This window comes from Haemaphysalis longicornis, unplaced genomic scaffold (genome assembly GCF_048455015.1).
Source record: "Haemaphysalis longicornis isolate Haplotype H1 unplaced genomic scaffold, Haemaphysalis longicornis Haplotype H1 scaffold_5, whole genome shotgun sequence".
Lineage (NCBI taxonomy): Eukaryota > Metazoa > Arthropoda > Arachnida > Ixodida > Ixodidae > Haemaphysalis > Haemaphysalis longicornis.
The window spans coordinates 143,738,956-143,883,134 of NW_027526385.1; the positions used below are offsets into that span (position 1 = coordinate 143,738,956).

The window sequence follows — 144,179 nt, forward strand, 5'->3', positions numbered from 1 at the left end:
AGCGCTGCTGCACCATCATCTTGGCTTGCTGCGCTCTGCACAACATTGAAAAGCAGTACCAAAGCAGCGACGAAAGTTGTGACCTGCCTGCAGAGGTGCCAGCAGTACCTGTACCAGACACTGGAGATGGGGCTCTCATGCGGAACACCATTGTGCAGCAACACTTCTCTGGCTGTGAGTTTGTTGGCCCCTGCCACACAATGAAAGTTTACTGGCATGACTGTCATTATTTCTTGTCAGCTTTTTTTTTCAAACAATAGTCTTTCTTGGGCTCCCTTAAGAGGAAATGTTTGGTCTGTCTGTCTGTCTGTCTGTGTGTCACTCGATTAAGCCAGCCGGCCAAAGTGAAACTGATACTGCGCAATAGTCTTGTATACTCAAAGCCAAATCTAAACGTCCAATTCCGGTGTTATGTTCATACTTCGCAACATTGCTGGACAAGAAAAAGACGTTACACAAATGTAAAGTAAAATATCAATACATGAGTGATATTTCCAGAGTTCCTTTACTAAAAATTATGGGTGCTTCCTTTTTGGGGTAGCAAATAAAATACAAAATACTAAAACTGTCACCTGCCATTCACTCTGCCTGGCCGAATTGAAAAAAAGACAAGCAGCAACAGCAACGAAAGGTTCCACTAGATAGGTTGCGCGTACCACTTGGAACGGTTGTGGAGGAGGGCAGCATGGTTCTATCAACGTAGTCAGGTTCCTCGATAGACTCCATCTCTGCCGTACCGCAGCGCTGGCATCGCAGCACCTGAGTTGGAGTAGTGGAACGCGATAAATTTAAAGTGACTTGAGCGAACCTGTAGCGCGAAAGGAACGAGACAGGAGAACAGCAGCATGAGAGGTAGGCGGGATAGAGAAGGGTACATTTATGTGCCAGGGGCGCCAGTCGACTATCGTCTTGCGTTGACATTTGCAACGAAAGGAGCAGATACGTGGGCAATTTTTTTAACCTGGACTTTACACTAACCCTTTCAGCAAGAAGTATTATTAGAGTTTCCCTATTTGGCCTAATGTCAGAATGAATCTTTTGGGCACCTCTCAGACCTCTCAAGCTGTCTCAGTGTTTAAACGGAGGGCGCTGAAATTTACGAGCCGAACATGCAATAATGAAAACAAACAAAACAGTTGTTGCACAGCTTCGCCCTCTGTTCGTTTCCTTTACAGTGTATTCCTCCAGAAATTTGGGCACTCTGCATTTAAGCGTGTGGTGATACCAACTACTTTACCACACAACTGTACTTAATTCACTGGTCGTGTATTGGTCGAAGAAAGGTTGTGCTGTCCCAGGTATAGCCTTTTTTCTCTAATCACAATATTATTTCACAACATAAAGTCATGCCACACAAATCAGACTTTCAGGGATAAAGTGATTTAGCGAGGACTGAAGGTTCCAACTTTGAAACCATGTGCTGCCAAGTATGCTTGTAGTTGCCATGGTCCTCCCGTCTGCTTCATGTTTGAATTCATATGAAGTATTAAGTAAGTTAAAAAAAAGTCAAGAAAGCACATGAAAACTAAAATTTTTTGAGCTGTGCTTTTTTCATTTCATGTAGTTCTCTCTTCCATTCGTGTTCCTCACGCGTGAGGCGCACCTGTTCCTCATTTTTTGCACGTACAGCATTGGCTGCAGCACACAGAATTCGCTGTGAGAATCACTGCTTCTGCTGCAGCCTTAATGGCCGCTTCATTAGTCTCTCGTCCCCTGAGCACCTGCTCCTCAAGCTGAATATTTTGTTGATTTAATTCCAGGAGGCTCTGCAGCTCGTCCAGCACACCTGTCCTGGTGGTGGTGGACCTGCCCCGACGAGCTGCTGTAGCGCCAGGAGAGGGTGGGGTGGCTGCTGGAGGTGGTGATGCGGACTCCTCCCAAGCCGGGTGATCTTCGTGTATTGCTTCCGATGAGAACGTCCAACCCGAGCGGGCCCCTGATGCTTGGGTCGCCTCCTCCTCTTCAGCCTGCTCCTGCTCCGCCTCTACCTCCTCCTCCTGCTCCTGCTCCTCCTCCCCCTCCAAGGCTTCAAAGTAGTACAGCTCCGTAGCCTCAGAGGGTCCGGCCTCATCGTCTTCTGGGGACCTGAAAATCAACGTGATACATTTGCATTGTGGAACTGTTAGCGACGGGGAGAGTGGGGGTGGTGACGATGTGCAGGGGGCCGCATAATACTATCCTGTACATTTCCGATCCTTGCCATAGAACATTACTCATTCATTGGTGTTATCTCCACGGCTTCACACAACATTCAAACCCTGCAAGAAAGCTCAGTGCACTGGATGTCAGTCCAGCTATTGGGCAAACAACTTGTAGGCACTACATGTTGTTTGTGCATACGCTACCCTAAATAATGTCTCTTCCCTTCCCTCCCATTGCTTTAAAGTATTGTTATATATGTGCTGGTTTGTTAGAAGAAAGTTTCCCAATTCATGGCTCGGAAATGCTAATTTATGGCCACTGCTACTGCCATCACAGCAGGCTGAACAATATGTCCACCAAAGCAGCAGTCACTGCAATGCACATTGAAGGAAAAAAGTGTACATTCAGCCACACGCTGCAAGAAATGGCAGTAAGACCATTCTTCTTGCGAAGTGGCCAGTGTATGCATGGAAGGTGATGAACAGTTTTGTGCCGATGCCTTTTCAAGAACTTATGTTTCCTAGCTTGCATGGATGTCTGGTGGTACCATGCTTTTGAACTATGCATTGTTTTTCATTCAATGAGTGCCCGACAGCCCCGAAGTTCAACAAGCCCTTCTCGCAGCTCACTTCTATCATTAGTTATTGAGGATTTTGCATGGCGACTACAGTATGGCGTCAGCAAGAGAGAGCGGATTTGGTTGAAACAATTTTAGTGGATGCATTGAACCATGAGAGTTTGGGGGTTGGTCCTGAGCACTTCATGCTATGTTTTTGTGATTTCAGACCTGGTGCCTTTGTTTCTCCTGTATTGCCTTTTCCCCTCACTGTGCTCAGCTCAGCTCACTGTGCTCAGTTGTGGCCTCCACCCTTGTACGCAACACTCTTCAGGGGGCCATTAAGGGTAGACATCACTTACTCATGGTCCATGTCCCTTGTGCCTGCGATGCCCTCCAAGATGGGGCTGTCCTTTCCCAGCACATCAACCACGGCATCTGTCAGGGGGTCGATGCTGTCGTTGTCCCCAGCTGCGCCTACCGAAGAAAACTCGTGATGAGCGCATGGGTGGTAGCAATTAGTGTCTGTCTTCCTCATTGAATATTTAACTTTTCTGTAAAATTGACCGTCGTGGCGTTCGTGAAGCAGACATGTGACTAGTTTCACTAAGTGGGTCATCCTCATTTATGGTACTGAAGAGCACCAAGTTTGTGTTTGCATGAATATTCTTGTTGCACGTTTCAATACAAATGTTGAAGTAAAAATAAATGTTGATGCTACCTCTGAAAATATGCTCATTTATTCCCTATATTGGAATTATTAGAAAGTGCCAAAAAGTCACAATACATCAGATAAGGATGAACGAGCCTTCTGCTCGTTCCAGAAGAAAGTTAATACAAATGCATATTCACCACCTCTAAGGGGAGCTTTTGTGGTGGGGATATAGCTTTAATCGCTTTCAATGAATTCCACTGTTCACACTGAAATAGCATCTTAGCAAGCATTAGTGAACAAAAAAGTACAAGGACGTATATTTGGATATTTTCTTGGTGGTAATTTCAATGTAAGTATTCTACGTGATCCATTTACTTTTTGTTGCGAGGGACTGCATTGCGGATTTAGTGGTTAAGGCTTAAAGAAAGCATGAAACACTTTTGAGACATTATGCATAATTTTTCACTCACCTGTCGTTGTGTGCTTCTTCCGATCGGCAGCGAGGCGTTTTTTTGAGGCTTGAATTAAATTCGACCACTGTTTTGTGTAGTCGTCGACGGATCTTTTGATTGTTCGATGCCGAGAATGTAGGGTATCGCCGATTTCACTCCAGGCACGCTTTTCGCTTGGAGTGTTGTTTTTGAATTGAACCTTTCCAATATGATTTTTTTTTTCTGTTCCTGATTAGGTGAACCAATTCAAGTTTTTCATCGTCGGACCAATGCTTTCCCTTGTCCCTTTTTTGGGGGGCATCACAAACACGTGCTGTCGTAGCCATGGCTCATCTGCTTGCTATGCTTGCTGTGGTAAAAGGAGGTCGTACCGAGGGACTGTTCTTTTTTTTTACTGCCATGCATAAATTTTTTACATAAACATTCTTTCTATTTTTTTGCACCACCGATCAGTTGTAGTCGTATGCTTGATTACTGCGACGCACAATCGAAACGACCGTCTACGCAGACGCTATCACGTTTTTTAAAGAGAATATTGTCCAGCGACGGTAGACGCTGTCATCTGCATGAACGTTTTGTGAAGACAATATTCTCCGGCGACGGCTTCTGCGCAAAATATCCGAGTGTTTTTCTGCACAGACTGGTTGAGCCGTTATGTTTTCTATTTGTCAGCAATGCATTGTCAGTATAGGCATGTTGCTTTCTGTAAATCGTTATAGTATTGCAGTAGCAGTAATGATAGACGCGCACTAATGTTTACAAGCGTCTTCTGCTTTCCGGGCACATGTGAAACTTCATATGTAGTCGCGCAACGGGAAGTGGTTGTTTGCGTGTGTGGGGGTTTTTGTAGGTCTCCGAAAACAACGTTCCAAGTGTGGAGCAATTTAACTGACAATTTTTGCTTTATTTCACAATGATCGCAGCTTCCAAAGCAGACGACTGTCGCAAAAGGCGGCAGCATTTTCATTGGCTGCGCGAGGCCTAGGTGTCGCCCACTTGGCTTCCTGGCGTACTTCGAGCTGATTTTCTAGCCGTCGATATGCAGCTTTTCAGTCGGTTTCGGTTTCCTCGCGTTTTCCCTAGATTTCTTTCACAGTCGTCAGCAAGGTGCTGAACTTTGGCTGGTCCCTAGATAAGTTGTCCCTAGATGGTCACTTGCGGCATTTCCGGCAAACCACTTATTCGCCGTTGCTGTCTTCGACTTATCGTAGTCGGCGGCCGCTGTCTTTTTGCAGGCGGGAACCTATGCGTTCGGGCAAAACTGAACGCCGCCCCGACCAAACCGTAACCGCCGACGCAAGCCTTCGTCGTCGTAGACCTCGAACGGGCGTATTCGGTCGCGAACGCGCTGTCTGCGCAAGGACAACCTTAGCATCAGAGCTCGTAGCCGATGTGGGCGGGGGGGGAGCAACGGCAGCCATCCTTTAATTATATGTTCGCAACTTATCCGCGTACGCTGGCCGGGTCCTTCCTATGTAAACAAGGCTTATCCGCGCGCTTGTTTCGGTTCCGGGCAAAGGACGTATTTCCTAGGGAGCGCATAAACTTGCGACTTCGCTGCGTAGGCTGGCCGGGACGTTCCTAGCAGTATAAGGCGAGTAATAAGTCGGCCACCTTATTGGCGCGCTTGTTTCGGTTTCCGGCGAACGACTTAAGCGCACTAGTCGTAGTTGAGAACTTATTCTCCAACTTATCACGTACGGGCAAACGGGCCCAGGTTTGAGCTCTACGTCTCCGCTGACAAGAAAAATTTTAGGATACAAAACACACTCTTCAAGGGTGCATGCGAGAACACGTGCCAGAGAAACCGCAACCGGAAAAGGTTGTTTGATCGTTTTGAAAAAAAAATCGGGGTGCGACAAACCTAAATAAAAAGGCAAGCGATTGTAAGCCGGCAGGATCACTGCTGCTCTCCAATGATCACTGAAGTGGAAGAGTGCCGCCAGACGGTTATAAGGTCTGTCCTCTGTGATGGCGATGTTGCACTGGCTTCTGCTTAGTAGGGTTCCAGCGTTGTTCGATGTGGCCAAAGGTGGTCGGCGGAAGGGGATGTGTCAAACGAAACACATGCGCCTGCTTCACGCGAAAGTTCCAGTCGATCTCAGCTGCCACCAGGAATGGTTCCAAGGATTAGAGCCAGCAGAAAAAAAGACAAAAGTGGTTGTAAGCCGCCGGAATCACTGCTGCTCTGCAATGGTGAACGCTACGGCTACTTTTTCTGCTGTCTCCTATTCAGTAGTCAATGTTCTGGCAGCAGTGATTGCACTGATAGGTAATTTTTGTTATCACTGACAGTTCAAGTTCTGAGCTATGTTGAGTATTGCGAAAAGTCACGATTCTTACTGACACTTTATTTGTGGCTGTATTAATCTTGAGCGCACTACTGCGAGCTAGTCTGCAAAGTTCACATGGTGGTTTGCACGAATAACTCCGAGTGCGGGGGCAGAACGCTTCGTCTGTAAAAAATGCAGTATTAACGACGTGATGGAAGCATAGAAACGTGGTAGCTTTCTTGTGTTGCGGGTTTGTAGACATAATAGACTTAGCAACACGAAGCTCAACAATAGAAAATGATGCAACACAAGCTTCAAACATATTCGTTGGGCTTAAGTCAATCACAAAGTACCACATGCCGTCACTCACGTTAGCAAGATGCCCCACCCTGCCAATCCCCGCCGCGGTGAACAACTGCCCTTGAATGCCTGTCCCCGCTCCCCCTCTTTAAAATGACAACGCCGTAATTTTCGTACGTTTAGTTAAATATATACCCTCCGAAATACAGGATGTCGATTTTTGCTATTAAAACTATGACTGGGGAAATTCACTGATGTGCAGTGGTGAGTGACTGTCCGTGCAACAGCCAGATTGTCTGCAGAGTAAGGGGCTCACATGGGAAAGTTTCAAATCTAGATTTCCATCAGCCACAAGCATTCCGTTGGCCAATTTTTACTATACGCCCGCGCACTAGCCCAAATTTTACTAGAGTGTGTGCATACCCCCGACCTTATAACGATTCTATCCCACTTTCCCTCCCTGAGATGTGCGAGAACCTGGCTTTAGCGACCACCTGGATGTGGAGCAAGTCCCAGAATCAAAAGCGTCAGTCGCACGATCATTACGTAGATTCTCGGACTTTAGAAATAGCCCAGAATTCACGGCTCATTAAAGCTTGCTATTTAAGGTATAAAATAAAAAAAACTCTGAATAGTAATTCGCGCTATGCATTTGCCCACGCTAATCAGTTTTAATGTTTGTGTTTGCCGCAAAAACCTCTAAAACGCTCCTATACACACTAGTCAACTTGAACGAGATAAATGTTATCTAACAATATTAAAAGTACAAAAACAAGCGCTGTTACCACAGGTAGCAGAAAATTTGTATTTTTTCGCCAGAACTTCAGTCGATTGCAAGGTACGGGGTCCTTGCCTGTAAGTTTTTTATCGCTGTCTCAGACACAAACGGGAAACCAGCGACATAAAGAATCTTCAGGTTCTTGTTGTGGGTGCCCAAGTAATCTACACCGGTGTCTGTGAGGCAGACGCAACTCTTGATCATGAGCGTGTGCAGCCGAGGGCAGTGTCGATCGATTATTGAAAGCGCCCTGTTGAACACCACGCATCCCGAAAGGTCCATAGAGCGGAGTCTTGGCGTGAAATGCAGAGAACAAATCAGAGCCATGAAGACACAGAAAAAACTTCCTCACTTAAAGCATCACTAAGTTCTCCCTAGAATTATTCATTGCACAACTTGAAAAATCACTGAAAATCTTACGAAGTATAGTAAAAGTCCCGACACGCCGCGTACCTGCTGAGTTAGATTCTTCATCGTTGAATAAGAACGCTTAAGCGACTTTTTTCATATAAAGCCGCTTTTAGCAGAACAGACGGACAACGCCAAAAGCTGAAAATTGTTATTTGGAGCTGATTGAATAGGTTGCCATATTTCTTCTAGAGTCTGTAGGCGTCTCTTAATTTGAGTTTGTTTCTCCGTGTATTGAAGCGAATAACGTCATTAGGCAGAGTGGCGGACACCAAACCTTCACAGAATCAGATTTCTGCGCAACTGGTATTATCTATTCTGCTCACTTGAGGTGTCACGTCGCATTACTATTCTGATATTTTTTTGCATTTCAAACTCATTGTTTTTTTAATTTTTATTAAACAAGCATATTGGCTTTGAAGGCTCATGATTCCATGCCGATCTCAAAAGTGTGTTTTTGCAATATGTAAATGAGTAACATCTTCAAATTTTCTTCTGCGCTAGCAACGCGTGGGGATAAATAAGTTGTTACAGGACTGTGCTGATACTCCGCAGACACGGGCTCAAACCCTATCGCGTCCCGCAGATCTTCTTTCACTGTGGCGGCGAGTTCCTTCGCCCGACAAAGACAAGGCCGCTTTCTCAATAGGCGCTGCACATCAGTCTTTCGCCATAAAATAGGGGCACCTGTAGCAAAGAGAGTATGCGAAATAATTTCCACCGTTGAATTTATAGGAAGAAGAAAATGCTTGAATGCTTTAAAAAATTGAATCAGGGTATATGGGATGAGTGCGTTACAATGACATTACGTGAGTTGGCTTCCAGCGTCTTCATAATGGTTAGCGTAATGCACGCAGCACTGACGCCATAGCGCTTGACAATGTGGCAGCAAGTATGCAAAACAAGTGCAGCAAGTGCGAGGTTTGCATTTATCCTGGCCAGCGGCGGGTGACAATTTGGCAATTAAACCCACCGACAGTGAAAATACAGCGGCCATTCACAAATGCACAGGCAAGAATGGCCTTAAAGGCATTTGACTTGTGACTTGATGTTTTACAAAACGGCAGCGCCAAGGTCACCACACGGTAGAGGTTATATAGGGCTTTTCTTGTTTTGCACGCAAACAGTTAGTCCTCTGTGTATATGTGAGTTTGATCCAAACTCATAAAAACGTTAAAAAATGCATGGCTTTAGAGCTTTGGGGAGGCAAAGAATCGCGCTTGTCACCATCTCGAGCAGCTTTCTGAAAACACAAAGCTGTCTAGACGAACACGGTTCAAAACCGGAATATGTGGAAATAGCTGTGTGGCTATGTACAATGCGCCCTACAGTCATCACAATATTGTTTCTGGTAGGAGAAGCAAGCTGGAGAGTTCCTTCTCTTTCCCACCAGAAAACGTGGACCAGGTGTTTCACGTTAGTTTTGCAAGCGGTTCATGGTGGTGCCTCGGTTTAGGCTTAATAAATAGTTTTTATGGGCAAAGCGCCTTATGTACTCGGCCTTTCGGCGTCTCATGTGGTCACGGTGCTCAAACGTCCTAGAACGTTTCAGCTCCATTTGCAAAAACGCGTACGAAAAAAATACCCCAGCACACTCGATTTCCAACGCATCGCGCTAGAATGTTTCAGCTCGACGGCCAAAAACAGTTATGAAAAAACCCACGGACGCTCGCTTTTTGTTTGCGCTTCCTTGGTTGCCTCTTTATAGTTCGGTAACCCATTTACTTTAAAATTTGCAATTCTCAGTTTCAAATCTAAATTGTCCTCCGGCTTCGTAATTGGGATCTCGCGTATATCATCGCACGTCATGTGGATAGACAGAGAGCTTACAATTTTTTAGTACAATTCTGCACCACATGCTTCGCTCTCCCCAGTCTTGACGTTATTGGAGATATCCCGTTTTTTTTTCGTGGTCTGTGTAGCTAGTGATTTTGTTCACAATTTTTTGGCAGAGGAAACACCGTGAAAAACTCTAGGGACTGGCCGAAATAACAAGATGTGTGTGATGGCGCGTGTGTATTTGTGTACGCGTGAACATGTGTGTAAATGAAAACTCAACTCGATGTTTCGGCGCACGGAGAGAAATCCGGTTGTGTACCACGGACAGTCAAATCTTATTCTTTATTGATTCACCGAATAAGCTGCGCATGCAATTCCCCAATAAAACAATAAATTGAAGGTTTTGGTCCCTTCCGCTACACATCAAGTTTGAGTGGTGGCTTACGCGGTTCTCTAGATAATCCGAGACTCTTTTTTGCTAACTGTGTAATAATTGTTGATTCTGTAAGTTGTCAGAAATATGCAGATAGGTCCAAATCGGTCTTACGAACAAATGAACAAAGACCTGGTATAAATATCAGGGTGAAAGCTGTGGCCAAGCTCTGGCTCGTGTGGACATCATCAAAAAGCACACTTTGCCATAGCTCACTCAGGACCCAGCACAGCAAAGACATCGCTTCACATTTGCTGTGTGCAAAGCTTTCACTGAAGAATTTGTCTTTAAACCAGAATGTTCATAGTTTGGGCAGTTGTTTTGTGAATATATTCTCCTCAAGAATTATCTTCATCCACCGTTGAACTCCGCAATTCCTTACGGCATGTGAACGATATTTACAAATATAGGACAACCCTATTTAAACTGGCATTTTTTTCGCTTAAGACCTCAATAAAATGTTCTCTTCATAGTGGTATCGTAGCTGAAATCCGTGGCTGTGTTTGGAGCTTATCGTCACTCGTGCTTTTTGTTGGTGCTTCCTGGAACATTCATTATTGTTGCCATGTTCGTGAAATATTAGACCACTATTATTTCATTTATTAAGAGAGAACTAAAGCATGGCTGCGATATTGGTAAGCTTCTATTCAGGGGTGATTCCTTATTGCGACTGAAGTTGAAGTGAAATGTGGTTTTTAAGAGTACAAAGCAAGACAATTTAACACGCAGGATTTTTACAATGCACTGATTGATTCATAGGTATCAGTAGTCAACCCTGACCAGTATATACTGCTGCGCCTGTTGTGTAAACTTGACGAGTGATTTGATTGCCGGGCGTAGACAAAGCCTTCCGCCAGTAAGCAATGACTACCCTATTGTAGTGGTGCCTCATTTTCCAGTCCTTATTTACAATTCCGGTGTATTTGAACCGAGTAGTTAAATGTTAACTGGCACTAACAGTTAAAAACAGTAGTTAACTGTTTTTGCTTACTCGGATATGTTGGGAGAATTTGGAATTTAGAAAAAGTAGCTGTCGCCCGAAAAAAGCAGGTGTAATAGACAATACTCCTATCCTAGATGGCCAATACAATTCTGTAGCAGCAGGAACCATGAAGACATGTATGAAGTATTAAATAAGCTTTAAAACTCAACCTGTTACGATCACGAAGGTAGTAGTGTTTACCTCTGCAATGAGCCAAACTGCTCGATCCTCGGTGCTGGTCAATGCGACGTTGAGTTCGATGATTTCAGACTTTCTTATGCTCCTGGCGGATAACCCCCAACCCTTCATTGTTATTTTGACGACAAGTTCGAGGCTTACCGCCTGCAGAAATGGCATTCTCCAAAGGTTCCGCATGACTGCATTCGTTAGATTTGTGCAGCGATTCATTCGTAGGTTTCTGAGTTTCGGCCGGGGGCAAGATAAAACTGCCACACCTGGATTCGTTATGTTCTTGCACTCAGACACGTCAAGTGTTGTAACATGACGCAACAATACTGCCATCCTCGCGAGACCAAAGTCAGTGATAGGATTCGAGCTTATGTTGAGGGTCTTCAGGTCTATTACGCCAGGTGCGGTGTCTATAGAACAAAATGCATCATCATTATTCAGAGTGCACGCACGAATATTTAATTTCGACGGGGTGGCAGAACCTCTTGTCAGGTGCCGCACGGAAAGGTTTGTCACATTTTGACATAAGGTAAGGAATAGATGCTTTAGCGTGGGTATGTGTGAGCATCTTTCTACCCCGGAGTCGGTAAGTCCATGGCAGTTAGACACATCAATGGTAAGAGAGTGAGTCAATGTGGCGGCAATGAAGCCCAGCTCTGTGTCGGTCACGTTGCTGCAAGTAGATAGAGGGGGAGGCTCTCTAGCGCTCCTCCACCAAGGGCGTCAAGAGGCAAGTTATCAGTAATGCCTGCGAGTACCTTTAAACGAGAGTCGCGTACCCTAGACTGCGTGATGTCCAGCATCTTCAATATAACCATCTTCTGTACCACGTGGAACTTTGATGAGTCCGAAATTAATCTGAAGAAGGCCAGGCAGAGCTCTTGGAAACTGGGCCAATGTTCGCTGATGCAGCGGACCGAATTGTCCGAAAGCCGGTAACAATTTTTCAGGTTGATGCTTATCAGTGAGGGGAACTTCTGGGTCCCTATAGAACGCTCTATCGCGTAATCGAACGAAGTGACTCTATATGGCGATAGGTCTAAACAACGCTTATGTGGAAGTGCTTCAAGCAGCCAGCTTAATTGGCGTGGTAAATACCCACCTATAGACAAAAATTTCACTTTCCTGATTTTGCGCCTGCGAATGCATTCGAAAGCGGGGCCATTGTTCTCCGGAATCTGAGCTAGAGCCTCGTCTTGCGTCCACATCCAAGCTTCTTCGGCAATGTCCCTCCAAGTGCCAGAGACAACCGATATGTGAGCTCTGTCCGCCGCATAGAGTTAACTCAGTATTTCTCTCACGACTTCTAGTTGGCGATGGTCTCCGTTCTCCATGATCGGTTTCAATTAGGTGTGGGCCGACGGTGGGAATGTTATCGAGTAGTCCAAGGGCTCTCACTCATTCGGAGGTCCATCTGAAGACACGGCGCGGCTGATCGTTGCCCGCTTCCACTTATTCTGTTTTAGCTAAAGTCTCCAGGGTAAGCGGCTCTGGGCAAGCAGTTACAAGCTCTTAAGTATGGCTGGGATAAAAAAATAAACAAAAAACTTTGATATTTGCAAAATACAAGTAAAGCAGGAACAACTGCGCAGAAAACTGATCCTCTGATCCTCTTGCAGATAGCATTCATGGCTATTAAATGTAGAACAAAAATTATTCATAACCACATGTTTAGTGCCACTTTGTGTAATGAAATGTACTTTATAATGGAGGTATTTGTTGGTTACAATAAAGGGAAAATGCTTCTATAAACGTTTTTAAGGCTATATGAGACGACATGACATCATCATCAGTTTCATGAACGCCGATCGAGCGGTTGGCACAGTTTTTTGCAAACCTATTCCTTACCTTACGGTCACTCTCCCCTCTTTCAAAGAAACTTAACCATCCATTTGTAAAGAAAGGTGAGAGAAAACCGATAGCTTTTTAACATCAGAACTACGTCAAACATCCGTAAAACCCTTAATCAAAAGTGACTCTAAACCTCACCAAAAGTGCGTCCAATCGACCGTCGAACGTTTAAAGACCGAAAGCGCAATCGAAGAATAAAACTATGCAACAATTTTTCGCGCACTAAGTGAACGCATCTCCGAAAGAGGTATATGTATACGAATACGTGGTTCTAGTGTTGTACGTGGTTCTATTCTATTGTACTCCTTCTGAAGGATCTCTGTGCATCATTAACAAAGGAAGCTTTAGTCCTCATTGATGCTGTTATGCGCCAATACTCCCTGAAGGAAACCAACTTTTCTGACCATGATGATGAATGATCGTGGGTGAAGCGAAAGAAAAAACATTTTCTGTGGACGGCATCACACCTGGGTTCCTCGTGTTATTGAGCCGGCGTCTATCCGACTGCTCTATTTCAACAGGATCGAAGTGAACGCCAAGCAGCAGGTACTGATTCGCATCGAACACGCCAAAACAAAACGTTGTGCCAGAGAAAGCACACTCAAGAGTCTCTCTGGGTATTCTATAAAAGAAGGAGTGTACCTTCAGAGTAGCACATACCCGCCGGGTGGAATCATCCAACTAAAGAATGCATACACGAGAAAGCTTTACGTTCAACCGCCATTGTTGTTAGATGGAGGGGTTCGTGATTTTATTAATTTGGACTGTTTCGGTTTCGGGATTTTCATATAACAAGTTTGACCCAATGAAAACCCGCTTTGACGGGCTTCCATTGTGTCAACAATGTGCATCAGATGCTGCCGGGAAGACCGGATGTAAAGACAAGACGAAACTCATCTCAAATAGAGGGACGTAGGCGCCGTGCAAATACACAACGCCTGCGATTTGGACAACAGCTTTTAAGGCTGTTAAACGACTAATTTAGAAAGGCTACTCCTCTCAAGGGTACAGCGTAGAGAAAGAAACATTGCAGGTCAATGAAGACTCTGTGCCTTTCAGGTAAGCATCCTGCTTGAACGAGTTGAGGGACTCTACAAAAAGATGCCGGAATACGAGAACCTCTATTTTACACGACTCGAGAAATCTGCTGGAGAGGAATACCACGGACTCTGGATAAGGCCTTCAGACGACTGTCTATACCACAGCAACCCTGCACTACAATTTCGATGACCATCACTCATTCAGTCTTGGCCACTAAAGACTTGCCAGAATACGACCATTAGTAATTACAAGCCTCCTCCGCTTGATATCAGTAATCTAAGAGGGAAACCACATAACAGGTACTGATTTAGGATGCAGTATGCACTACCAAATCCAGAAAATAAGAATTGGGCGGTGCAAAAATTGAGGGAAGCATGCACTCACTCGAAGGACTTGATTGGCGAAGCATTGTAGACGAGAATTGCTGCCCACATAGTTAAGTTTCACTATTATTTTTATTTGAGTAGTTGCTGTGCCAGTAATCATCGTCATAGAAATACAAAGGTCGTCCCCATCTTTGCGGCGAACAATGGATTCAAAGTCATTGTCAGCATTTCAACTTTCACCCGCTGAGTTGGCAAACCGTGCTCTAAGTCGCCGAAGGTTTGAATCATAGCGGTGCTGCAGGACTTTTGTATGTCAAACAATACATGCGTGGCAATGCTTGACGACAGATGTGGAGTTCCTTTTTTTGCCAGGGAGTAGACGGTCACCGCGAGGAACGCGCTCAAGAGCGTTAGGCATATACTCACTCCTTGTGGTCATTACCAGTTTTTTGCTAAAGCCACGGAACGTGCAGGAAACGCTTGGCGGTCGCCAACACGCACGCGATCACGAGCGCTCCGCATTTTCTTGGAATTTTTTCCCACAACACCAAAACTACCGTGTATACAACAGCTCCGCTGTTCAAAATTTTATCTTGCGTGGTGTCAAAATCTTGTGTAGTGTCAATTGTCGCGGTGCAACAACGTTTCCAAGGTTTCTTTTTTTTCGGAAAACATCTGCAAGCCTTCCTAATTGTAGTTGTCCTCATGCCCATTGTAGCATACGTATCTGGCCTCTTTCCTGGAAAAAGGAGTGTGCGATTTTCGGCTGCGTCCCTCAAACCGACGTGGAGGTAAACAGTGGGGGAGGGGTCTGTAATTTTACGAACACTTCGTTCAGGCAATTTCTCCTTTGTGGTCTTACCTTCCTGTAGTTGTGGCTGCTGCAGTTTTGTGGTGTCGTTGCCGGTCGTATGCCGTGCGCACTCCTGTAGCAGACACACATCTCCGAAGCATGGGCATTCTTGTCTCGTAGTGAAGATTTACACAGGCTGGTGCTGTTTTGCTTGGGTGTTTGCGGAATTCTTCATAATATCGATTTACATTTCCTGTTTTTTTTAGAATTTCTGCATACAGTCTGTAGGAACTCTCATGGACGCATGCCTACTTGCAGAATCTGGGGGTCGATGACCAATTACCGAAGTGTTCATCGATGTCGTTGAAGCGGCTTGTTCACGGTAGCCCCCCTACTTCTCCTCACGTTCTTTACTCTCGCTTGAACTAGTTGACGCGCCTTCTGGTAGGGGCTGCCCTTCTCCCACGACATCTGGCTTCGGTAGTGCTTTCCCAAATAGTTTGTAAAGTCTCTTTTGAAGTAACGTCGTAATCCTGCGCAATACTTCCTCTAAATGTAGACCGTCATCCTGTTAACCGTCAAGTGAGAGTCCATAAGCCAGAGCTTCTAGCTTGTCATTGATTATATCAAATCGATCAGCGCTATGCTGGCGCCTGGCTAATGATACAACAGCCCTGGTGTTCATGGTTTCTTGTAAAATGGGCGTAATTTCGGCGATAAACTTCTGAATAAATTCTAGAAGGCATTTCTGAAAAACGTGCATACGGTTCACCTGCTTCGATGCCTCCTCCTTTCTCCGGGGGAGCAATGTGGTCGAAGAATTGAATCCCGCTCTATGGCTCACCTCATCGTGTCGCTTGAAATCATGATTTCAGCACTATTTGGAAAAACACCCACGCAGGCGAGGTTGGACGCCGTCATCCGAGGAAACCTGGGACTCAGGAGGATATATTTATACTACGTACAGGGAACAATCTACGAGTTCAACATCGGTGCATGCCAAAAAGAGCTGAAGACGCTTGTCGAATTTTATTGATCGCCCTATAGATTACCGGGAAACAGTTCAGCAACAAACATCATGGAAGACGCCACGACGTCAGTGTGAGACCACAACGACCTCAAAATTTCCGCCCACACGCACAAACACACGAAGGCGCGCGCGCACGCTCGCCTACGCTCACGCGCGCAAGCACGCAAGCATTTGCTCACGGGCGCACGCACACACGCCCGCACAGAGATACACCCCTACACTCACACACACACACACACAAACACACGCTTACACCCTGTCTCACACACAAGCAGGTACGCACACACACACACACACATATACAAACGCGCGTCTACGCATGCACGCACGCACACAGACATGCACGCACACTGTGCCGACTCTTCAAGGCTTCTCGTTGCGAAGTGGTTGCTCAAGAAACAGTGACTTCTAAATACAGGTAGATGCTGTGGCTGGCTGAAGAAGGATCATTTTTTGCATCACGACCTAAGTGAAGTGTGGCGTGACAAATGGGAACGTAATCTGCCCACCACCACGTCCTCGACTCGCCATGTGACGAATAACAGAGACGAATAACATGTGACGAATAACACACCTAAAGGCCTCAATACAAGGAGCGAATATGCGACGAAAAGTCGACGAACAACGCCAGGCGGCATCCGCACGACGCGCGCGGCGGTAAAAACGTCGTCTGCCACCGATCTGCCGGGGACAGATAATCGCCCGGCGTTGACGGCACCGGAAGCGGCAAACAGCGTACCAAAACTAGCCAATCAGGAGGTCTCGCCGCTCGCTTGCTCTGCTTCTCTACGTCGTCTACTGGGCGTGATGTTCACCGTTCACGCCGGCGCACACACTAGACGTGCACACAATGAAGTGGCGGCGACCTGTGCAGCTGGGAATAAGCGATTGTACATAAGCCGCTTTCGGCTATTTCACGGCCACCCAAACACCTACCGCCCGGATGCCTACCTAATGACCGTAAGCATTCAGCGGAGGTAGTGGCGAAAGCTTCCCGTGTTGCTGGAGCAGACGATGAAGTCCAGACAATTTTTGCCCTGTGTAGCCAGACCACATTCAGATCGCCGCTTTCTTTCAACTGCGGCGGAACATGCATACCGGCAACACAACAACAATATTAGAAACTAATTTTAAACAATAGTTTTATGCTTTTTTGAAGTGTTTCATACTTTCAAAAAAAGCTGTAGTGGTATCGAGAGCTTTTTGCTTGTGATGCACTTCATATCGCTGCATTTGCCACATCTAGCCACACTGACAGCGACCCAGCGGCGAGGCTACGGCGGACGCGGTGTCATCGCCCCGTGTAGCGCAGCCCGAACACGCGGCGTTGTGCCGCGGCAGATTTTCCGCCGGGCGAACTTCGTCGTGAAAGTAAGCTCCATGTATTCAGGCCTTAAGCCTGGTTTCTAACCAAACTTACCGCAGGGTTCTGCTTTAAATCGTGACCGCAGGCGTCACAGCCTATGTCTTGTTGGGACAGCAGCCAACTCTTTGACAGCCGTAACCCACAATGCTCAATCACTAAGACGCATCCAAGAAACCAGGGTGCAATTTTTCAGACAAGAGTACCGCGACTGAGGGTGAATTCAGAGATCAAAGGGAACAAAAATCGTACGGAAAGTTTTCGTTTCCACCGTTACTGAAAACATTTGAAAGTGAGTTCGGGTGGAAGCACTAAATTTCGCCCCAATGTAGTGGTTGTACATTGCCATACCAAACAGGAATGGATAAAAATGAAGAAAGAATTGCTTCGACACAAATAGACTCTGTGAACAGCCATTCAGCGATACCGCGATAACGCTCCTAATTGGCTCAAGTTATATGGCAGTGCGTATTCTTAGACCTCTGGATGATGATGACCACGAACACGGGATAATGTATAGCATTATTCAAGAACCAGTCCTCAGGGTGATGTTCAGATGTATTTTTTGGGCCATAGCACGGTATAGCAGACCTTTATTCGATCAACGCAACATAAATATTACCATTCCACAATAATTTACATAAGGATGTGTAGAGCTAAACAGAGAAAACAGTTTATAGCAAATTAGGAAAAAAAAACGCAACATAATTGCTGGGACTTGAACAAATGGCGGTAGCGCCAAAACTCAGTACAATATCTCTGTACCACAGAAGCCGACGAGACGAGACGTATAGCCGTATCAATAAATAGAACTTAACCCTGTTGTGCGGACCACGGAATAAAGCTGAGTGTTATTCTGCCGTCTAGTTAATAGAATAGGCAATGCGAAATAATTGTTTTATTTATAAATCGGCAACGTAAAGACAGAGTTTCAGAAGACTACAGCAGTTGAAAACTTAATGGGAATGGCCCTTTCCCACCAGAAACCAAGTCACGCACTGTGTTAGCGTAATCCTGCAAGGAGGATCCGTTGAAACCAACAATGTGTGGAATGTAAAAACCCGGCAAGTTTATGTATATTCGTGATAATAAGAGCGCAATAGAAGAGAAAACAGAAAGGAGGGCAACGCATCGTAAGTGTGTTTGCAGTTCTTTCGGTTGTCGTCCTCTCTTGCACTGTTTCACTTTTAAGGCGCCGAAGATCCTAACCCTTCGCGGGTCTTTGAAAGCATCGACGTCAATCTCAAGGGCGAACAAACGTCCGACATCAAAATTGCAGGACATCATTTGAAAAGACACTACAAAATATGAACACGCAGTTTTAGGTCGAGATGCCATCGAAAGCAGGAATATCTTCGATGGATCCTTTGCTGTTGGCACAAGCGGCCTCCACAGCGCAATGAAGTAACTTGGGAAGGACACCAACTTTATAGACATATAGCACGCCCTGATTCACCCCACCTGAAAGTGTGCCCCGAAAATGGTGATGGGATTGTTTGAGCTTTCGGAGAAAGCCGGCGAAGGTCAACAAGCGCCAAAAAGTGTTATTTTCTGAGAGAGAAGTGCCAGAAAATAAGAGTATTTTATTGAAAATAGGTGGGAGCTGTAACAAAAGGTAATCTACATGACTGGTGTAAAGGGCCACGTTTTCAAGATGCATGATAAAAAATGAGGTGTAAAATTTACCTTAACGAGAAACTAAAAACTGCCCATATTGAAAACCTGGGGTGATTTCCTAAAATGTATGATGGATGTAGTATAATTGTTACAAATATAATAGTTACAATTGTTATAACTGCTTAACTGTTACAATTGCTTGCGTCTTGTGGTGTTTAGTACTGTACATAGAATGAGGATGAGGATTACAGATAGGCTCTCTCCGCACCAGCTGCACAGAGGTGTTGATGATCTAGTGGGCAGGTTAGTGTGTTACATGAATTCGGACTATTCGTAACCTTGCTAATGTAACCTCTTTTTTTCGACTGTAGGGTTTAACGCGCCCACGCAATGAAGGCGATGACGCGCACCGTAGTGCAGGGCGCCGCATTAATTTTGAGCAACTGAGATTTTTAACAGGCACCGAAATCTTGTACCAACAGGATGTTTTGCTATAAATGTAACCTCTGTGTTTCTGTGTGTGAGTCAGTCGTGTATTATGTGTAGTTGTCTGTCTGTGATTCACTCTGCTAGCCGTGTTCTCCGATGTTGTCTGATGTGTGACTTTATGTCGGTGTAGGGTACCGTTGTCATGTCAAAAGAGTGTGGCTGCGCAGCACCGGCACCCATTTCTTTCGCAACCTCACAACCGATGATCCCAGAACAGACTAACACCCAGAATAAAGTTATATTAAGGTTAAAGTATATGCGGATACATTAGCCTTTAAACAAGAATAATTGCATAGATTTTAGATCGTTTCCTAAATGCGAACGCGGGCACAACACAAAAGGAGTGCGTGTACACAATACGGTTTAGTCTTTGATGTTGCACAATGAAATGTAAAACTATTAGGATGCTGTATGCTCCCTCCATGAAATTTTTTGTTTTATGAACATTGATTGTTTACAGACACCAAAGTTCCCTCCGGTCGCAGCACCTTAAATAGCCGTAGCAGTTTTTGATACGTCGCTGTAAAATACAGGGCATAGGTACTTCTCGTGCAAAAACACAAAATGCTCCAGAATTGCAATTCTTCGTGCCGTGTTTTTATGAAGTTGCATAAACGACAGGTGACAGAACAAAGGGCGAAAATTGAAAGGTGACATAATATAATCATGGGTGTTTGGTGCATGTCTAAAATGGGTACATTTAGATCGTAAGCCTCGTCTCTCACGCTGAGCGAGATAGACAGACAAACAGCTAGGCAAATAAAAAAGAGTTGGTGTGGAGATGTATGGGTAGCGGTCGAATATGAAGGATTCTTAATGACCGAAACGATTTTTTAAACATCGAGCAGCATCTAGTATTTATTTTGTCCTGTAGGGACCGTTTGTCGCACTCGAAGTAAACAAAAGATCAACGAACGATCCAGCAAGGCATTGACGTCACACTGGAATTTCTCCGCAATCCTGGCCTTGAACTCTCACCAGAAAAAAAATCTTACATGGTATATAAACGTACGTGGGAACCCCTGGAAATCCAAACTCACCTTCATAGCCAAGCTGTGCACATAGTTTTTACAGCCCGCATACTGGGCCTCATTGTTGACGCCCACCTACGCAGCCAAAGTCAAGTTAGCGCACTAAGAGATAATTGCCTATGACTTTTCGACATACTCAAACGGTGCGCAGGTTATGAGTGGGGTTGTTCTACCGAGACGCTCCTCCGCGTACACCAAGGTCTCATTCAATCTAGGATACTCTACGTCCTACCGCACCTCTGCCCTACCAAGACCTAAGCTAATAAGCGCGAGGTTTTGAACAGGCCGGGCGTAAAAATAGCCCTTGGCCTTCCAGCCCAGACTCCCAGCTTGCACCTTTTGGGGACCAGGGTTCTTACGGCGGCCTATCTCGATCCTCAAGATTCGGCCGCAAGGCTAGCTCCTCTGAACACCGCTGCGGATCGTCCTCTTGGCGTAGCGGCAGTGAACAACAATGAACACAGGGCACAGAATTCGCTCACTCCTACGTTTATTGCACTGCAATAAGGGGATGTCGGGCGCGTCGCTCTACACCGCGAAGGCCACCTTAGCCAGGACGGGAGAAACAGGCGCGAGGGTGAAAACCAGAAAGGAGCAGGTCGTACTTACGGCCGCTCCCGATGATGGCTCGTATCCAAAGATACACTCCCTCCGTCGATCGCTCCGGACCAGGCCGCCGGAACTTCAGGGCAAAACGTGTCACATGACGGGTTCGGCAGCGCCCCCCCCCTCCCCCTTCGCTCTCACGGGCTTCATCCCGGAGGTGAAAGCGCGCGACCGCGAAGAGAGTGGTACCACCCTTCTAGCCTCCACGGCGGGCCGAGAGAGACAGAAAGATGGCGGACCTCTGCAATCCCGGCAAACTCTACACGGAGGCTGGCATGAACACCCGTACCGACCTCCCCTCCGACAGGCATCTTGCACAGCGGCATCGCCTAAATATGACACCAGCCGGACGTTGCATCATAACGCAACATCTCTAATAGCCACTGCAAGGACCCAGAAGGCAGTTCCTGCAAGCACTGTGGACAGCCGATATGCTCCCATGTGCTCCAATCCCTGGACACCGCACCGGCCTTCATGGCTGAAGTGCCGCACAACGAAAACTGGCCCGAGCTGCCTTGGTACCTAAATGGCTAGACGAGGGGTATAAGACCGCTCTCAGGGTTTTCACCGACGGCTCAGTACACCCAGTCACTGGGCGTGCGGGTGCTGCCTTTGTGTGTCCAAAATGCGATGAAAAGCGTAAAATACACCTTTTCGACAACGCGACACCTGAGATGGCCGAGCTGATAGCCATTGCGCGAGCTGTTCAGTGGATAGAAACGCAAGAAGGTTTCAAAGAATCAGTGATTCTTACAGACACGATCAATGTCCTACGCCATCTAAAACGACCAGGTGAAACCTCTGAGGTAATCTAAATATCTGGAAACGAGATAGCACGATGAAGACCCGCGGTCGTCTTGTGACCTTTTTCTGGATACCGGTTCACGCGGGATTCTCAGGAAATGGTCAGGCCCACGCACTTGCGCAGAAAGCCGAAAGGGACACATCAACTGGGAAAAGCTGCATCGCCCGGGCTTACTTACCCCTTCTCTTCTTAGCATGGACATTCTCCTGTGCGTCCTTCGGTCATAGTGTCATCATCTGCATCTCAGGATGAGCAGACGGATGAGAAGTGTGAGAACACAGCGGAGGAATCTTTACCTACTTCGAGCTCGGAATTTTACACCCGCGGAAAGGTGAAAAAAATTTGCAAATACGAGTGGCTGTAGGAGTGAAGCGTCCAGTCATACCTCAGCATTGGCCCCGAAATGGCACACTATCGTTCACAGGATTAGAACTAGATCGGCAAGAACCCCAAAGTTTCGCGCCAGAAGATTCGGCAGCCTAGGTGACTCGGAGGGTTTGCGGTGCTCAGCCAAAATGACATCGCACACACCCTGTGGGCCTGTCCTCGTTTTGCCGAATGTCGACAACAAGCCTTAAAAACCGTAGGATATGCAATATCACCGAGCCTAAATGATTGGCTTTATCCAAGCAGTTCCAATCAGAGCGAAGAACGGCGCCTGCTCGCCGCTCTACAAAACTTCGTCGAGAACTCTGGCCTTCATTAGTTCCTTTAATTCCACACCCAATTGGATGTGCCGTTGGATGTATCCTACTTTTTCCCCAACTCCCATTACTTAATCCTTCTCCCCTAGGCACCAAAATTCTGTATCCCTTATACATAAAATAAATGCCTGTTATCACCACCACCACAAACAGTTTACGCATGCAGCCTGAAACGGTATAATATCAGAAGTGAGGAAGAAGAAGCGCTCGGGAGTGGCCGACAAGGGTCACGCGGGGAAGACAGGGAGGAGGAGGGGAAGCGGGTGCGAGGGGGCAAGCGGGAGGCAGGAGAAACGCGGACCCCGGAGAGTTCTTTACTGGACGCCACCAACGCCCAGGGTACCCGCACTTTGAGCCACACCTTCTTCGGGATCTTCGAGACTGGCAACGGCTCAAGATCCCGCTATGTACTGCTCTTCTGTGACCAACGAGAGTGCGTGCATCAGAGCCGCGTCATCATTTGAAAGGACAGCGCTAAGGGCTAGGGCATCGGGCCAGCGCACCGCTCCAGAGCTCCGAAGCCATCGACTTCACACGTGAGCGCGAACGGTTTTAAGCGAAGCACTTCTTTGTGTAGGACAGTCACTCTTGACTTGATTAGGCTAATGTTCATTTATCTATTTTGTTAGTTATTTGTCAAGTGAATACAGTGTCCTTTTCCTGAGCCTCGAACCTCGACCTTCCTGGCTGGGTCAGATTGACACCTCTTAGAACTGAAAACAACCTGCATCACACCTGTCATATGCAGCTATAGAAAGGGTCACTAAGTGGCGGACATTTCAAAGCGTTCAAAGATAGAATAAACACAAGGCAGTAGACCCACCAACGTCGCGTTTTGGGACGCCCGCTACCCTTAAAAATACATCTCTGCTACGCGTCGCCTACACCGCCTTACCTGCCGTTACGTATGCGGCTTGTTAATTTTACTTGCACTTGATATTTTATCTTTCTGAAAACAGAATTCTTCAACTAGCGCTTGAGTGGTTTTGTAAAGTTTCTGCTTTGGCTACAGTTCTGTGCCATTTATCCATTCTGTTTTTATGCTCTTTTAGTTAGAATAGAGAACCTAAAATAGAGCAACACTAGTCTGCTGCCAACAGCCTGATTATCATTTTGATATTTTACTTGATATCATTTCGCCAGGAAAGGATGTGGGAAATATATATAGCCAAATAGCTTCTCCTACTCAAATCTTTATTCAAGAATGGGTGATTGAAAATTTGGAACTTTTATATGCGCGGATCAAAGGATGTGAACTCAAGATAATTTTGGATGAACCTGGAAATTGAAACACCAGGTACGTATTTCAACGGAGCACATCAAAAGTGCTTGTTTGTTTTTAACAATCAGAAAATGTCTATATGAAGTTTTCGTGAGGATCGGCAGAAGATTTTGCATTCGAAATTTATTCTAGTCCTTTACTTGGGCTCCAAACGAAAATACTGAAATGAAACTTGAACTGATTTGCCAACAGCAAGGCAGAATATATGCAAATTACCGATACAATGAGAAATTTATATTTTTTACTGTGTCCAAAATTCCCTAACGCGCGTGAAGAAAGGTAAACAAAACCTTGTTGCCAAGCGAGAAAGACTGCGGAATTGGTCGAGATCCCCGGCAAGTGACGGGGACGCGTAGTGTTTCGAGCGTCATTGGCAAAGCTGCTTTCTAGCAAGCTTTTGCATTTGTATTATGTGCTGTATTATGTGGGGCCCTGTAGTCCCAGAAATAAATACAACTATTACGAAAAACGTCGACTTTTGTTGCTCTTCGTACTCCACTAGGAATTTGGCGCTACTCACTGTTCACCAGCAAACGAAAATTGTAATAAACGGCTGCAAGGAAAACATGACTCTTTATGTGGGAGAACTAAGCAACTGGCGGTTTCCAGCAGCTGAACGAAGCACCGTGATTTAAACAAGTATTGGCGTTGATGAAGATAACGATACAGTTTCAAGTAAACCATTCACCTGGAAAACCTCTTTGTTGCGACATAGATAATGATGAGGCGGGGGCGTTCTGCCTATGTTCTATGCTCGAAAGACCGTCATTACTTACGGTGAAAATTAAGTGCGTGGTGTACCCGCGTTTTAAGAACAAAGTGCTTGTGCCTATTGATCGGTAAATACAGATATAAAACTGTTTCTTTTCACATCAAGCACGAAACGTCTTCTTTTTCTTGCCATTACTTTCTCACGTGCAGCACGTACGGCGAATTGGAGTTTTTCTCGACGATTGTTTCCAGCCTACAGTATGGCTGCTCTGCTGTTAAAGGAGTACTGACACGAAATTTTTATGTTACGTTTTTTTCGCTGCTATGCGTGCCTACCAGCCCACTAATCATAGAATGACAGATTAGGCGGTCGAGCGCAGCGTAAACATTCATTTACGGCGTCGTTTATTCGTGCCAGTTTCGGTTTCGACAAAAAAACGCCGAGCGGCTGCCATGACAGCATGTATCACATGGCGTCACCATTCTTGCCGTATCGCTGCCTCTCTGGAAGCGCGCGCGAGCGAGCGCACGCGCGCGCCCAGACCGGCCGAGGTCTTCGCCGTCCCCACAGGCCCTGGCAGCATGACGTCAGTCCCAAAACCATGACGTGTACACACGCCCGAGCAGCGCGCGCCAACCACAGCCAGTGCGTCGGCTTCGTCACGGGAGCCCCGACGTCGACTGTTTGGGGCACGTAGCAGATGATGTCACGTCGACCCGCTCTGGCATTTCTCGTGCGGGCGAAGATTAAAATGAATTTTAAATATGTTTCGCTGAATGGTTGCTGTTGAAACTTGCTGGGAGATATCTCCTGATAAAAAGGAAGCGTTTTACATAGTTATCTCAGCTTTGAAATTTCGTGTCAGTACTCCTTTACCCATTTGGGCCCTCCAAATTCTGATCAAGGCCATGTAAACGAATGTCCTTTGTCTAAGCAAGCAAAATATCAAATAACAGTTCCTAAAATGTCCCCTCAGGCCGACACCTCGCTGTGTTTACCAAACAAAATATCTAGCATCTCTCTCTTAACTATGCCCCTTTGTCGAATGATAAAAAACAGCGGATAAATAGGGACGACAAACTCAAAACACTGTGCCAATTACACTACACCACAATTATGGTAGCCGACATCTATACGTGCTTCGTGCCGTTAGGCAATCAGGCTCGGATATTTAAATTTGCGGATGTTACAACGGAGTTGACATTGTTTATTCAACTCGGAGGACTGGAACTTGCGGTTTTTGAGTTTGATCTCTTGGGCACCCCGTTGCTTGTGAAAGTTTCTTGTGACTTCAGACTCGTGGTCCTTTTTAACTTGCATTTAGGAGTTTAATGTTGTCACAAAGCATTTCCTTTGGACGTTACTTATTTCTTTGCCTATTCACCATTAAATACCTAATTGCGAGATTGTTTGATACATCTTGAGTTTAAAATGTACACTTATCACTTAAAATTTTCGCATCTGAATTGAACACAATTTGGAGCCTGCAAAAAGGCAAGATCGGGCATTTTGTAAGCAATAAAATGTGCCAATAAAATATTTGAAGAGAAGACAATGTGGTTACAAATAACGCATTCGGACTGCAGTGACACATCTCGGTACTGGGGCAAACAAAGTCCAGTTTCTCAGAGGACCAATTTTCTCGTTACTGTACTCTGAGGCAAGTATTTATTCGAAGGCGTCCTAAAACCAATAGTAGTAGCTGCTTCGGTAAACTTTACTTTTTAAGCTCCTACTGAAGGCGGAGACCCGCATCTTGGGGTACTCGGGTCGCAATCAACACATGCGCGAGTCCGTTCCCGTCTCCTTCATGCACTGCAAAGTCGCTTCATATTGCAGGTTTCAGGGGGAAAATGTCATCATCATCATCATCATATCATCATCATCATCCCACTCAGATCCAGCCTCTGTGGCTGTTTTATAAGAACCCGTACCTAATGATGTCTACCAGGCCCTTTCGAATGGGTATCTCGAAAACTTCACGTAAAATGATCTTTAATGTTCGCACCATTTCTTTTAAGTGATGATATTATTTGACGGTTTTAAGCCTTCTTTATTGAACAATGCCGAAACGAGAAATAACATCCAGAGATCAAAAATTCCGCCTAGATGGCTTTACGACGAAAGCATCGTTGTTTATACTGGCATTGATTTTACTGAAATTTGTACGTCTTCTGGGTGGCTAGTTTTTTTTTGTTTTTTTTTGTGGGGGACCCTGCATGGCAGGTGCCATAACTGTTGTTTCTTGACGTCGACACACTATATCTCTTCACACACGCAGCGAGGTACTTTCAAGAAGTCTAGATCAGTCCGAGAACTCGTACGCCCGCCAGACAGAATAAAGTGTTTTACGAGGTGCTACAAGGGCCACACGGGTCCCGCGATTATTTGTGTGTTTTTTTGTGTGTATTTATCCTATGGGCACGTTTTTGTTTGGAAGCAAAGCAGAAAGGTGGGCGTGTTCGTACAGCATCTCTATGCCTATGGTACAGCATGTTTATGTTCCTCTATGTTCACACCTCTATTCATTGCGAATTATCGGAGCCCACTGCTTATTGCCCATCGGGTGCAGTAGGCGTGTAAATAATTAAATTCCTCCACGATAGCCGGGGTTCAACGCGGGCAACGTGTCTCCCGAGAGGTCGGCCTTGTCCCCAGAAGTCACCAGAAGGAGTCCTGTGGCCAAAAGGCGCCGTAAGTAATTTAGTCCCCACGGTGTGTAGTTTCGACTGCACTGTGCGCCCACACTGCACCACGGCAGCTTCCCTGTCCCACGCAATCTTGGGACGTCCGGCGGCTGACAGCTCAGGTGGCCTTAGAAAACATCGTACAATATTTAGCTCTACTGCGAATACTACCAATTAATATGCCCCATTGAACGCAGGTTTCACTCATATATGCAGGATATTGTTTATTATAAAGAATATAACTTGAAATAGCAAAACAGGTTCGGTATCACCCGCACAGTAAATGATGAAAAAATCTCTTCCAAGTTGTGATACCAGCTGCAGTTCACTGAACTTTTAGGCAATCGCCATGCTTTTGGGGGTCTGTGTAGCGGCCCAAGAAGTTCACGAGCTTGCGTATCACGCTTGTGCGGCCGTAGTTTCCAACGATCACCGATGTCGGGCACTTTGACGTTCCGCTGTCATAGTTGATGTCGTACGCGGCGATGCTGAATTTCACGTTCGTGAGGTTGAACTTGGCGTCACACAACTGTGTTAAAGAGAAAATAAACGTCAGCAGGATGTGAGAGTTTGTTGGCGGCCGTTACGGTTTTTTTACGCATATTCTTGTTTGCAACCCACACGCCTTTTTAGGCTCGCAATCTACTGCCATTTATATACCGGATTTATATACCGGTATGAGACATCCAAAATTATAACAGATCCCAAAAAAGGCTGATTCTTGTTTGAAGCCAACATGCCTTTATTTAGCTGACACAATCCTGCTTTTCATATACGTGCAGGACATAGATGCAAAATAATACAGACCCCAAGAAGGCTGACTCTGGAGATGGGAAGAGTATTTTTACCGGAACAGACAGATATACTCGCTGTTTAGGGGTTACCGCTATAGAAAGTCACTCGTAAGCACCTGATAGTGTCTTGTGCTCATTCTCCTTTTCTGTTTTTTTTTTTCACACCAGCAACAAAGTGGAGCTGATGGGCATAGGGTGGCTGACAGTTCGCCCATGTTGGCAAATACATTCCCACAACCTCGCATTACGTGGGCGCACCTTGTAAATGCGCAAATCAGGTCGCATTGATGGATATAAAAGAGCGAACAGGAAAAACTACAGACGAGATTAAATTCTTAAAAGCAAGGAACCGTCTTCCGCTGTACTCCGTGCCCCTCCAATGGCCGGAGGAGAGGGACATGATAATGCTAGAAGTGTGGTGACACAACTAGGTTCGTCTTCCACTGCTGGTGAAGCTGAACTGCCTCGATTAGACCAAAAACCGGTGGTTCGTTTTACATCGAAGCAGTGTACGCCCACCCCCCGGTTTTCATTTCCCGTAAAGCGGATTTACTCGGTGCAGCTCCTGGGCTCCTCCCCTCCACCGCTGGCCACTGTCACGCAGCGGTATCACAGCGGGTATTCTCCTCGCCACCACCGATGCCACTTTCACAAGTCGCGCAGCCGGCTGACAGCGGCCGCATCGCCGCTATCAGATGATTGCGGAGAAGGAACACCAGCGCGAATGGGTGTAAAAAACTGTTCTTGATTCCTCTGCCATAGTTATCGGTAAAACACGAAAGTGAAATGTGCACTGAAATCTGCAGCTGAGCACGTTTTGTGGGTCGGTGGCTGTCTTGTGATCGTGCTTGGCGAGCGACGTCCTTTTGGTGAGTCGCTTCGGCATAGGTGTAGTGTCTTCATTTCCGCGACGAATATGACGTCAGTGAAATCTTGGTGTATCACGGCATCGAACGCTTTCGTGTTAAAATATAAAACCTGAAATCGAACAACCCTAATTATATCGTACTCTTTCGTACTAAAGGTTGCTTCCCCACAGCAAGATCCTGTGTGGAGGGGTGCACCCTTTACATGCCGCTTCCTTTGTTGTAGTGGTGTAATTTTCCTGACGGATATGACGTCAGTGAAATAATTGTGTGCTGCGGAATAAAACACTTTCGTGTTAAAACGCACGAAAGCCACCGCCACTACACTACCGCCGCGGAGATGTAACCGTGGCCGTTGCCGCCGCAAATTCGACTCGCCCGCAAGATGCGGTTCTCTGCCGGTTGAAAGCAACTTGCCGCATTGGAACTTCGGCATGAGTACATAATTATTCGTTAGCTTAAAAGCCATCCCTTCGACATTGTCGCGTCGGCAGCCCTCGCTTACAGCTGGCCATAGTTCTGCCGGAAGAATAATAATAGCTGTTAATATGGCATATCAAGTCTTTCTTTCTCCTATCGCCGGTGTTTGTTACGCCTAATTATGCACCCATCCTCCATTGCCGGTTTAGGCTTGTACGGGTTAGGGTTAGGGAGAGGTGGAATGCACGCACAGCATGGCCTAGTGCTGCTACTGATACCATTCTCTTTGTGGTAATGTAAGAATTAAACGTCAGAGTGTCATGGCTCAGTGCGTCTTGTCAGCTGTCTTCCGCAAACGAGCAGTTTGGGTCTGGGTTGGTGTGTTACACAGAAAATAATGTGCCTACGACTGGGCATCGAAAGGGACCCCGATGTGCATATCCGCTAGTATAAAGGTTGAGGTCTTTGAGGTGTTATCTCGCTTTGGGACGGACGTATGTCATTCGCCTGGAGGTAAAAGAGCGGAAACTGGAGACGCGTCAGCCCGAACATAAGCGTAAATGAGCGGAAAAACAACGAAAAACTGCGGCTTCCGCCGTTGCTGCGTCAATTTGTAGCTGGTAGAGTAGCAGTGCATCCCTCCCTATTGAAAAGTAACTGGCCCGTTTGAAACGCCGACGTGGGCCAATATACTTTGTTCTGCTTTAAGGGCTAGCGAAGTCTTCGACAGGGTCTTTGATATGTAATCACTCGCTCCTGACCGACTGCGGGTTTATGCGTTCACGGGGTGGGAGTGGAGGGTGAGCGGGCACGCCCAGCTGTATATTTAGGGGCATTACTGATGACGTGTCTGTTCTGTTGGCGTGGAGTTTAAACGTGGCTTTCAAACAAGCCCAACGCGACCCGTGTGGTGTCCTTAGTTATAGGGCGCACTGGGTTGTCCTGTTGAACAAACAGTAAGATGCCTACGACGCAGGAGGGAAAGACACAGCTCTACGTTTGCCCGCTAGGGTGAAGCTCGGGTCTTCCCAAATTTTATTCAGGTAATCGGCTAGGATGTTGCTCAGTCGTAAATTACAAACAAATGTGTTTTGTTTTGTGCCCTCTGTGGGGGGTGTGCAGCTTCGCATGTCACCCGTTTCCAGAGAGTGGAAGGGCACTAAATGTTTTTTTCGGTTATTTATTTTCCCAGTAGTTGCTGAGGAGGCTTCTTGTGCTAAAAGATGTCGTACTCAGCTTGGAGGGGTACAAGAAGGCACTTCAAGACAGCAAGCACGGAGTTACACGCAAAAAAAATAATATATGTAATATCTGATAAAAACAGTTACACGACACAACCTAGCAGTTTCCCTGTTGATATGTTTTGTACCCCTATGGAAACAAAAAATGATTAAGGGACTTAGTTACATGTACACTAAAAGCTACTAACAGAAAAAGGCAACACGCAAAGGTGTATCACTAATAAAAAATACCCTATTACACAAGCTAAAACCCCGAGCACAGCCTCGGGCCGATAGCGCAGGCCAGGCTTGTTGTTAGGATTCACACTGACCCTGTTGGAGTCAAGCGGTTTTTATTACAAGAAAATATATTCAACTAAGCAAAGCGGTGATGCCAAAATGGTAAGGAGCGTGGCCATTTGCGGAAACCGCACCTTCACGTGGGTCTAATTTTTGGAAAAAGCATCACCAGGAATCGCACGGTACCCGTGAAGACAGTAGACTTTTAAGGGCCGAGCACTTTAGGGTCGCGCTTTGTCGTTGTAGCTCACTCGCTGGACCCAAATACAGCTGGCGTTCCCTCGTAGCAGCTCTAATCGCTGCGTAACACGGAGGCTTCGAAAGCCGCGAGGTTTATATAGTCATAAGCTTTCGAAACTTGTGCACCGCTGGCGCTTCTCGTAGATCTTCCCGTTGCATAGCGCAAAAAAACTGTGGGTACATTTGAGGGTAAATATAAATAATTAACCAGAAGCGCCCGTGTTCATTTAGTTAGTGGGCGGATATCGGTGCTGCAGCCGATTATGCCCATTCACGGCTCTACACTTATGACAGCTTTTACATTAAGTGTAATGCTTTAATTTTTTATAGCGATACTTAGTAGCTAGGTGCAGGTCCTGGTATTTTGTGAGATCCTGTGACTTTGGCGTTTGTATATGTAATTGTGGGTAGCACTAGTTCTGGTCTATTCCGGGAATTGTAATGAGTCATGTTTTCTTGTCGTCACTGTTTGTATTTGCAGCGATATCACAAAGTTACAGTCACCACCAATTTGGAGGCGACCGAGGGACCATCGACCGGGACCTGTGCAGCTACACAGCGGCCGATTTTGCAACTGGGATGATAAAGACTGCGCTGACGTCGTCCCTCGTGGGCTATTCGGGAGTGCAATCACCCCTTCCCCAAATATTAATCTCCCTTTCTTGCGTTACCGTTTAATTGCAGTCGTGTGTGAGCACGTAGTTGCCCTATATCTCGGCTAACATTGACGAGGCTAGGGAAATGGCGATGGGCTTTTTTTGTTGTATAAAGATCTTCTGTTGGTCCACTCTAACAAATTTTCATAACCACGTCAATGTCTTCTGTCGCCCACATCCGCCAGACCGGTGTCTTATGAAAACATCTAAAATAAAAAGAAATAAAAAAACATTCTATTAGCTGGAAGGTATGACAGCCTCTCAAGAAACAGCGCTAATAAATGAGGGAAGCTGTTCGGATTTTTCCCTCGCCACGGCACTTGATGACCTAACGTGGCACTGGGACTTCCTTATGTCCTGCTCGAACGATTACATTCCGATTATTCTCGTCTTTACAATAAATTGCTCGTCCACCCACTGGGCATATACACTTGGTGTATCATAGAGAAGCCGCCACACACCTCTTATCAGAAAACAGGCGGTCGCTTACTAGGCGTTTGAAAAAAGCAACAGTCACGGATTCCTATCTGCAAAAAGGAATCAGCGGTTTCAGCCTTCAACGGCAACCTTCAAACTTGTGTGAGCACACTACTCGGCAGCAAATGCAAAGCCAAGCCTTCAGCTTCCTCTTATGTTTGGAAGCCCCCCTTTTAAAATATTTGTGTGCTATTGTTGCAGTATTTGGAAGAAATGCGCTCAAATAACGTCACGCCATGAGCTCTTTCGAAGGCACATTTCGCCTGCGCTAAAGGCGTTCGGAGCTTGTCTATCGTCACAGAGCTGTGAGATACTGCCGAGTTTGAGGCTACGTACGCCCTGCCAACTGGACGGTCCGGAAACTATATAGATGCACGGGAAGAGAGGACCATTCTCAGTGCTACCGCTGGAGAAGATACGTCTACTTACGACCATTAACCCCTGTAGGGGCAAGTTATACAACTATAGCCGAACGAGTTAATCCCCTTAATGATGCCCGTTACACGGAAGCAAGGGACTCATTTTGAACTCCGTCGAGCTTATTTGATAAGTATCCCGACTAATAGATTGATGTCTTGGTTGGGTTCCAAAATCTACCATTTCTTCCGTTGCTTGCTTTCACCTTTTTCCGGTAGCTCTTGGTGTTGTCGAACGTGAGCGTGTGGCTGCCATTGGAGCCCTTGTCGAACGTGTAGCCAGTTTGGAGGGCGTCATTGAAGGCGAGGTTTTGGGTGTAATTGACTCTTTTGTCACCACAAACCTTGCGGAGAAAGCAGAAGAGAGAGACACGTTGAAGTTCTGCCTCCTGCGTCCCGCTCGCAAAGACAAAATTTCCACTCACTTCAAATTGGGCATTACTACGCTCTCGTTTTGCACACGTACTTCACCATAAAAACATATTATCGTTACTTATTCCGGCATATATGCGAGCTAATGTCTAACGTTTCCTCTTAATGGCGTCTTTCTGCGCTCGTTGCGCTAGACAGGATTTATTATCAAGACCACACAGTTAAACTATAGAGGGCTCGGAGGTCTGAAGTATTTGTGTTTACACAAACCGTCAGCAGCAGTAAAGGAAACCCAGGCCACGGCGTGACATCGGTTGTGGTGCAATAGATGGGAAAAATGAATTATGCTTTTGAGTTTGGTTCAATTGCTCTTTGATTTCTTCTTATTCATACACTGATAAAAAAGAGAAACGGAGTTCATAGGCGAAAATACGCTTTTCTGTTGTATGTATGAAGGTGTTGGTTAATTGTTTAAAATCTTGTCCGCTAAATCAGCTTGTTGGGAGAAGTCTTATCCGCGTTTTGAGTAGAAGCCACATTGGATGTAAGACTTGGTCAACGGTAAACCGTGCTGAGTTCTTCGCCACTGCGCGGCCACGGCAGACATGTTCCGCAACCTGGTACGTTGAACCGGATCAGCTAACGGGAGAGAGAGAGTTTGGGTGAAACAGGCCGTAGTAGCGCGAACGTTAGCCAGCCAATTGCTAAATTCAGCGACGGAAGTCCGATTAGTGAACTCGACCCGCAGGCGGCGGCGGTATCGCCACAATTTCTTCCGGAATACAGGTACCTATTCTCGAACAGGTACGATCAGCTGTTAAGCGAGAAGGGGTACAATTTGGAGAGACTGCCGAAGAAAGAATCAGGCGAGCTCGCTAAGAAGGGCTCAAGTAAGGATAGTATCGCAACCTCTGGAAGGAAGACGGAGAGGGATAGCAAAGATAGCGCATTTCCAGAAGCTAACGACAGAGGGCAGCGCAAGTCCACTGAGAGTAAGGCCCCTACAGAGAGCGGAGACGTGTCAGCGTGGTGTTCGGATGGCTGAGCTTCACGGGAGGCCTGGAAAACAGCTGCCCACCTGAACGCGCATTTCACGAACTAAGGACATTCCACAGGAAAGCGTAAACTCTTACGCTAGCGAAAGGAGGTAACATGAGTTCGTTGAAACGAACCGTGTTTCTCGAGACGCGAGTTCAGAACCGAGCGGTGCTGCGGCAGTGCCGGCAGTTGAGGCACTGAAGTGTCTTCACTGTGCAGCTAAGCGTAACCACGATATCACCACTGAACAAGCCGATTCCATCCTGCCGCCAGCTCACGAAACCGACCTCGAGAAACGGCCAGCGGAGCTTGTTGCGATTCCGGTGTCGCCTAGGGTTGAGCCTTCCTCTGAGACCGGGCAGCACGGACTTAGTGTAGCCTTGGCATCCGGCAAAGAAAACGAGAACGCCCTCCGGTGTTCGCTTACCGACGGTCTCGGGAAAAAGGCAGAAGACGACCACAGAGGCAAAACTTTCGAGCCCACGTGCGGCAAGAGTGCACGACTGTCGTTTGGCTGTGCCGCACGCACGCTGTACGTCGGATCTCAGCGGACTCACAGCGCAAGAACACAAGTGCACGTCTTCCTCGCGCGGCGGAAATTAGCGCAGTTTTCTCCGCGCGCTCGAGGTAGGTCTCGGAAATATACTGATGTTTTATACACCGGTCGCAGTGACTGACACAGAACGGGCACCACTGAAGTGCGATTCAACAAGGGGAAATCTCGGGGCAATGAGGAGAGCTCAAAATGGCAGCTCTCACCTCAGCACGAGAATGGGCCTGTAGATCTCGTAATATCACGATTGAATTGTTTCCTCAAGCAGGCTTCGCCCTTTACGATTACGTTTATTTTAATGTGGGACATTTCCAATCACACGATATGTCGCCTTTGGAGTTTATGCACCTGGCTAAATTACTGCTCGGCAAGAATATAACTAGTTTAGTTGGTTATTCGAGTAATTCCTTCGCAACTAAAAGCCTGGCAGAGGTTCACTGTGGAATTGTCTTCGCACTTCCCGGAAATGCGGTTGTGTCTTCCTGTGTACTTTTGCTTGCCTGACCAAGCCAAAAAAGTTCCCGGGAGCCACTATTCGTACCCACTGACCGGCCCGGTGAAGCTCCAGCACGGTGTCGTACAGCCCAGGCCTGAAGTCAAGTGTCTGCCGAGCACTTTTCTTCGAAAGGATCTCTCCGGAAAACGGTTGAAGACCGTCATCTATTGGCATCTCGGACCCCGATGGATGATTTGATTCAGCGCGCCGCTGTACTCCAGGCTTTATATAGTGCTCTTCTTTTGTGGCTTTTGTGGCAGAGCCACCACAACGTGCTCCCTTCGCGTGGGCGTTTTTCTGTCGGCAACTCAAGCTTGCACCGACAGCAACCAGATCCAAACATCCCGCAACGGGCCTCAGAACGCCCCGATCGCAGGCTCCTCTCTGTCTTCATCATTCCAAATTTGGCGGTGGTAGTCGCGGTACGCCAAGACTTGCCCTGAGGGCGCAGACGCCGTTGTGGTGACCTCGTCTCTCCCCTCTCTCGGACTTAGCGAGCACCGCTGCTACCTAGTACCCCTCACGAACTCTGCAAACGTGTGTGTCTGCCCTTGTCGCGCCATGTGCAAACAGCGGGGAGGATAAAACTTGTTGAACCCCTAGTGCTTTGGGTATAATTGCGGGCGCACACATTCGTTCATTTCGAAGCCGCGAATGAATGCTGTCACTCTGCTCGAGTCGCGTACTGTAACCTCGCCCGTGTCATTGTTTCAGTATTGCTTCGGCTCATCTCTCACCATGCAGTAAACCAATTAAATTTATCTTCGGATTCTGCTCGTCTTCTTCAAGGCAGCAACATTTGCGGACCGCTCACCACCACGTTACCACTCGCATGACGGAGGTGACGGAGTTCGGCTAGGGGACGCCTTCCCGAATGCAACATTGGGTTGCCATCGGTGGCTTGGCTACAGTGGCTAGAAGAGGGAAGTGTGATTACCGCCGGTGGGCTCCTATGGCCACCGCCGTCGCCGCCTTTCATGCATCCGCGAGATGGCGCTAGCGGTCGTTTACACGTCGAGCTAAGCGCGCGATACATTGCCGCAAGCGCGTTTTGCGATCTTTTCGTTCTAAATTTTTATCGCGCTTCGTCAGAGTTATGCTAGATGTGGTGCTGAAATTTTGTCTGGGATAAGCCGCTGCCTTTAGAGTCACTGTTTTGTGCTTGGTTGCACGACGGGTAATAAATGCATGGTTCCAGAAGTTGCTTTTCGGGGTGTCGGAAGGCGAGTAAACGTGGCTCAAGTGGCAGGGCAACACACCTCGAGCCAACAAGCCGCTCGAGCATTTCGATCCGCAGTTAGCGTCGCGCGTCAATTTGAACGCACCACCCAAGGTAAAATGCTGCGCTGGTGCACCATCTCACTTTGAATGTTGTGCATGCCGTTTCTCCAGCCGGATACGAGCCCAACGATCTTCCCAAACGTGCCACATTGCCTCTCAAAGCCAGTGCCCAAGAAGAGAAAACCAAAGGGAAGGTTGGAAAAACAAATAAAGTTGCGCCTCCACAAAAATATGCCGCGAATATGGAAGGGTTGTCACTGGACGAATTAAACGACGCCCCCGCGCATATTGCCGCCAACTCTCTAGATTACCGAAATGTCATTATTCCAAGTCAGACAAGCACATTTTTAGAACATTTATTTCACCGCAGGGCATAAATGAAAGGGTTCGGTTAAATTGGGATGAGGAATTGAAGAGTAATTAGGTGAATATAAAATCTTAATGCTTTCTCTGAAAAACTGTGAGCGGTGAGGATTTGCAAACTGCCTTTTTGCTTATGGTTTCTGGTAATTATAAATGGAGAAGTATGCGAAACGAAACATTTATTGTTCTCATTATTACTTACATAACAATTAGCAGGTGTCAATTAAGCGTCGCCGTTGGTTTTATCATTTCTTCAATTACGTATCGTAATATGAATTTCTTCATTCTTCAGGCAAACCTATTTATAAAACAAATTGAATTTAAAGGGGTTTCTTTTGGTCTTGTCAATTATGCTTTGCTAATATGAATTTATTCAATCAAACCTTTTATGCTTGTCAAATATATCGTGTTTTAGTTAATTACTGTCTCAAAAAAACGAAACGAGCACGAAACTAATATGTGTTTTCTTAGCTGAATGCAGCCACAACCGACAGTATGGAAAGTACAGTGATTGATAAAACATTCAGCCGTTGCTGTAACATTTCGATAACTACACCCGGTTTCATTTAATTATAATCGGCATAGAAAACTGTGCAATAAATTGTGCAGAAATGTAAATATTCAGTGACCCAAGCTGACTATCCATGCCAAAGAATTAAATAATCTAATTGCAACTTCCCTTTCACGGACCGCTTTTTGTTTGGGGGCTGTGCCTGCGCCTTCACATTTGTGCGCGAAAAGCGACTGTAATGAAGCGAAACTCAGAAGTTTCCCGGCTGGCCGCTTGCGCGAGAGCATTTCAAGACGGCATATATTTCGAGACAAATAACGTGTTCTGTAATAGGAAGCGTATATTATTATATAGTTGCTGCAATTGTGAAATAATCTGAGGTAAAAAAATGCGTCCCAAACCACGGAGCTTATCGGACTGCAACTGACGCGGCGTTGAGCGGCACGTCGGGCGACGTGAAAACGAGCGTCAGCGCCACCGCGCGGTTGCATCCAAGAAGCGTACGCGAGCCAGGGCGCCTTCGTCACACTTCCCTATTCTAGCCACTGTAGCTTGGCAACATCGCACACTACCATAGTAAGGGAAAATGTGCGAAGCGTGCAAGTTCCCTTTTACAAAAGCTTTCACGCATCGCGCCGCTGCGTTCCGCTATTTTCATACGTTCGGTGTACGGTAACGCCGGTACGCTTCACTAAAACTGCCTATTATGCCTGTTTTATAATAAACAGAACTCGGTTGCGTATTTTAATGGTTGTTTTTCCAGTAATTTCTTCTTAAAATTACGGATTGTTTTGACAGCGTGTACCGGCAACTACAGCATCTAAAATAAATCACAGACGCTCCTTGGCAGGGCCGGAACGAACTCGCAGGGGGCTGCGCTCTGAACGTCCACAGTAAGGAGTGAAGACTACGTTTGTCGAGCGAGTGCTCGTCGGTTGCACCGAGAGCACCAGTGATCGCCCGCAATTTCCGATGGCAAGCACCCGTACGCTTTTATTCCATTCCACTTCTCCGTACCCCCACTCCTTCAGCCATAACATCAATCACATACTTTTACACATTCTTTGTGGACGCTACGGCGTACACGCGCAGACTGCAACATTGTGTTGGACTAACGATATACATCTTAGCTGCACAACTTCGCTGGCAGTTTTGTGCTGGTTTTAGCGGTTAAACCCCAGTCCCGGGGAACTTGCCCCAATAAAAGTTATGCCCGTAGTCCGAGTTTTTTCCTCGACTTGGCCGACTCGAGGGTACCGCCGTGCATTCACATGACCAAATTGCTTTCAAGCATTTTCTCGGCGGTGGGGGGGGTCTAGTGGAGCGAAGACTCACAATACGCGAGTTGGTGTTCCCACGAAGTGAGCTTTGTAGTACAGTAAAGCCCGCTTATATGGAACACGGATATATGAACTTATTGCCTATATCGAACCCTTGTATGATTCTAATAGAAATTACCTGCATTTAAAACTTTTCGTAACGAACGCGATTTTTCTCACAGCGGATATATCGAATTCTCCCATGTGGGATTTTTCGCTTTCCTTAGGCATGCGGCAGGCTTTTCCGCAATACATCGGCGTGCAGCGGTGGCGCGGGTGTCGCTTGCGACTCCCGCGCGAGCTCGAGCGCGTCCAAACCGGCTGTGGCAGAGTGGGCCAGCTCTACGCCTGCAGGCCGTTGCAGCCGAAAGCGCCACATTGGGCGCTGCGGGCTTCGGTGTCACTGAACTTAAAGTCCGCGCCACTCGCTGCCCGCACTTGCTCGGTTCGCTTGGTTCGCCGTTATTCGCTTGTATTCGTGCTTGTCTCCGCTCTGTCGAAGACGCCAAGGACTCCCTAATGCTTCTGAGCACGAGCGAAGCCGTCGCTCTCATGGCTCTGCTATGGCGATACTGCAGTGCCATTGAGGGCAGTGGTCTTGTGCTTGTCGACTGTTTAGATACCATGGAGCAAGCAGTCATCAGCAACGCGTTATGCTCCCAGTAGCATACTACAGTCACGCAGTTCTTCCGCCCAATAAATAAATGTTTTCTTTCCGAGAAAGTGTCGTACCAACAGTGAACTGCAGGGTGGTAAGTGCTGAGCGTTAGCTCGTGACTCCGTCGGCAAGATTGCTCTGATATAAGTTGTGTTTGCTCCACTTTCTATATCAAAAGTTTGCTATATCGAACTATTTTACAACCCTCGCGCTTTACAAGCGGGCTTTACTGTAGCTGCGGGAGTTCTCGTGAAACGGCAGCGTTGACCTTGGTGTTGATGGCGACGCCCACTTCTATCAAATTGTGATGGAGGCGAAGCTTTGCGGGACGATCTTGCAGATTGAGACTAGTTCGACATAATTTTACTGCCGAATCGCCTGAGGCTTTAAGTTGAAGTTACGCTCATCAAAGTTCTCTTTCGGCATAAACTTTATTGGAACGAAAACGTGGTCCTCTTTTCAAACTTTTGTCGTAATAAAAGCACCAGAAACAATGTACATGCGCCTCATAGTTTCCTTGTTGTAGAATAGCTAGATATTACGAAAACAGAGATAACACAGCAGACTATCACACGTGGCAGTCGGGGACCGGTTCAGGCCTATACGCTGGCATCACTGTCATCGTTATTCTGGCAACGGTATCCATGCGGAGCTTCGCAGAGTAACGGAGGAGGAACACATAATTACCAAAACATTGTATGCGGAAATATAAAACTATTACGAGACAAATAGAAGACAGCGCATATGAATCATAGAATCACAATAGCTGGTTGCGTGTTACACGGTCAATTTACAGTTGCTGTGTACAGTCCTGTTGCACTCTGGGAGCGGAATATGCAGGAAGTCTACTGAGGCCTAATTTGTTCTGTAGTGTAAGGCAAGCTCTGCTTTGCCTCACAGACGCCGCCACTTTTTTTCTCGTTAACGGCTGCTTGCGTATACGCTCGACCGACATCGCAGTGTTTTGCGATAGCTGTCCCATCTCTTTCTCAAAGCGACATTGTATGCCTAATTACGGCGCCAAAGACGCTTGTTTCTCTGTTCGTGAGAAATATCCAACTTGGCTGACCATGATTTCTTACGGTAGATCTTTTGCGTGCCCCTACGGACTCCTATATCCGGCGATTGGAATAATTGTTTAATAATACCATTAGATAACTAATACAACTGATAAATACTAGATCTGAACGTTATATTTTTTAAGAGAACAAAGCAGGAGTCTGACGCAGGTTTCCGGCTTTCGGGAATATCTATGCTTCAACACGCATCCGTTCCGCACTACTACCTACCAATAAACTGTGCACAAAGGCGGAGGAGTGCAGGCTGGATTCATTTTTTCTTACCTGGAAAACATAAGCGCCTTGAGAGTACGTCCCAAGGGCGCATGGCTTGAGCAAGTCGTAATTGCCAATCGTTGGCACTTGAGGGTCGGGAGTCTCTGCCTTGTACCAGCGGCCTTTAAGAGTAAAGGATACTGCGATGGGCACCTGGAACGTCTGATCGTTCTGAAGGCAGCCGGCCAGTTGACACGCCTCGTACTACGGGATAAGCAGCGAAGAAAAGAGCATTCCCCATAAGGCACGTAATACGATGCAGCATGTGGGAGCAACAACCACACGTAAGAAAATTGTAATTTGCTGTTTGCTTCCCATTCATTTGGTTTTTTATGGGCTGAATTTAAACGTTTCTGCATGAATTACGTCTCCTGAGTAGTTGCTTTGGACTAACGATTCCAATGACTGTAACAGGTGATGCTTTCAGCAATCACTTTCATAGACACAACAGGTCTGCTGCATCCTTCCGCCACTCTCTATGTTGCTAATCTTTTCTTGGGGATGTGTGAACATGCTAGTTGGCATCGCAATCTTGAAAACTCTCACATAAAGAGTTCGGTTGTTGTTGGCGTCGACCAATAGCTTGAACAGTCATTTTACCATGACAGAAAGCACCCCGTTTTACATATACCTAAACTTTGTAGGCAGTCGTGACGAGTTATTTAGGTCAACAATAAAACTGTCTTTACAAAGCGGGAACGCAACTGTCGATGCTGTGGCAGTTCCACCAGCACATGAGGCGAGACATGAGGCAGTATTAACTTGTTTTTAACAGTTGAATGAATATCTGCGAGGGCCGCGGCTCACGGCCACGCTGAACGCGGACATCGACTTTCCGGTAGAACAAATATCCTTCTGTCGCTGGCCCTGCTATAAGGACGTAAAACGAAGTAATATATGCAAATCAGGATCCTAGCTGATCTTGTAAATTTTTTTTTGCTGAAACACACACAAAAACTCAACAAATTGTTGTTGCAGCTGCGAGCCTTCAAGAAATCGCAGTTTACTGCTGCACCAAAACTACTGCAGATCTTTTTTTTCCGATGGTCATTTTTAATTTGTTCAGACATATTCCATATCGCACACTTTTCAGAAGAGTCATTCTACGCGTAGCAGCCAAATAACCACACGAAGTGTTTCCTGACAAAAACAGAACTGTTTCTGTTGTGGTAAATATTTGCTTTTAGAAAACCCACAAAATAATAGAATGCTCTTGCAAAATAAAAGGTGCGGGGCGAATCCTACTCGAGAGTCAACCATTATAGATCAAGTCGACCTGATTAACTCTGGGAAAGATTGCGCAGTGAAGAATAGTCGCTGTTTGAGCACAACCATTCTGCATCTACTTCTCAGTCTAATGCGAAAAAATCCAAAATGATGCGGAAGCTCGTTGGCGTGTTGTATCATATAATTGCGCATGTACTATTATGAGCAATATGAAAGGGAACACAGGAACGCGTGGCAAACAGCCTCGAAACAGGCTCCGAGCGATACGCGAACGGCGCTGTGAAAAACCAAGGGGGAAAGTAGGGCGCTCTTCCACTAACTGTTGGCACCCCTACCACGCTGACATTTCTACAAAGCCGCAGCTTACGTCATTTCACCGATAATATGGTATCGTCGGACAGCCGATAAGACGCACGGCGGGAATGGGAACAGTTGTTAGAACAGTGTCCCTCTTTCAACTTTGTTTCCGGCGGTGGCCGCTGCGTATCACTCATATCTGGGTCTGAGGGTGTTTTCTATGCGTTCCTGTGTTCCCTTTCATATTGCTCATAATAGTACATCAGTGTGTCGGAATTGAGCCAAACCGGTATTTCTGTCGGAGCGGAACCCGAACACGAACAGTTATTTTTGAGCACGCTGAATCTGAACCGGTAAGGAACCAAAAAAATAACGGGTACCGGCGCACGCCGAAACGGTTCGACCCTGATCTGTAGATAATGCGCGGTAAACCCTATTCCGTGCGTTTTTCTTTCGTACCATCGGTTTAGTAACTTCTCATGCAAGTTTACTTTCACAACACTATTAACGCTTTGTTTGTCGTTATAACATGAGAAAAGACATGTGCACCAATGTTGCAATGACAAGCTTCTGCTGGTAGCGCGGGCAGTAACCAAAGCTGAGCAAACGATATATCGAACTCTCGGAAACCTGCAGGCGATATGAACCATCGTCTTTGCCCTTCAACCTCTCTGCGACAAACAATTACGCCCCCCTCCCCTCGCGAGAACCCTGGTGTGTTGCGACGCTGAATGGGGTTCCGTTGCGTGTTTCCGTTGGGTCCATTAGTCGAATTGCGTGAAACGCGTAGTGAACGTGAATTGCGTTTCAATCACATCGTTGGGTTCAACGCGAGGGGATGCGGGCGTAATTGTGAGCATAATGAGAGACGTTGTTGTTGTCGTTTAGACGGAGGCTTTATTACACACAAGAACGTTGGCTTTATGGTCCGTGAAATGCACCGTCAGAGGTTCGCGTAGCACGGGCGCGATCAAGTCCTTGCGATCAGCAAACTGGGGCGACCGTCGACTGAGACCGGCCGGAGCGGGGCACTCCGCTTATATGCGCAGCGCACCCGAAGGAGAGGAGACCGCGGAGAGAGAGAGAGAGAGAGAGAGAGAGAGAGAGTACTGCACATGCGAACAGCGCGCAGCGCCACCCACCGGCGGAGTGAGAGTGCGCTGCGCCACGCGCCCGCAGATGTTGGGCGAGAGTGTTCGCTATCGGAGAGAGGTGAGGGGTGAGTGGAGGAGAGACGCAGCTGTACGGACGCGGACGACGACGACGCACGCAGGACAGGGCCACCAGCAAGAGATGCCCCTCTCAGCGTCGCATCTAAAAAAGACTGTGTGACGGCAATAGGCCTAGAAGATATCTGCACTGCGCCAGTAAGTAGCCAGGAAGTGGGATGCACGGGACCAAAAGAAGGTCCGCGGGAGGTAGCATGACAAGGCTTGTTCCGCGTTGTTTTAAATGATTCTTAAAATGACTGACTCGAACGTGCGACGCGTGTATGCTAAACGCTAACACGCCCACCTTAAGAAGTTTCGATGATTATAACGGTGGTGGTGAATATGGCGATGATGATGATGATGATGATGATTTGAATTCATGTTCACAGGTCTGTGGTTAATTCGTTTGCCCAAAGAGCAGGCGAGTATGCTTTCACGTGCTCGATTGCGAAATAGTGCAATGCTTGCACCTGTGTCATGCACTTGCTGTAATGTACTCGGTGTAGTGCACTCGGTCTAATGCTTGTACCTGTAAAAATATCCACTGCTCCTTCAGTTTGGTATTCCGTAGTTGCCGAATTCGCCGTTTTCTTGCTTGGCACTTCTTTTGTGGTACCGCTCTAGAACTGTGCCCAGAGCATTGTATGTAAACGTCCAAGGTTCCAACACAGTAGCTAGAGAGACTTCCGGCACTACTGAAACGTTCCGTACATACGGAATTATGCGAATACGGAGTTCATACGGATTATGCCGCCCCCAAGCACACCGAAAGTAGAGGTTAGTATAAAAAACAGAGGATCACATTAGTGTGCACTATAAAAACGTTTGGCACAGGTTTCGTGTATTTATGTCACATAATACGCAAAATGACGCTCCGTATGTTTTCCGTATACCCCGTATATACGGTATTCACAAGGACAATGATTTGGCGGTTCTAGAAAACTTACAGACATCAAATCCGTGTCAAAGTTTGGGATACGTATGCACATTTTCGTTCACGTGTGTTTCTTAAAAATATTCCGCGTTTTGTTGTGGCTTTGTGTCCTTCTAGGAAAGTACTCCGTATTCCGATATCTTCGTATATACGGAACTTTCAGGAGAGGGGGAGGGTTCTGGGCGCCCCATGGCATTAGTTCAATGCCCGCCTTGTCAGGCTGCGGTTAGGTAGCGTCAGCCTTACATCGCGTACCTTGCCCAATAGTGTCCGTTGGAGGGATGGGGACAGCATGATCAAGGGCGTCGATTCAGGTTTGTTATGCAAGGCCGGTTATTACTCTCAAAGTAGCCCTTTGTAGAGCACGAAAACGTTGAAGGTTTGTCCTATTGAGGTCATAAATGGGGGTGCTATATGTCATTGTGCCAATTGCTACAGCTCAAGCCATGCCGAGGTATGCACGTTGATTGGCTTCACCGCACCTATCGGGGAAACAAAGAATAAGTGCAAGCATCTGTTTGCATTTCTGTCCTAATTTTGATAACCTGACTTTAAGACTCCCACTGCAACAGGGGGGGGGGAGGGTAATGAGGCGAACTGATTCTCTCGCTTCCGCTACGACCCTTCCGCCAATATGAACAATGGTATCCTCTGTGTGCGTGTTTGCTTTGGAATTTGTTACAACCGGAAGCTCGGTTTTCTCTGAGGCTAGTTCACGGCCTAGGTAGGGTAAAACATCTTCAAGTGCGTTCACCGCAGCTTGCGGTTCTGTAATAATGTCTTGCTAAGTGTGCTATTTACAGCCTTCGGTCCAAATAGTATTACCGTTGGCCTAGAGTGCGAACCGAGTCGACATTTTATTTTCCAAAGCCCTTGCGAGCTGAGCCATAACTGTGTTAAAAAGTGCGGGGCCAAGTACACATTCCTCTTGGACTCTCCTCTTGTTGATTTACGTATTTTGTACACATCCCGGTAGTGATTCGCAAAGCTGAACTGGTTGATTTTTGAGGAAGCTGCCTATCCAGTTTTGTGCCCGCACATTGGAAAATGCCTGGGCACGAGCTTTCAGTATGACCGCCTGGTTGGCTCTGTCAAAGACCTTGCGGAGGCCGACTGTGAAGACATATTCGGGAAGATTACGACGATGCGCTTTTCGGTTGATTACTCTCCTAAGTAGCTAGGGGTAGTCATGCGTAGGAAGTCTCGGTCGAAATCTTGGTTTTGCTTGATGAATACAAGTCGTTTATGATTCCTTTCATCAATTTACACAGTTTACTGGTAAGGGAGATTGGTCGCAGGTTCGTTCCTTCTGAGGGATCTTTGCCAGGTTTGGAATGAGATTGATGAAAGTATGCTGGAGAGGTTCCTGTACTTCTCCCGATTGCCTGGAGTCGAATTGAGCAGATGTTCAAGTTGAGGTTCATCCAGGTTGTGTATATGCTGCCACGTTATGCCGTCAAGACCTAATTCCGATTTATGTTTGCATTGCCGTATTGCAGCCCGAAGTTTCGTAGACGTGAAAGGAGTTTCCAGAGTAGGGTAGGGGTTATTTCACCGTAATTTGAGTTCTGGAAATGGACCCGTAGACATGAATCGCGGGAACATTGCCCTTACGGCAGTCTTGGCGTCAATTATTATTTACACCATCCTATATGGCGTACGTATACTTCCAGAAGGATCGAGCACAGCTTCTATTACCTCACACCCGCTCTGGATTCTATGAACTATCAGACAACCAAGGCTGCGGTGAGCTTCTTTCGGAGCTTGGCAGCTTTGGAATCAGGAGTTGTCTGGCTCGGGTCGTCTAGAAGGACGACGCCTAGTCCGTAACACTGACTAAAAACTGTGAAGGGTGAACTAAGCTGGAAGTGAGAACTAAGTGTGAACGACTGAGTGTGAACTAAGCGTGAACTATGAAGCGGCAAGTGTGAACAAGAACAGATGGTGGTGGTGGGGATGTGTATTAATGGGTTGATCTAGCCTTGCGTAATATGCCAGCAATTGCCCCCCCCCCGATGAACACCTTGTTGCCGCTATGCGCGGGAAATCACAAGGAGTCACTGAGGCATTTGTCACTGAAAAACCCGAGGATTAGGAGCAAAATGTCTCTCCTGGCAATCTAATGTCCTATAAAAAAAGTATATCACCCAAAGGGGTACGCGGAGCGGTACTCCTTCGAAGTTCCTTAAATAAAGCTAACCTCTCCGTTGCTGGATCTCTGCTGTCAATAAGAAAATTTCCGATATCAGCTCGTGCACACAGAGGTGAGGGGACAAGGTTCAGCTGATGAGGCGATGCGGGTGTCCTTGCTGAGTTGGTGAGGATGCGGAACGGTAAGGATGCCTATGTCCTCTTCATTCCTTTGGTAACACAAGCTTGGTGTTAAGGTCGCCACAGAGATCTCAGGTGTTCTTTAATGATGTTTTTTACAATTCACCGTTCATCTGGAGCCACTTTCAAAACAAGGAGTACAAGACGCCGCTTTATGGGCTAACCTGTCCGCGGCTTGGTTTCCACCATGGGAAGGAACCCACTGGAAGCGAACGCTAATCCCGTTTTTATTTAGCTGCTAAAGGAGCCGTAGGAAGCGTTGGAAAGTTTTATCTGCGGGAAACACAGGCTACAAAAGTTGTACAGCTGTCTTGGAATCCGTAGGAATTACCATACGCCGCACCCGAAGTGATTTGATCTTTTTCAAGGCCGCCTCAATCGCCATACACTCCGCCGTTGTAGATAATGTCAAATCGTGAATGCGAGTTGCGCAGGAAACTTTTGGGCTGGGAATCACAAAAGCCACTGCGCTGGTGTTTAATCCTCTGTTGACAGAGCCCTCCATAAACACGTACATCCGCTCCGTACAACCGCCGTACAATCTCCGTACAACCTCCGTACAACCGCTCCAAGTGCTCAAGTCCTAACATGATCGCTTTAGCCACTTCTTTAAATCTCCTCGAGCGAAGGTCCAGGATGACGAGGTGACACTTCAAACTCTCGAAAGACCACAGCGGGTCCAAGTGATGTTGATTCTTCCGTCAGTGCGCGTAGGGAATGGTTGTAGTGTTGAGTGCCGCGTGTATGGGGGATTCCACCCTTAACCGGAGGCGGGTGAGTAATGTCTTGCTCAGTGGAGCTGAATGCTGAGTGGAGCCAAAGCATAGGTGACGGGTGACCCCCCAGTTCGCTCCAGCAATTCGTCGAAGCACATTTAAGCGGGGTACCAAGGACGTGGCAAGAGACTCCAGGGATAGCTTCCAGACCAACTTATGGTCGATGGTGACGCCGAGAAACTTCACACGATTACCTTGTGGATTGGCAAGCCACTTAAGGTTAACTTGAGGTACGAAGTTTTCCGTTGACTTCCTGGAAACCAAATAAAGCATGTTTTTCCGCGGAGACCATCAGTCCCACTCAGGAGAGATACGCTTGTACGTATCGAATTACTCCCTGAGCTATCATACCCAACCTCTTGTGTTGATATCCGCAGATCCAGATATATATGTCGTCTGCATATATATTGATAAGTGCACTGATTTGCAATGTCTTTAAAGCCTCGAGGGAGGCCCGCCATCACCACGTTGAAAAGTGCAGGCGACAGAACACTTGCCTCTGGCACCCCTCGCGATGCACTTGTAGTGCTACTTAAAACGTTTCCTAATCTCCCCTGGATGAAGCGACCCGTGATAAAAGCGCGCACGAATCGAAGATTCCCTGTGTTCCCATTTCTGGCAGTTTTGTTATGATTCAGCTTTGCAAGACACTGTTGTAGGCTTTGGTCCCGTCAAGAAACAAAGGCAGTGTTGAGAGTCTACAAGAACTCTGGTGCTTGACATGACTGACAAGGTCGAGGACGCTATCTTGTTCCCACAAACTTTGTCTGAAGCCAGTCATACATGGCGGAAGCTTATACTGCAAAGCAGTATATGTCTAACTTCCCCAGTTTTCATCCCGGTGTCATCGATTTACTCGGCGCCAGTCCAGGACTCCTCCTCACCACCGCTGATACCTCTTTCACAACTAGTTTCCCCCTAACGTCCAACAAAGCCCCTCTGGTAAGTTGGGCAAACGGCAGCTAACGGCTTTAGTGCGGTTATCAGATGATTGCAAAAAATATACAGAAGCACGGATGGGCGCAAAAATGCACTGACGATTACTACACTCCATAAAGTGAAATTTGTGTTAAGCGCGAGCTGCAGTCTTCTCGCTCACGGCGTACTTCTGCTGCGTCGCATGAAGTGTTCGCGTGATAAGCGAACTCACAGGTTCGCTGGTAATGCGACGTGCGTGCGCGGTCACACACACCGCATAACCAGGCTTTGATTCCTTCAACAAAGAAAGCCGGTGTTGAGACTGTACAAGAGCTCTGGTGCTTGACATGGCTGACAAGGTCGAGGACGCTGTCGTGTTCCCACAAACGTTGCCTGAAGCCAGTCATACATGGCGGAAGCTTTTTCTTAGTTTTTAACCATCACATCAGCCTAGCATTCACAAGCTTTTCTATGAGCTTAGCCACACACAATGTAATTGAAACGGGCCGGTATGTGGCTATGTTCGCCTGATCCTTTCCGGGCTTCAGAAGCGGTGCTACCCATGCAAGCATCCATAAAGCAGGAATAATTCCAATAACCCGAGCACAGTTAAAATACAGGATCAAGTCCTTCTTGCGGTTTAAAGACAAATTGACAACTATTTTGTTGCTTATCCTATCAGTACCCACTGGGCATCGTCGGAGCGAACTCTTCCGTACGTTCAGCCACTCCCGGAAAGTGAACGAAACATGCACGAAAGACGAACGCAGACAAGGTAAACGACAGGACAGGATTCTTGAATCCACAGAAAAGAAGTCGGCAGAATCGTCTGCCAAGGCATGAAGTGGCCTGCTATTAGGTAGGGTTAGAGCGATGACCGGCTTGTGCAACCGCCGGTTTCTGGAAATCCCATTGTAAGCTCTCCAAATGAGTGTTGCAGGAGACGCTTAGAGAATCGCAAAATCCAATTCATTGCGATATCCATACTTTCTTTGTCCAATGCCTAATCGCCGAATTTAACCCGTTAAAACAAGTCTTAAGTGATACGTCATATTTGCGACGCGTAAACGGACGTTCCGCCATTCGCCATGCGGCACACAAGTCCCTAAGCTTGAGGTCTGGTGCTGGGAAGTTGGCACGTAGCTTGAGTATAGTAGTTGCTGCGGTCTTTCCAGCGAGCATGGCCTCGAAGATATCACCGTTAGAAGTGCTCACTCCGTCTCTATACGGGTCTCAGTTCACACTTCCGACTCTGCGCCCATTTCTTTGAAAACCAGCTGCACCAATCAAAATGGGGAAGTGATCGCTGGCCATTCAATCTGGAGAAGTGTTCCAGGTGATGTGCATATCACTAGTGTGCAGTGATAAATCTATGGCGCTCGTATAAGAGGCCGGCCGGAAAAAGGTGTGTAACCTATTGATGGCAATACACAACTCCAGGCGGTTTACAGCTTCAACGAGTTGCTTCCGAAGAATATCTGTTTTCTGGCACCCCACAGCGGGTGCGCATTGAGGTCGCCACAAGTGATCCGCGGTGCTCGAGAACGGGCGCACAGCTTCGCCAAAAAATACCCCATTATCACGTGTGATCGCCGAGACACGTACACAGATGCGAGGCTAATTTTCCGGGTGCCCAACTGTATTCTCACAGCCACAACCTCGATGGTTTCAGTGCGCAAGTCGTTCACAGGCAAAGATACGTGGGGATTCCGCGCCGAATGTATAAAGCAACACTACCGTCCGGAAAAGTTCGGATGCAGGCATTCTCACGACCAACGTAGGCGGATAGCGAACTCGTCATGGGTACTCCTGCTTCTGACAAAGGCAATACTGGCATAGCGGATTCCTTCAAAAACAAAATTAGCTCCGATTAACGGCTATATAGGGACCCGGCGGCCATTGTATGGCACCACCGTAGCTACAGCGAACTGCGGCGCCCGTGGCTAAAGGCTCGTCAGTGGAATGCCGGTGGCGGTAAGCGCACAATAGTTGTGCATGACTTTCTGTCGTCCTGCTGCGGTGCGGCCTGTAAAGCCCAGATAACCACAAGTACATTTTCAGGTAGATAAATCTTGAAAGTAGAGGCGACCTTTGCGAGGGATGCCATGTGTGTGATTCGCTGTGTGTGTGATCCGAATCGCTACGACGCTGAATGTAATTTTTGCTCAGAAGTAGGAACACTCCGCCCCTTAATCGGAGTGTGCGACTTTAGCCGTGAGCACCCTCCTCTCTTTCCGTCAACTACCCAACAAGAGCAATAGGAGATTCTGCTGTCCAGGCCCTCTCTACCTACCCGAGTGGACAGAACAGAGGCCGCGCGGACTGCATATGGACTCCACAGAAGAAGGAATCATTCCCCTGAGCTGCACTCTTGGCCGTTCAGAAATCTGAGCAGAAGTATTTCTTCCTCCGCTCGCTCCTCCTCCATCTCGGCCACAAATCTCGTCGCCTCCGTCCGCGGCGCAGAGACGGAGAAGTCAGATCGTCTAACACCATGTTGGAGCTTACTTTAATTTTATAAAAAAAGTTTCCACTCTTGGGCTACACCAATACAACTCAACCAACCACCATTCATGCATCATGCATTGATTTAACCTTACCAAGAATATCTCTTTGAAGGTATAAATGGTGTGGTTAGGTGCATTTCACTTCTCTCTGGTTTTACAATTTGTAGAACGAGTTGAGTGAGTTTAAGTGACGTCGCATGGGTAATCGTTGTGGGTGCCGTTTACAGCTTTGCTTTCCAACCACATTCACGGGGTGGATTGGCGCGATTTTTTTTTGTGCTTTGTTTTTCTCCGCGCTGATTTTTAATCATGAACTTTCACCAACTCGCCCGAATCGCAGTCCTCCTGTTCTTTTAACGTGCCTACGAGCATCATTCGCGGCATACTCGCCGCTCTTTATGCCGGGAGCGATGCTCATAACCACCTCGGAATAAGGGTGTTGAGATCTACATGAGGGCTATTGCCGTCCTGTGTGCGCATGCGCGTGCCGCTACTTTCGGTTATCGCCGGGTCAGCTCCTCAGAACTCCGAAACGATTCGGCCACAACTACCTAAGTATTTCAAGCGGCACCTGTACGGATCGACAGTTGGGGCACTGGAAAGGTGAATTTCTTAAGCGAGGGAAAAATGTGGCTTTAGATGGATGACGAAAACCGCAGCAGGCATTCCAAAAAAGCGAGTGAACATATACTTTCAACACATACGTCGATACATTCTGTGCCTCCGAGAGTTGCACAGCAGTGCAGGTGGGGCCTCCGGAAATCCGGCGTCAAGTTTTCTTCACTGTTCGGGCTGGGGCAACATCGAACAGCGATCAGCGATGTGTAGAGGGAAAGCAGTGGCTATCAACTGCATGGCAGCTGAAATCATAGGCAGGTAATGGAGGTGTACAAGGCAGGTTAGCCATCATCCCCGAAGACTTGTGTGGAGAAACGAAACAAAGGATTCTTCATTAGTCATTGATTTTTTTATTTGCCAGTAGGAATTGCCATGCACTGATGGTAATGCCTTCTGTGTCTGCCTCTGACCGACGGGTACAGCCCGACAAGCCTTTCTGGCTTGGGCTGACCCAACAATAACTGAGTTAATCACTATGGATCAATAAACAAATTATTACTCCTAATATTATTCAAATTTCTTATTGCAGTCGTACGACAGCCGCTGTACAAACAGGGCTGTGCAACCACTGCTCCTGTCGCATCTCGTTTGCCAGTGGCAAGGCCAACTGCCGCCTGACATTGCCGTCAACACCATCATGTGCAGCGCCAACACATGTCATTCGAGATGGAATCAAAACAGGGAATAGGCCTTTTCATGGAAACTATTAGCGAATTGTCTATTTTATATATAAAGTCAGCTTATCGTACAACAAATGGTCTGCTTACAAAGGTGTGGCCATAGGTTAGGCCTTTACGAACGTCATCGGGGATGTAGTATATATTTGGAGGGAATATCCTGCACGCGTAGGTGAGCCCAGCTCCACGGTTGTCCACGTTGTCATCATAGGAGAGGTGGCCGAGGACTACAAACATGTCCGGCATGAAACCAGATCTGCAAAGGTGTGGTATGATCACTTTAGTGGCCCTGAAGCGGTGATACGTATGATAATTTGTTTTTCGTTTAAAAATGGGAACGCAAAATTCCACAAAAAATGAAAGGACTCCTAAAACTGGTCTCTGTTAACTTCATGTTGTACTCGGTAGTCTGTTCTGTCCTCTTGCAGAAATTACAAAAAACGAAGTTGCGGTTACAGCAGTAGTTTGTTCAGAGACAAATGCCTAACAGTCACTCCGGTGTCGCACTAAACAGCTCAAATGAACACAGAGATTCATACACCAGCATAACATAACTGCTTCAATCGGCTGCAATCTTTCACGGTACACTTCATTACAAATACCCCTGCGAGCGCTGTATTCAGTCGGAGGCCACTATGCCGGGCCTAGCATTTCGAACCGCTTAAGTACCCGGCGCTTCTCACGTGGCATGTGTAATGTCACTAAGCGTGCTGCAGAATGTCATTTAACCGCACTCATAGGCTGTGAGTGGAATCGAAACTTACCTAAAGGATACCAAATCGCCGTAATTTACAAACAAACGCGTAGAATCAACCTCGGAAGAATTCTTAGAATACAAAAAAAATTGCAAGAAATGGTCATACTGGTTATGTGTCGAAATCATGCCATCAGCGCCTGTATCAAGACCTCTTCTGGACGTCACAAAGGCTGAGCAGAGGGTTCGTGTTGCCAGTTGCTCGACAGAATAGCGGCCTAGTGACGTCAAACACTTCACGCGGGGCGCTTGGCAGCGAAGCATGGCTGCCGAACCTAGTGGACGTAATTTGTTTTCAGCTCTTCACCAGTGCACCCATTTTGGTTGCATACACGAACCTGTCATACGTAGTTACAGGAAAATAACAGTCCTCGACATGATTGGAAAAGGTACATGCCTATGAATTCTGCCTTCTTTGACAGTGCATGCTCACAAAAGGAGAACTATGACAACCAGTAGATACCGCATTTATCGAGTGCATAGCTGCTACAAAACTAGCCTCAGCAGAACCGACGTGAGGGAGAGCGGTAAAATACGCATTTCGTGATCGACCCGAAGCGCAAAAGGCAATGGGAAATAGTCAATTCACCTTGTACTCGTCATTCAACCAGGCTGGATAAGAACACTAGCGTGCAGTACAATTACCAGCCGCACCCTTCTGTGCGCTAGGCCACCAGGCCCACACTTTTCCTAGAGGATATCGCGGCTAAGGAAGACCTTTCAGTGCTCTTGCATCCTTCCCGTACCTCCTGAGTGTTTTTGGCATCGTCACACTCCCACACCGCGTGGTATAGGGAGTTAAGCGTAACGCAGCAAAAATTGTCGCTGAGGAGTGTAGGATGCAGGAGCTGTAGATCTGCGGCGTAATACAGTGGGTTTGTGAGCAGTCACTTTAGCAGTATGCCTTCTTTGTGCTTACCTTCCGTTGAGGTAGTGAGAGTTTTATTTTTGCGTCTGCAATGGCCTACGTCCCTGGGACGCTGTGGGGCGGACTGGCTGCATAGTTCTGCTGGGTGGCGAGTACCCATTATTGGTTGAAGCCTGGTGGGAAAGGCTTCAGCGCTATGGAACCTCCCGCCTAATTACTCTCATAGGGCTGGTGCCCTTGTATCTACACCGATTAAATACACTCAATTTCCTCGCATTTACGACCTTGTGAAGTGCCGTCAATAAAGCATAGACTTTTCAAAACTATGGCAAAACGCTTCTGTCTTGGAAGTTACGGTGGCCCACTTTAGGGTCTCTTGCGTATGCGTTAAGCTATAGTTTTGCACTTGTGCCCACTTGTGGTGAACCCTGTAATTCTGACCCTCTGTAAACCGGCCGTTAGCACTTTACCGAAAAACCTAAGCTGTAAAGAGGCCCCAAGGACTCCAAGCGCAAGCTCACGACTGCCTCACTGGGGATTTGTGCGGGCTACTCACTTGATATCCCCGGAAATTTGGTTGCACCCACTCGGTGGAGGGCCGTACATCCCGACAAATGTGTACGAGGACACAAGCTTAGTTGCAGAAGGCTGGGAAAACTCTGCCAGGGCCTGCAACAAATTGTACACTGATTAACGTGTTGTGTTTAGTTACGTGTCGAGGAATCATCATTATACTTTTTTTGTAACGCTTTGCACGGCCGGAACGATTTCCCTTCGCATCGTCAGCTTGAATTGGTAGATCCCGGACCATTGGCGAATCCGATTATTTTCCCACCACTTCGCGTATAGCACGAGCGAGTGAGCAGTCTGACCTGGCCTAATGTAATTCATTTATAGGGCAACGCTTGCTACGCACCTTTTTGACCACACAAGCCGGATATCGAAGTAAAACCGCCGGCACACAAATGATTGGGGATTTAAAACTCGAAATCTAGGAATATTTGTTAAAAGTTCAAGAGTTAGGCCGCTCTCTTGAAAAGTAGATGACAATAATGGACGGGTGATAAGGATCGCCAACATGAAAATAAAAAAAGGAAAAACATATGCATCTTTTTTTGCACACCCGAGCTTTTACACACCTGGGCTGTGATGCCGGTAGTAGAAGATGGCTCGGGAATACTTTCACTCACTCCTTAATGTATATCGTGTGGCGAAATCTCGTCACAATAGGTTTTATTTACCTCCGCAATCGGAAAAGCGTCCCTCGCTGTCTGAATCGAACCCACGTCTTTCGGCGCATCAGTAACACGGCTCAGCCAGTGATCTACCGTAAGGAGTAACGTCAAAAGTCCCGATAAGTATCCATGAGCAATGTAGCGGCTTGGAAAATTTCACTCTGAATGACTACAATATCCTAACCCGATGTGACCTGCTTGGGAATAAAGGTTCGAGCTTCTTCCTTGAATGCAAGTTCCTTACGCATTTGCCCAGCGTTCATTACATGGTACTGCACGGCTGATATGAGTGCATGTTTCTTCATTGGTGCTATATGCTGAGCAGCCTTAAGTTCTCATTGCTCCCTGATGTTTGTAACAAGCCGCGACGACCAAATGAAACTGTTTTAATCAAATTCCCTCTCGTAAGTCAATCGTCTTCACGCAAGCCACGAAATACGTTTTTAAGCTAAAATACAAGAGAAACCAAAACCTTTCATAATTTCCGCTACAACGGCGTGATCTGGTGGAGGTGGTGGAAGTAATGAGGGCCAGAAACAAAAATAATTATCAGTCTGTCAACAGCATGTTAGCATTCCAGTGATACGATCAAACGGAACTGATGGCCCACTACAGTTGCCCATTCGTGTTTCTTTGCGGCGACGAACGCAGGCGGCCGAAAACCGCATGAAACACCTTCTGTGACGTCTTGAGAAATTGCAGGAAAGAGTTCGAGAAGTCGGCAATGCTTCACGGGGCTTCCTGTATATCTCCTCATTTGTTCGAAGCTCCTGATAAAATTATCCCACAAAGCAGTATTCCTAATGACCCAAAGCTGTATTTTGTCGTCATGCGTCATCTGCAAGAAGCGGGCAATAGAGCTTAAAATGCTTGAAGCAGAGGGCCGGCCTGAGCCCGCGCAGTGCCCGCATAGGCATACCCACCCCTGAAGTTGTTTGCCAGAGTTGGTAACAGTCAACTGATGGGGGCCCGGAGTACGCAGCTATCCAGCTTCAATTGTGCCAAGCCGTGGGCGCAGCGCTGTTGCATCACGGGCTGGTCACCTTCATATACCCCTGGGTTATCGTTCACATATCTGTTGAGCGCTCAATTTTCTTTTGCGGCTAGCTAAGTCGCCCTAGCACAACTCGTGCAAATGTAATTTTTGCATTGTACGACTGCTACACAATAGCCGATCAATTTTTCTGACATGGAAGCAGTCCGACAAATCCGCTAGTCGCAAAAACAAATTTTATTTCATTTAAAAAGGGCCAGACGCGAATGGTTTCTTGTCTGATATTCCTCCTTCGTATGGCAACATTTGCTTGCAGCTCTGCAAGCGTCACGTTTTCTTCGTCGGAGTCAAAATGTAAACAGTAAGTATTCCTTTATCATTGCAAACCAAAACAGCACAAAGCTCCAGACATTAGGGCCCCGTCAGCACTGAACACTGCCTCCTCGACCACTAGCGCTTGAGTCACACATGCGGTATAAGCACAAGGTGTTTCAAATGTATAACTTGTTCGTACAGGCGAGCGAACGGTGCCGCTGCCCCGCCATAAATTTTCAATGGGGGTTGGTAGGGCGGTAAAAAAGACGAAATAAACTCCCCCTGGCAACTAATAGTGAGCAACAATAAGTGATTCCGCGTAGGCAAAGTCCACGCTTACCACAGGCGGATTTCATTTTCACCACGGCATTCATTCATTTTGCGAAAAAATTAACAAATAATTCGAAACTGCTCCAGCCAATCCGAAAGAATCCGAATCAATCGAGGTGACATAGATGTCTACTCGAAGCTTTTTCTTGGGGTAAATGTCTCGGTTGGCGTTTTAATTTGTGTATATGTGTGCGTGGGGATTTTGTTTCTTGTTGTTTACATTATTTACGCTTCTTTCTTTCGTGCTCTCCAACCCCCCAAATTACAGTATGGGTACCCGACTGTCCTCGTATTGTACATCAGCGGGAAACCATGCATAAAAAGCCGCCGCTGTCTAAGTTAGGAAATTTCAGGACTGTGTGATAACTATTTAGTGTCTGTGTGCCGAGCATAAATACATGTACGAGGCGCTGTTGAAGGGTCTACTTCCGCCAAAGCATATTGATGTTAAGACGGACGCGTTCCCGATACACTTGGTGTGGTTACTAATTCTGCTCATGGAATAAAAGAATGAGTTGCTAAATGTCACGCATTTTCAATTACTGACAGCAGTAGACGTCTAGCAAACAATGTATGTAACGCATGCTTGGCGCACAAAACTGTAGCTAAAGTCGGTGGTCGTCATAAGGCTGCGGGTTAGATGAGAGCGGAGTTCAATACATAGCCCCATTACAACTAAGGCCCTTTCCTTAAAAAGGGGGTGCTGCTAGCGGCGCACAGGTCTTTGGCTAAGAACGTCAACGTGGAGATACCGTGAAAGAATTATACTAAAAGCCCTGAAATCGTACCTGCAAGGCTTTGAGCGCTGTTTTCAAGAAGCCGACTTCGACATCAAACTGGTTAATGTTAAGAACGCCCCAGTGATATGTATTGCTGGAAAAAAGGTGTTTCTGAATCCATTCCTTGCCTTTGGCCTCCTTGAAATTTTCTTCAAAATCAGGGATCCTCCTAGCAAAAGAAAGAAAGGACGACGGTGATGGTGTTGAACTTGGTATGTAGGCCATAAATGTTTTCTGCAACTCATGGCTAGCAAGCAGCGAACTGCACCGCGAAAGAGGGAAAAAAATGCCGCGAGTAGAAGAAAGTTTTGTTAACATCTCTCCGCAATCAATGTGTCTTCTAAGAATCTTGGTATGAAAAAATGTCTTTTGATAGCGCTACAATTACTTGTAAAATGGTCACACCTAATTGACAAGAACTAAAAAAACATATTTTATTTGACGAACTATGGACTTTGAAAACTTGCGCAGCTGTATTCCCACCAAGGAAAGCTTGTTTTTCCAAAACACATATAGAAATCTAAAAACGTTCCGCTTCCACATCATAAAACACCACCATAACATCAGAAGAGAAATACGTTGGAGAGAGTTATTCGCAAGTTAACCAAAATGCGGGCATTCAATTAGCACAGTGCACAGAACGAAGTACGACCACCATGGCGACCCATTAGAAAATCTTGTTAGCTGCGGAATTGTCCTGCAGCTGTGCATTCCAGTAACAAGTCATGTGGCATCGAAAGGGATGGGACAGAGAGCGGATGCTTAATCGCTGCTGTTCAATCTTCTCTTGTTATTGCTAGCAATATTTGCTAAAAATTGCCGCTGTAATGTGTTGAACGGGTATTTCAACAATAGTTTCCTTTCGTTGAACCAAACTTATTCTTTTATTTGTGGTCATTTAATAAACAAGCACGAACTCATCTATTTTGATATTTTATTAGGAACACAATGTCCAGTCAAATTCACACCTGTTGAGCACAAATTTGTGCACAAAAAAAAACGTTTTGAAGTCAGAGCACCCCTTAACACTTCTTTTCCGTGAATTTACAAACGCATGCTGGCGACGGATTTCAGCTCTCCCTTTCCACAACTGCTATCTAAATAGTAAAAAAAAATTGCGCCCTGTATTTTGAGTTACATAAATTATGTATTGCCTGCCTGCCCTTGTCATTCGCTAGGAAACTTCACTTCCGCAGACGACGTTGGCGTGGTCGCTTCCCGTTTGTGCGTAAAGATGGTACAAACTAAAGGCAGCAAGTTATACGCCTCTTTCAGAGCCTAGGTGAGAGTTTTACGCACCCAAACCCAAGATACGCCCGCCTTAGATGCCGTTCTGGGTGGTTCAGCCACGGCGAAGTAGAATGTACACGTATCCGGCTCACTTAAGCTTAAACACTGTCGCTGATTCCTGACGTTTAAAGTTTGGACTGGCAGTGAGTTTTGTGAACGCAAAGCATTTTTAGCTTCTTTCCCGTTTTTTAGGGCGCAGATGCTGGTTTCGGTGTTCTTGCCTGGTGTGCCCCCGTGATTTATCTCCCATCGTGCCTATGGTGTTCGTATCGCGTCTGCGCAGCCGAAAAGGCGATGCGCCATGAAGAGTGTGGTAAGTGCACCCAGAATTACGCCCGTGATTAGGTTCCGTTTCCCATCGGCCAGCCTGAGGACAGAATGAAAAGAAAGCTCACTCCGAAGCGCTAGAGTAGCACGTGCACTTCGCTTGAAGCGTGTGGCATCTTCGCCGCGATATTTTAGGCGTTGAACATTTCGTATTACGTCCCGTACTTGTCAAAGCACTTTCCACTGCTCTCCACTCTAAAAAATCAGCAATTATGCCAATCAAGGTTAGGTTAGGTATAACTTTATTGATGCCTGCAAAACGACGGTTTTTACGCGCCGCAACGCGAGCCTTGGTTGAAACAAACTTGAAGAGATTTCTCTAAATTATTTTTTACGCCGAGCAAGAAGAGAATTTAGGAAAACCCCGTCCCCAATTTTATTTCTATCAATGTATGCAACGATGAAAGGTTAGGGTAGCGTCAGCTCCAACCAAATCGTGGGATCCGCCTTTGTTTCTTTACGCGTAGATGCTGCTGTTTCCAGAATGCACGTCCGCCTAATGGAGGACGGGTCAGATGCCGTTAATCAGACTTGCCATATGTCGTATGATTTATGCTTCCCCTCAGCAACCACATACAATTATTTTTTACCTCTGCTTCCAGAAACGCTTCCTTGCTCACAAGTAGCTTGATAACACATCGAAAAGGGATTGTCCTTCTTCTCTGAGAAATTCCCTAAGAAAGAACTTCCTTGCTAAAGATGCGAAATCTCCTGCATTATAGAGTTGTGTCCGCATATCACAACGAAGAAAGTGCCACCAGTTTTGTCTTTTCCCTGGCAAATCTAAAAGCAACCGTTCCAGCCTAGAACACACGGTCACAGGAATTCTGGCACGTATCCAGCCCCAGAACTACGGCACTCAAATGATTAGATTAATTCTTCCGCTTGTACTGAATAAACTCGAATGTTGTAGCATAGAGACCACATCTTTATCATGTCTGCGTACGTACTTTCTTTACGGCTTTATTGCTGGATAGTTGGTTTATAACGTGCAGATTAACAAGTTTGCGAAAAGACGAGGACGACGTCTTGTCCTCTCTTTTCTTCGTCCTTGTCTTTTGCAAAAACGCATTCCTTCGTACTTCCTGTAGCCGCACGCCTTTACAATCACCAATTTCATTTTCCCTACTTCATCGTATGTTTGGAATGTCGTTTCTTTTGCGCAAGAGCGCATTTTAGTCCTTTGTACTCATCTAATTTCGTGTCTGGTGCTCCCATCACGCCACAGCCGATTTGTCCTTGAATAGTCTGGCAGTATTCCAAGTGTTCTATTGATGTCTGATGCCCTTAAGCAGTACTTTTAATGTTTTGATCATATTGTTCCTGACCTTGGTTTTGTATTTCCTCATGATTTACTTCTCTGGATGTCACTACCTTGAATACTGTCCGACTCCCATCCCAACGATTACGCTTTTGAAGTTGAATTGAGTGACCCCTGCTCCTAAATTATGTGTGTCTAGCGATAGTTTCTACTTTTTAGATCACGGCTTTTTGGCAGCCGTCTGTAGGCTGCGCAGCGTTGTGGACGTAACCGAGCCAACGACGCAAATACCGACGAGTAAGAGAAAAAAATTAGCAGTGGCTTTTGTCGGCTATGACAGGGTATACGTAGCGTGAGCTAAGTATCAGCTCATCATCTTTAGGTATGCTCCATGTGTAGGATTAGCTTGATTATCACGCTTACTGCTGTTTCAAGAATACACACAGGGCGTAGGCATCGTGTGACACGTATATTTATCAAGCTGCTCCGGCGCAGCGTCACCAATCGCCTTCGAGCTCAGCTGGTTCCACAGGCACACGCCGGTGTTGCTGCGACGCCCGAGCCATCGTTTCCACACCCGGTCACCCCTCGCATGATCATCAGATGACTGGGCCGCCTCGTGCGGAACGGAGGTCGGCGAAGACGCTGCGCGCGTGTGGTGTGTGAGAGACACCGGGCAGCGTTCTGTGCGACGTGTGACGTCAGTGCTGCACGCGCATGAGCAGCACGGCTCTCTGGGATCCACGTGAAACTGCTCAACCTCGGCCAGTGTAGCGCATTCTACAAAAGCGAACGATGAAAAAAAGCAAAGGAGGAGAGTGTCGCGAAATTGGAAGAGGAGGGCGCTTCACCGTGGCGATGCGAGCCAGTGCTCTCCGAAAGTGTGCCGCGGGGGAGCGGAGGAAGCAGAATGCCGGTCCCGCACGAGGCGCTGGACAGTGCTACCCTTGGCGAAAACGTGAGGTGGGCGAGCACGTGACGACGGTGTGCGTTCCCTGCCAACACGTGGGTCACGGTCCCTTCCTGAGACGCACTTTGCGGCGTCGACGCAGAGGCTCGTCCATCGCTGCCGTCGAGAGAACCCACGAGTGAGTGCTGCCTTAGCGTACTGCTTCTAGGGAGTATCCTAATACTCTTCGTTATTTTGAAAGGAGTTTTCTCTCTCCCCTTGTTTTCATTTCTTTCTTTATTTGTTTTTGCTTTCTCGCTGCACACTGCTGCTGCCTTTGTGTATGGGTCTTGGGGCTTGTCAAGCTGCCTAGAAATGCTTTTTTACCGACAAATCAGCCGCGAAATTATACATATATGCCTATAGAAAAAAAAAACGATTTCAATTTCAATTTTAGGATTTCATGAAACTTTTAGTGCGGGGCACTTTAGGGGCCCCGCTTGTCGTCTTAGCTCGTTCCGGGCAAGGGTGTCAAGATAGCGTAGTAACGCAGCGTCACGCACCCGAACAGAGGCCTGCTTCCCCTGGTCGGGATGGAAAGTGGGTCCCTCGTGTTACGAAGCCAGTGGCCATCGTATTGCGACGCACGGGCACACGTTACTAATAGGCAGAATGTTGGGGCCTATTTTTGCGCTACGCCGTTGCACGGAGGCAGCCGTTGCTAGGTCACAAGCAAGTACACCATAATATAGAATGGTGAAAAAGACATGAATAAACGCGATAATTTCCCCGAATTGGAGAAAACTAAATCTAAGGTATGTTTGTAATTTTCACGGTCTGTGGTGCCCTCTGTTGACGGCTTTCGGTATCAACGCCGAACTGATACATAACTAGTCCAGAGAGGGCGCCACAACCTATTTTCTGAATCGTTACTACGCACACGACAGTTGTTACTATTGCTCGCTCCTGCTTCCCTATCTCTAAGGTACTTACTATTTCTTCGTTTCTGTCAATTTTTTCCATTTATTTGAACCTTACTTTGTTTTCCTCTGCATATGTTTAGGCATTGTTACGTCATCTCCATGTTTCGTATTCCTTTTATTACACATCGGGTTGTTTTCTTCGCTAAATTCGGAAACTCACAATGCAGTCTCGCTTGAGTTTTGCCGCCACTTGGTTATGGCAATGTGAAGTTGCCATAACGCCAAACAGGCCACCGGGAACGTGCTCAAGGTATTTATGAATAATATATATTTGCCTGCGCGAACATACGCTTACGCAGCGCTCCGTTCTTTAGATTTTGGAGGACAATTGGGACATCAGCACCGCCCTCTTAATTGAGTCAGGGCTACTACTATAAAAATACCTTAGTGAAATAGCTCCGCAACGTGCCGTGTCGCTGTGTTGATGTTATACATCGTTCTTGCGCTATCCGCCGGCGCACAGTAAATCTTCCCGAACTGTTGTGCAAAAGCAAGCGATCATGGTATTAGAAGCCTTTCGATTCTTGGAGGTGTTAAAGTACATCTTGGCTTTTCAAAGATGTTGGTATTCCTTTTGGGAAGTAAAGTCTTTGATCTGTCTCTCGGAAGCATGATCTTACATTTTGGTGAGCCTGTCAGGTTGGTTACTGCTGCCACCCATGACCCGTATACCTAGCGATGACCCATCACGTATGCGCAGTGACCCATGAGATGGAGTGGTGTGAATATGGGCAGGGGACAAGATATGAATAAGAAAAGCGGTTGTATACGGGAATACGTATATAGAAGGGAAAATAAAATCAAGTAGGATTGGGGGACAGAGAACGTGGAAGAAAATAGGGTAGGTACAGAGAGTGAGGAGTATGACGTGGGCAGAGCGCTGGGAAGATTCAGGTGCAAACTCTGGGCAAGAAAGGCGGAAGAGTATAGGGAGCGGGAGGCCGTTGTACGGCATTACCGTTGCTTCAGCGAACAGCACCGCCCGTGGCAAACAGCTCGTCAGTGGACTGCCGGTGGCTGTCAGCGCAGCGTAGTTGTGCATGGCTTTCTCACGTTCTGCTGCAGTGCGGTTTGCAAAGCACAGGTAACCAGAACAATTTTTTTCAGACCCGTAAATCTGGATCGTCGCGGTGACCTCCACTAGGCACGCCCATACTCAGTAATTACATAGCAGACGGCACTCAATGAGCCAAGATGGAAGTCAAGAAGGATATCAAAGTCCGTTCCTTCGCGAAAATCTTACATGCCTGCATGCAGTATGGCGTATTGAGGAATATATTGCAGCTAAATGATCGGACAAAGCCTCTGTGTGCAGCCGATGGAGGATTGCTGCGGCGCTGGCCTTTGGCGGTTGATGACCAAACGCCGTCGAGCACAAGCGAAAGGCAAAGTTTGGAGATGCATTCTCCGATTTACCTCGAAACAGTAAGTGTGGCGGACGACGCCTCCGTACCTTTAATAGTTACGGCAGAAATTTGTTCAATTTTACTTAAATGCGCCTACTGCAACCATCGGGAATCGTGTACACAACAAATACTGCATGACAGTAGAAGGTGATTGCTTGTCGCGGAAAAGCATTGTGTTACAATGTTTACAATGGCTGGGGGCTGGTTGGCTAATGGTTTTTCACAAATCAATTTCTGCGTGCCCGAAGGATGAGAGACAGGAGGGTGCCAAAAACCTGCCCTCAGTTGAACAGCTGAATGCTGCGGTTGTTTCAAGCTGCAACCTAGCCTGAAAAACCGTTCACTCTTTTGTCTAACGTCGATGATGCTTTATCGTAAAGTTTTCTTTTGTGCATTTTATTGGTTGCCTTCTGGGTATAAATTCTGACTAGTTGAGCTTTGAATTTGACACGTATCGATCGCAGCATCTTTGACTTTGACCCTTTCCCATTCTATTTCGCACAAAGAAAGCTTCACCTTCGACCATCGTCGTCGTTGAAAGGAGGGCTGGATGATTTTGCTGTTTAATTTCGCACTTCCAAGCATTTGTCTCGAAATCCTAACTGCTTGCAGCTTGTCAGAAGTGTGTGTGATCGAGGACTCGGGATGATGCACCTGTATTGGAGGCAAGTAGTCGCGTGTTTTTGACTGCTTCACAAGGCATTACACTATTTTTATAGGTACTCGAAAAATAATAATTAAGCATCAAAAACACAGGGTGACGTTAACACTGCGATTTTTTAACTATCAGTACCAGCCTTTCTTCACCGCAGGTGGCAAAATGGGAAGGGGTGCGGATAGTTTGCAGCTTGGGCTGTTGCGTAGTTGAATAACTTAGGCTCTTCATAAAATGACCTCCACAAACGTGGGAGTTCCGCTTCGGCTCGCAGGCTCCCATGCTTGCTGTCGCAGTGTCGCTGACGCTGACAAAACCGAAGTCACTAAACTCACGAGAACAGAAAGAAAGTGTTAACTGCCACGAGGTTTCTACGGCCACGCGGTAATCGATCTCGTAGTTGCCTTTTTCTTCAAACACACGTATCGAGCTATCCCAGCGTTAAGGCTGGCGTGGAAAACGTAGCCATTGAAACCAACGACGTTTATTCATATTCAGATGATTTTAAGCAGACAAAAAAGCGGTCGCACATTTTCGGCATCTTCTGTGGAACTGGACCTGCATTAAAAGTTCTTGGTGCTTATCTTTACTAGAGTATGCATTCCAAACTGCGCACTGTACTATTGCTTCTAAACTCTCCAGTACAATACGCACACTGTGAGTTCTTCCCGGGAAACACTAAATTGCTTACTTGCGACCTCTCCTCAGTCTCCGATCAGCTGCTCATTTTGGTTTGAGCAAACACAAGCCACCCGAGCCATGCAAAGGTGCATCACAACAAGAAAGGGTATGTGTAAATTTTCATCTTTCCCTCCGGCTTTCTTGCCTCGCGATGACCACGATTGGTATAGTTTTGACCACCTATGAGTGATGGTGTACTCCAGGCGTATAAACCCATTCTCGTCACTCGTTATGGCGGTGGTTCAAAAGGAAATGATTCGGGTATCCTTTGGGTACCCTTAATCCTGTAGGGAAAGCATATGCTACACGAAATAAGGTCACGTGGAAACGACGTTGCCCCACGTACTAACTACGGTCGCAAAACCTTAAGGGAGGTTATACAAAGTCCCTTCACTCGTTAGAGACTACTATGTCCACAGGTAATCTTTGATTAATTTTGTGTACTAAGCTTTCTTTCTCAATATCAGTCTATTATTTGGTTCTTTTACTTCCTTTGGGTGCATTATGTATGCTGTCACAGCCCGCAAAATATGGTAACACATTTCTTAGACCAACATAGGCTATCAGAGGCTGTTTCGATAACATTTTTATGCCATTAAAACAAAGGATCATGGCCTTGTCAAGTCTAAAAAAATGCTTTATACCTGCAACCTCACATGACCGCTTTTTCTGTGTGAGGCGCCGAATAAACGCGAACTAGGAATTACACTGAATTAACAAAACTCATTCGGTTTTCAGTCCAACGGGCTTTCTCGTGAGAGGTTCCTCGGTTGTCGTCTGAGTCTGAACTCTGACTTGTAGACGGTTCACACTTGGAATAGTTGAGCTTTGTCTTGGATTCGCGCGCAGTTTGGACTCTTAATCGCAGGGGTCTGGCTTTGACCCTTTGCCTTATGATTTTCCACGATCAAAGCTTCAAGTTCAACCACCGTGTTGTTAGGCGGAGCGGTGCAGGATCTTATGCTTAAATTTGCATCTCCATGCACCAGTCTCTAAATACAAATTGATTTGATCGTTTTAGAATGGCGCAATCGACTAGACTTCGGTCTCCGAATGCGAGGGATCCTGGTTTTCATCCGACCATTTGAGGCGTTTTTTCTCCATTGAGGCGCTCATGTGATCATCATCATCGTACGAGAAAGTTGGCTTTCCGGCAGCGTGCTTTGTGGCACTCCCGAGCTCCATCATTTTAAAACTGTGCTTTAACACTAGGCAATGCTTGGTAACTTAGGATTCAGGCCATGGCAAAGCTCTGCGTACTGCATAAACTGCGCGTAGGCAAAAAACTTTCCAACCACCGCCGTTTACGTTGTCCCGTGCCTTTTACCTGGAAAAATACAAAACAAAAATGACAGCGAGGGCCACCATAAACGTAGGTGATTAGAATACCGATCTCTAACTAGAGTTAGTTATGATATACAACACCCGACGCATGCCTTTCCATGCAAGCCGTGCGAGAAATGAAAAGGCAAACCAGGCGTCGCCCTCACAAGGTATTGATGGAGACGCCATACTGGGTCTTGGAGGCTGACCGAGCCACGTCTAGCAGGTCTCGCAGCGTCCCTCCTGGTGGTCTGGTGAGTACCGTGTGTTTGATAACAGTGGGGTGGTACAGGGAGTCGAAGAACGTGAAGTCGCACAGGCCGTCGGGAGGCGGATTCTTAAAGTCCCTCTCCGCCGAAACGGTGCACAGCATTGAGTAGATCTTTGGTGGATTTGAAATGACGTCTGGGCAAAGGAAGGATTGAAAAAGGGTAAGTGAACTGTTTGAATTTGCAATGTAAACAGTGACGTTGAGCACTGCATGTTTCTCTCTGTTGAGCTGTGACGGGCTGTAAAGCTTGAACTTCGACTCATTTACGTGACGCTACAAATGATAGTTTACTAAAGGTGATTTTAACCATCGTCCAGTAAGTGGAGGGAAATGAATGTAATAGAACTGTTAATTTTATCAAAATGGTATTTGAGAGTGGGGTGCTTTAAAGAAGGAACCTACTGATACGTGGCAGGACACGCGAGAGGGTATATTTACAATATTTACAGAAGAAGATGCACCGCATCAGTAGGCACCGGCACAGCTGTAATCGGCCTTCAAAAAGTATGCCTCTGTCCACTCGTTTCCTTGGCTCGCGCAGTTCGTCCTGTCTGTGGGCATTGACCATTAACACCGTTGCACTATAAATTCATGCTTTGGAAGATAAGTTGCGCTTGCTGTGAACACAGAAATGGGCACAGGAAAAAATGTAGACTTTCACGAGACGATGGCGCGCTAACAACTGATTTATTCGCAACGACACAAAAAGATATATATAGAACCACACAGAACGCGACACCAAATTCTAGATAGATGGGGAGGGGAATTCAGATGGGTGAAATATACAGATAAAAAGATAGCGGTGGTCGAAGCCGGTCTATCTCCAATTTGGTGTTGCATTCTGTGTTGTTCTGTGTGTGTGTGTGTGTGTGTGTGTGTGTGTGTGTGTGTGTGTGTGTGTGTGTGTGTGTGTGTGTGTGTGTGTGTGTGTGTGTGTGTGTGTGTGTGTGTGTGTGTGTGTGTGTGTGTGTGTGTGTGTGTGTGTGTGTGTGTGTGTGTGTGTGTGTGTGTGTGTGTGTGTGTGTGTGTGTGTGTGTGTGTGTGTGTGTGTGTGTGTGTGTGTGTGTGTGTGTGTGTGTGTGTGTGTGTGTGTGTGTGTGTGTGTGTGTGTGTGTGTGTGTGTGTGTGTGTGTGTGTGTGTGTGTGTGTGTGTGTGTGTGTGTGTGTGTGTGTGTGTGTGTGTGTGTGTGTGTGTGTGTGTGTGTGTGTGTGTGTGTGTGTGTGTGTGTGTGTGTGTGTGTGTGTGTGTGTGTGTGTGTGTGTGTGTGTGTGTGTGTGTGTGTGTGTGTGTGTGTGTGTGTGTGTGTGTGTGTGTGTGTGTGTGTGTGTGTGTGTGTGTGTGTGTGTGTGTGTGTGTGTGTGTGTGTGTGTGTGTGTGTGTGTGTGTGTGTGTGTGTGTGTGTGTGTGTGTGTGTGTGTGTGTGTGTGTGTGTGTGTGTGTGTGTGTGTGTGTGTGTGTGTGTGTGTGTGTGTGTGTGTGTGTGTGTGTGTGTGTGTGTGTGTGTGTGTGTGTGTGTGTGTGTGTGTGTGTGTGTGTGTGTGTGTGTGTGTGTGTGTGTGTGTGTGTGTGTGTGTGTGTGTGTGTGTGTGTGTGTGTGTGTGTGTGTGTGTGTGTGTGTGTGTGTGTGTGTGTGTGTGTGTGTGTGTGTGTGTGTGTGTGTGTGTGTGTGTGTGTGTGTGTGTGTGTGTGTGTGTGTGTGTGTGTGTGTGTGTGTGTGTGTGTGTGTGTGTGTGTGTGTGTGTGTGTGTGTGTGTGTGTGTGTGTGTGTGTGTGTGTGTGTGTGTGTGTGTGTGTGTGTGTGTGTGTGTGTGTGTGTGTGTGTGTGTGTGTGTGTGTGTGTGTGTGTGTGTGTGTGTGTGTGTGTGTGTGTGTGTGTGTGTGTGTGTGTGTGTGTGTGTGTGTGTGTGTGTGTGTGTGTGTGTGTGTGTGTGTGTGTGTGTGTGTGTGTGTGTGTGTGTGTGTGTGTGTGTGTGTGTGTGTGTGTGTGTGTGTGTGTGTGTGTGTGTGTGTGTGTGTGTGTGTGTGTGTGTGTGTGTGTGTGTGTGTGTGTGTGTGTGTGTGTGTGTGTGTGTGTGTGTGTGTGTGTGTGTGTGTGTGTGTGTGTGTGTGTGTGTGTGTGTGTGTGTGTGTGTGTGTGTGTGTGTGTGTGTGTGTGTGTGTGTGTGTGTGTGTGTGTGTGTGTGTGTGTGTGTGTGTGTGTGTGTGTGTGTGTGTGTGTGTGTGTGTGTGTGTGTGTGTGTGTGTGTGTGTGTGTGTGTGTGTGTGTGTGTGTGTGTGTGTGTGTGTGTGTGTGTGTGTGTGTGTGTGTGTGTGTGTGTGTGTGTGTGTGTGTGTGTGTGTGTGTGTGTGTGTGTGTGTGTGTGTGTGTGTGTGTGTGTGTGTGTGTGTGTGTGTGTGTGTGTGTGTGTGTGTGTGTGTGTGTGTGTGTGTGTGTGTGTGTGTGTGTGTGTGTGTGTGTGTGTGTGTGTGTGTGTGTGTGTGTGTGTGTGTGTGTGTGTGTGTGTGTGTGTGTGTGTGTGTGTGTGTGTGTGTGTGTGTGTGTGTGTGTGTGTGTGTGTGTGTGTGTGTGTGTGTGTGTGTGTGTGTGTGTGTGTGTGTGTGTGTGTGTGTGTGTGTGTGTGTGTGTGTGTGTGTGTGTGTGTGTGTGTGTGTGTGTGTGTGTGTGTGTGTGTGTGTGTGTGTGTGTGTGTGTGTGTGTGTGTGTGTGTGTGTGTGTGTGTGTGTGTGTGTGTGTGTGTGTGTGTGTGTGTGTGTGTGTGTGTGTGTGTGTGTGTGTGTGTGTGTGTGTGTGTGTGTGTGTGTGTGTGTGTGTGTGTGTGTGTGTGTGTGTGTGTGTGTGTGTGTGGTGTGTGTGTGTGTGTGTGTGTGTGTGTGTGTGTGTGTGTGTGTGTGTGTGTGTGTGTGTGTGTGTGTGTGTGTGTGTGTGTGTGTGTGTGTGTGTGTGTGTGTGTGTGTGTGTGTGTGTGTGTGTGTGTGTGTGTGTGTGTGTGTGTGTGTGTGTGTGTGTGTGTGTGTGTGTGTGTGTGTGTGTGTGTGTGTGTGTGTGTGTGGTGTGTGTGTGTGTGTGTGTGTGTGTGTGTGTGTGTGTGTGTGTGTGTGTGTGTGTGTGTGTGTGTGTGTGTGTGTGTGTGTGTGTGTGTGTGTGTGTGTGTGTGTGTGTGTGTGTGTGTGTGTGTGTGTGTGTGTGTGTGTGTGTGTGTGTGTGTGTGTGGTGTGTGTGTGTGTGTGTGTGTGTGTGTGTGTGTGTGTGTGTGTGTGTGTGTGTGTGTGTGTGTGTGTGTGTGTGTGTGTGTGTGTGTGTGTGTGTGTGTGTGTGTGTGTGTGTGTGTGTGTGTGTGTGTGTGTGTGTGTGTGTGTGTGTGTGTGTGTGTGTGTGTGTGTGTGTGTGTGTGTGTGTGTGTGTGTGTCGTTCCAAATAAACCAGTTGTTATTGCGCTGTCTTCTCGTAGAAGTTTACGTTTTTTTCAGTGCCCGTTTCTGGGTCTACGGCAAGCGCAACTTATCTTCAAAAGCATGTTGCACCAACTAGCCCAGCATCAAGCTTTACTGAGCTATGGATTCATCTCATCCCATGAATTCCCACTCGTGTCCGGGGTAGTATTATTAAAAAAATGTTTTTATGTATTGTAGGCAATCACGTAAGTTACACATTGATTCTAATGCGGAAATATAGTGAACGAAGTAATTGATACGTTTACATGACGATGAATGAGAAAGAATGTTGTAGCGGCATACGTTACAAATTCATTGTGAAAATACATGACGCGTACTGGGCTGACTCGAGGTAAAAACGAAGTTGGAGATATAGCAAAGTAATCGAATTTGTTAATCATGCTTTCTTGCATAAGATAAATTTAGCATGACCGCGAACCGAAGAGAAAAAAATTGCTGCACAGGAAAATTTTGTAACAAGCAAGAAAGCCGGTCGAAGCAACAAGGGCGTCTTTGAATGGCAGATTTCAAAAATTGACGTCGCTGACGATTAGTACATGCCCTATTGCGTATTTGAGCCCAGTGTGAACTGCACCGCTCTCGTCGATGGCGCACAGCTGCTCTTTCAGTGTCCGCGCCCACCTGGATTTTGGCGTTGGCGCGAGGTGGTTCTTTCCGGGGCAGCACTTTCTTCGTGTAAGGAAGTGGTTGCGTCATGGGCGAACACAGGACGCACAGGCTACTCTGGTGTTACCCTCCTCGCACTTTCGCTGTTCTCTCCTCCCCCACTTTACTCCTCGCTCTATCCTCGGTGTCGTCCTCGTTCTCCCGATTACAACGAGTACAGGTGCGAGGGACGAGGCCGAACCACAGGAGCGGGTTCTTAAGCGCTGTGTCCCAAAGGAAGGATAACAGGGAAGATTATGGCAAAGAGACTGAAGGAACGGACAATACGGGCAATACATTCAAGCAATTTTATGCCTCAATTTCTCTAGTGTAGTGGGAGTTGATGTGCACTTACTGAAAATCGCTGGCAGGTACTGCAAATATTATTAGGTTGTATATACAGGGTGTCCCAGCTATCATGCACCACGATTTAAAATAATGTGGCTGATCCTTCTTCCACAGGAACCAGTAAAACAGGAGTGTGAAATGTGCCTTCATGGGAGCATTTTGAATGTTTATTGTGCATCGATGCGAACTTGCACATAGCTACTTGTATTTCATCGGTGTGGCACCGTTAGACGCATAAACATTAAACACTGGATTGCACGTGCTTTAGCTTTGCGTAGATTAGACTGAAGGCTGCATGCGCTAGCAAACCATGCGAATGAAACCGAATGGGTTGACAGCGAATCGTTTGGTGCAATTACAGTACGCCAAGGCGAAAGGAGCATGATTTGCGGGTCCGCAGCAGTCTTGTGGGTGTGCTCTTCGAGCGACGTCATCCTGGCGGGTAGCTTAGGCAAAGTTGCGACCACATTGGTCCTGCACCGTGGCGTGTATGCTAGACGCTTGCGTTGCGAGGAAGTCAGCTTGTGGAACGAGAAGGCGCCGTTCCACAAGCGGAGCGGCGATTCACATAGGAGGAGGACGGATAAACAGAGCAGCTTCTGCTGCCACACGCTGCCCTATCGCGGCGCAAAACTATCGGCGCTCACCAGCGTCATGACACACTACATCGCTTCGCCTCACCTACACCGCAGCACCATCTGATTGGACAAGTTACACGGAAGAACATTAGGCGCGATCGTACAGCTATACGGGCATGACGTCATCGCACAGTTGTTAGAGTGTTTAATACCTTCCGTTGTGGGCAGATTGATCGTGAGCTCGACACCTAGCGCCACCGCTGCAACGAAACTTTTTCTGGCGATGGCATTTCTTTGACGGCATTTCCGTGACCGATACGACGTCAGTGAGTTTTGGGTATCCCGGCCTAAAATACTTTCGTTTTAAAAGAGGAATGGCGTTACTCAAAGAAAGGCTGGTGCATAATGTTTCGATTCCTGTGAAGAACCGGAGAGTAATTGTTTCGTTACTGGGACCTAATTAATTGTTAACTACGTAACCCGAGAAGTGCTCTTGTAATTAAAAAAAAGGCAATGAGGCACTTGTAGGTACCTACGAGAGGCATCTAACTACGGTATTTTCAGCGCCTAATTGCCTACCCATTTACTGTGACAGATAAAAAAAAACGCCCCGAAATATAAAATACAACGTGACGGCACTCTCGCCCACCTCGTCAAGCAATGGCTTGGAACAGGCTGCTTCTGAGTTAGCCAGATTGAAATGAAGAAAAGAAAACAAGAAGAAATCTGGATGGAGTTTGGGTTTTATCTGTCACACGGGCCCCACAATAATTGTTGTTGCTTCTCCTTCCTTGCATGCCATTAACAAAGTGATAGGCGGTCTTTTTGGGCGGGTTACACGTGAAGAAGTTGCTTTCAATCAGCTAATTATGGGGCGCTGCTTTACTAGGCAGGCGGGAGCGCCGTGACGTGGTATTTTATATATTTCCAAGGATTCTTTATCAGACAGAATAAAGGAATGAGCAGATAGTTTGTCGCCGAAAATCCTGAAATTACAGCCTCTCATGGGTAACTACAAGTGCCTCATGGACAACCTAACGATTAGGGGAGTACTGCTTGAGTTAGATAATTATTTACAATTAGTTAGGCCTCATTAACGAAAAGACTACTGTCCGGTACTTTACAGTACTGCAAACATTATGCACGAGGTTTTGTCCAAGTAACTCCTTTGCAGCTCTTTTAATTCTGGGTGCATTTAGCTGGGACACCCCGGATAACAAAAATATGCGCCCTCAGCTACCACGGAAAACCCGATGCATTGTCCGGTTCCTTGCATCATACATCTGTGTTTTTGTTCACTAAATAAAAAAAAAACAGCTTCTGATCCGGTCTTCCCTGTCAATGTGGAGCCTTTATTTATTTATTTATTTATTTATTTATTTATTAGTAATACCCTCAGGACCAATGGCATTATAGAGGGGAGTGGGTACATTCATAAGAATAACAAAAAAAAAGCAGCGAGAGAAATACATATCAAACAAACATCTTATACAAAATTAGGCAAAACAAAAAGAAACGCAGCAAGCAAGCTTAACTGTACACAACAAGCAAGAATTACACAATGTTGACTATGGCATTTTTGAAAAGCGTGTGATTTACAATGGTTGCTGTAGGAGAGGGAAGGCGATTCCGTTCTAATGACGTACGGGGAATAAACGACTGAGAAAAAGCGGTCGTTCGGGCTGATGCAATACCGACTTTGTGAGCATGATCAAGGCGAGAAGAAACGTACAATGGAGGCAAAATGAGTTCTTCATGCAGATGTTGGTGATAAAATATTTTGTGGAACAACGAAAGTCGGGAAATTTTACGTCGAACTGCTAGGGATTGAAGGTTAAGGGTAGATTTCATTGTTGTTACGCTGGCGGTTCGGTTATAGTTAGACAGGATGAAACCGGCAGAATTGTTTTGTACCATTTCAAGTGAGTTTATGAGATTGTTACAAGAAGGATCCCAAATACACGGGGCGTATGCTAATTTAGACCGAATGAGTATTTTGTACAACAGTAGTTTAAGGGAAGATGGTGCCTTAGCAAAATTACGCCTCAGGTAACCCAGCATGCGGTTTGCATTGTTAATAATATGTTCAATGTGAACGTTCCAGGTGAGGTTGCTTGTAATGTTAACACCGAGATATTTATAGGAAGAAACAGAGTCTAGGGCGATGCTATCAAGGTAGTAAACAGGTAATGGGTTATTTTTTCTAGATACACGCATAAATTTACACTTGCTAACATTGAGTTCCATGCGCCACTTTAAGCACCAAGCCGTTATAGAATTCAGGTCAGTTTGAAGGGTGGTAAGGTCATCGTCACAGATTATTTCTCGGAACACTACGCAATCGTCAGCAAATAAATTTATATTAGATGAGACGCACGACGTTAAATCATTAATATATATTAGGAAAAGCAGAGGGCCGAGAACAGAACCTTGTGGCACACCGGATTGAACGAAGGAATTATTAGAATTTTGGTTGTTAATCGAAACAAACTGCGAGCGAGTAGTTAGAAAAATCTCAAGCCATGCAAGAAGTTTCGGTTCAATATTAAGCTGACGTAACTTGTGTAGTAGTAGTTTATGGCACACCTTGTCAAATGCTTTTGAAAAGTCTAGATATATGCAATCAGCAGATGATGATCGATCAAGTATGGCATGAAGCTTATGCGTGAAAGATACTGTGTTTCACATGATATAACTTTTGCGAAAACCATGCTGTGATCGCGTAAAAAATGAATTTGATTCTAAGAAATTAACAAGGTGTGAAAAAAGAACATGTTCGAGTATTTTACAAGGGATGCTAGTAAGTGAAATGGGTCGGCAATTAAGCGGGGAGTTTTTGTTTCCTGATTTATGAATCGGAATCACCTTCCCCACCGTCCAGTCGGCAGGCAAACAACCATCGTTGTGTCTGCTGGTTGTGTCTGCTGGCTGAGTACGCCACCTATTTTGGAGCAAAGCAAATGGTGATTCGCAGAGTGTTTCCGTACCTATGTCTGGAGAGTTAGGTATGACTGTCCATAGAATTGTTTTGTTTAAGCCAACAAGGTAAAAGCTTTATGCATTTCACAACGCCGTACTTCCACACAGACTACAGATGTGCTGACTGGTGAAGGCACCGAGACTGTTTTAAAAATGGATGTGGCTTAGCTCGGCTAGGGGCAGCCGAAGCCCTGTTTGCCTACCGAACGATATGGTTAGTCGAACGTTCGTTAAGTCGAGCACTCAATATCATCGTTTCATTGTCGGCTTCAACCTCGAGGAACCCATGTTTGATTCTACCCAAGGGAAGCGTTGTGCTTTTGAAGCGCTTGATGTGCGTTTGCGTACCTTCATCATCGCTTACTGGAAGCCATTGTGTGGCGTTGGCTTTCCTGAAGTGCGGTATATGTAGCAACATTGATCGCCAAACAAGTGGACTTGGGCAGTCCATGCCGTCCGACAACATCACAGCCGGTGTAGCACCAGTGTAAAAGAGTGTCCACCGAGAGACGGGACGAGGAGAAGGCCATTGAAGGCCAACTGCACTCAACTTTCACCTCGGCCAAATATATTTTTAAAGTGTAGTACGTACCACCAAGTCAGAGTAGACACGAGGGGTAGCGTCGGAAAAAGCCTGGTTAAGAAGTGAGTGAGAAGCGTTTAGAAAAGCTCCACCGCAGACTACACCGCACCTGCCGGCGGATCGCGTAAACAGCCATGACGCGGCTATGACGCTCCGGCTGTCCGGGGTTTCTTCCTTTGGCCAGCCCTCTACCGCAAACGCTTCATCCATCTGCTGCCCCGTGCGCGCGTAGAGCTTGCGCGCAGGCTTGTTCTTGACCTGTTGACCGTCTGGCTGCTTGCTAGATGGCTCCAACATCATATCAAAGGCTGCATTTCAGTTTCAAAATTGCGGATTTTTTCTGATTGCTTGCGGCGTCTACGCGCATATTTCAGCTGCTGTATGTCGTATCTTGCTTTCTTTTTCACCAGACTTTACCGAAAAAAGTGCTTTCAAGGGGTCAAAAGTTTGAGTGCAGTTGGCCTTTAACTCAATTCACAGAGTTCACAGACAGTGGCCTAATTAACAGGCAGAGTACGATCGCGTAAAGGGCAGGAAGTGAGTGGTCGGTGATTGAAGGCCGAGGCCTTCACCCTGCAGTGGACGTAAGCATAGGAGTGATGATGATGATGACCACGATGACCATTATGATGATGATGATGGTGGTGCTCCCTAAAATTAAGTCACTGCCAACAGAAAACCGGTCTCCCACGGTACAAAAAGTATTACACGGTGGTCTGTTCCCATTTAGAAGTTCACGTCTGTTCATTGATTATAACGTAAAACGTACGCAGCGGCTGCGCATCCGCCAGTTTGTGGCTGGCTTCATGACAGGTTGGCCGTTTGGTTCATTCGCCATCGCTCACTTACTCAGCTTAATAGTAGTAGATTCCGCCACAGTGTCTCCAGTGTCTTCACCTTGAAAAGAAATAAAGTGGTGTCAGGAAGCAGAGATATGAATTTGGACTTTTCAATCTGGTGGTTTACTTAAAGCATAGCATTCTTTGGCTCTTCAGACAGGTGTGACGGGCGCTTCTGCTAATCACCCCTCGTGTTGCTTCCTTAGGGTATCTTCCGGCGCTTGATGTTATCTTCCACCCAGCAACTCTGGCTAGCTTTCACCTATAGCAACACGGAGGCCAATATGCGCTTTGCGGCGGGTGAGGGGTGGCGGGAAAGCTACATAAATTTGCGCTGGCGTTCTCGGGCTGCGCAGGATGCATTGGCTGGGTCAGTGACTACCAATGGTGGCGTCTGGGTGAACCCCAGTTCCTGTGTGTATCACATTTTCGCAGCTTGGAGCTGGTGCCATTTTCTCCAGGCGGATTGCAATGTTCAATGCTTCGCCTTACGTGTCGCATTTCTCTGCGCCTTCGCAAATGGATACCCGTGATCAATAATCAGCAACCATGCCAAGCACAGTAACACTTTTAAAGTAATGTCACGCCACAGTTCCGTTCAACGTATGGGTGTCACGTTGAAAGCTTCGCGCTACGCGAATTGGTCCTTTCGCTTAGGACCCGCCATTTTTTTCTGTTGGGCCTTTCGTATCAGGCAACTTTGTATTACTCACCTGCAAGACGAACACTCCATGTATTCGACCCCACGGCTACCACTTTGGTGACAATTTTTTTAAAAGAATTTTAAATACATCAGGCAATTAGGTCGTCGCAGTCTATGAAAAAGGAACCTCAAAAGACCAAAACCTTGAAGCGTAGTTGTCGTAGTATCACTGGCAGGAGGATTGGTGGGGGCAGGGTTGGCCTCAGGCTTGACACCAATGAACACGTTGGTGACTCCCTCCCCGGCGGCGTCGTCTTCGTCTCCTGCAAGTGTGCAAAATAAAATAAGGCACTTAGTGTGACAGTCCACTTCTGAAAACCGGCCTTAGGAATGAGTTGAAGGTTGCTAGTCAGGGGAAAATACCCACAAAAAAATCGCACATTGCTTGGTTCTACGTGGCAAAAAAACAAGCCAGATTTAATTGGTTTAAAGTCTTTTATAGAGGGAGGCACCTCTGGAGCTATGCCAAACTCATCATTACCACTCTAGCGACACCTCCTGATCAGCCAACGCGAGAAGGAAATGGCGTCGAAAGAAACACTACACAGGACCGCACGATTACCTGTTACACAGGGTAAACCATCAGGCAGCGTCTAAAGCATAGCCTAGGCAGCGATCACCACGTTAAACAGTTGCAAGCATCTAACCAATCTCCTAAGCTCCCCACGCAAGCTCCAACTCGCATAACCGATTGGGCTGCCTTGCGGCAATTGCGTACTTATATTACCAGTCAACCAACAATTACACCCCTAGCGTTGTGTCACTGGAAATAGCAGAACTACGGAATTGTCGGAAGGCAGCCGAATCGGTTATATGAGTTTTGGAGCAGGCGCGGGGGGACAGGGGATTGGTTAGAATCTTGACACTTTATAATGTGGTGATCGCTGCCTAGGGTATGGTCTAAATGGTGTCATATGGTTGGCCTCTGTAATAGATAACCGTGTGGTCGGTGTGGTGTCTCTTTGGACGCTTTTTCCACCGAAACATGACGGATCACGACATAGCCCGAGATATATCTCTCCAAGTGACACGAGGGTCTTGATTAGAGACTGCATATCCTTTGGTAAACGTATCAAGAGAACGGAGAACTTTAAGTACCACAGAAATATCTATTTTTCCGCCCACTAATCTCCAACGAAGAAGCAGGAGCACTGCCTCCGGCTCCTCCAAAACAAATACCATTCCTCATCCGACCAAACTCCACTTGCTTCATCAAACAAAATACTTCCCCGCTGTCCAAAGTTTGCGCTGTTCCGGCCAACCTGTACCACATGGTACGGGAGAATGGCAAACCATGGGTTGCAAAGAATCTCCAACCGTTTCCGCAATCAGAGGGAGAAGGAGCGGTCCAAACTCCGGTCCCGATTCCATGCTCTGGCTGTAGGAAAGGGCCTTGGCAGCAGGGGTCTCCAATGTAGTGCTGTACTGAGGACCCCATACCATATTACAATGCTCGTAATAAAGTTTATTCTCTCTTTATCTTTCGCTGCACGATGTTCTCACGCACCAACGTCCCTTAGACCCACCCGTACCATGCCCCCATGTAGACTCCAGCTTACACCACATCTGGCAAGCTATTGGCAGTCTTACCGTCGTTGGAGCAAGCAAAACTTTATTTACATGTGTGTATTGGGGTAAGGTAGTTTAATCTGCATGTATTTTATGGGGCTGTAGAGTTCTGGTTTCGGAAAACTATTTACCGACGCCTGAACAGGCAAATGGCACAGCGGGTTTTAATGAGTGGCTTAACCATGGCGTTGCTATGCGCAATGCTAAGCCATACAGAACCTTGATTTTGTGAAGTCTTCGCCTGGTGTTCTTGGCCTTGCGTTCTACGTTTTGGTAAAAGTAGTGTTTTTAACATTACGCGATTTGATCAGCAGCTAGTTTTCACGAAGGGAATAAATGGAGGTGGCGCGTGTGTACAGGCCAGCGTTGATAGTGAATTTGTACACGTCGCGCGGTGGTGTGGACGCCGTGGACCTCGCACGCAGTCCATACGCGGGAATATTTAGGTATATTGGTTTCATAATACGCTGTTAGAGAGAACTGTTCCTTTAGCTAAATGAGTCCCGACTCTTCAACAGGTAGGGTAGGTCAAACAAACACCCTAGTAACGCATTTGCACATTGTGTTCTGAATAATGCTGCTGTTCATATTTGCGCAGCTAGCTAATTTACTTATTTGATTTGGGGATTTCTGACATGTAGGTGATTGAATAAAGACTGCCGGGTACATCACGTGGCTGGAATAGTGATCTTCTGTTCATTATTGAAAGTTTTTTTATTATGCTTATATCTTTGCCTTCAAATGATTGCCGAATCGCGATACGTAGTACTCTTCTCTAACTTCCGTCCGGTTTTTATTTTGCATGAAAAAAATAATCCACAATCCCACTGTAGTGATTTTAAATTTGAGTGATTTTGACTCTCTGCCACACGTACCTTCCTGTAGGAATTGTGTAGAGGCGACAGCTGTTAGCAGAATTGCCAAGACGACGAACACGCACGTGCAGAGGATCAAGGCCCACCACGCGGAAGGAAGGTCGCTTCCCCTGCGGGACAGAAACGAAAAATCCTCGAAACCTCTGCTGCGCATTGCAACGTTGAATTGTACTGGGAAAATAAAACGTAGTAATCCTGCCGCACTTTACTCTGTTCACTCAGCGTTGCGGTAACTGCGCTTGGTGGCACGCACCAACAGGAGAAATCAGTTGTGACGCACGCAGGCTGCGTCGTGGCCACGCGAAAACATACAGCAGCGTGTGTGAGTTCTTTTATCAGTAACGGTATTATTGATGAAAGAAGGCGATGCTTGTTTGGTACTTGAAGTACTTTCTTGTTCTCCACACATTGTACAAATACAGGAAGCATGTTGTGCCCTGGAGGGGTGTTACGATGTATAAGGTATGGGTAGTTTGTGCGCCAAGCAGGATTTGTCGACGAGAAAGTTTAATACGAAGATAAGATGGCCACGCGTGGACAATCGCCCTTTGCGGATATGGGCGGCGCAATATCTCGCCACAAGTGAACCGGCCGTATGGCCAGCAGAATAGTGCGAAGCATAAACGTGACGGAAGAAGAAGATGGGATAGTGATGGGTGACGCAGCGCATATGAAATTCGAGTGGAATCCGATGAGAAACGGCTCTGAAGGCTGCCTGCAAGGTGCGGTAGCCGTGGTCTCTGGAGGCCGTCGTGAGGTCACCCGAAAACCCTCCCAGGAGGCAGTGGCAGCCTGGTCTAGTAGATGCTTATAGACCGTGCAATTCATCACGTGACAATACTGCGCATTGTGGTGTTCCCGTGGTAATCGACTAAAAGCCCCTGACAACAGGGAATGTCGAATGTATCCGCATCCAGTGCGCCGGACCCCGTGAGACGTTTCACCTATCTCGGGTGTGTCTTTTAACTTAACCTGGAACTGTTGCTATTTTCTCATCCTAGCCTAATTTGTGTACCTTCGGTGTGTCGTGACGTTAGGATAGCGTTTGTTATCGCATTCCGCTTGTCGCTGTAGGTTCGTACTCATTACTCTTCCCGCAGCGATAAATGTGCGTATTCGTCCGCTACATTCTTCTCGGGTGCTTTTCCTATATAGCAAGATGGATTCCGATGACTAACCACTAATACCATCTCGAGTGTCGTCCGAGACAGGACCTCCTCTCCACGATCTACAACAGGGGAAAAACTAGAATTCAGAAATACTGGCGTAGACTCGATACGCGGAGACTGAAAGGCAATGACTTCGTTAAGTTAGCCAGGTCTTTTTCTAACAAGCTTAACAACTCCTTGCTTGGATCTTGGCTTGAGAGGCTCCGAACATGAATGCGAGCGCGCAGAGCTTTCAGAAATACGAGCTGCTGAAAAGAAGGCACACTTGGCAGCTTTGCGGAAGAAACATGCCGAATTGACGGAAGAATTTTAAATTTATATGTGAATTTGTGAATGTGAAGAGTCCACGAGTGTTTCAGTGTTAAAGATAGCGAGGATCCGCATAACATTAGTACGGGCGAAAAAGCAGTTGGAGACTGTCACTCTACTCCCGAGCCGACTGATGAGAGTAGGCCGTGGCTCCAAAGGAATAAGTTACTGTCAGATGCAGCTGGACCACTTTTTAAAATTAAGTCGGGTTAGGGCGACACAGTCATGCTTACCTTAAAGGTGGAGCGTGGTGAGGTCCTAAGTACCTACTCCACAGGTGACGACACAACATGTGTCACGTATGCACCTCTCTATAATGAAGCCCCCGAAGTTGTCACGAAGCGTTGGCTTCTGCACATGGTTCAACCGTTCCGCAGCAACAAGTGGACCATGCGTGTGTTAGTGCTAGCGTCATTCCTGACCACCACAAAAGTAAAGCCACATACTCTGCAACTGGCGAATATGTTTTGTGTCTGGCTGCTAGCAGAGGGGCTGCAATGTAAAGCACCGGCTCAAGCTGCAGACACAGCTGTACACACGAATCCTACAACTTTCATGATTATACGAGCAAAATGGTTATTCTCAAGAGTTTTAATTGTACAAAAACTTGATATTTCTGCAGGGAATCCCCATGCCATAAGCCTTACTGGAATAGAGGAAGGTTGGTTGAGCTATCGATGTTTATACACCGAAAAAAGCCAAATATTATCCGAGGACTTGTTCAAAGAATAAGATACTTGAGGAAACAGCCTTGCCAGCGTGAGCGTGTGAGGTTGTTGCATAACTGGCAACCGGCAGAACATGTTCCACATGTGAGCTCGTCAGAGGAGGAGGCGAGTGTTAACAATGTTGCCAAGGCTGTTCTCATACAATGACTGAGAAGCTAGGCGAAACCCGAGAGTAATAAGGAGCAGTGCTGCCTGCGGTAGCCAGCAATTCACATAATGTCGACTGATACCCGTTAATCGAAAGTTCGAAAGATTCAAGTAAATGCAGATCCAACCTCCGCATTGGCCTATGCATGGCCTTGGGCAAGCCGAAATGGCACAAAGTTGAGTGATCACATCTCTCTGGTCCCGCCTTTCAACCGGATTGGTTGCCTTTGATTAGTTATAAATATCGAAAGCAACTGTGTTCGTACTGGACGCTTTTGCCGCAATTTAACTCAGCGCTTCGTCTAATCCACATTGTGAACTAACCGAAATGAGGTCTTCATTAGTAGGACTGTACCTGAAGGACATTGTCTTCCGAGAATTTCCTAGAAGTCTTTGTGACAGTTAGTTCGTGTGAGCCTATGAATTACTTCATTACGTGATTGTTTGGAACGTTTATTGTGTATCACCAACAACATTTAATTGGGGATCATTGTGATGAGATAGGAGGCAACGGTGGTGTTTGCGTCAGACACGCTTCTTTGAAGAGAAAGTTCAATACGAAGATAACATAGCCGAACGTGGACAATCGCCTTTTGTGCATATGTGCCACGCAAAATCTGTTCACAAGTGAACCGGCCATGGAGCAACCGGAAGAAAAGCCCGCAGAAAAGCCCGAAGCATAAAAGTGGCGGAATAAGAAATGGAATCGTGACGCGTGACGACGCGGGGGTTGAATCGAAAGAGCCAGGCCCCTGTGGGCAACCTGCAAAGCGCTGTAGACGTAGCTTCTCGAGGCCGTCCTGAGCAGGCCCGGAATCCGAGCTAGGCTGCCGTGGCAGCCTTGTCTGCTAATTGCCCTTCTAGCGTGCATTAGATTGCCCGCCCCGACATCGGAACACGGTGTTCCCGTGCCGATCGACTAACCGTCTCCGACAGCCAGGATTGTCCTACGTATGCGCATCGAGTGCGTCGTACCAAGTCAGAAGTTTCGTTTATCACGTGTGTGTCTTTATTTCTGGACTGTGAACTGTTGCTATTTTTCTTACCCTAGACTAACATGTGGATCTTTGGAGTCCTGTGTCTTAAATATAGAGTTAATTGTATCATTTTGCCTGTCGCTGTAACGTGCAACTGAGTAACACGTGCCGCATCGATGCATGTTCGTCTCCGTCTTCTATGTACCTCTCAAGTGCCTGTCTCATATTTGCAACGCTAATTCCGACGCCTAGCCACCAATACCATCACAAGGGGTCAAATGAATTCCCACAAAAAATCCCGTATAGCGCATTGATAACAAAACAGGAACTGCAAATGTTCTGTGGAACAATTTTTGAAACATCCCTACTGCGATAGATGTCACCACTGTGACATTTAGGTGGAGCTGAATGACACAGCGAACGAGGGTTAATAAAAGAAGTCTGACAACGTGGCGATGAAAAAACTGAAATTGTAATTTTACTTTGTGCTTGTACCATCAAATAGGCGTGCATTACACGCTCCATTTTTCGTTTGTCCCCTAAAGGGGTCACAAAAGTTAGGACAAGCCGCAACAGCCGCAACAAGCCGCAACAAATACAATCTAGAGTGCCTAGTTCATGGCTTAGAATTAAGTATTATTACTTGATCTACAACCGCTGTATTCGGTTTGTAGTCTTACGCGGCGTTAAAATTTTAAAAAAGTCCGCGAAAAACTTTCGCCTCCTTGAAAAAAAAATATTCAGAGCGGAAAGAATTAGGGCCAGCGTCCACATTCTACTGAACATGAGCTAAAACAATGTCTGGTATTTTCCACGCTTTTTTTGCGGATCATCTACAACTTACAAACAAGGTCTTAAGAAAAGGCCAACCCCGGTAACATACACGCCATACTTTTCAATTCGGTTATTTTCTAACAATCTCTTTCCACGCACACTGCCAACCAAAACTGGACTATGGTCCGAAGTAAAACCATAGAAATAGAAGGCACTGGGAGGGTAAAATACATTATAAAAAAACAATGTGCTTAGTTTTAGAAGAGGCATTAAAACATCATATCACAATAAAAACCTACCGACAGGCTACAAAACAAATTCTGTCTTTGAAGGGGAAATTTATAAGGTGCTACCTGCAGATCGAGGAGAATCACAGAAAATAGCGAAGGACCACAACTGAAGCATTACTTTTTTAATAGAAATAAAAATATTCTTAAAATATATCCTTGCTGTGTGTACAGTTGTCAAGGAAGCCTGCTTTCTCTCTTATGCAAAAACTGCGAGTGTTAATCTAAGTAAACAAACACGAAGACAGAACAGGCAAACTCCCAACAATGTTTACAAGAATTCAGAGCACTCCCTCTTACCGTCCTTGGAAGGAACGCCGCTAATGAAGGGAACTGCCGGTAAATAAAATAAAAGGAGAGTCGAGGGCCGAGACGTCCCGGTGGTACGATGGTGTTTCTATTAGCAAGAAGGTGGAATGAGAGGAAGACGAAGTGGCTGCAGCGATATCTGCTCCTGCGGGGTGACCACTGCCGATAAGATCATCATTACCAGTGCTGCGAGGATTGTCATTAAATTTTCTATACCATCTTTGTTAGCGCGTCTTCGCGTTTCACGAAGCCGCTTTGAGCCCTAACCACACACGACTGTTCATTCTCTGATGCCGCCCCTACTCCAAGGAGGCACATACCGAGTTGGAACTACTTGCATGCCCACCCTGCGAGACTGAGCAGCAGAACTTTGTCGGACACAACGCCCTAGTTGTCCTTTCATTGTTGCTGTGGAACTCACCCTTGTAGTGACCTCCCTGCTTTCCGCCTCTCACTACCGTGACACTACGTTCACCGAGTCCCTTCACCCATTCATTAACACTTCTCACCAGAAGACTTCAAAGGTGACGCTCAGGCTGCGAAAAAGGAAACGCAGCTGACGGAATTCCGCACGCCGCGAGTGCCTCTATGGGCAGCACTTGGCTAGATCATCTACGTGACATATGGTCTCTTAAGAAACCGCCGAAAGAAGTGAAGCATTCCAGACGGTGGTGTTTGGCATTTCTCGTACACTACGTCAGTCCGGCGACCCAGTTTTGACTGTGCAGAACATAGGAAAGCAAGACTGCAAGTTCGATGATGATTTGATTGATTGTGGGGTTTAACGCGCCGACGCAACGCAGGCGATGAGGCGCGCCGTAGTGGAGGGCTCCGGATTAATTTTGACCACCTGGGGATCTTTATCGTGCGCCGAAATCTCGTACACACGGGCGTTTTTCCTTTTCGCCTCCATCAGAAAAGAAGTTCGATGAACAAGTTGCCGGGGGTCTGAATTAAATAAGTGAGGCACTTGAAATTGCCACGCTCAGAAAATGAACTTTTATTTATCCTACATTGCTGTGATAGCGGTAGTTTGCGTTGCCTCGTAAAATTGCATGCATTATTTTCACGTGCAGTATAAAGTACGCGTGCTATAGATTTTCACAAGTTTGTCTTTGTTCGTGTACAATCTAAGGCGTTTCAAACAAGGGGGATAATGCCACGCCCGCAATCACTTAACCATGCTCAATGTCTGGAAACCTGAACAGTTTAGTGCGTTTGGACAGGAGGACGTAAAACGCTGATAAGAAATCTCTGCAAAGAAGTAGGCTCAAGCAGCACTTGTTAATAACATAAAAAAGAAAATCAAACCTGAAATTCAAACTTCTCTCTTTCGAGCTAACTATCCGATGAAACGCTCTATGGCAGGGTAGGGCAACCTGCTGCCCGCGGGGTTCTATTATGCGGCTCCCAGACGGAGCTCATAACCCCCTTCACCTTGTCAATTCTTATCTGAAGACCGTCATGGTAGTAATGACCTGGAATGGGGTTAGATCCTAACAAAAGAGATTCCTTCCAAAAGTGTGATCAAACTTCAAATTTCAACCACAAAAAAAAAGGTTTACGCGAACCCACCCCGCGATTAGCCGTCTGGCTCCGACAGGGTCGGTTTTATGAATATCGCCTCAGAACGTTGCAAACGCCAAAGGAATACAATGCAGAAATATTGTCTTTTTTCCACAAGAAATACAATAAAGCCTCAAGGTTGTTTGATATTCTTGCAAAAAAAAGTATGCGGGAAAATTACAGCCACGTGTCTGCAAATCTAAGCTATTATGGTTTACACCGAAAGTGAGAGTGCAAACAAAATGTTTCCTTTTTGAGAATTTTGCAGCGTGTAAAACACCGCAGCGGTGCTTTTGAGTAGAAAGAGTGGTCGTACACGAGTGATGATATGGTTATAGTGGCAGGTTTAATCCCGAAGACACCCTTTATTCACCCCCGAAATTTTCCAGGAAAGGTGCTCAAGTTAAGATTTTATCTGGTGGAAAGAATTCAAGGGAACACCAGTTGTACTTTTTAAACGAAGTAAGCAACGTATTTAGGCAGAAATCTTTTTCGTACACTTTCTGCAGTGCAAAGTATGTAAATGGCCATCAGAAACTCTGCTTGCCTTTGCTATAGAAATGCCTTAGGCCACCGTGCGTACACTTTTCTGTGTGCGTGTACGTCTACAGGGCAGCTAACTATTCTCGTGTTCATTGATTACACTATAGCTATGTTAAGTGACGAAGCCCACGTCTCACACGACCTATGCAATGGAGATAAACAACAGAACAAGGATTCTTACCCTTGTCCGTCTGGAAACAAAGAACATAGGCCGTGTGTTCACTGTTACAAACTTTCACTTTCTCGCCCCAAAAAACACTCAATACTTTTATATAGTTTTACATCCTGATGGTGCTTCAGCTCTGAGGAAAACTCCGCAGCTCTATTTTAAATAAAAATTTTTTCCGAGACACTCACTTCGTTCGAGTCTATTTACCATATGCGCTAGAAAGCAGAAGACTTAAAATACAGTAGAAATATTGTTTGCCAAGTATGTACAAGCATGCACTCAACGAATCAACAAGAAAAGTAAACGCCTGTTTTCACTGTGTAAACTAATAGAAACACGTGTTGTGTTTGAAAGATCGTTCGTACGGTTACTTTCATACGTATTCCAAAGAATTCGAATTGAAGCAACATCCTCATGCTCTTTATTGAAAACAGCCAAAGACACCATTTGAATTTGGTTGATCGAAAAGAGTACTTCGTAAATAACAAGGACGCCGACTTTACTTCAGCTGCTATTGCTTTAGGTAATAAGAAAAGTTGATGAAGCTGCGTGGAATAAGAAGCCATTTTCTGTTCCCGATTTTATGGAGTAAAGATGAGTGGTCTGTAAGCTTCCTGCCCGCCTACAAAATAGTTCACCGAGGAACCCCACCGTGGTTGCACCTCTAGTAGAAGATTGGCACGAACCATGTATTGGGTTTGTTTGTTCATGTTTTGTTTTTACCGCATGGCTGCACCTGACTTTGTTATCTGTTTTCCAAGTGAAGCAGTTGTTCCATTCTTTACGCCACACGGGTCATCTCTTTTGATAAGAAGAGGGTTTCGGCCTAACGTCACTATCCTCGAATAAGAAACAAATGAAGATATAAAAAAAGAAACAAAGGTGGTAAAGTGCTGCAATTAGAAACGCTAGACTACATTCTTTTAAATTCATGCAAACAATTTAATTGAAAGGCATTTTTACGTGACATAGTGGCCAACAATACCAGGCAACGATTGCTTGGCGGCAACTCTGCAACGTGCACACTACGACCAACGGGACGCACGCCATCCCTACAAGTTAGACTGCCATCCTCGCAGCGACTGCGTCTCGATGGTTGACGTAACGCATCAGAGATGAAAAATTGAATGCCACTTCTGCATTGGGATTTTTGTGAAAAACCCCGAAACAACAAGCCCGATGTTGCACACTTCTGATGTCTTACGCGAATATACAAAAAAGTTTATTAGGCAATATGTTACTGTTGTATTACGCATCTTGCAACACCATCAATCATGGCTGTGTAATACTGTGCTGTGTGAACTGTCCGAATATTTTCCTAGTAATATTATAAGAGTAACGAATAGTAACCTGCTCCAAAATCCTCACCAGGCGCTCCTAGTAACAAATGTGAGGGCCATTGCATTTCTCGACTGTCCCTTTTGGAGCTCGAGCTACACTTGCGCTTAAATTAGGAGCGCCGAACTAAATGGGCCCTAACTGGATCCTGATTTCAAGCGCAGTGTCGCTACATAAGCGATATATTCTTTCCTTGTTTACAGGTGTAGTCTTGCACCATTCAACGCCGCGTTGACGTAAATTTTGCTTATGACACAGGCTGTCCTGCGCAGCTGGTGCCGAAGACCACGGCGCTTCTATTGGTGGGTTCCATCAAATGCTGCAGCCAATCAGTGTCTCCGACTCTGGGGGAAGCCGCAGATGGCTTCGGCCGCGCGGGTGGCATCTCCGGCACGGCCTATCTTCATAGGGACAAACGTAGATGGTCGCCATCTGTCACACGAGCTTAGCTGAGTTAGTTGATATAGCGCGTCGTTAACAAGATATGAGTAGCGCTCACAAGGACCTAGAGTCTTCTGCACGCAGAAACGCTGCACGTGGCCGCGGCAACCACCTGCCTTCCCGGTGGACATGGTCTGCGTACGAATCGGCACGCACCGCAGCAGCTAAAACTCGTCGCCGCCCACCAGATCGAGACTCTTGCTGGAAATCCGATTAGAAATTCGGGAAAGGGTTTGGTGGTGCGGTGAAAACTTTTGCTGGAGATCGTCGTCGGCGCGGCTTCATAAAGCGGCGACCGAATAACTGCGGCGATGCTAAGTCTTTTTTGCGAAAACTGACATGTCATCACTAGCATGGCAGACGCGAAAAGCAGTGCCACACCGCCAGAAGTAGCTGGAGCATACGCGCCAGCTTTTGATTGTGGGGTTTAACGCACCGACGCAACGCAGGCGATGAGGCGCGCCGTAGTGGAGGGCTCCGGATTAATTTTGACCACCTGGGGATCTTTATCGTGCGCCGAAATCTCGTACACACGGGCGTTTTTGCTTTTCGCCTCCATCAGAAAAGCGGCCGCCGAGGCCGGGAATCGAACCCGCGACCTCGTGCTCAGCAGCGCAACGCCTTAGCCACTGAGCCACCGCGGCGGGTACGCGCCAGCTTTTAAGAATAAAAAGCCGGACGAACCACTCAGCGGAGCCAATGGCTGCGCGTACCTCGGAGCACAAGAGCCCTGACAAGTGCCTCTAGGTTGTTTTGCTCGAGCTTATCAGCTCGTAGCATCCACAGCGCCCTAAGGTGTGAAGAAAGGGTGATATCTCCAAGCCTTATAACCTTCGCCATCCTATTTAGGGCCCCTCCAAACGTGATTATGAATTGTATTCATTTCGCTAATGTGCTCCTTACGTTGACTTATGCAGTACTTGTTCTCATGGTATTCACAGGGGGCCACGTTGCGGCATGAAAATTCAATCCGTCACTTTCCCTCGCAGCTGAAAGAATCTGCTTTCTAGAAAGCTTTATTTGGAATACTAGTGCGCGCATGACACAGAAATCGAATGTGGCGGCGCTGACCCGTATGCAAAAACAAGAGATACGAAACTTCGGACGCATAAACCGTTCAAGATAGCGGCGTTTATGATATAGATTCATTATTAAAAAAAAACAGCCCACGTTTTACTTGCTTTTTTTTTCGCATAAACTCACCCGAGTCTCCTGAGGAATAGTTTCCTGCAAATGAAGAAACGAAGGAGGCAATGAGTTCCCAATAGTACATCTGGTTGCCCTTGATGGACCATGGGAAGGTTTTATGGAAGTTTAAATTACCGCGGTGTCCACTGCCCTAACAAAACCATTGAATTTACAGGAAGAGCAAACTAACACGGGGACAAGAGAAACAACAACAACATAAACAAAACAAACTCTTTGTTTTGTCTATTATTTTATTTGTTTTGGTGTGACCGTGTTCGACTGCGCTTCCCGCTAATGCAATGTATTAGCAGCTCGCCCAAGCTTCCGCTCTTGCAAAGCCATTGCCCTTGTCGCCAACATGTTTATTATCAGAAAAAATGTTCATTACCTTTATTATAAGGAAAAAAATGGTTTGCGGGTCCTGGTTGTCTTCAACAAGAGTGCTAACAAACAAGGGCGATTCAGGGAATATAGCATGACGTTTCAAACCCATATAAGCTGTGTCAATGTCCATACGCATTGCTTCAAGGCGTCACAGCTGTAAAGCGCTAATGACACCGCTGAAGTAATCTTTATGTTGAATGTCGGGACGGAAGGTATGTTGAACTAAGCACTTTGCGAATCTGTCCCGCAGTGTAAAGTTGTTTGCGTGGTGATCACGAGCAACTACTTTATCTTCAGTGCGAGATGCAACCCTTTTCAAATGATTAGACTTGAATCAATACTCAGCCTTAGTGTCGGTCAAACGTGTGCCTTTGCAAACGTAAATGATGCCACAATATTATCGGGCGTCTCGTTACACCTTGCACCCGCCGCGGTGGCTCAGTGGCTCAGGTGTTGCACTGCTTAGCACGAGGTCACGGGTTCGTTTCCCTGCCGCGGATACCACTTTTCTGATGGAGGCGAAAAGGAAAAACGTCCGCGTGTACGACATTTCGGCGCATGTAAAGATCCCGATGTGGTCAAAATTAATCCGGCACCCTCTATTACGGCGCGCCTCATCGCCTGCGTTGCGTCGGCGCGTTAAACCCTACAATCAATCAATCATTACACCTTGCATGAGACGATCCCGTTGAATTACAATGAACTGCGTGCAAACGCGCACTAGGATCTTCATCAGAATGCCTGTTCCGTTTTAATTTTGTTTTCGAAGTTGCACGGTTGCAAAAAAAAACTTTCTCCACAAGATGCTGCGATCATTCCACTGCTTCGAGAGTACTCAGCGTATACCAAAACTGTCCGAGAGAGACTGCCATAAAATGGCGAGATATCACTCAGCAGGGTGACATTCCATTTGGTATAGTTGCAGGGTGGTGTGGTTGTATATCTACTTTGTGCCATCTATAGCTCTACAGCTGCTGTTAGAACAGAAACTCTGTGCAGTTGTGGCAAGACCCATTCACTCTCTGCAGGCTGGTACTAGCACGAGCAAACATTGAAAGTACGTGAAAGCGCACATCATATAAAAACCAAAAACCTATGGCGACATCAATCCCTGCGAAATCTTTAACCCTGATTTCCTGCGGTCACTGTTTATTGAGGAAAGCAGCGTTCATCTCAAGCTTGCGCTTCCTGGTTTTGCACTGATCTACCTTGAATTCAATCATTTGCTGCGATGAAACAATGTGGCACTCCTGTACGCTGAAATGTCGGTCGTTATAATTGATCGTCTGTCTTCAAGTTTTTCCCACGCTTCAAAGACCGACATTTTTAACATACAGACTGCATGAGTTGACGGGAACGTTTATGGTTTTATGCTTAAACCGACTTTCTAGAGATTCCGTCTGTAAAGTTTCTACAATGTGGCCACCGTCGGTGCTGTTATCGCCACGGCCACAAAGAATATCAGCGCCACATTCCTGCAATGCCACTCAGTGCTCTCATTGCGTTACAATACCTCAAGGTAAACGCGGCCACAAAAGTGCTTCAAATAAATACAACCAATGCCCCTCTAGCTTTTCTTGAGATCTTCCATGCTCACACTCAATTTCCAAAGTCTAGGCTTTACAATAAACACACTGACCCTTCCCCTCTGCTTAGCAAGGGCTCCACTGTTAGTGTGCCGATTACGAAGATAACGAATTTGGCAACACTTAACGGTGGACAATCACTTGAAATACGCAGCTGCTTACACAGCTGTGTGCTTTGTAGCGAAAAAAGATCAGTGCTCAATTCTCAATACGCATGAACTACTTAAGGCTCCTGGTGCTGCTTTTATAGCGTTAATATGGCCTGTAAACGAGTGGCCCAGCAGACGCAACAAATGGGGTAGTTGGTACGAATTCATCGACGAATCCAACGACTAGGGGGGAGCTAACGCCCTCTTGTCTGTTGCTTCTTCGTCCCTTACTTTTGAGCGGTCTCTCTATCATAATAAATAATTTTGAGCCACTAGCCGTTTATTTTTAATTATTATCCTGGAACTCACCAGAGAGGTCTGTCGGAGTGGTTCCTGTAAAATTGGCAACAAAGCAGACATTAGCCTCAACGTGGCAACGCTTTACATACTTCATTGCTGACCGGCAGAGTTTAGGCAAGTTTCAATTAGCAAAGTGTTGTCACCGCCCATAATTTCTTTGACCTCATTACTTACGCACTAATTATCAAAAATATAATTACATTTATTAGACTGGCCACAACACTTCGCAACACCTCATTGGCTGCGACCAGGAAACTGACGGACAACACCCATTGAGGTTAACCTCAGAGCTTGAGGTTTCGCATTCCTTGTTGGTGTGGTCTGGTCTGTGCGCCTCGCATACAGTAATCAGAAGAGAAAGCTTGCTAAACCGACAGCTTAAATCACGCTGATTTTATAAATTCCCAATGGAATGATACGGAATTAGGGAATTGAAATTGTGTCTTCACAGTGTGGACATATTTGGCTGGTGGTTACGGAAGACAACTTGTCGTACCTTTAGGACGCCAATAGCTATTCAAGCAATGACACTTGAATGAAAGCCAGAGTTATTACGCTCCTGCTTCAGCGTGTAAAAAATGTCAGTGCTGTCTACGTGATGTTTGGTTTTATAAGCCGTCCCGTTATAGGCTCCATGCGAATATGCCATTGATATTTGTGAACCCGCATCCGAACGGACGTCACGATCTTGGTAAGAGAGTCTTTGTCTGAAGAAAAATGGCATAAACTGGTGTGACCCCGTCAACCAACCATCGTGTCAACCCACTTTGGTTATGATGGGCCGCAATTATACTTCCTACCATTCGACGGAACTTTCTCCACTGCTTACACTAGAATCCGTACATAACGAACTCAGATAGAGCGAATTGAGCTTATAGCAAAGACTAAAAATTATACTGACATTTTAATGTTAAATGTATTGTAATCACCAGCTGAACATAGGATATATGGAACTCTAAGCTCATGGAGTAGGTGAGCAAACTCCCGCTAACGCGCTTCTGCGCAGGCTGCGTCTACGCCCTGGGCCCCATGCGTTTCTGTGAAAAGCAGCAGCGGGAGCAGTCCGCACTTTTTTCCAGCTTCGATTTGCCCAACCCCTATTCGACATCTGGCTGACACGGAACCATCTGGATTTGTAAAAGAAAAAAAAAACAGCGGTTGATTATTCTCCATAGGAATCCGTAAAACACGAAAGTGAAATGTGCAGTGAAACCTGCACCTGAGCATGATTTCCCACTCGGCGGCTGTCTTGTGGGTGTACTTGGCGAGTGACGTCCTCCTGGCGGGTCACTTCGGGAAAGGTTTACTGGCGTCATTTCCGTCACGGATACGACGTCGGTGAAAGCTTGGTGTATCCCGGCATAAAACACTTTGGTGGTACAATATAAAACCCGAAAACAAACGACCCCAAGAGTAACGTACTCATTAGTACTGACGGTTGCTTCCCTGGAAGAACACCCTGTTTGCTGGGCTACACGCTTTTCAGGCCGCTTGCTTCGTTGTACGTGCGTCACTTGCGTGATGGATAGGACGCAAGTGAAATCTTCGTAAATCCCGGAATAAAACCCTTTCGTGCTAAAAAAGCCAGAAGTGTTGTGCTCCTGTCACGGCTCCAGCACTCGAGCCGTCCCTACGTTGCCAACGTTTTAGTTCAAAATCCCCCGACCTCGCTGGTAGACATCGTCTCGACCCCGGCGCACCCCGGCTTGGGGGGAAATGAGGCAGCACACAACGCAGCACGAGGACTTACTTTCCGTGCCGGTGCCAGCCTCGTTCCCTACCACGGCGCTAGGTCAGCCAGGGAAATCCTAATCACGTACCACGAGATCAATGCACATTACCGCATCACTCGCCGTCAATAACCTCCTGCCCACGCTGAGCTAACAAACGATCCGGATCGCTTATGGCGACTCCTGAAGACGCACTCCTTGGCCTGCCGAGCACTTCTGCACCGAATTCACCTATCGCTATTCCCCTCGCCAAATTGTCCACTTTGCGGGGTCCTAACCACGCTGGTCCACTCCATGTGGGCCTGTCCTCAGACCCCTTTACACCCATTGTAATGAAGAGCAGTGGGAGGGAGCACTGGCAGCTCGGACCCATAGGTCCAGATACTTCTGGTCACCCGTGCTGCCAACGTAGCTGCGGGCCTCAAACCGGCGGCCACACCGCTTCCGTAAACCGAACTAAGGGTAAATAAAGTGATTCCTCCTCCACGTTTCAGTGCACTTGCAATACAACGCTGCATAACAATATGATAATACACGGCCAAGCCCTGCCAAGACAGAGGGAGTGAAACTGGAGTCCGTCAATATGATGTCGCGGGTCGAGAATGCTATTCTTATTTATGGGGCTAAACGCAGTGTTCAAAAGGAAATCACTCCCTATTGGAATTAGGTGTACATTTCCCTGAAATAAATTCCTTTCGGAGTATATATAACAATTTATGGTGAGTAGCATGGTCTTTCTTTTGTTAACGCATTCAAAATAGACTGCTACACATTGTTTATCAGCAATTTTGTACTGAAGTTGGTTATAAGCGGGTTCGGTTGAATCAAACCACATCGTATAGCGAAGAAGTCGCTTTCAATCGAGCTGTTCGGTATAAACGATGTCGACCGACTGTAATTTAGAGACAGGACAAGTTGAGAAGAAGTGGCACCGGCCAAAATAAATTTGGTGTAGATTGTTTCTACGACACATCATACACGAAGGTATGTAAAAGCGGACAACCCGACATAAAAAACTTCTTTGAGACATCACTCGTAGCCTGTTATAGTGTTAGATCGCGCGTGGTAAATGTGTGCAATTGAAGCTAGCGTCATTACCTTGTCACTGACTCTGATGTTATCTTTATTTGCTCTGACAGCTATCTTTTGCTATGGAGCAAGCACTTCCGTAGTCGCCTTACGCGGAGATGTTATAGTAGAAACTTCCACCGCAGGTGCGATCTTTTCTTCACTCTCAATAAAGTTACATGCTTATTAGTGTGGCACTTCAGGAAATCAATTCCGAATCGCATACCGCTTGCAGTTTTTAACGGACTTGCTAAGGATGACACCAATAACACGCCTACAACGCGACACACACCGCTGGTGTAACGGCTATTGCGGCAGAGACGACCATGCCGCATTTATGAAAAGTCACTCTGCGCTATACTTCCGCCTCTCGCTACCTCAATGGTGATGCACCCCTCTCTATAAAGACGACGACTGTTGAACGAGAAGCTTTCCCATGAGGGATACCTTGGTTGTTGCCCGAGATTGAACGTTGACTCGCTAAAACTTTGCACATTGACTTATGGAGCTTTGTCTTTGACTCGCACGCAGCTTAGACTTTTGGTGAGCGTGTCTTGCACTTTCAAACTTCGCCATATTATCTCGCTCAATTAATGCTTCGCGTTCAACTACCATCGTCGATAGACGGAGGGATGCATAATTTTGCTATCTAATTTCGCAAGTCCATGCATCGCTCCCCATACTTAAATTTTTTCGAACTGTCGCAATGGCGTAATCGGATAGACGGCGGCGTCTACACGCGAGGGACCCAGGATCACTTACAGCCACGCGAAACTTTTGAAGACGATACCCTTTCTTGGGCTACTGAAATGCGAAAATTTTGGTCTAGGCATGTCCGTCTCTATGTTTGTTCGTAATGCATGAAGAGAATTTTTTAAATCAAGTAACAGTAAGGACCCGCTGTAGTTAGCTTCTGCATGGGTGGACATGACACAGAAATGCGCTACTAACATGAAATGCGCTACCAACGAAAGCAAGCAAACAGCACAGTCTCACGAAAACACAGTCCATCGCATCAAAATCGCTTTACACTGATGTCCATGGCAGAGGGTTCCCTCAATGTTGTTCACGCGTGGAGAGTGAACTTAACTAGGTTTTATCATTATGATTGCCTAAAAGAAAGCCAACGCCTCATGCTACTCTTGTTCATCTACGTGTCAATGATCCTGTATGTTGTTGATCTTTCACTACAGTACCCTTTCCTCCCAAATCCTTTGTTAGGGTACGAATATGTAAAATTTATAAAATAAATAAAACTAGCGACAGTTCCCACACGGCAGTTTACATGTGGGGCCGCACTTGGATGTCTGTAAGTCAGTCTGCGTGTTCTTCGATTCAGCTTTGCAGTCAAATTTGAAACAATTCGCCAAGAATGAGCAGCTAAGTAGGAGAAAAATACTCGCAAACCCGGCATCTTGGTGGCCCGCGCGCCTTCGGCTTACTGCCGACGAGCATTGCCTGTTCGGGGTGGGCTTGCTTGGTGCGTGTGATACGCTGCGTAGTACAGGAGTGTTTGTGACTGTGTGCTTCGGTTTTGCGGAAGCTTCAACCGTTTTAGCCTATCCTGCGATGTCGTTCAAGGTGAAAGCGTCGCCTGGTAAGCACTTTATGGAGGTTAGTTAGGGAATAACCAGAGAAAGCGAGAAAAGGTCACCGACAGCACATGTGAACCACACGGCGTGGAGAAAATGCAGTGCAGTCTGGACACATGTTTGCACTATCGCTTACCTGCGTACACTGCTTTCAGACACGGATTGACACCGTTGATAAACTGCGAAGTCTTCGTACCAACGACATCTATGGTTTCTGCTCGGCGCACTTTTTCAACAGCACGCAGATCGAGCAACATATATTTAATGCACGGCAGCTGTACGTGACAAGGGCGACAAAACAGAATCCCCTAAAAGTGAGATGCGCCTTTATCCTTTACAATATAGCAATATATTCACCTCTGTTTCCTTGTAATCAATTCAAAATAACGTACACTGCGCGGTCATTGCAGCCGGTTAGAAGTAAGCAATCACTTTTTCAAAAATCTAACTTTTAAAATACAGCGTGTTCTGGTTACTTTTTTCAGGAAAACGCATTATACTGCCAAACAATGTGCAATGTTCACCTCCTCCTTGGTACACTGCTGGTTGACGTTTGTTTGTAAAATAGCTCAACCCTGACACAGCACAAATAATTATTTCTCATCTTGACAGCGTAAAGCATTCATGGTGCCACCTGGGGGCCCACAAAGATAGGCTCCGAGCGAGGTTGAACATACGCTTTGCAGTTAGGGCAATCATGACCACAACCTTAAAATAGTAGTTTGACTGGTTGTGCAGTAGTGGTTATTTCCTTGGCAGTTCATTCATACTCGTCACTAGCCGGCATTAGTCTAGTTCGGAATTATAAGTGTACATTGCGATGCCAAAAGCATGGTCACGGTATCTTCCAAACTTCATCACAGGCGCTGATCACGAAGACCAACAAGCTGTTCTTGTTCCGCATTCGACGTCTCCGCTTCTGCAGATATGACTAGTCGGTCAGCGTAACAAGCAAGGTGACACTGCAAACACGTATTTACTCCAGGATATTGATTTTTACGTCAGTCAGCGGCATACCGGTGTTGGTTACATCTATAAACTGCAGAATGCCACTGGCCCAGCCAGCACTGCTACCGCTGCTCTGAAGAGCCCGGTTCGCCATCGCCCACGCTAGCAGCGAATCAGGACCTAAGGTCCCCTGCTTAGTCTTTCCGCATGAGGTGAAAACAAAACCGAACACAGAGACAGAAGCACTGCCACCGCTAACTTTACACCAAACCACTACACGTCATTATGTAAAGCAGAAACACTGAGAGAGGCAAGGAAAGAACGCAGCACTTCACAGCCAAGCGTGGTGGTTGCGGCGTTCGCCTCCTAAGCTACGCTGCCGTCTTGTCGGAAAAAGAAAATTGGTGGTGTTTGCTTCCAGGAAACGAAATTTCATATAGGCAGAAGCGTTCTGAACTAGTAAAGCTGCTGGCACAAGCCATACATGCTCCAATGATTTAAAGCAAAGGAAACCTCAGGCTTTTTTGAGGCAAAGTATGAGTACTTAACCGGCAGTTCCCCAGTTCTCTTCGTTAAGAGTGTAAGTTTAAATATTTTTTGCAATAACCAATAAAAATACACCGGGATAGAAAATGAAAATGGCGCAGAAAGGCTCCAGCTCGTGCGAGATAAAATCAAGCAGAAAACGCACAAAACTTGCGCTCGTGGTGTTCCAGGTAGATAAAAAAACACAAACAAGTTAAGGAAAAGTATGCGCGCTGTACCGAAAGACGGCGCGCGAGCAGTGCTAAGGCGGGAAAATTAAAATGCATTCTACAAACATCCGTTCAATTCACGTCAAGAGTAAGCAGACAATGAGGGGAAGAGGGTGAGTGATGGTAGCGGAGAGCGGAGAACCAGTCACGTGGAGGAGACGAAAGATGGCAATCATCTTTTGACGAAACTTTCACTGAAGTAAGGAGATACGCCGCCTTGTTTATTTATACATTTATCTGAAGTGCTCACCAACAGCGCAAGGGCCTTCTCGGGTGAAGGACTTGATTCATAAATATAGGCCATACAAAAGAAAACATATCCGAAAGTAAATAGATCAAAAATGAATAAAAATTAATGTGTATATATATTTAAAGAATGAGAGCGTTTTAAGAAGCGAAAATATTTGCTGAGCAACAAGATCTTGGAGGTCGCGTGAAGGGAATGTCCTAATCAACACAAACCGAGCTAAGCAAGTTGGTGGTTTTAAATCAGAAGCGCATAAAGAGACGGAGAAGTGCATGTGCGACGTCTCTACAACCTGTGCATTCAAAATGTCAACTTTTTCGAGGAACGTTTAAAAAAAAAAGAATTCATTGCAAAACAAATGTCAGTGGAAGATAGAAACGGACTGTTATAGGCATGTTGGCATCGGTTAGCTGGTGCCAGGCTCGGTGTTCTGTCAACATGAAAGCAGCCAAGCAGCCGTCTGCGTGGCACTCGCAGGTGAACAGAGCTTACAAAGCAGGGCAGTCAAACTTGGAATGAATGCAGTTAGAAAGAAAAACTAGGTCACACCCGCAACACCTAATACATAGCTCATCAAGATACAGGAGCTTGAGAAGCTCACCGTGCAGATAATGGCTCACTGGTGAGTAAAGTTAAAAGAGGTTTAGTGAGGCGCTTCTGAATCCTTTCTAGACAAAGAGATGACGTAGGGCACTTGCAAAGTCGAGCTTCGGTAAAATTAGGGTGACGTAGAGGGCTACAAAGCATAATGGGTCGGTGAATTCACTTGTGGTCCGGGAAATCACGCCAAGCGTTCAGAGAGGGGAGTTGGTCAGGTCGTTCACGTGTGAGTTCAAACGTAGTTTGACGCCCATCTTTACACCTAAATCACGTATTAGAGAAACTCGTTTTCGGGTACACCATGTCGAGCGTATGGGAAAATAAGCAAGAAAGTCTTAGGAGAACGTGTTATAACGTTATTTTAGGGTTTTGAGCTTTAAATAGTTGCCGTCGCAGCATACCGAAACTGTGTTTGTATCAAAGTTGCAGCAGAACTGAATCGTCCGGAGAAGAAACCGTGCGATGGAGCTTCATATCACCGGCATACCTAGAGAGCGAACAGTGCCTAATAAGAGGGTGGGTGTCATTAACAAAACTGTAAAAGAATAGAGGGCCCAGAGTCGAGCCTTGAGGTATCCCTGATATCATCGCAAAGACCGGGAGGTGACGCCTTCATAACAGACACAATTGAACCTGCTTTTAAATAACTGCCGAACCAATGAAAGAACTCACTGCACAGACCGTATGCGGGCAATTTGCGAAGCAGTAAGTCATAATAAAGGCATCAGAGTCCTTGCTAGAGTCGAAATAGGCTGTACCTACGTGTGGGCGAGAGAGCACTGGAGGGCTGATGTCGTTTACAAAATATGCAAGATTTGATTCGACCTTCCGGACATGATGCGGTGCTGTTTGGAGTGGAATAATGGATGCATTGCTGCTAGTAAGTAACGATGCATGACTTTCTCGTAGCCTTTGAAAAAAGAAGACAACAAGGAGATTGGCCTATAGTTTCCGGGATAGTGGCTAGTTCGGACTTGTGCAAAGGGAAGACGGCGCTTTATTTCCAGTCTGCCGGAAATTGTTTATGAACAAATGACATGCGCATGATGTGACAGAGAAAAGGTGCAAAGACAGCAAGCACAACAGCCTTTCACGATGAAGCAGAGAATGCTCTCGTAGCCCACTGAATTTTTCGAGGGGAGATTGCGAATAGCGGACACGACATCATTGTCGGTAACGTTCGGGACTTGCAATGCTCACCCTTGAGACTGGAAGCACAGTTCGCTGCCACGGTCAGAAGGCACCCAGTAGGTCGAAGAAAAATGATGTTCACATCGCCTTCTGGGTCAGACGCAAACTTGCCACCATCCTGAATAGATATGCTGATGTGCGCGGAACCTAATACACCGCCAGAACTCACAAGGGGAGTGAGTAACACATGCCTCAGTGTAGTGGGTGAACGTCTTTTTGTCCCGGGAAAGAAGTTTTTTCGATAAGCACCGCCATTCTTTGAAGCTTGCGAGAGAATATGCGTCATTCTGAGCCTTCAACAACTGCTTGAAATGGCGTTTTTTTTTCAGAGCCCGCCAGGCAGCTTATGACGGAAAAAAGGGGAACTTAGTGGAGCGATTTTCTGCTTTTGGGTGTGCTGGTACATAGGATTTTGCACAATTATGGTTATATCATGGGCGGCCACGTCAACATAGGGCCCATTGTAAATAGAAGACCAGTCAGCCTTGGCGATAGATCGATAGAGTGGTAAAGACACATGCAATCACCGCGAGCGAAGCCTTGTCTACGAGTGGTGCCGCTCCTGCCACGCACCATGGATACGTGAGCAGTGACTGCAAAAGCAGGATGCCACGCATCAATGGTCGCAACAGGATCGGACAACTGATCAACATCGACTCAGCTGCAGTTTGTAAATACCGCGTCTAGAACATTTCCGGCAGTGTTTAGATGCAAGACAGGGCACTGAATGCCGTTGAAAGAAAGAAAATTAAACAAGTGAGCTGCTTTGGACCTTCCACACATTTTATGCGGGGTCGCATCAAAAGAGCCAGTCATATTAAAGTCGCAAAGAGAAGCATTTTGTCCTTTTTCGGTTTCAACTTCCCAGATATAATCTGTAGAGCTGAAGCAAACACAATATTCAAGAGCTGGATGTCAGTAGTACACGCCAAAAACATTTTTCGCACCTTCGACTTTCACCTGAACCCATAGGCATTCACTATAGAGCTCAGGATCAGACCGTCTGACAGCACAGAAATGTTTATCAAAGCAATGAGGACTCTGCTGCCATACTTTAGCACTGCCGCAGCATAATTTCTGTCATTACGAAAAACTGCGTATTCATCCGCAAAGTAGTCGGCAGAAACAATGGTAAGACAACCATGCCTCCGTGATGCAATACACATCGTAATTATTCAAGACGACGTTGCCAAATTATCACGATGCGTACTGCAGCACGGAGACAGGGTTGTCTTACCACATTGTTTCTGTTGAGAACTTTACGGATGAATGCGCAGTTTTTCAGAATGACCGAAGTTATGTTGCGACACGGCCAGAGCTACAATGGCCGTATTCTCGCCGTTTCGCTGGGACCGGTAGCCGCACCTCGGTTCCCTAGTTGTAAGCAATTCCTCGAGAACCTGCGGCAGCTAGCGAACCTTGCGATTCCCTATCCGCCGCAGCTGCGAGCACAGCTTGCCGTGCCCCAAAAATAAAGAATAAAAAAATAAAAAGTAAATTAGCAAGGTAACAAGAATTATAAAAATAGAAAAATAACAATAAAATTAAATAGACAAATGCGTATATAGAGAAGGGGCGGCTCCGTGAAATTGGTCATCAGCTCTGTCATCAGAACGGAAAGAAGAGGAGAGAGCGAGCCTAGGAGACGGAGGAAGAACAAGCCGCACGTCTCGAGAAGCATTGTAACCGTACAGAAAACCAAGCTAAACAATTACATTACCCGTACCTCTCGTACGCACACCCAGGCATAACTGAATAAAGCCACAGCCAAATTGTTTCAGTTCACCCACGATCATCATCATCGTAAGAGAAGGTTAGCTTTTCTGCAGTTGCAGTTGAATTTTGTCACAACTTGAGCCATAAGTTAGACATATAAAGCTGCCCTTTAAATGCAGTTTGAAAAACGAATGCTCTCCCTAGGGCTTCCTCGCATGCCAGATCCATGATCGCATGCAATTCCTAGATGCTGCGTTACGATACGCGTAATTGGAAGCACGAATTGGAAAGCAGGAGCAGCTGTACATCTTTAAAAAAAATGACGCTGGTTCCACGCTTGCGTGCCGTGCAGCAGCCTAAGACATGACAAGGTTTGTATAAGCGTACACTACTCAAGAGGCTCCACATGGGGCTTTATGACTGGATTAGCATTAATAAAATAAAGGCCGTTCAATTTTTGTGTACCTGCTTTCCCATGCCGAGTTGCGTTCCCTAGTATTTTCAGCTTCGGCAAGTGATTTATGAATACTACATGCGACCCTTACTATGACAACATATTTTGTTTCCACAGTATATCTTTTTATGCCCTGCAACCAATGCATGCGATGTAAAAAGTACTGCTTTGCTAAGGGAGATGACCTTTCCAGTGAAATGTTTCTTTTAAAACTTGATACTTACCATAGCTGTAATCAATTGTATAGTCCGGAGCTGAAAAATAACGACATTGGAACTTGGTTTACAACATGTTTACAAGTGTATACTCTCTGGCCAAGGGAGTCAAGACGTGGTTATCATTGGTTATCGCATTTCTCTATCCAGTTATCGTTATAACCAACACTTGAGTGTTAACAGGCGGATTTTAAGCTTAGTATCGATCACATCCTTCTCCGCTTGACAAGCGCTTGAATGACAATCGGTATTGGTCTATGTATTTGGACCATCCGCTCCGGACCAGTTACTTTATTCCCCAACAGGCGCCAATTGAGGAAAAGACAAACGTAACGGAAAGCTCCCTCAACAGACGTGCCAGCCTCCAACGGATGTTCTTGCTCTCGGTATGAAACGCACTGAAACCAACGCAATGGTCTCACCATCAATCCTTAAAAGGTTCAACTTGCGACAAGCAAGGTTCTTTTGCTCGGCGTTGAGTAGACAGGAGAGCTTCGTCGTAACGATGCCAAACTAAAGGCAATCAGAGGCTATCCGTGCCAGCGTGGCGTTTAGCGATTTCAGCGCTTCTTGGTCATGATAGCCTTTTACCGCAGCTTCATCCCTCATTGTGTAGAGCTGCGACGCCTGCTGAACCACCTTCTACGGAAACGCATGAAATAGCACTTTGGAGGAGGCTGAACAGCAAGCTTTTGAAGCAATGTCTCCCGCAATCGCAAAAACAGCAGTGTTAAGGGTACCGGGCTTTAACAAGCTCTTTGTCTTGCAGACCGATGCTAGCGACTATGTACTGGGCGCAGTGCTGATGCAAGAGTTTGATGGCGTTCTCCGTCCGGTTGCATTTGTGCTAGCCATACACTCAATCCCGCTGATCGCAATTACACCTTCACAGAACACGAGTGTCTAGCAGTCGTGTTTGCACTGAAGAAATTTGCAATGTATCTGGACGGTGGCACTTTCATGGTTCACACAGACCACATGGCATAAACGTGGCGTCAGAGCTTGCAGAACCCTGTTGCTCGTATTCCGCGCTGAGTGCTTGCCCTTCGGCGCTGCCATTTTATCATCCAGTACAGGAAGGGTTCATAGAACCAAGTTGCTGACACGCTATCACGCACGCCCCTGCCGTCATCTTCGGACGCAGAAGTGGCGGCGCTGGTGGCTGCAGTGGATGCTGACGCACGCTGGGGTACGCTGGTGAGCAAGGCAGACCTTCTCGTGGCTCAACGTGCTTTCGGACTCTGCCGTAAGGTCATTGAGCACCTTTGGATACAGGGCGCTGCTCGCAGAAGGGACAGCCACGATTTTGATTTATATGTGCCGGTGGAGGAGGGTCTCCTGCTGCGGTATATTCAGAAGGAAGACAACGAGGATAATTCCCCTTTCCACACCGTTGTACCACGTAAGCTTCCAAGAGCTTTCATCCGTTAGTTTCACGATTGAGCACTGGCTGGGCAGACCTCTGGCAGCAAAACTTATGAAAAGTTCTGTCGCACTGTCAGCTGGCCCGGCATGAGGCAGGATGTGCTGAGGTACGCCAAAAACTTTCACGTGTGTCAGACAGCAAAACCCACAGTTGGCTGCCCGCCTGGTTGATGCAGTCTGTCGATAGTAAGAGCCCCTGGTAAATCGTTGCTTGTGATACCATGGACAGCCACGCTGCCCAAGCGGTAATTGTTATTTGTTTGTGGTGACCGACCATTTCACAAAGTGGGTAAAGCTGTTCTTGCTACGTACTGTCAATACCCAGAACGTATGGAGATGTCTCATCGAAGTGTTTGCGTGGTTTGGCTTTCCAGCCCAACTTATCACAGAGAACGGTACGTGTTTCACGAGCGAATTGTTTGAGGATAAGTGTCTAGCCGTAGGCATAAAACGCAAGCCTAAAACCACGTACCACCCTCAGGCATACACTGGGTGTATGAATTGCAATGTCATGGCAACGTTGTTTGCCCACACGGACCAACATAAGGATTCGGACGCTAAGGTGCCTGAGATCGCGTTCGCCACTCGTAGAACAGTGAATCATTTAACTTGGTTCGCGGCGTCCTATTCGAATTACGGTCGGGAGATACCATTTCTTCGCGACAGGACACTTCTTGCACAAACGGAGGCGGGTCCCGGTCTGTCGACTCATGCTATGGCCATCCGCCAGCGCCTCCTTGACGTGATACAGGCCTCCCGGGAGCAGCTTGACGTTGCTCGTTTCCAGCAGGCGGACCAGTACAACCGGGGCTGTCGAGATGTTCAGTTTGCGGTTGGCTAGCTGGTTCTTCGGCGTACTCATCCGCTCAGCGACTCTTCACGCAAGTTTGCTGCGTTGCCAGGCCCCTAATGGGAGGGCGCGTTTGCCGTAAGCGAGAAGTTGTCTTCTCTGACACATCTCTTGCGCGAGTGCAATTCAAAAGAGACACATCTCTTGCGCGAATGCGAATGCAAAAGGTGCCACACGGACTGATCATGTTTTACGAATTCTCCTTGCATTGCGTATGAGCACTAGTGAATAATTAACTGAATTATTTTTTTTGCCATTGACTTTTTTATTTTTCTTCTAAGTTTGTTTTTGCACGATCCTTTCGCAAAGCATTGATCAGTTCTTTCTAAGTTTTTTGTGGTTCACTTTTTCTGTAATACCAGCTTGGCTTACTCTTTTTTTTTATTACTTAAATGTTTTTCTGCATGCTCTCGTAGATACCCCTGCCATCATGCAATCTTCCTGGGCCCTCTCGGGGATGCGGTAATTCTGGGTAGCCACGGGAACGTTTCATCTCTCGCTTCCCCGGGCGCCACGTCGCCGCCCTCCATCAACGCTTCGCAGTGTGGCCACTTGGACGGTCGTGGAGGCGGATCACTCAGTTGCCGGGGTGTCCCGCCTCCGCTGGGAACTCCAGTTTCGTCCAGAATGTGGGGATTCAGCAGCCGATGTCCCAAACCCTTTCCGGGCCTGTTTACACTCGGACGTGCATCCTCAGAAATGTCCGTCCTACTGCAGCCTGCCGAGCTCCGTCAACTTTGCCCTGACTATCGGGTGCCGCAAATTCATCTGCCCGCGCACATGGCAGGTGCTCTGCACCGTGACCGCATGACTGCCACCATTGCTGCAGCATCAGCTTCCGATGGACCTCAAACCAAAGATTTCATCGCGGCCGCCTTTGCCCTGCTTCTTCAACACCGCCCTGACCTCTTCAGCAACCCTCTTCCGACGTACATGTCATAGACATGCCTGACGAATCATGAGTTTTCGTTTCGGAGGGGGGGGGGGGGGCGAGATGCTGTGGCAACTGTGCATAGAAAAGGGCAAGAATTAGGCAATTGGGGGCACGCGCAGAATGAATGAATGAACGACTTTATTTAAAAATAGGCCTGAGGCCCTGGGTTTATTGGAAGATGAGGGAAGGGAAGTCGAAAGCCTCAATGAACATTTAATGTACGCTTAAAAACACAAATTGTCCGTTTGCAGGCCCTACTAGAGCTGTGAGACCGCTCAACACTGCTTTGTAAAGACCACTGGCAAGTGAATAAATTCCTACGCGTTCGAGAAGACTATCATCGGAACGCAGCCATTCCAGGTGCTCCGCATTCGTACGAGGTGCTGGGCAATGCGCTACCAACTGTTCTAGGCCGCTTTCGAATGTCGGACAAGATCATATTAGGTGAAACAAGTTCGGGAGGATATTAGCACCACTGCAGAAATTGCACGTAGGTGCGGATGAAAGAGATTTGCTGCCGTGGTACCATTTGCGAACAATGTCCAGAGTGTATGGGCGTCCGCGCATGCCTTGTTAATAAAGATTGCGCCCTGCAGAGAGAGGGGTATCGAAGCACGGAGAAAGCCGGGTAGGGGGCGGGGGTAACTGCTTGGAGCCGCCGTTGACTTTATTGTTGCAGTGGTCGTCTTTTTTTATACCAGGCTAAAGATGTAGGTGAAGTTTTGTCAGCGGGCGTGGTAGCCAGGGGACGAGTCGAGAAAAGGCACTCCCTAGCAGCGTTGTGCGCTTGCTGGTTTACAGTCACTCCAGCTGTGTGACCAGGTGTCCAAACGAGACGAATATAATGCCTTGTACGCGCAAGGACTGAATTGTGCTTATAATGTGGTTGGCGGTGAGATTATGGGTATAAGCCTTGTTGAGTTCTTGGAGGGCAACGTGTGAATCGGTAATGATGCGGTAAAGGTGATATTCGGGTTGCTGGGAGGTCTGAATTTGTTGGAGTGCTGCAATAATGGCAAATAGCTCGACATCGTCGTAAGGCCGTACGTGTTGCTGATCTCCCGAGATCCATTGAGGGTGTGCTGCGCTCATGCCGCTAATAGCCGCATCTGTAAAGATGTGTAACTCCTCGGGGCCTTTGTCGTGGGCCAACTGGGCAATGTACTGCTCCCGTACAGTACTACGACGTCGCTCTATGGGACGGCGACGACGTAGACCGAGTGCCGGGCGTTCCCATGGCGGAAGACTAGGCGGCATATTAAAGATATCTGTGTGGCTGATTTGGTGGTCCATTGTTGGACAGCTTTCTCTTGAGGGGTAAGGTCAAGGCGCTCTTGCTGATGCAATTTTGTCTCTTCCAAGAGGATAGGGCGAGGTGGAAGCGGTGCAGCCTTCTCAAGGAGGTCGACTCTGGTGTGTGACGGGAGGCGCGTAATGGCGCGTATAGTGGCACGATGCAATACACCGACGTCTTTCATATGTATATCTTGTAGGTTGTAAGTGAAAATGCCGTATGCTATATGGCCTATTGCAACGGCTCGAGTCAGTGTGAGGTAGGGGAGCTGTTCGGTTTCACCATACTTCTTGGATATTCTTGTAATGAAATGCAAAGTTTGCCGCCAGGTGCTTTTTTTTTTAATTCGAAAGTTTGCCCTGCGGCATAATAGATGTAGGTGCTTACAGAAACACGAACAAGTTAGTTTCGTGTTTAAAGTTCAGGAGTTGTCGGTGACGCGGTCCATGCACCCAGCGTTGCAGGTCAGGTTGCAGGTCAGCGTTGCAGGTGCTTTTCATTTTACGAATCCATGCATTGGGGCTTTTTCAGCTGCTAATTTGCAAGCCCAAGAGCCGAAGGTGCCATTCTGGGACATAAGTGCAGTGCTGTCCATGTCAAGTCTTAACTGGTAAACCGGATTCATGGCGTGGCGGCCATCGACGCTGAGAAATTCTGTCTTGGTTGGGCACAATTGCAAGTTTATGGCTGTGAGGGATCTCTCAATGCTGAACACAGCTGCTTGAAGTTCTGTTTGCATGTGCTCAGCGTCTAAATAGTCCACTGCTGCCATCCACACCACGACGTCATCGGCATAGATAGCAAAGTTAGCGGACGTGTGTTGTTCGAGGGATCTGGCCACTCTGTTCATAGCCAGGTTGAAAAGCAATGGCCCTAGTATGGAACCCTGCGGTACCCCTCTGTCCAGAAAGAATGTGCGTGGGGTAAATCTGTCATCTTTGCACAAAAGCCGAATTGGCGGTGTTAAAGAAAGTTGGGTATCCAGGTTTGCGCTCGTTGACTGGGGAAGGCCAGCGCGAGATCCTTGAGTATGCCTTCTTGGCTAACGTTATCAAACGTTTTCTGCATGTCTACTGCCAGGAGGTAATCTGGTCTCACCTTTCGTGAGGTACGATATCTAACTCTTCGAAACAATCATAGGTTGTCTTCAGTTCCGAGATTGGGTCGGAAACCACGTTGTGCCGGGTGAAACCACACTGTTTGTTCTAGGTGATATAGCATTTGGTTGTTGATTAAGCGCTCTATGCGTTTACATATCGTCGATGTTAGTGCGATCGGTCGCAAATTTTCTGGTCGGCGGGAATCCTTACCTGGTTTGGGGCTGGAGTGAATGAACGTTAGCTTTAGGTGATTGTGTGCTTGGCCTTGCTCCCAGGAAGAGTTTATAAGTTTGAGAGGCGCCTCATTTTCAGCAGCAGGAAGATTCTGCGCGGGGAAAGAGACCAGGGACTGGAGCCATGCGCGCCTGGACTTCAAGGGAAATCGGACATGTGAAGACGGGCTCGAGTCTCACTAAAGGTGTGCTTTTCTGGTACACGGTGTCTTTCTGGAGTGCCGTGACCGGGCGCTAGGACCCCGGTAGCACCAATGAAACCTGAATTACCCACTGCACTCATTGTAGAGTTCCTTGTGTCCGCACGGGTTTGGCCTCATTTTTCCTCTGCCTTATGACACGTCATTAGTTTTCAGAAACGTGCTGTTTTTTCTACTGTAACACGCGCAGAATCACGTGGGAATCGCTACAAACATGATTCATATGTTTACGCTAACCTGTGGTATATTTGTGTTTCAGCGAAGTTTAGAATAGTACCGTTTAGTGCGCATATGCGATTATATCTGGCCCTGAGTACGGTTCTATTCTGCCGCAACATGAAGGCAACCTCTACAGAACGTCTTAGCCAACAATTTTCCGAAATGTACTATAAAGTAGTAGCTTCAGCGGCAAGATAGAGCCTACTTTTGCAGAAAGAGCTATAGGCCAGAAAAATTTAGCCAAATGCAAATTCCTGCTTCATGCCGGTTCACTTGAGTCAAGCCACAGGCAGATATTGATCACTTGTTCTTTCTCAACACATAGGACCATGCGGGCTGAATAAGAGAGTGCACCATTGGGCCTCACGCATGGCAGTACATAGGAGCACGCATCGCGAAAATCCTAGACGTATTGCTGACAACACCACCATGCGTAATAATGATCTGACATGTCCTGTGCACTGATGCCTAATAGACGAGGTTGCCTCAATCGCTCGTTCAGTGTTTGTGGTGTTGTATTCATCTGACCTGGAAGCTATCATATCATATGCCATGAAGACAACATAGTCAGCGTGTGCTGAGGAGGCTCTAAAACAGTTCTGCTTTGTGTAGCCGTTCCTTCACGCTTCATGCCTTTACGCGTTCGTTAACATGAAAACACATGCTACACGGTGAAGGTAACTCGGCATTGGCTGTTTCGATGACGTATGCTGGACACGCACCACCAAAATGCCTACAGTGAGGCACCGGTCACTGCTTTCATGACAACTGCTAGACAAGCAATCACCGCCTTTCTGAAATTCACCCAGTGCTATTTTTTCGCATCGTAAACACCATTGGCATCACTTCCCGGAACGTAAATTAAATAAGGAATCAAAACACAACCGAAAATATGTTAGGCTGTTCCACGCTCGTATGTCATTCCATAATTGCTATGGTTCAACAGATGTTCTTTGCTGCATTGCCACACGTAGCCGTTGCCCTCGGAAACAACGCCACAACGCCAATGAACGGATGACACAAAACATAAGATGGCCAACACGAGCCGTCGTACAACCATAAGATATATGCAGCTGGAACCGCGGATGTGTGCGTTGCGTCAAGCAAAGATCGATGTCAAAGTTGGCATGCTCAAAAGTAAGACTAGACGCCGTCTGCTGCTTTGGGAATCGACCCGCTCTATTATTGCATTGTTATTAGCTGTAATGATATAAAGATATAACGTTCGATTTGCGGGCACCTCATTGCCACTTTGTTCTTTTTGTAGCTTCATACGTTACAGTACATAATATCACTGAATATAAGCATGGTTTGGTCCTATATAGTACCTTTCGAATGCCCCTAAGCGTTTTTTGCAAAAGAACACTTCACCATTCCGTTACAAGAGATGATATGTCTATAAACGTTCTCCTTTCCAGTGATTAGCCTCTAATTTTCAACTTACCGTATTCTTGGTGTTCATTGGGGACATCTAAAAAATAAAAAAGAACTGTGAGTTCACTAGCGTAATGTGAGTGGTGTCACTCGAGTTGACGGCGCACCGCTCTGTTGTCCTTGGCTTTAGCGTTTCTCTTTTATACTGTGAAACTGGTTACGGCTATAGGAAACCGTCTGCTGTTAGTTGCAGCTTTTATTTGACAGAAAGGCCGAGAGAGTGAGATAGAGGGAACCTTTATTAGAAAAGCATGGCCACAGGTCCTAAGGGACGAAAGGAACGGGGAGAGAGGTCAAACGAAAATAAACAAAAGCTGGTTGTTCTCAGTAGAATAATAACTCGGCACGTTCTTGGAATCTGCATTTGATTGGCCACTTTGTGGTGATCGCGATAGCCAGGAGGTCGCACAGGTTGGGTAGTTTGTTCGGGGGAGTATGAATAAACTGCCATTTCAAATAATAGTTGTCCATCAGCTTCATGTGGATCGGGATGTGGTTGGGATGATTTGAATGTAGGGTGGCTGCCGAGGAACCACCACCAAATTAGGTGTGCGAGGCCTAATGAAGTAGTGGTAAGGCAGTAAGTTCATCGGCAGGGGGAGGAGGAGCAGATGAGGAGTATACCACTTGCGAATGCTTGCGGGTGTTGAGGCTGAACTGACAGTATACCTGCTATTAAAGATTTCGCCCGAGCGGGGAAGAGGTGGTAGGCGGCTGAGGTGGGCACCTGTAATTTATGCTTTTACACGGGCGCGTCGATCCTTTTTATGTTGTGAATGTGCATCTCTAGGAAGGGTGAAGTGGACCGCGACGGCCCTACTCCACCCACCAGTAGAGGATAGGAAGGGGAACTCTCCTGAGGGGCCTCATGGGCCGCCTGGTTACCTGAAGAAAATGGTTCATGGCCAGGTGCCCCGTCGATGCGGATGTTGGTATTGTTCCGGTGGAGTTGAGTTTGATACAGAATTTTAGAGCTAACCATGAGTGGTTGGCGTTGTGAGAGAGGGGGATATAGAGGTGAATCAGTTGCGGTTCTTCGTTGCACTTCAGAGTTTCTTAGTGGGTGGCACGGAGTAAGGGTCGCTCTGCTAGACAATCCGTGCCAGACCAATCTTAATTCTAATGCTAGCAAGCTTCGAAACGAGTTCACCTGAGCCTACGTTGTCTGATATTTCAGAGTAGGTAAACGAGGTGTGACCTGATGGAAGCGGCGCAGGATGCTGATAGCGAGAAGAAACCCATGGGGTGCACGCGCGGAGATAAGCAGAAGGCGAGTGGCGGGAAGCCACAGAGGGTAACCGAACGCGTGGTCTTTTGGGGCTAAACGCGTCATGGCCACGTGATTGTGACGTATTTGGCAAAGCGCAAAGTAGAAAGTTTATTGCTCTTCCACTCTGTGAAGAAGGATGACCTGCAAAGCAGCACGCCGTCCACGTAATGTAAAACAAAACACGTTTTTTTGGTAATTTACGACTGAGCATACTTCTTAGCCATTTACATTAATAAAATTTTGAAAGACACGAGCTTTACCTTAGCGAACAAACGTAGAGTTCGTGTAACACCCCAACCCAATATACTGTACCACAGATGACACCGGACCGGTCGCATTGGGCTGTCTGACGGCCACGTTGAACCTCACGACAACACAACGGACATGTCATCAGCACGGGTGTGAAGCCTTTATCAGCGCGTGCCCACCCTCTCCTCTCCAAACCCGCGTACGCACAAACCAGCAATCGTTCATGCACGGGTGCTTAGATGTGAAAGATACTGTCGAATATTTCGCTATGAAAGCCATTTAAGCTGAATGGGCTAGGAACGTCGGCGTTCCAAGCGGGCCAGTTGCTGATCATCCGGGAGGGATTCGCAGCTACACGACCAGCTGGAACTTAAGGTGGCAATGGCTGCGGCAGCGGCTTTCAGCGGTATTCGCGCCCATTCACGCTTCTCTTCAGACTGCCGCTTTTTCAGGTTCCGCTCTTTTACCACCAAGCGCATTGCATGCGTCCACCCCATAGCTAGTTAACACATCGAAGGCCTTGACATTATTACTAGCGGACACTCACGTGGGTGTCTCTTCCGCTGCCCAGTCGTAGGCATCTCATTGTCTGTGCAAGACACCAACCCACACCCAAACCGCTCGATTGCGGAGGACAGCTGACTGGGCGCCTTAAGCCATTAGACTGCCACGTTTCAATCTCGCAGAACAACGACGACTATGTCGTCGGTAGCGGCATTAAACCCTGCTGTGCGTGCATGCCAGCCTCTTCACTCCCAACCCGCGCAAGCCTAAACCGCCAACGGGGCATAGGTGTCTAATTAAACGTGAAATAGACTGCCGAATGAAAAGGAAAGACTTTATATGGGACCAGACTAAGATCTAATAATATTCTTCCGCCAGAAGAACTATGACCAGCTGGTCAACGAAGGCCGCCGACTCGACAGTGTTTCTCAGAATGGCTTTCAAGCTAAAGAAGCATAATGTGCTCAGAAGGCGTTCGAACGGGGAAGTTGTTTCAACCAACAGTGACCCGCTGCTAGTGGGCGAGGAGGTATTTGCAGGGGTAACTGCGGCGGCTGCAGCGGCGGCGAGTTTTGGGAGTCTCTACACCCATTCGCACAGGTGTTGATTTTCCGAAATCATTTGATAACACCGCTACGGCCGCTGTCAGCCGACTGCGCAACTTGCGAAACAGGCTACAGTTGTGGCGAGGGGAATAATTGTTGTCATAACCGTTGTAAAAGAGGCGTTGGCGTTGCGAGAAGGAGCCCCGGAGCGGCGCCGACTAAATCTGCTTCTCCGGAATGAAAACTGTGGAGGTGGGACACACTGCTTTGCAGTAAAAAAAAACCTTTCGATGTGTACAGTCTCTTGAGGGAGGCCAAGAAGCCGACGAGTTGGAGTGTCTGCTGTGGCCTAAGCTGGTGCCTATGTTGCTAAGCTTCCTCGCCTGAGTGCCCCGTGTGTGCCCCCTCCTCTGCTTCACCCACTCCGACTCTCCCCTCCTTCCGCCCGTGCCCGGGCGGGCGGACAGTGCTTAGACGGGCATGTTTGACCTGCTTAGGCGGGCTTCTTCCCTTCCGGTACCGTTTCTAGACGCTGTACAAGCGAGTCTCGAGGTAGTGACGTGCGTCAAGAGGAATACGTGGGAACGCGAAAAAATTACGGCAATGGTGAGAAACAAAAGGGGCTACAGGCCGCCCATGATGCTGCTAAAGCGAGCCAACGTTACCTCTGAAATCGTTTCAGCGCTGCGTATGGCTCACACTGCCTATGAGGGTCGTGCGAAAAACGCCGCGTTGCGTACTTGTGAAGTAAAAGTAATGCGTGCGGATCGGCCTGAGCCTCGGGTTCGTGAGGTCAGAGGGGCGAGATGCTAATCTATACTTAGCGATTTTCCAGTGGGAAATAAAGTATTTTTATGCCACTGCGTCGAGCCTAATACCAAACGAAAACGGTGAAAAATATTGTGATGTCTATAGAAAAAACACATTCCAATCTATCAGAGCTTAACTGGGGCAGAGCAGCACAACATCGTTCAGCTGGGAGTTTGAGTGGAGCCCTGAGACTAAAGGTTTAAACCACCCCAACAAAACCGCAACCTCAGACGCTATTACAGAAGGCCCGAGTACTGCCTACTTCTGAGTTTCCAGCTGGTTGGTAGAAGAAAGTAGCGATAGTGGAGCATACGATACACCTCGATGGAAAGTAGCGCAACCACGTAAAGCACGCTTGCCATAGTCAGCGCACCCTATGTTTGTGATAACATTCGCATGCAGCGCTATCTGAAGTCGGGATGCAGGCATTCACTCCATTGCAAAGAATAGATACGCCAACAACAATCCCACAACTTCTTTTAAAGCTGCACGTCGGCTATTTGCCAAGCCTGGTTAGGGCGTCCCGTTTTTCTCGGTGTTATGTTCTTCCACTGATATATATTTGCACCTGAATTAAATGTGGCCCCTATGCAACTCTGTTCAGGCAGAAACGATGTAAGCAAAGGATTTCACTGTAGCGAGGTAACGCTCCCCCCTTATGGGAGTCAAATATAGTTTTGTTTACAATTTTGGTGCTGGGCATGGCGGGCGTTTAACAGAAATCGCCCAAATTCAGCCAGTCAAGAGCGTGTTTGGGCATTGACGGGGCGCTTTAGACGTTTAACGCCCGTGTGTACGAGATTTCGGCGCACGTAAAAGATCCACAAGTAGTCAAAATTATTCCGGAGCCCTCCATTACAGAGCGCCTCATCGCCTGCGTTGCGCCGGTGCATTAAAATCTCAGTCAGTAGTCGTCAAGTGGCGTCATCTGCCATCTACTGTGTTTTCACTGTGTATGAAGAAGGCTCTCGTAGAAAAATCTTGTCGCCTTGGCCGGTGCTATCGGCTGGGAATACAGGAACTCCAGGTCGGACTGAACATTCCCGCGACTGGGGCATCATCGGCTCACGGTGGCCTCGGGAATTTTGGTGCTAAGTCCTTGTTTCTGCTAACGCCCATTGAACGAACACGACTTCGTGGCTACGGCGTTGCCCGATCAACAAATTCAACGCCATGGTTGGGTGCGGCTTCGCCCGCTACAGCGCACACACGAATAAGCTCGATGTTTGATTGAAGCTAGAACTCGTAGGAAACTATTTATAGATATTGCACTACCGTGATGAGCCGGTGGCTCTTGTGATGGCCGCTCCTGGGGCGTGGTATTCTTCATGGCTGCCGTAGCGCGCAGAAAACTAGCCCGTCAGGTCTTTTTATTTTAGAGAGGAAAAATTTTGAGCTCGTTTTATTCTCACAAATTGGACTGGCCGCACACGCGCTCATTGACGTTTGGTGGGAGTAGCCACTAGGAAGGCTGAACTCAACCAAATACTACCAAACGCATGGAAGGATCGGCCTCCATATTACGCAATATTCTACGTGTCACAATAAACGGTGCGCTGATGTCAAAGCCATGCGTCAGTGGCCGTTGGTTGCAACATGCACACGGAAGTTCACTTACTGGAAGGGTGATTCTTTTTATTCTGAGCAACAACCTGTATTTAGCGACGGCGGATCTTGAGCAGTACGTGCCAAATTATAATCGTCCTTCTCCTTGTTGCATTGCTCTTCACCGAAAGCATTTGGTTCTTCCGCATTGTGCGAAAACGAAACGTGGTGTTTGTGGGGTACAGCCACGGAGAAAGAATATATAAGAGGGGAAACGGCCCGTCGCGATAAGCGCGGGCGAGGGACCCGAAAATAGAGATTTTTAGATGACCTTTTATAAACGGTCCGCTCCGCTCCGATAGCCAGCGGGAGCGCCACTGCGCAGGCGTGGCGTGCATAGGCGCTTGCGGCGATACCAGAGCGGGGCCCCGCTCCGATAACCAGGGCCTCTTAGCGGACCGTCGCGGCAGCTTACGTTACCGTGCGGAATATCAGCATGGCTGCCCCGCTATGCGAGCGCGCTCGCGAACTCCGTTTCTTTATTTGAAACGCGAGCGACGAAATTGCGAAAGCTCTTCTGAATAGGCAAAGATGCCACATTCCGCAACAAGCTTTAGTACGGAAGCGAAAAACGTCGACCGAAGCGGGGCGCTGCTTGTATGCAGCGCCCAGAAAGACAGCTTTGTCTTCGCTGTTGCAAAGATTATCGGCTTCTTTAAAGTAATTTAGAACCATTATACCGTGTAAGGGACTACATTGTTTTAAAAAGTTGAAATGAGGCACTAAACACGGTACTTTACATTACTTGACCAACCAAATTCTAATTCGTATCTTTACTTTGCGATGACGTTTTGGTTTATCCCATGCCCACGGCACGGCAGTAACGCGAATCATTCTCCGTCGAGGGAGATACGGTTATCGCTTAGCTAAAAGCCTTTCTGCCGCTGACGCTCCGGTTGTGCTTAGCGGGCTGTCGGGAGCATAGCGGAGGGTAAAAACCGTCAGCTAAAACTCTCTACTGTCACAACGAAAACCAAGGCGTGCTGCAAAGCTTCGTCGCTACGACAAGGAAGGAGAGGGTAGCGGATGGAGGAAATGATAGCGGCCGCACTTCTTTCCGTGCGTGTGCTACGGAATGTCGAAAGCGACAGCCCCGCAGTTTCTTCACCCGCGGCAGATTCCGTTAGCTTAACGTATGACGAGCGCTTGTGACATTATCTGGCCCCGTTAGAAAGCCTCATTTCCCCTCCTATATTGTTCTTGCTCCGTGGGTACAGTGAACTGAAGCACCATTACAAAATACAGAATACATACAACATGTCGGTATTTCTGACAAAGCAGGTATTTCAATTATATCAGAATAAAGTTAATGGGAAAAAAATTACCCGCATTTCCCAGAGGGGAAGAATGTGAAAGTGCGAATGCACGAGTTGAATTTGCGCGGTTCGGTAATGTTCGCGAAAGAGAGATCACACACACACACACACACAACTACAAAGAAAGAAAGATGCATTTATTCACAGACACCTATTTGTGTTGTCGTTGTACTTGATTGCTAGAGCGGATCTCAGCTTTGAAATTTCGTGTCAGTACTTTTTTAAGCGGGTGCATTAGCCCTTCTCACGCCCGATTCCTGGCCAATCCCCCACGTGGGTGTGTGCCATGTCAGCGGCCAGGCAGAGCGCGCCCATCTCCCCCCGTTGCCAAGGAAGACGAAGAGATTCCTGGCCAATCCCCCACGTGGGTATGCCAGGCAGCGCGCGCCCATCTCCTCCCGTTGCCAAGGAAGACGAGGAGATTCCTGGCCAATCCCCCACGTGGGTATGCTATGCGGACATCGCAGGTGGACGCAGGTTCAGGGTCGCTTAAGAAGTGCATTCGGACTTACAAAAATTAGATAGTTGGGTACTGCTAGGATCGCCACACTCTGGTCTGCGTGGAATGAGCGGAGCACGTTACCACGATGGCGATACCAGCGCTGCTTAAGGAGAACAAAGAGCGTAGCGCGTAGCGCTGACGTCATACAGCTTAGGAAGTGCAGGTGACAGAACGGCAACCTGAAGAGAACCGTTGCAAGCAGTAAGAGGAAAAGCTTAATCTCCTAAAGTACTGCGCGATTTAAAGGAAAGGCGATGGAATCCCGCCTTCTCAATTTGTTTGTAGCACGCGTGTTGGCGTGGGTAATGGCGCCTGCTTCAGAGGCAGAAGGGTGGTTCACTATCATTCCCTCGGGTCAGCATTCATGAGTATCCGTATATGTGTAGTTTTTGTGGCTCGGGTCCATATAACCACGCCCCTAAAAAATGAAACTCTTCGCAGGAAGGCGATGAAAGAATTTACTTTGGACGAGGAGGTAAAAAAGGGGGAGGGGGACCAAGATACTCAATAAGCAAATTGGAATTATTTTAGAACATTAATATTTGCCAATATTTTTCGCTCTACACCAACGAGTCTGTCGTGAGAACTCTATTAAAAAGTAAGTGTACCGCTTTTATTACCTTCAACTTGGAGAAAAGCTTTCATTCGAAAAAAAAAATATCTGGAAGGTGAATATTGGGTACTCAGTTTGCTTCTGTCAAATTTTCACGGAAACCGATGTTACAGCTATTTTTATTACCCGTTGAGTGGATTAGACAACACTCTTTCATAGTTTGTTTTGCAAGAAAAGCCAATAATATGTTAATATATTCAATAGCAGAAGAAATATTTACGAACATCAACGCCTAAAGAGTGCATGCGGTTGTCTGTATTACATACGGCGATATCCACGTTAAAGGGACACTGAAGTGATATGTAAACATTGCGGGATTACTAGCGCAAATTGTAGTCCGGAGACCCCAGGCCATGTTTCGACCACTCTAGGCGCGTTTACGCGATTTTATTTAGTAGAAAAACTAATTCGAAAACGCTGTCCTCCTCTTTTTACGCTCGCCCATTTTCTGTGGCGTTTTCGTGTGACGTCAGGAGGGGATGAGCTGGCAATTGGTTGCGCCACGGCTGCGCTACTGCACGGCTCCCCGGCCGACAGAGTCAGTCGGCCCAGCGTTTCGTCCGCTGGCCGCCGGCGGGTCGTCGCAATCAAGGAGGTTAAAAAAAAATTGCTTGGTCGCAATTCGTTCGCTTAGTTGAAACGAAGCCAGGAGACGTTTGTGGAAGAATGTGCCTTTCTTTACTTGGTTTGTTTGTACACTGTATCTAGCTCCAAGTCAAGGTCGCTTCACACAAGCGCTGCACATGCGACGCTTCGCTGACTGGTACGCCAGTAGGAAAATATAAGGCCTCTTGAAGGCGGGAGAAGAGTCAGCGAAGTCAATATAGGTACTAAGCAAATAAAATCAACTGATATTTTTACCGTACAGCGTAAAACTAGGGCGCGGGAAGCACTTTTTTGCGCTGGGCGAACAAGCACAGCGGTCAGCAGCACGACTACGCATCTGCGAACGCTTTTCCGTCTACGAAATGCAATTGCTAGACGTGAGCTACTGTGGAAACTCGGGCGAGTTTCCACAGTAGCTCACTGCACGATCGCAGTACAACAAATAGTCACCTAAGCGGCTTGAAATGCCAAAACTAAATAAAAGTGTAAACCGGTTGTACAATATATACCTTATATTAGCAAGACATTCGCGTCCCGCTCCGTGACCTAGCAGTCTGGGGCGCTAGGAATGCACCCCAAATATTTTGCGAGTCACGAGTTCGAATCCCCGTGGGTACGTGCTTTTTTTTTTGAAAGTTAACTTTTTTGTTTTCCGCCGATGTTTTCAATATTGAGTTCACCTTTTTTGGGGCCGCAACCTTCATGGCTACACGAACTAGTTCACAAAACGCGCGCAGGCTGGCACTGGCGCGCTAGCGAGTTCTCGTTGGCGTGCTGTTGCCATAAGCACCGACTGCTTGCAGGCAGTGGGCACAGGCCAGAATGAACAGACCCTTGGACTGGTGCGAACACGCTTTTTACGATACAGGCATGAGGGAGGCAAGCTCCAAATATGGGGGAAAAGCGCATGACATTTGGGCGTCTGCGGGTACGCGGAGGGCGTTCATGCACTGCGTAGGTCTCGGCAAGTGAATGCTACGACTACAAGCCGTCCTGGGAGGCTTATCTTGTGGATTTTACAGCCGACAACATGGCAGAAGCGCGGTACGATGATTACTGAGATATTGAGAATGCCCATCCAACAAAGCCATTGGTTATGTTTTACAGAACCGAAACTGAAACCGAAACTTGTGTAATTGCTAACCTTGGGCATCGTTCAATCACGGCGCCCCTCCTCTCAACGTCACAGCCTTAGTTGGCGCGGCCGCCGCAAACCGCGCATGGTAGTTTTTCTTCTTTCGCGCTTTGTAAAATAATTACCGATTTGTCAACCGGATAAACGTTGAAAAGTGTGCTAATTTGAGCCAGTCTACGCAGTGCAAGCAAAAACGGGAGCTTGACAAATTCACTTCAGTGTCCCTTTAAATAATAGCAGTACCACAGAGTGGAACCACTGCGTGGTTAACTACGCTGTGATAGCTCCGTTTTAGCGTATTCGTTGTGAACAAAGTTGCTTCGCACCAATGCGTATTTACAGCCTGCTAACACACCTAATACCCAACTGCTCGTATTTCACAGGAGCACGTAATCCTCTAGCAAAATTTGTTTTTAAAATGCAGTAATCAATGCAGTAACTATGGCTACGTACACATAAAAAAACTGTGGTTGATTCCTCTGTCATTGGAATCGGTAAGGAACGAAAGTGAAATGTGCAGCGAAATCTGCAGCTGAGCATTGTTTGCAGATCGGCGGGTGTCTTGTGGGTGTGCTTTTCGAGCGATGTCATGCTGGCCGGTCGCTTCGCCAAAGGTATACTGGCGTAATTTCCGTGATGGATATGACGTCAGTGAAATCTTTTTGTACATCCGCATCAAACACTTCCGTGTTAAAATACAAATCCTGAAAACAAACAACCCTAAGAATAACGTACTCTTTACTATTAGAGGTTGCTTCCCCACAAAAACACCCAGTGTGCGGGGGCCACCCTTTCCAGGCCGCTTGCTTCGCTGAACTGGCGTCAGTTCGGTGACGGATATGACGTCATTCAAATCTGCTTATCCGGAAATAAAAGACTTTCCTGATAAAGAGAAGAATTTGCGAGGAAATGGAAAGCCTCCAAAGCAACCTTCACAGTGTGCCCGCCTACGGCTCAGCAGGAAGGCGATAATATTATTCCATAAGCGCCGTCTTATTTGGAGGCTTCCACCGTCTACAACATCTCTTTCTGCCATCGTTGCAGTAGTTTCCGGCTATGGGCCCTGATACAGTTATGCTAGATGCCTTTGCTAAGCCACGCTCAAGGGCGACAAAAGTGGTCAGCGTGGCCCGACGGACACAGTGTTGCGCGCGTTTGCCGCTCCTGGCGCTGCGGTGGCCCGGGCACTCGTGTGTCCGGTGCCTATTCCACCGAACACGCTGGAAGTACGCTTATAAACAGATGAAATGCGAACACAGAACCATGAACTAGATCACGGAAACTTGACATGTATTGTTCGTTGAGGTTGAATCATTCAGCGCTGCTGGTATATTTCGAAAGTCAGATTTTGCAACTTGGTTACTGTAAGCCGTTCGCCACTTCCACCTGCATCGATAGAAACTGCGTTTATTCGACCTGCATGGGCATCAATTGTATTATCCGTGTTTTCTGGATGCTGGGTTCGTGTTCGCGTTTCGTTTGGCCATGCCTGTACACACCGTGCTGTCGCGACGAGAGGTGCGCGCCTGCCACCTTGCGTATGCAGCGATAGGTTAGACTTAGTTTCAAGGAGTCAACAATGGAATGCTGCGCTCTTACCGAGCAATGACGTCGCAGAGACAAGGCTTTGTTGAGTGAGCGAGTATCTTTCTTTTTTTCTGGATTTGCCTACAGGAACTGGGGAAATGACTCCTGCTTCAAAAGAACCCCATTGAACATCACATCAGGGACTTTAAGAAAACGTTGCAATTTACCCCCTTCTCAATTAGTATGAAGCGAAAAAAGATAGACGACACTAACGTGGCTCCATATTGGAGAAACGGCGGAGGAGTACACTAGTACACGGAGGTGACAGCGATGCACTTTTGACATTAATGAAAGGCCGACGCATTTCCTCCAGAGGGCAGAAGAGAGTGTCAGTTGACCTCCGGCACTGGTGATCCTTCAATTTAGTAAAAGTGTGGCTTCCGTATTCTGGAGTACTCCGAACACACTTAATGCATGTCGTGTTCTCACCCATTCCTCTAAAACGGTATTCCGCATAAACGTCTATTCCTCTTACGTGTTTACCACTACCACGCCCGCTATCCTCTGCATTGGTTGTCAACGGAATATGTTGTTCTTTCCCACACCATGCTTCCATTTGGGAGGGGCGGGTAAAAGTTTTCCATTTTAGGCTCGTCGCAGGCTAATCCATCATTATATTATTTGTTCAACTTGCAGTGTGGCAGAAATGAGCTGATGGTTTTAGTGATAGAATGCATTACGCCTGAAAATTGAAAGCCTTGCAATGAGCGATGTGTTCGGGGCGGCCACCTTAGCACCAAAGGTTTAGACGTAGCGCGTACGAAAGTTCTTACTTCCATACGAGTTGTTATGTGGAGTGCCTTGACAAAAAAAAAAAAAAAACGTGACGGTAGATATTTCTTATGCTCCTATTTGTGCCCGTGGACAACAGAAGAATTCGTTTCAAAGCGTTCACAAAATCCCCTTCGACGTTTGACGACGTCATTCACCTAGTTTAAACTCTCCTCATCCAGAGACTCATTAAGAGACATGTCTTAAATTACGGGCGTAGCGTGGTTGTACAATAATAAAGGGACACTGAAGTGAACTTGTCAAGATCCCGATTTTGCTTGCACTGCGTAGACTGGTTCAAATTAACACACTTTTCATCCTTTATCCGGTGGATAAGTCGGTAATTATTTTATAAAGTGCGAAAGAAGAAAAACTTCCGTGCGGTGTCTGCGGCGGCAGCCTGAAATAAAGGCTGTGACGGCGGGAGGAGATGCCTCGTGATTGGACGATGTCCAAGATTAGCATTCAAACAAGTCTCGGTTTCGGTTCTGTAAAAAAACATGTTTGACATCCGACGGCATCGTTGGATGGGCATTCTCGATATCTCAGTAATCGTAGTTCCTCACTTTTGCCATGTTGGCGGCTGTGAAATGGCTACGATAGGCCTCCCATGACGGCTTGGAATCGTAGCAATCACTAGCCGAGGCTTACGCAGTGAATGAATGCTATCCGCGTCCCCGCAGGTGCTCAAATGCCATGCGCTTTTCTCCCATACTTGGAGATTGCCTCACTCATGCCTGCATGGTAAAAAGCGTGTTCACATCAGGCCAAGGGTTTGTTGATTCTGACCTGTGCCCACTGCCCGCAAGCAGCCGGTGCTTATGGCAACAGCACGCCAATGAGAACTCGCTAGCGCGCCAGTGCCAGCCTGCGAGCGTTCTGTGAACTAGTTCGTCTAGCAGTGAACGTTACAGCCCAAAAATGGTGAACTCAGTATAGAAAACATCGGCAGAAAACAAAAAAGTTCACTAACGAAAAAAAAGAATGGACCATCGGGGATTCGAACTTGTGACTTGCAAAATACATACCTAGCCCTCCAGGCCACTTGGCCACGGGCAAGCGCTGCTAGCGTTGGAAATATAAGGTATAGAATGTATAACCAGTTTACACCTATATTTAGTTTTAGCATTTCAAGCAGGGGACTATTTGTTGCATAGCGGTCGTGCATTAAGGGTCTCCCAATTTTCCACAATATCTCACGTCTAGCAATTGCATTTCTTAAGCGGGAAAGCGTTCGCAGATGTGTGGTCGTGCTGCTGACCATTGTGCCTGTTCACCGAGCGGAACAAAAAGTGCTTCCTGTTCCCTAGATTTACGCTGACGGTAAAACTTTCTTGACTTTAATTACTTAGTACCTATACGAACTTCGCTGACTCTTCTTCTGCCTTCAAGTTGCCTTAGAATAGCGCACCAGTCAGCGAAGCGTCGCATGTGCGCTTGTGCAGCGCTTGTGTGGTCGTCATGAACTTGAAACTTGATACAGTGCACAAACTAGCAAAGTAAAGAAGGGCACATTCTTCCAACCACAAACGTGTCGTGGCTTGGGCGACGACTCGTCGGCTGCCGGCGGACTAAACGCAGGGTGGACTGACTCTGTCGGCAGGTCGGCGCGCCGTGCCGTAGCGCTGTCAAGCCCAGTAATCTCCTCCTGACGTCACACGAAAACGCCATAGAAAATGCGCGAGGATTATGGGAGGGGTACAGAATTTTTGAACTGATTTTTCTACTCAATAAATTCGCGTAAACGCACTCAGAGTGGTTGAAACATGGCCTTTGTACTCCGGACTACAATTTGCGCTAGTAACCCCACAATGTTTAAAAATCTCTTCCCTTTAAGTGGTAGTATTAAAGCACGTATATCCCACCTGATCGAACTGTGATAGTGCAGAAACTTGTCAAAGAGATGAAAAAAAAAGACTGTTTCAGAGTACTATTCCAACTCACAGCTAAATAACAATTGCTTAAATAATTTTCAGACGACACCTGTTCCATTTGTGATGTAAACGATAACGCCAACATCTGGCTAGTTCGTTTGTTCTAAGTGCGGGGAGATTTATTAGCTCTCACAGCCGCCCAAGAAGATAGGGGGCGAGTACACCTGAAATTCGTCTCACCTGGGTACTGGTATGGGGAGGCCATTTTCCGTCTCGATCTGTTTCCTAGATGGTAGGAAAGTCGAAGCACTGTCACAGCGGTCACGACGGGGCCCAAGTGCGAGGAAACGTTGTTAAAAAGGGTGTTAGAGCTTCGATGCTACTTGGTGCCTTCTCAACTTCTGCTTCTTCGTCCTGTCGCGCGAGAAATCGAGCGGAAACTGAATACTGTTTACAGGAAGAAGAGTACAAAAAATATTTGGTCTCGACGAAACTATGAACTGAAGAATCTCACAAAAGAAGCTAAAAATATTTGCATGACAGGGAAACTCATTTATGAAATGTTTACTCGTTGACTTCATATTTCAAATCTTTGGCTTTTTCTAAGCGAACTCCAGCACGTATTGATTATGATCATCAGGGACTGTGGGGTTGATCACCAAGTGCAAACCTGAAAAGGACTGGAAAAATTACTCGGGCTCTTTTTCCCGCTCTTGATTTTTGAAGACCAGAAGCTAGTCATTATCAAAGACGTCTTCACTGCAAGATCGTGTTTGCGTCCCTTTCTCCATTTCCTTCGGCTCTCGACGCGAATAACATCGACAGGCATAGTGACCGCACTTCACGCGGCAGCTACCCCACGCTGGCAGCGCTCCTTCGCGCGTGCTTTCCTTGTGTTAGGGCTGTAAGTGTTTGAAAAAAACGTTGACAATGTTGAAAAGAGTTTTTCTTTCTTTTAGTGCGACAAAGATAAAGCTGAAAAAAAAATTGCTCGTGATTTCGATACCCCCTCATGCGATATTTTGGCGCAGCAGCAGTGCGCTGAGGCAGCACTCACTCGTGGGTTCTCTCGACGCCGACGGTAGCGATGATGAGCCGCTTCGTCGGCGCTGCGAAGTGCGTCTCAGAAAGGGACCGCCACCCGCGTCTAGGTAGGGAACGCACGCCGTCGTCATGCGCACGCCCCCACATGTTTTCGCCAAGGTTCGCGCCGTCGAGTGCCTCGTACGGGCATAGCATACTGCCCCCTCCCCTCTCCCACCGCACACATTAGGAAAGTGCTGGCTCGGGAAGCCGCGGCGAACAGCCCTCTCTTCCCAATTTCGCGACACTCGCCTCCTTTGCTTTCTTTGACCCGTCGGTCTTGTCGTTCACTCGATCACGACGGCGACACGGCTCAGCCCAGATACGGCCGCCAAAGTGCTGCACCCTAAAGAACTAGCCGAGCCCCATACAGAATTCGGTAGGAATCCAAGAATCGCTGGACGTCGGAAAACATGTCTAACGTTGCAAAACACGGAGCTTGCCACGAAATTTGGCCAAAAGGAGGCGTGTGGGGTCGTTGAAGCACCTCGATCCATCCACGTTTGGCGAAGAACTTTGCTTTAACCAACCATTGACTAACTCGCCAGTCGCGTACTACAGGTTCCTTTTTTTTCTGCGGCATGTGAGAGAAACTCATCGCAGTTTCGAAATGTACACGCCAAGCAACGCAATAGGCATGCGGGGTTTCGCGCTTCAAATCGCGTGTACTGGCAATCAAACCACAATGAGGTGTATGCTTTTTTTACTGCGCTTCTAAGCATTGACACACAAACCGAGAATTATGGGCCAACGGACTGATATAAATTCCAGTATTGACGCTTGGATGTGAAATCAATGCATTGACGTTAAATAGTGCCTAGATCTCGACAGCGGAAGCTCTGCTGTGGCATTTTGATGCAGTTACTTAACAATTGTATTCATGCTAGTGTCGAAGCACTAAATGAATTGGCCCGGTCACTCCTTCAAAGCTCTGTACGCATTCGCCTTTTAAAAATTGTGGCCCTAAAATGAAAGAAATAGGAGAAAAACTGTTTTTTTTTTCAAGTCCCCCAAAATTTTGTGAAGGTTATCGTCAATACTTTACGCACGTTCCACACCGGGCACTCATCACGGCGCACGCATTGGCCTTCTTCTTGTTGTATTCTGTCCACACGCCGGGTTATTGCTGTGGTTGTAGGCCACTGGTAGGCTGCTCCGGAAACCCGGCTTCTGATCCCGCACAGTCCCAATGTGTTTTCTCTTTGCAGTGGCGGCCATTAGGGGACCATTCGTGTTATTGCCGACGACGACGATGACTACGGCCACTTTTGGTGTTTGATGAGACACCTAAGGTTTCCGTCTAAAAACCCTGTATTTCCTGAAAGTTGCGTACTTCAGTATTTGGACTAGCCCGCCTAATTGCCTTAGGACTTTGTTTTAAGCGCCCTGAGCACTAGGTGTTGGGGTCGATGCGAAGCGTTCGGTGTCACTGTCGGCAGGATCTTCGCTACCGTCATAAATGCCTTCTACAAGTTTTTGCGACTGCTGCCGCGAACGTGTCGGCACTGCCTACCTTACTCAGGAGCTGGCGACACTGTATCGTCTGTGCAGAAAGTGTCGAGGTGCTGAGACCCATCTCACTCCACTGTTTAATGAAACAAACTTACGATGTAGATAGTGTGCATGGCGTAAGGAACAGAGGCGCGCGGACTGCCGCCCAGAAAAATTCATTTGCGTGGTCCGGTAATGTCCCCGCGATGTCGGCGGCCATGCTTTCGTCTTTCCTCCAACCCCCTCACATCTTTGTACGTTCCTCTTCTGTGTTGGTTGCCCGCAGCGGCATGTATTCTTTCGACGCGACTACTGCCTTTAAACATAAAAATGCCGTGTGCACAATCACGAGACACCCGCACGTGCAGGGAATCTAAATGCCGGTACGCAGCTGCAATGAGTGGCGCGGATAATCGCTTACGGCCACACACGTAACAATCGCTTACTCAATATAAGGGAGCTGACGCAATTAAAGCAGGCTAAAAATTATAGATCTAACGCGGCAGATCTAGGATGGAATCGTACGACGACGATTTCGGAAGCACTAAACAAAAAATGAGCAAGAGCAATATCGCACACCGAAACATACAATCTAGCCTAATTATGCTCTTTCCGAACTTTCGTGCTCGCCCCCTATATTGTAGCGTGTTTAATGATTTATGCTTATTCTGTACACAAACACTTACGACTGTCAACTTCAGCCTCCAGAGACGCATTTTTCTATTTCTACACCTGAAAGGGGCGGTTGTCGCCTTGTACTCAATATCGAAGTGAGGAACTGTCAGCGTGATTATCTAATTTAGGAATACTAAACGCATCCTTTATTTTTACCCACGCCGTAACTTACCGCTCAATATTTACGTTCACTGTGCGATCGTGTAATCTTGTACATGCCGCCAGCGGATAACGGCAGATGCATTGCAGAGCAACGTGTTATGGCCAGGTGGTTTTTGAAAATCAAGCTGCTACAAAACAAAGCGTCAAGACGGATAATTACCTATGTGTTGTTATACGAAACGTTTTCGTGTTTTTCTCGCGCCCTTAACCATTTTAACACGTACAGACAACTTCGTGTGTGCACGTGCCCCTTAAAACAAACCGCTAACTTATCTTTGCCCTTAGACAACCTCACTTCGTCAGGTACTGGTTACCCAGGAGCTGCTGTCGAATAAGCGCTTCAAGCCATGCGTAGCAGGCGGACAAGCGATGCTAAGCTGAGACAAAACGTGCCTAAAACGATCATCACTGTAGGAGACGACAAATTCAGACAGACTCCGTCCCGCCGGCGCCGCCCGTGCTGGTATAAATCACCCGCATGCGGCGAAAGCTGGGTAATTGTGCCCATTTGTAGCGCCATCTACACTGTGCTGTGCAAGATGTGGACATTAACGGAACATTTACGAAAGCTGAGCCGGTAGTCCCGAGCCGGCGCTTGCAGATTTGGAGTATAGTAAGGGGTAGTCCATAGAGAGGTGCTCCTTGTTATTTCCAGGGATGCGCCTTGTTGCTTCCTCGGCCTCGCAACGTGCCTTGTCCGGCTTTCCTTGCCCATAGGAACGGCTCAGGATGCAAGATGCAAGGCAGGAATGAGCTTCTCCTCTGTCCTCTCGTTCGGCGCGTTGGTGAAGTAAACTAGTTGCTATCCGCCCGCACGTTGACGACACTCGGACACCGCGAGACTAAGCTTTGTTTAATGCGCCTCGTATTTTCATTATATGTACCCGGGGTTTTATAACCTCTTTAATACAAAGGAACAGGTCGCCGTAGAATTTTGAGGCAGAAATTTCTCTCGGCCAAAAGTCTCGTTGGTGTCCGTCGAGATGTCCGGTGCGGGTTCATTTTCACCGATCACCCGCTGCACACCCGCCTTTCTCATGTTGAATATTGGCCACCTTGTATCCGTGCCCTTCCTTTCTCAAGTCCAGTGTTCTCGAGGTCTGTTCATAGGAAAGCAGCTCGGGGTCTGTTGCATGTTTATTGCTTTTTTTTGCTTAAAACTCTATCGTATCATTTCTGAAAGTGAATTGCAATAAAGGTTTCTTAAGAATGCCGCACCGACTTGTCTGTTTCAACTGCGTACTAGCCAGATCTGAACTTATCCTAATATTCCTCAAATTATCCGCATAACTCTTAATTACTTGTCGCTATAGATTTCCCCTAGCTGACACGTGAAACATGTCATTTAATACTTTTGACAGCACTGCATTTAGGTCCGATTCCAAACTTTCGTTTTTTTTCCTCTAATTCTCCTTAGGTGGATTTGGGTCATTTCGAAAAAAAAACGCATCAAATCGCTATCAAGCCCAGGATTCATATGGCGGCGCTTAAGAGAGGATAAGAGAGGTGGCACAGGGAAGGTGGGGTATGACCCAAAAAAATTGGGGGGGGGGGGGGGGGGGGCGGGCACCCCGCTCTGGGTTCGTCCCTACAGGTAGTACAAGGATACTGTTTTATTTCCACGGAGAAAAAAGATCTCGTGTAGTATAATTACCAAATCTAGCTAACTACAGAAAAAGCATATTTTATGAAAGTGGTAACTATTTTGGACCAAGCCAGTGGTACGGTTCGTTTTAATGTGTGGCAACAACGGTCACTTTATATGCAAATATCCGTAAAAGATTGGTCATTGAAGTCCAAAGCGGAAATCGTTGCCGAGAAGAAATGCTTGTTACACATTTTTGTCCAGGTGTTAAGAATACCCCAAGCTGTATTCTTTTGCCCGTACCTTTTGCGGCTAATAAATAGGCGGGTACGCAGTATGTGGAAAAGCTAAAGCAAACATTTAGGTAGTTATCCGTCCATAATAGACCATTTTAGCATATCGTTACCTTGTTCGCGTCAACATTTATCGTGTTACCGGGAGCCGGAGTTCCTGTTTTCCGCTAAAATGTTAGGGCCCGTTTTAGCACACCCATGAAGGAAATAAGAGTATTCTTTCCTCCATGAGCACAGTGTTTGCGGTTTGCGTATTCCGGCCGCCGCGTCGCAAGTATGAAATTATACTAAATTCACATCACGCATAATTTTGTTGCTCAAATCTATTTGCTTTCGTTTCAAGTAGCTTGAATATTTCCCTTTTCAGGTGAAGCGTTCACAATAACTGTAGTTGTTTCGGGAATGCTGTAGCCATCGCCTGTAGTTCTCTAAAAGAAAACGTGTCGGTGGCGCCATCTACCGACTAGAGTCAGAGTCAAGGTAAAATAAAATTTGCCCCCGCGCTAAATAATGAGGAAATAAATTAGTAAAATATGTTGAGTACTTATTGAATACCCTACACTACCTTGCCCGTCCCAATTTTGGAGTCGAAAAGAGCACTGTGAGCTGAGAAACTTACCTGAACTATGTGAGGCGGGCGTTTTGGGAGCGGGTTGAAATGGGAAGCTTGTTTTGGGAACGGGTTGAAATAGAAAGTGGCAAAAACGGAAGGGCGTTTTTGGAACGGGTGCACACGGGACGGCTCAAACGGGAAGGTCGTTTCGGGAAAGGGTTCAAGCGGGACGGGTTCAAACAGGAATGGGTTGTTTTGGGCTACACCCGTAATCCGAACGCGTGACCTCCAGAATACGCGTCTAGTGCGATGACGACTACTCTACCGGCGAGGCTGTTCTCCCCTTCTCTCCCCCCCAAGCACAGGTAAACATTTGCTGTGTTTGGGGGTGGTAGCCAGCGCCAGTCCGACTACTCGGGGTGAAGGGTGCCTTCTTTTTTAACCCCCGGGCCGTGACTCGCGCGTCTACGACATATTGGGAGTGGTCGACCAGCGTAAGACCATCTTAAGCTTTTAACGCGATAGCGTTATTAGGCTCATTTTTCGATTTCCCCGTGTCTGCTACCCGTCCGCTATCAGCCGTGCTCATCAGGTGTCCATGGACATACGTCATCGTTCGCAGCCGGAACCTACGACTGAAGCAGCAAGATTCGGTGGCCGGCCTCAATTGGGGCACAGAAGTGTGGAAAGGAGGACAATGGTACTACGGCGGAGATGAAGGGACACACATTTTCAGCAGGTGTCGCGCCTGCGCAGTGAAGTCCGTTCTACGCCAATTTGATGGTAGCATACTCGACAGACACGGTCGCCAGCCATGCCCGCCACTGACGCAACCACACCAAAGGATCTTTCCAGCGGAAGATCAAATAAAAATTACGCTTATTCGTGAGCCGAAACTACAACCAGGCTATGAGGCGCGCCTCAGTGGAAAGCGCGTCAATAATTTGGACCAACTGGGCATTTTTAACACGCGCTGAAATGTGCACTCGATGGCGTTTCAGTTTTCTGCTTCCCTCAGGAAAACGCCCGCCGCTGCCGGGAACCGAGCCCGGTGATTGGGCTCAGCAGCGCAACGCCTCACCCAATGAGCCACCCCGGCCTGTTTTCACAGAAACATATGCAGGCAGCGGGATTGAGTCGCCTAATTAACACAGGGGCAAAGCATTAACGCCCGTCTCTCAGAACTCACGAAAGGAATTGATTATGAATAGAAGTGAACTCGCATAAAATCCAAGGGTCTATTAACATGAATTCTCCAATTTATCTTAAATATTCCCGTGCCTTTGTCTACGCTACACGCTCCGCTTGGGAAACGGCGGAGGGTGCCACAGGGCCTAGTTAAAAATCACCCTAATATATGTACGGATGTCCTCCCAGAGAAAAGTCACGTAAGAACGCTCGAAGAGGCCCTAGAATAAAGTGGCAGAGTCGAACTCACAATCGCCAAAAAAGAGAAAATGTTTAACCAATTACGCAGATTATAAAACGCCTAGCTAAGAGAAGAGCAAGAAAGGAATAAGAAGAAGCGGTAACACCCATTCATCCAGTGATCATGAGCTGGATATGACAGAGCTTACCGTACCTCAAATTTACCGTACCGCCAGGGAAGAAAATCAAAGAAACACCACCATCACGACAGCATACAAAGCAGTCCTCAACCTCGCAATTTTGACCGTGAGATGAACTTGCAAACGGTTGCCCACCGTAACAATTAACAGCCAGAGATTGGTCATGAAGAAGGGGAATATCATAAACTCGATGGAGGAATGAAATAACATTCGGAGGCGAAGAATGGACTTGGGTAGCATATGGCAAGAGCGGTGAATGTCAATGGGAGCGGATTTCAAACTGCAGTCGACCTACATAGGGTGTTGATGATGATGACGGTGAATGGGCCGTCAAATCGTGTCTACACAACGATGTTGAACAAATCACATAAACCGCTCTCATAGCGCCAAGAGAGCGGCTGGGACAACAAGATCGCAAATGGCCATCGTAGAGAGCACAGGTTACCCTTCTGGAAAGAAACGACTGCGCGCCATGATAGACAGGTCACCGACTCAGCGACTCCGATTAACAACTGCCGTATGCCAAAAACGACGATCCAAACCTAGAATAGAACAGGCGATGTGGTAAAGTTCATTTGAGGAAAGTTCCAAAAACACGACGCCACCCTATACACCATCTCCGGCTGTGCAAAAGTACGAGGGGCAGTTGTCGTAGTTGACTACTTAGGCAATCTTTGGGACTGAATGGCCCTTGAGCGTACAGGAAAAAAGAAACGGAAGTTGTAGACAACTTCTTAGGAATCCGACTTGCCGAAGTGTCTAATATAAGCGTAAACATCATTACAGTCTCTCAAATGTCATTAGACTGTTGGCTGTCTGCCACAATTCAGAAAATTAATTACCTCACCTGGACACCCCGACACAAGAGTCTGGTATAGAACGAGGCAAGGACCACGATGCACAGGAACTGACGTACCGTTCTTCTTGCGGCCATGACTACCACTCTCCCCTCAAAAAAAAAGCCAAACCTTTCTCCTCATACTACGCCTTAGGAACACAATTTTTTCCTTGCTACAAGGGGGTCCAACGTACGGAAGAATCTCGAACTCTGTCGAAGATAACCCAACACATGTACTTAAAAATCTATGTGGGCGAAGATGTTAAGTGGAAATATGACACTTTAACTAAAACTGTGCTAAGAGAAACGTTCAACATCTTCTGCGCAACCTGTCCAAGGGTATGCTCAGGGGAGAACAACACAAACAATATGTATTCCACTTCTATCAAAACCTGTGAGGCAACTTTGACCAGCTTGTTACCTCAAGGTCAGCTCGTGAGAGGACAAGGGAAGGAGCAGCTGCATCTGGCACACTAGACTTCAGGTTCCACCCTTGAGCTCATTACAATCACTATACCCCCATTTCCTAAAGCTGCACTATTTTTTTGGATGCGAAGGCATCTCATTCACTCGCCTTGTCCCTGCATCCGGCGTCGTCTTCGGCGCCACCCCTGCCCCATTCTCCTCGCCGCGCCAGCTGTGCTCTCCACCGCTCACCCCCTCTCCTGTCCAATAGAGAACACTCTCTGGCGAGGGGTATTGATTTGGATTCAATTGGCTTGGCTTGGCTTGGCTTGGCTTGAATTTGGATTGTATTGGATTGTGTTGGATTGTGTTGCGTCATATCCGCGGCAGACGAACTGGCGCCGGCGCGTCCCCTCACCATTTTGCGCGCTATAAAACGTGGTGCCTGCGCCGCTCAGCTCCATCGTTCCAGCGCCGTTACTCCGCTGTAAAACGCTTCAACGTGAACCCCCTATGCGTCGCATCTACACAGGGGTTCCCGCGAGAGGAGGTGGGAGTTTTCTGTCGTAACAAAGGTCTTTATACTATATTCTCTCTCTCTCGTTCTCTCCACAAAAAGCAAAATAGTGCAGCCCGGCTAAGTAACCAGGGAATAAACACTTTGAAATACTGTCCCTGCCACCTCGCTCAAACAGACCAATAATGAATCCGCAGCCGCAACCTTTTACGCTTACAACTTAAGCCACGGAAGTTAGAGGGCCTTTGTCTCTCCTGGGCCACGGCGATTAAAAACCCTCCTAACAGTTGCTCTCTTCGCTGACCTTCAGTGCTTGTGCAGCTTATGTTGTAAATACAGCAACTTCATTCGGAAACGCTCGCTTGCAGTCGCCGTAGCGCTATCGCGTCTTACATCTTAAGATGCATACGTAGATGTCACCTGCAACTTTTTCACCACTTACTTCCTTTCTTTATATCTTTCTTTATTTTGTTCTTTCTTTCTTTTTATTTATTTATTTATAATTTATTTATTTATTTATTTCCAAAAAAATATGTTTCAAGAAGCAAAAAATGACCTACCACATTTGCCTGTTTGCTTTTCCACGGCCGGGCTAGAGCGGCGGCGTGCACGCGTTGGTGCGGCCTTCGCAAGGGGCCTAGTTCCTGCCTGCGGCCGCTGCGAGTAGCCGGCGCTGCGAGCACACTCTGCTGATGCGCGCGTCTCCCACTACGCGGGCAAGCTGTCCGCCGCTGCTGCTCTTGTTTTCTTTTCGTTTTCGCTGCAATCCTGGCTAAGGACCTAGGCAAAAGAGGCGGAAGGGGGGCGGGTTAGGAAGCAACCGGCGAAGACAACAACGCCATGCTCATCAACGAATAATGACCTCCGATTATCATTTTTGTGTAGCACGCACGCAATAGCCATACGCGGCTTCGATGTAGGTATGGAATTTCTCTAAACAAATCATTGAAATAATTGTAAAATGAGACGGAGCACAGAATCACCCGTATAAATTGTTACATTTAGCTCTACCTGTTTTATTTTATTTTAACTGGCAGGATTTGGGGGAAGACCCCAAGGCGGAGTAAGATTCTCGGAAGAAACACTTCATATCCACCTCGATGCAGCAATCAAATTTTCCTTCGCTTGTTTTGTTTTATTTACTTTTGTGGAACTTCAGGTCCCCCTCATCCCGAGCTGAAAGCCTGAGTACTCAGCTGTCGTGGGCACCCGCCACTGAGTGCAACACATTATTTGCAGCAAAATTTTGCTAATCCTGCTCTCAACTCGTAACCGATTCGCCCTTGCACTTTCAATGTTTTGAGTTCGTATTCAGGTTTGGAGTACATTGCTTAGAAAAATACTGCAATTGTCATAGGTTACTCATTAGAACTAATACAGCGGCTGTTAAGATACCATGCCGGGGAACAAGCATCGGTGGATTACAACCTGCGAACTAAAGGGTACAGGGCATAGTAGAAACGGGTTTATTCGGAGAGTTTATTTGGGCGTAAGATTCACAACCCAACCCAGCTATCAGCTTCGCGATTTAACCCTGAATGTAAGGCAGTTTTTGGCAGCAGGCACGTACCCAGGGTTTTTTTTCGGGGGGGGGGGGGCGGAGGGGGCAACCAAAGGTAACTTTTCTATGCAAATTAGGGGAGAAGGCCAGGGTACCGGCCATTACTAGTACAAACATGATGAACACTCAGCCTTTGCCATAAAGGCGCGTAAACGTGCATAGAGAAAGGAAATTAAGTGTATCCGCCTTGGTTATGGAAGCTAAAAGCGAAAACTCTCGTATGTTCGAGATTTCGGCGCACGTAAAGATCCCTACGCGAAGTTTGAAAAGTTAAATAAGAACAGCAGTAATGAAATATTTACAGGAATCAATACGCATACTGCACACTAACTGTACATTCCCTCTGCAAATGTTAAGGCATATTTCCGGAGCATCCCACACCTTATCCGCAATCGAATTCGGCAGAAATGGAAGTGCATGAAGACGCTCGGTAGTTCAGATCTCCGGGGCAAACACCTGGCCCTTCCATATTTTTCTCCAAACAAAAACTGTGGCTACTTGTTATGGAGGAAGGAAACAAAATGCTAGGTAAATGGGAGATTTCATATGCGTAATTCCGTGTGTGTGTTATTATCCTAAACACCCTCACAGTTTGACGTTTAACGGTCTGCCATACAAAGCGCCAACAATTCAGGCCTCGGAAATTGGAGTATCGAGACGCACTGGACTGAAGTAGATGTGGGAAGTGCCAGTGCGTCAGCGCTTACCTTGGTAGTTTTGTAAAGAACATTGTTATTTCCAGGGATGCGCCTTGTCCCTTCCTCAGCCTCGCAACGTGCCTTGTCCGGCTGTCCTTGCCCATAGCAACGGCTCAGGATGCAAGATGCAAGGCGGGAATGAGCTTCTCCTCTGTTGATGAAGTAAACTAGTTGCTGTTGTCCCGTTGATGAAGTAAAGTAGTTGCTATCCGCCGACACCTTGACGATACTCCGACATCGCGAGACTAAGCTTTGTTTAATGCGCCTCGTATTTTCATCACATGTACCCGGCGTTTTATAACCTCTTTAATACAAAGAAACAGTTCGCCGCACAATTTTGAGGCAGAAAGTTCTCTCGTCCAAATGCCTGCTTGGTGTCCTTCGAGATGTCCAGTCCGGCTTAATTTTCACCGATCACCCGCTGCACACCCGTGTCTCTCATGTTGACCATTGGCCACCTTGACTCCGTGCCCTTCCTCGGTCAAACCCAGCGTTCTCGAGGTCTGTTCATAGGAATGCAGCTCGGGGTCCGTAAACCCGCCAGTAAAGTTTGATTAATTTTTGAGGTGGGTTCTGTCATCGTGGACGATGGTGAAGGCCCTGATGACGAGACGAGGCAAGTAGATGATTAAGAAAAAGTCCATTTACACTTATTTACAGGAGACGACGAAGCATGAACATAAGATAACACAAGACAATGAAAACTGGATTAAAAATAAAGGCACTGCAGCACACAAAAATGCCATCGCGGCACGACCCTTGATAGGGGCGGGGGGGCCAAAAAGGGTGCCGAAACGCCGCGTGGTTGGCGAGAAATTCGCGGGGTTCTGCTGCCCAGAAACCGCCAAGGGAGCAAGTCTTGACGGGACCGCTCTGGGCCGTAGCTCCGCGCATGCAGTCAGAAGCGAAGCGCCCCCGCACAACAACACACGTACCAAATAGGGTTTTGTCCTCCGCTCCCCCCTTTTCCGCCACCCCCGAAAGTCGGGAGGAAATGAAAGCCTTCCCAAAAGCCGCGTAGAAGGTCACCGGCAAGGCCGTCCCAAAAGGCTGCCACTCATCCGACGGCTGGGGGGACACGGCAAAGCGACGAGAAGGGAGGAGGGCCAACGCGCCGACGGGGTTCACCGGCGCTGTCATTCCTACACCGCCGTTGTGCATAGGAGCCATTCACCACAATGGCTGTCAATCAACAGTGCCGCTATCACTGGCTTTAGTTGTCCAAAGGAATGCCGTCAGTGTCTCTTGCCGCCGAACAACTGCGATGCGCGCCTTCGTTTTGTCACCCTGCCTTCGTCGGGCTTGGTAACGTTTTAGTGTCTCGAGTGGGGCCAGTTGGTACATTCTGAACATTCAAAACAGCGCAAATAACGAGGCCTAAGAACGAAGGGCACAGACGAGCGCTGAAGGTACTTGCGCTTCCTTTTTTGAGCGATCCTTTTTGTCCAGACGGACGCGCCGACTGTGGAACAGGGCTTATGTAACTTAACAATGTGAGGGTTCGAGCTAGTTGGTACTCCATAGTGAAAATTTAAAGCGCAACAAATTTAGACACAAAACGAATGACACAGGGACAAGCGCTTCCCTGTGTCATTCGTCTTGTGTCTAAATTTGTTGCGCTTTAAATTTTCACTAGGGCTTATGTACTCCCACGGTAACTTTTCCTAAGCGGCGTAACAGTCGTTAGAGGCGCCGGGCGATGGGGTAAACCTTCCCCTCGCGCCACTCCGCTCGTCGCCATCCGGTTCCAAGCCGTTGTGTCACATTGGCGTGTTCAGCGGACGCTGCACACGCGCGCCAGACGGACGTTGGAAGGCGTTCCGTACAGAAACCCTACGGCAGATTTCTCTGCGGCAGGCAGACTTCTTACCCTTCGTACCGACAAACACAAAAGTAGCATTTCCACGAAGCCTAGTGAAAAACGCGCAGTGAGTTCGGCTCAGGGAAGGAAACGGTTGAGCCCCAAACACGTGGCATCAGCGACAGTATCCGAGTATCCGCCGACACCGCAGCGCGGTAGGATGAAGGGATTTGTTGAATGTTTAAAGACAAAAAGTTTCTTCCCCACCAAATCATATGCGACCCGCGCCACTGAAACCGCCACTGTTAAATAAAATGATTGCGTATAAAAGGGGCACGGACGGAGTAAGGACAGGCACACACGGCGCAACTCCGTCCGTCCTTACTCCGTCCGTGTCCCTTTTTAGCGCAATCATTTTATTTAACAATGAAGTACCAACATGCCCAGGACGCTACTCTTATTATGAAACCACCACCCTGGCGTAGCAAGCGATAAATTACGGCACTTCGAGAGACCCGAAGCACCGATTGCAGACGTGTGTATCACGACTGCCCCCCGCGAAGAAGCCCCGTCGCAAAAGCTTCGCCACTTTCGCCCAGCGTCTCAAAAGCCCTGTGAGGCGTAGCCCCGCGCCATAATCCCCGCGTGCCAAAAGCCCCAATGCCAGTTTTCCCGAACCATTCTCCCGGGGCGATGTTATGGCGTGTCATTTTCTTGTCAGTGCCTAATTTTTTTTTAGAGTAAACTAACGTTTGACGATCTTCTGAAGAAAATGATTGCGTCTTCCGCTTTTTCGAAGCAATACTTGGAAGTTATGCCTTCTTCCTTTGGCTGCGCTAATTTAGATGCGTCTTCAAAGTACGACGGCGGCGACGACTACACCCCCCCCCCCGGGTGCCCATTCGCTCCACCCCATTGCTTAAGTGGTTACCGTGCAGTGCCTACCGGAACATACCAATCATCGCTGTGGTCTCTGAAGGTGGCACCTCGGTGGGGCCCCAGCGGGTTTAATTATTAAATTATTTATTTAAAGTTGTATTTGCAAGACGCGAACTCAGAGGACGAAAGCATTCATCACCAGATCAGCCAGATACTTCGGTCATCGTTTCAGTGTCTAATTTTCTGCCCCCGTCTTTACGTCTGCTTTCATTGGCCACGCCGAAAAACTACCAAGAAAAAAAAAAACACGTAGAATTGCGTGGACTTGAATTATGACCACGGCTCTTAAAGAGCGGGTCTTTCGGAGTGGGGCAGTCGGCACGGGGTAAATGAGACGGTGCAAAAGAGACGGGGAAAATCTGTACGGGGCTTGTGAGCACGTGGCTTTCGAAAATGGGGCAAAAGCCATGGGGCTTCCGGCGCGGGGCATATGAGACAGGGCTTTTCAATTGTGGGCCTTCGCGCACCACCCTTGCCGACGAACAGGTTAAAGGGGGTGCAAAAAATTGCAAGTGTCAGGCCGGCAGCCGAGCACGAAGCCGTTGTACAGCGGTACCGAATTCCGTGTCGGAGCAAACAAACCTCGCCTGTTTTTTTTTTTAAATCCCACGTTGACCACCAAATGAGGCGTCTTTTTTTCGAAATGAACCTAATCCACAAACCAAAACTAAGTCTTAACCAAACCAAAACCAAAAGTAAGTTTTAGGTAAGTCACCTAAAACTGCACTGCCAAGAAAATCCCGGAAACTTGCCTCTTAAAAAATGTGGAACATAAATAGTTGAGACAATTCACTGAATACGTGTACGCAGATCTTACTTCGTATGGAGAATGAGCCATACCCTGCCGTGGCACGAATCAAAATCAGCCAAAATCATTTGCCTAGTAGCATTTCGAGTTTTGTGTGACTGTTATGGCTGTTTTTGAATCAATTTTTTAATTTTGAGAGCTGGTTTATTGAGTTCAGCGAGCAATGAGGAGATTGGCAAATTATCTGCCGCCACACGTCTACGATAACGCGAACGGAAGTGAAGAACCGAAACTGAGAGATGTGATACTATCATTACAACTCGGCTCCCTCGTCCTTACGGGGTACATTTGGGTATTATATTGCTATTACTCTCATATTTCTCATTTACGTACCTAACAAATTAGCTGCCGCTTACATGCCATGGCAAGCCATGGAAGATGATATGAGCAGGCTTCTTTGGAAGCGTTTTGGAAATTTATGGCAAGACAATGAATACGTTCATCAGTGTCTACATGCGTGCCCAAAAAAGTACCCTACAAAACCATTCGAAAAGAGCCGCTAATGCTGCTAAGAGGACTCACCGGCTCTTCATGTACAGTTTTACTGTTGTTTAAGCTCTGTTGCATGTTTATTGCCTTTTTTGCTGAAAACTCTATCGTACCATACTTGAAAGTCAATTGCAATAAAGGTTTCATAAGAATGCCGCACCAACTTGTCTGTTTCAACTGAGTACGAGCCAAATCTGAACTTATCCTAATAATGCTCAAATTCTCCGCATAACTCTTAATTACTTGTCGCTATAGAGATCCCCTTGCTGACATGTGAAACGCGTCATTTAATAGTTTTGACAGCACTGCATTTAGTTACGGTTGCAAACTTTCGTTTTTTTCCCTCAAATTCTCCTTCGGTAGATTTGGCTCATTTCGAAAAAAAAAACGCCTCGAATAGCTATCAAGCTCGGGATTCATATAGCGGCGCTTAAGACTGTGTGCTAGGGGAGAAGAGAGGTGGCGCAGGAAAGGTGGGGTATGGCCCCAAAAACGTCAGGGGGGGGGGGGGGGGGGGGAGGGCGGGGCGTGCCCCACAGGCCTTCCTTCTGGGAACCTCCCAGGTGAGCAGTTCTGTAGTGGCAGAACATTCGTTCGTCTTCTTTAAATGTACCTGATTAGAAGGGGGGGGGGGGGGGGGGCTCTCCCTAGGCTACTTGACCATTTCCCTCGCTCTCTAAACTGAGAAAATGTCCAGACATGTTCAGGAACCCAAACGAAAGCGACAAAATAAAGAGAGTTCCGTGATAGGAACTATGTAAACGCCTTATATAACCAGCCGTGATAAAAAAAAGCAAGACAACCATTCTGCTGATGCATGTTTCCTACCTTTTTTCTGATTTTATATAGGTGAAATCATCGACCCAATTTTTCTTGGCAGCCTGAGTGTTCTTCAAAACTCCGGTATACATGGTAAATAACGCTTTGTATGCTGTACAATTTGGCCTCTTTGCGGTATTGTTGATTTCAAAGTCTGAATAATGACTGGAGTAAATAAATTCCGCAGCTTCCTGCGAGACAACGCGAACATCATTGCGAAATTTATTTCGATTGAGATTCACTGACATGCCACCAGCGATTCTGTCTTTTACTGGCAGCCTCTCCACTTCGTAGCTGATGATATTAAAAGCTTAAAAGCACGCAAATTTTATTGCTTTGTGTACACGCGGTGGAACATCCCCGTGAGTACGACGTGAGCTTGATTGTTTATTTTCGTTGACAGAGTCGGAGGAAGTTACACAGTGACCGAAAGCTCTTCGGTAGGAACCGCCCTTTAAAAAGCACCCAGAAAGACATTGAATGGTGCAGTTGTCGGGCTTCTTCATCCACCATCAGGTCTGCTCATTGCACGTTGAACTGGCGCAGTCGTAGTGCACCAATCCCTGTTTGCATGAAGCGTCGTTCGGGTCAGCAACTGCGTGGAAATCTAAAATTTGCCAAAGGAAAATAACAGTTCCCCTCATATCGTTAAGAAGATGACAAAGTACTAGAAAGTGTTAGCCCGCAAAAAAAATGCGCGCCAATCCACCCCGTGAATGTGCTTGGAAACGAAAGTTGTTAGCGGCACCCACACCGATTACCCATGCGACATCACTTACGGGGCTCTACACGGTCACGGGGCTCTACAAATAGTAAAACCAGAGAAAGGTGAAATCCCCTTAACCACATCCTTCATTACTTCAAATAGATACTCTTTGCTAAGGTGAAATCAATGCATGATGCCTGAACGGCGGTTGGTTGAGTTGTATTGGTGTAGCACATGAGTGAAAACTATTTTTATACAATTAATGGAAGCTCAGACCCGTTGCTAGACGATCTCCCTTCTCGGTATCTGCCGCCGCCGACAAAGGCGACGAAATCGGCGAGAGATGGAGGAACAGAAGGTGAATCAGGAGGAAATACTTTTATTCAGATTTCTGAACAGCCCAGAGGGCTGGCCAGGGGAGTGGTTTCTTATTCACTGGAGCACATATTCATTCCGCGCCGTCTGTGCTCTGTCCACCAGCTGAAGCTGGGTATGCAGAGAGAGCTGGACTGCAATATCTCCCATTGCTGTTGTTGGGTAATTGACGGGAAGAGATGTGGGTGCTCAGGGATGTAGCCGCACACATTGATTAGGTGGACAGTGTTTCTACTTCTGAGCAAAATTTACATTCATCGTCGTAGCAATTCGGGTGCATTGAGTGAAGACGTGTCGGATGGTATGAGCCTTAGGGCAGGGTTGTGGAAAGTTCAAGGTTCGGTGAGGGTACGATCTGTCTCTGAAGGCCATAATGCTGGGTTATTTCCCTCAACGTGACAACCGAGTGACTGTCTTCGTGCAGCTACATAGCATGGGGAGGGGGGAGGGGCGTAAAAGCTTAGGACTGTTGGTGGGCGTATTCGTGGCCCTTCATGGAAGCATGAGCAGGCATCTAGATGAGATTAATGAAACCGTTGGGGCAGTGTTTTTTTAGCACTTGCAGTGCAGCTCGGGATACCCACCCTGACTGATATTTCTGCTAGGCTCGTTGGGAATCGGTGACTACCTTCCGAACCCGTGGTTGAGCGAGAGCCAAGGCGATGGCAGCCCCGTCTGCTGCCGTCACGTCTTGGGTCCTGAGTCAGGCTCACGCAACGAGGTTTCTTGTGGTGGTAGGCACGGTGATGGCGGACTGCTTCCCTCGATGTTGGGAGGCGTCTGTGTAGATAACTGCATGTTCCACGCCGGGGGTGGTGCTGAGCGCTTGTGCCCGTTGTTGTCGGCGACCCTCGTGGTGTGAGGGGTTCATATTTCTAGGTAAAATGGGCATCATCTTAGTTCTTTTTCACCAATAGTCCGGGAGTACATCACGCGGATTGACATTTTGTGCTACCCAGCCACTAGGGTGAAGGATGCGGTGACCCAGTACAGTTTTGCTCAATCGAAGCTTCTGGTTAGAAAAGATGGCTATCTATCAGCTCTTCCACCATGTAGTGCAGCCCCATCCCAAGCAGCCTCTCTGTGGACGCACTCATTAGAAGACCAATGGCACGCTTAACCGCATTTATAATCATTGTATCAAGCATCTTGAAGTCCTCCTTGCTAAGAAGAAGATAGGGGGTGACGTAAGTGATTCTCTAGAGCAGTGGTTCTCAACCATTACTGCCCCGGGGACCCCTCTGGGGCTTGCGAAAGTGACGGGGGACCCCACGACGGAGCATATGTTGATAGGTGTCGTAATGTCAAACAATTTGTACTTGCAGCTTACGTCGCCCACACACTTATCCGATTCCCGCCTTTTCTGCTTGACGTTAATGACGATGCGGGTTATAATGCTGAACAATTTGCTCTTGAATCTATAAGTCTGCCTTTTCTGTGTCTGTTTCTTTTCTTCTCATATCTGGCGTGCTGTGCAAAAAGCAGATTTTAAAATATGTGCTACGCGGAGAAACTAAGCGTACACGTAATGTGGCGAAGCCACCTTTTTGCACTGCAAGAAAGTGCTAGTTAGCAAAATCGAGAAAAATATGGCGGGAGAGGGGGGGGGGTGTAGTTTTGAGCGAGGCTTGGAGGACCCCTCAAATGTTCTCGCGTAGCCCCTGGAGTCCGCGGACCCCCATTTGAGAACCACTGCTCTAGAGTCTAGAGGACAAAAGCTTGAATTCCTGGAGGTCTCGTGTATTGGTGGCAACTAATCAAATCATGCGCATGATTTCATTGATGCTCTGTTTTAGGCGCAGCAAGGATCGTCACTGTTGATGTTAGAATGGAGATGTAGGCCCGGGATCTTGATGATGGGGCTTGGGGTAATGGTCTGTCTGGCCATCAAGGAGTGCTTGGGTGTCTTCCTTGATGTGTCGTTTGGCGTGAGGGCGGACGACAACGAGCTCTGATTTTTTAGGTGAACACTGGAGGCCACAGGATTCAGCATATTGGCATACTAGAAGTGAGGTTGCATGCGTTGCTGTGAGCTTCCTTTAACTTTTGTAAGTCCTAGCGCATGCTCAAGGTGCGGACACGGCGCTACACGTGCCGCGAGCTGAGCGCACAGTGGCGCGAGAGGTCGCGTGAAGCTATCACGGGGCATTCAGCGAGAACGCAGGGGGTAAACCCGCAGATGAGCATGCTGAGTGGACCGCAGTTTTTTCCTGTTTCCGTCGGCTCGTAGCTTAATCGGTAAGACAACGGGCTCATGCTCCGCTATTGTATTTGTTCAATGTTCGATTCCAGGTGGTGCCAGTGACTTCTTTTATTTGTTCGCGGGAGTTTTATGTGGACACCAACGGTCGCGAAAGAACCCTTGGGGGGTAGAGGTAAAAATATGTGCTTTAAAACGCAACAGAAACATCAATGTGAGTGTCTTATGGTTCCAAGGACACAATGTCAACATGTCCAATTTGGCTGCGCATGACATGGTAGTAAGGTGCTGTTCCCAGCAGTCGCCGCGTGAGTGCATGCCTAGCAAAGCCCTAAGGCACATCAAGAAAAACAATAAAGAAGCAGGCTTCAATCGTATCAAGGATTACTTACACGCGAAAAAACGTATCACCGCGGATATATGACATACCTAATAGGCTTGTCGTGGGGTGTGTGTGGTGAAAGCGCGAATGCGTTTTGCAGCCATGGTGGAGGGGGTGTCAAGTCAGATCAACCATCATAAGTACTGCAAATATCGTAGCCACCCTCCCGTCCCGCCGCCGTAGTGGACTGAGTGCTTGACCGCCCAGCTGGCCAATATAGGTCACCTGGAGTACGACTGCGACAAATTGAATAATGGAAGTGGCATTGTCCGCCATGAAGCTGTTCGTGTGAAGATTCCTTAGCCCGACTTTCGAAATCATTTGCTGTTTCAACTCTTAGCAATAAGGCTCCTGGTGCCCTATTTTTAGACATTTTATAGCTTTAACGTAAAAAACAATTTCAACATGCCACTCTGTATTCGACGGTCATTAGGCGCTTCAGGCGTATGTGAGACAAGCCAGTAACGGGTCTGTCTTTTGCGCACGACTCTGGCCAAGTGCGGAAACCTGGTCATGGTTTGCAGCAGGCGATGTCGCCCATGCCAGCAGTTTGACGCGCTGAGAAGTCGAGGCAGGCGCAGCTCCGACTGAATTTCTCCAGTGACAGGCGGAACATCAAACGTACACGCTTTGTACTTCGGGCACAACAATCCATCCCCTCGTTGACGGCCGCCTTTTTACCTATGCATGTCTTGGTAGCACATGTTTGAAATAGGTTGTACCTAAACAGTGGAGAAGTGCAGCTTGCTGCGCCAGTTGGTATATATTCACGGTAGGGTAAAACAGAAAAAAAAACGCAAACACAAGAAGAGACGAGACAGCAAAACGCTGGAGCAGTTGTTTTTGGGCTAGTAAAGTTGTTTAGTACATCGTTGTGTTTTCGCTTCTCTTGTGTTTGCGTCTTTTTTTGCTGGTTTCGCTGTGTCCGACGTCCGGATGTCATGTGGGAAGTCGTACGTTGGGCAGTAGACAGGGTGTTCTGTTCATAACCGCCTGCACGAGCATGCCAATTCTCTCAAGATATTCAAGGTAAGCGATATGGCACTACGTTGTGAGAAGTGTACTGCTCGCAAAAACCTTGATTGCGCTTCGATTGTGAACTATACCCAGGGCAATGCAGCTGCGCAATTTCGGAGTCGTCCACAATCTACTAGAAGGGAGGCTTGTGCGCGTGAATGCCAGCCATTGTCCCACATGCAAAAGAGATAGGCGCCGTGAGTGTCGTTGGGGATACTACTGCTTGACAA

The 144,179-nt window shown here is 47.1% G+C and overlaps 1 protein-coding gene across 2 annotated transcripts; it reads right to left on the minus strand.

The window, feature by feature from the left end:
- Nucleotides 1–27,552: 27,552 nt before the first annotated feature.
- On the minus strand, nucleotides 27,553–79,328 carry LOC144139425 (uncharacterized). Of its 2 annotated transcripts, XM_077671758.1 has the most exons (9): nucleotides 79,029–79,328; nucleotides 76,728–76,847; nucleotides 75,892–75,939; nucleotides 66,352–66,589; nucleotides 57,379–57,538; nucleotides 54,273–54,385; nucleotides 40,608–40,802; nucleotides 32,880–33,017; nucleotides 27,553–27,813 (listed from the first exon to the last, which is right to left on the minus strand). In XM_077671758.1, exons 1-9 carry the CDS (start codon nucleotides 79,180–79,182, stop codon nucleotides 27,780–27,782), a joined length of 1,200 nt encoding a protein of 399 aa, XP_077527884.1. In that variant the 5' UTR covers nucleotides 79,183–79,328; the 3' UTR covers nucleotides 27,553–27,779. The 2 variants fall into 2 exon arrangements, with proteins under 2 accessions (XP_077527884.1, XP_077527885.1); XM_077671759.1 differs by lacking the exons at nucleotides 27,553–27,813; nucleotides 32,880–33,017; nucleotides 40,608–40,802 and adding an exon at nucleotides 51,814–52,350.
- Nucleotides 79,329–144,179: the final 64,851 nt, after the last annotated feature.

Bases quoted from the DNA above. Each gene is read 5' to 3' on its own strand.
- LOC144139425 (XM_077671758.1), bottom strand. From the start codon at position 79,182: ATGCGCAGCAGAGGTTTCGAGGATTTTTCGTTTCTGTCCCGCAGGGGA. The intron at 66,590-75,891 runs GTAAGTGAGCGA...TCCTTTGCCCAG, and splicing joins ATCTACTACTATTAAGCTGA to ACGTCATTTCAAATCCACCA. The intron at 54,386-57,378 runs GTACGATTTCAG...AATTTGTTGCAG, and splicing joins CAGCGCTCAAAGCCTTGCAG to GCCCTGGCAGAGTTTTCCCA.